At 32.3% G+C, this 129,308-nt stretch overlaps 7 protein-coding genes and 1 long non-coding RNA gene across 11 annotated transcripts; 3 read left to right on the top strand and 5 right to left on the bottom strand.

The window, feature by feature from the left end:
• Positions 1 to 3,065: 3,065 nt before the first annotated feature.
• LOC123691953 (defensin Lucifensin-like) lies at positions 3,066 to 3,734 on the bottom strand. Its single transcript, XM_045636549.1, has 2 exons — positions 3,598 to 3,734; positions 3,066 to 3,354 (listed from the first exon to the last, which is right to left on the bottom strand). Exons 1-2 carry the CDS (start codon positions 3,662 to 3,664, stop codon positions 3,182 to 3,184), a joined length of 240 nt encoding a protein of 79 aa, XP_045492505.1. The 5' UTR covers positions 3,665 to 3,734; the 3' UTR covers positions 3,066 to 3,181.
• A 1,895-nt stretch (positions 3,735 to 5,629) lies between these two features.
• On the bottom strand, positions 5,630 to 6,323 carry LOC123691952 (defensin Lucifensin-like). Its single transcript, XM_045636548.1, has 2 exons — positions 6,175 to 6,323; positions 5,630 to 5,878 (listed from the first exon to the last, which is right to left on the bottom strand). Exons 1-2 carry the CDS (start codon positions 6,239 to 6,241, stop codon positions 5,706 to 5,708), a joined length of 240 nt encoding a protein of 79 aa, XP_045492504.1. The 5' UTR covers positions 6,242 to 6,323; the 3' UTR covers positions 5,630 to 5,705.
• Positions 6,324 to 7,502: 1,179 nt separating this feature from the next.
• On the top strand, positions 7,503 to 8,237 carry LOC123691951 (U-Asilidin(12)-Dg3b-like). The gene is made up of 2 exons (XM_045636547.1): positions 7,503 to 7,650; positions 7,886 to 8,237. The coding sequence occupies exons 1-2, from the start codon at positions 7,584 to 7,586 to the stop codon at positions 8,056 to 8,058; spliced, it is 240 nt and encodes a 79-aa protein (XP_045492503.1). The 5' UTR covers positions 7,503 to 7,583; the 3' UTR covers positions 8,059 to 8,237.
• Positions 8,238 to 40,653: 32,416 nt separating this feature from the next.
• Positions 40,654 to 45,849, bottom strand: LOC123691651. Its single transcript, XR_006751437.1, has 2 exons — positions 45,446 to 45,849; positions 40,654 to 40,900 (listed from the first exon to the last, which is right to left on the bottom strand). It is a non-coding gene; the product is annotated as an uncharacterized LOC123691651 (long non-coding RNA).
• A 683-nt stretch (positions 45,850 to 46,532) lies between these two features.
• Positions 46,533 to 52,316, top strand: LOC123691650 (tenascin-like). 4 transcript variants are annotated; one of them, XM_045636152.1, is made up of 9 exons: positions 46,533 to 46,663; positions 48,026 to 48,162; positions 48,915 to 49,056; positions 49,213 to 49,359; positions 49,540 to 49,668; positions 50,044 to 50,199; positions 50,775 to 50,912; positions 51,233 to 51,367; positions 52,017 to 52,316. In XM_045636152.1, exons 1-9 carry the CDS (start codon positions 46,585 to 46,587, stop codon positions 52,130 to 52,132), a joined length of 1,179 nt encoding a protein of 392 aa, XP_045492108.1. In that variant the 5' UTR covers positions 46,533 to 46,584; the 3' UTR covers positions 52,133 to 52,316. The 4 variants fall into 4 exon arrangements, with proteins under 4 accessions (XP_045492108.1, XP_045492111.1, XP_045492110.1 ...); XM_045636155.1 differs by lacking the exon at positions 49,213 to 49,359; XM_045636154.1 differs by lacking the exon at positions 50,775 to 50,912.
• Positions 52,317 to 67,262: 14,946 nt separating this feature from the next.
• On the bottom strand, positions 67,263 to 74,665 carry LOC123691984 (protein MAK16 homolog A). The gene is made up of 8 exons (XM_045636584.1): positions 74,580 to 74,665; positions 74,449 to 74,495; positions 74,227 to 74,370; positions 73,285 to 73,467; positions 72,605 to 72,734; positions 67,969 to 68,166; positions 67,744 to 67,815; positions 67,263 to 67,376 (listed from the first exon to the last, which is right to left on the bottom strand). The coding sequence occupies exons 1-8, from the start codon at positions 74,592 to 74,594 to the stop codon at positions 67,275 to 67,277; spliced, it is 891 nt and encodes a 296-aa protein (XP_045492540.1). The 5' UTR covers positions 74,595 to 74,665; the 3' UTR covers positions 67,263 to 67,274.
• Positions 74,666 to 75,256: 591 nt separating this feature from the next.
• Positions 75,257 to 104,399, top strand: LOC123691927 (kinesin-related protein 4-like). Its single transcript, XM_045636516.1, has 31 exons — positions 75,257 to 75,560; positions 75,713 to 75,947; positions 77,369 to 77,525; positions 77,821 to 77,895; positions 78,474 to 78,679; positions 79,291 to 79,416; positions 79,818 to 79,953; positions 80,419 to 80,630; positions 83,092 to 83,237; positions 84,459 to 84,515; positions 84,838 to 84,950; positions 85,695 to 85,862; positions 86,004 to 86,157; positions 86,353 to 91,750; positions 91,843 to 92,005; positions 92,362 to 92,488; positions 92,825 to 92,933; positions 93,788 to 93,818; positions 94,844 to 94,937; positions 95,249 to 95,313; positions 96,042 to 96,254; positions 96,767 to 96,863; positions 97,362 to 97,527; positions 98,151 to 98,316; positions 99,057 to 99,144; positions 99,572 to 99,734; positions 100,653 to 100,818; positions 101,226 to 101,355; positions 102,564 to 102,649; positions 102,942 to 103,046; positions 103,677 to 104,399. Exons 1-31 carry the CDS (start codon positions 75,410 to 75,412, stop codon positions 103,812 to 103,814), a joined length of 9,441 nt encoding a protein of 3,146 aa, XP_045492472.1. The 5' UTR covers positions 75,257 to 75,409; the 3' UTR covers positions 103,815 to 104,399.
• Positions 104,400 to 106,015: 1,616 nt separating this feature from the next.
• Positions 106,016 to 118,301, bottom strand: LOC123691734 (gem-associated protein 5-like). Its single transcript, XM_045636270.1, has 18 exons — positions 117,993 to 118,301; positions 117,708 to 117,867; positions 116,991 to 117,207; positions 116,243 to 116,873; positions 115,894 to 116,076; positions 115,040 to 115,348; positions 114,409 to 114,592; positions 113,120 to 113,282; positions 112,560 to 112,713; positions 111,951 to 112,090; positions 111,593 to 111,714; positions 110,780 to 110,954; positions 109,668 to 109,961; positions 109,314 to 109,461; positions 108,929 to 109,008; positions 108,468 to 108,600; positions 108,079 to 108,165; positions 106,016 to 106,307 (listed from the first exon to the last, which is right to left on the bottom strand). Exons 1-18 carry the CDS (start codon positions 118,178 to 118,180, stop codon positions 106,040 to 106,042), a joined length of 3,636 nt encoding a protein of 1,211 aa, XP_045492226.1. The 5' UTR covers positions 118,181 to 118,301; the 3' UTR covers positions 106,016 to 106,039.
• Positions 118,302 to 129,308: the final 11,007 nt, after the last annotated feature.

The raw sequence follows: 129,308 nt of genomic DNA, 5'->3' as shown, positions 1-129,308 counted from the left end.
ACAGCCACAGTACGAAGCCAAGCGATTGGTAAGTTAATAAATAAATTCGTTACTTTACAATCTTTTACCATTTGCAATTTAACAAATAAAGTTTGTCATTTGTTTCATTTAGTTAATTATGCTTTGGTTTTCAACTGACAGGGAAAATTAACAAATTAAACGCATTCGCATGCATCATCGATCTGTCAAGTTAACATAATATCTTCACTAATCGATTGACTTATATCATAATATGCATTGTAAATAATTACTTATATTTCGCTTCAGATCTGGCAGAGGCAGAAGCGGGCTACGCGGCTGGCTACGAGGCGGGCGCGGAGTGGGAGGCGGTGCGCGTGGTGAGCGTGGTGAGCGCGGCGCGGCAGAACATCTGCACTGCGGTGCTGTGCCACAACGTGTGCATCGCGCTCGGTTTCCGCACCGGCTCCTGCAACATGCGCCTCGAGTGCGTCTGCAGGAGATAGTAGCATACTCAACATAGTTAACACTTAGTTTTAAGATCATTTACAATAATAAATAACTGTAAGGAATTATCGTTTTTATATTCAAATTTTATCAGTTCCTAATTCACAGTTTAAGCTATCTCATCCTTTCACATTTGGTTAATAAATATTGTATGTCGACCAATAAATGAATTTAACATAAAACTTATAAGTTATACTACAAAATAAAATCTAAACAATTCTGTAGCTTGCTATCGCATACTGCCTTAATTTCGATGTCGATGGTGTAGTTCGTGTTATACGGACTAACAATATTTAACAGTGAACTAACTAAAGTTGGCTGATTATAATAGATAACAATAATTCGTGATTTGGAAGCAATGAATTCTCATTGGGTTGAGAACAGCATTCATATTTTTATGAGTTTAGTTATATTGCATTTATAAACAAACAACTCACGAACGGAGAGCCTTAGGTCTCTTATACATACCGCAACTATGTTTTATTTCATTATTGGTATATTTAATATAATTTAATCTATTAAACAAAAAAATATTATCAACATCACCATATTTTCTACGAGACAACGTTTACTGCATGCATAATAATATGTTAGTCTATTTAACCACAATATACAGATACATACAGTAAGGAAACTTCATACAAAATGTTCGAAATGGCTCCCCCCCCCCCCATAAAGCGTGTTTTCGAGGGTATTGAGGGGGATCGATAGTAGCGGGTGACACATCCACAGATTTTGAATATAGTATGGAAAAAAGTTTAGTGATGTCATTTCACATTAAATAAATATCGATTGTTTCAGTTTGTAGCCCTTTCAATAAATATATATCTGTATCGTATCTGACTACAAGTTAAAAAGAGACTATTTTTTAATTTCTATAGATATGGCAGTATGAGTTTTAAATTATGTTGACATATTTTCTACCAAAATGATAGCTACAAATAGTACCTATTAGGAGTCCAGTCTGTTTAAAGACCGCATCTATTTTTTACGCAATCTAGAAGAGCACGAAAATCTAAAAAATGGAAACCTTAAAAAATCTTGTTTAAATTTATGTGCATAATTACGTAAATATTAGGGAAGAAAAAGATAGATATTATAATAATTATTGTATTTTTATCGATACGTGACTTTACCACTTTGTCAAGCACTAAGCCTGTCAAACTATTTTCTTTTTCATCCTAAAACAAAAAGGTTATATAAAAGGAGGTTCTATGTTCGTATAATAATAATTTTAATTTATTTTTGCATATTTTGTGTTTTTTAATTTAATTTAATTTATCGTTTTAAAAATAATTTAGTAGGTATACCTACATACAAGTATTGTTAATTCTGGTTTAAAATAATTATTGAATACTTATATTATGTATCATACAAATATCAAGCATTATAAATAATTTAGGTAGGTACCTACATTAAAATAGCCTTCGGCGTCCATAAAAGACAAGATTTCGAAATATAGCACTGAAAAAAACGTACTTATTTACTTTTACAAGGTATATATTTTATTGAGATTGTTTCTTCTTGTAAATTCATATTTAGGTTACACCATTTTTTAATTTTAACGGGTTTTAATCTCAAAATTACCACAAAGTCAACTGTGAAAAAAAGCAAACAGAAATATACAGGCCGAATTGATAACCTCCTCCATTTTTGAAGTCGGTTAAATATCAAAAAGGTAACAGCCCTATAGCTATACGTCATAATTTCATCGCAGGGGCTTAGTTTCCTAACTGTATGTACGTAGTATATATCTGTCAACTGTGATTTAACATTGCATCAATATTTATTTCCATTGCAACAAACTGCACAAGTAATTATTATTAGAAATAAATAAATAAAAAAATGTTGTGTGGTTTTATGAAACCACGGTAAAAGTGAAACTTTTTTTCACACTATAGACATTTAACTAAAAATTATCGTATTTGTACGATAATTATCGTACGTATCGTGCGTCACGCGACATGCGCTACACAGACCAAAAAGTTTGAGACGATGTAATAAAAGTTTCACTTTAAAAATAAATTAAAAATCTTCATTAACCAAAAGTGTAGAACATGCAGTGTTACTGGAGATCCAAACTAGGCTGTTGCCTGTGTCTTGGATCTCAGAAACGGTATTATACATTTATGTTGAATTACATAGGAACACATCGTCATTAGAATAGGAAAAAAACGTAATTATCTAACAAATGTGGAGTTGAGAGTAATAGGGTTAGAAATGATATGTAAGCTTACATCAGAAACTCCCCTAATCATTACTTTAAAATCCAACGCTCGATATCATCATTACAATGAAGGCATATTTTCATCGCAGACAAAGGGCACGGTTGGCTTCACACGATCTATCATTAAGAGCGATTATGAGCTACATATTGTTGCTTTCTATACACATTCATACCAGGTGGGCCTTTGTTTTGCGTTACTTGTGGGCTCACAAACAATCTACCAAGAACAAACTCATACTATTGTCCAAAAATACTCGAACATTTTTTTTCTGGTTTTGTATTTATTAATATAAATGAAAAGTATATATACCTTCATTTTATGTTATTACTTTCATGAAGATTGGTGATTTGGGTAAACACAAAACAACGTAAGTTTAAAAAATATGGCTTTAATTACATACAATTTATGCGGTACAAAAATCAATCACATAAAAACTTTGTTCAAAAACTTAATGAAATATTTTAGATTGCACGATATATGAACACGTCTCAACGTCTGCAGACGCAAAGGAGCTGCGCGTTGCAGCTGCCGCGCGGGAAGCCCAGCGACTGGCACACCGCGCGGCACAGCGCCGCCGTGCAGATCCGCTGCCGCGCGCTGCCGAACACCTCCACCGCCACCGTCACCTCGCCCGACAACCCCGCCACACTGTACTCCTCGTCTGAACAAAGAAAGACACCTTTATAATTTGAGCCCTTAGCATATTATACTTTTATTTAAGCTTTCCGCCAAAATTTCTACAAAGGAAATCAATCATGTGCTGCAACCACAAATTCTTTTGCTACTGTTATGAATGCATTTCTCATAACATTTAAGCATCATAAAATTAATGTCATGTTGTAAGGATAAATAAACATACAATAGTAACAAATATTTTAAGAACACACTATAAAATTTAACTCACCTGCAGGAGCTGCATGCACGAAAGCCATGAAGGCTACAAGGAAAGCGAGGACTGCGTAGAACTTCATATTGATTTCTTGTTAGTTGCTTTGACGAACACTAGTTCTCAAATGATACTTATTTAGATTAATTATGTGCTATTTATATTGAGCTTCTGGTAAGGTGTTGTTCTATCTTGCAATGATAATAAAGTTATTGATTGTGTTTTATGATTCACAGATAGGTAGGTTCACCCCCTATAGCTATAAATGAGTAATACCAGTATTGTTGAAGATAATAACACTGATTGTTATCAATATACATATTGTACAACTTGTCATTCAAGAGGAACATCAGAAGTCAAAGAGAGCCTAATTGTAAACTTACATTAATTCCTGTAATACAGAATTCAATGAATTGAAACAGCAAAATTCATTTCCTGGATAAATGTTATTAATAAGCCTCACACGCTGCTTTATACAAAATGAGATAATATTATTAACGCTACTGTGAAATGAAAAGTGTAGAATTCCAACTAAGACTATGGATTACCTTGAGATAGGTCATGCTTTACTTCTTCGATGTTTGGATATGGATCAAATCCGTACTTTTGTATTTAATTCAATTTATTTTAAGCCATTTTGCCAAAAAATAAAACTAACAAGCAAATAAAACTAAAATACACCATTAGCTGAAATTTCTTCCAACCACAGAGTCACGGGCATCCTCTGAATATAGGAACAATTAAATAGGCTAGAGAACGAATACTAGTTCCACCACTTTATAATATGTAGAATTGCGGATGCCATAGGATGTTCTATAGTTCATTTTTCGATATTCTGGCTTACTACAAAATTTCTTGCTCCAGTGTGGGTGATGGGTACATTAATCGAACATACGAAAATATTTTTTCGAGTGTGAAAGGTCTAAATATCAGTAACTTGGCACATGGTTCCATGGCACAGTGTTTCCCGCGCACGTAGATATAGTATTAGTGCAAAATGAGGAAGTTTTATGCCGAACGATTTATTGTAGATTTAAATATGAGACAATTACATAAACAGGGCCTTAAGAAAACTGGAAAGCATTATGTGCATTGTTTATTCTTGTTTTGTTGTTCATTTCTTGTTGAAATGTTTCACCGTCGGAATCCATTTTTAAAATGGAGTGCGTCAGACTTCAAAACTATTCGAGTTATATGTTATATTATGATCTGTGGTATTACGTTAATTTCTTCATATGTTCGGGTGGAAGTACTCACTCCCATCAATGTTTTAATTACATTTGATAAAAATGTGATTTTTTAACATTATCTTCAACTAAGGACAAAGTTTATTTATCAAATCTATTCGGTTAATAACAATTCACAATATTTAAAAATATATAAGTCCTTGCATTAAGTTTTATTAGGCCTTAGGAAACCGTTGCGGAAGAATTATAACAAGTACCCGCGGCCCCCTCATTAAAGCGGCTCGACGGAACACAGTGGGGTTTTAGTCGGTAAGAATCCGACATAACCCACGGCTCCTTCCCCGGGGGCCGTGGGTATCTTTGGAAGATTTCCCCACTATAAAAAAAAGGCCTTAGGAAACCAAATTACTATTTTATTGTTTTATTGAAGCCTCAGTTACTATATTTTTTTTTGTAGATAAAGTTAAGTTTTCTTTGTAGATATTTTTTTTCGATAATTTAGGCTCTTGAACTTTTGGAGATATCAGACCTTTCCCAGTAATGCTCAACTCACTTAACTTTAACAATCAGTATTGCGATTAGATATTATTGTATTGAGACAAGACTGTTTAAGTGAATTTGCTTTTTATAAGGAAAATAGTCGAATATTTAAGATTTTACCTAATTCTCAAAATCTGCACATTCTATTTTTAAGATATTCCTGTGATCATATTTTTAGGTACAAATATAGAATTTGAATGTAGAATGGAATTTTTCCGTTTATTTGCCGGACGGTCTTATATAACTTTTAGTCATTCTACAAAAGAAAGTGAACGATAGTGGAAAAACACTTCATCAAGTTATTGTAGTAAAAAAAACGAAAGTTTATAATTCATATTATATTTATTTAAAAAAATACATGTTTACATAAAAACGTGGACATGTACTGTATACAAATAATCAACGTCTGCAGACGCAAAGGAGCTGCGCGTTGCAGCTGCCGCGCGGGAAGCCCAGCGACTGGCACACCGCGCGGCACAGCGCCGCCGTGCAGATCCGCTGCCGCGCGCTGCCGAACACCTCCACCGCCTCCGTCACCTCGCCCGACAGTCCTGACATACTGTACTCCTCGTCTGAACAAATCAAAAGATATTTATCATTTATGCGCTTCGCATTCTGATACAAATCAAATAAATGACCAATGAAGAATATTCAATGAATGTGAATTTCATGACAAATAATTAATATTCTGTATAAAGCTTGAAAATATTTCCAGCCTTCCAAATGGTTCTACGTGATAAAAAGCTAACGAACAATTTCTGTTACAGATATGTTCGAACAAATAAAAAGAATGTAGTAATTGTTATTCTAACTGCAACTTTTCATTTTGATACTCGCATGATATAATATTTAAAATTGACATTCAAACCTGCGGGAGCCGCTTGCACCAGTGCCACGAAAGCTACAAAGAGAGCGAATACTGCGAAGAACTTCATATTGATTTCTTGTTTTGTTGCTTTGACGAACACCTGTTCAGAATTTATGTTTGATCTGCACCAGTAGCAGCTATTTATATGAGATTTGTTTTATGGAATATTATATTATTTAGATAACATTAACAGTATCACTTGAATTTAACGATAATCATTGTTGTACACAGGAATAATTATCTTTGCTCAATCTTTTAATTGCACCTACTGTAAATGCGAAAGTTGATAATTTTCTAGGGAATCACCTAGCAAGTACCTACATATCAGCAATTCGAACGTTTTGGGTAATTTTATAGAGTAGGTATTACAAATGTATTATCTCAAAAGTAAAAGCCTACATTTTTCAATTTCGAAATCAAAGAAAATAACCTAATATTTATCCAGATCATTTATTTCAAACAAACAGTTGTGTAGTTTTATAAATGAAAATTTTTATACTTAAAGAAATAAAAAAATGGCATCAAATTAAATTACATTCCTTAGTTTCATTCAGATAATATTATGTCTTGTAAAATACATTGGCCTCGAGACTTAAAGCTATACTCAAAATAGAAAATGTTATCCAATTAATTAAAATAATTGAATAATTTCTCTAACAAAAGATATAATATCTTTTAACCGTCCTAAATTTGATTAATAATATTTTTTAAAGTTTTATAGATACTGATAATTTTCAATGAGAAATGCGGTACTGCCCCGCAAAGTCTAATCATTAAAGTTTTCCTTGGGACATTATGAACATTTAGGTATAGGTATGGTATATGGTTATGATTTCTGTCAAAGTACCAAGAGAATTTTATACCAATCTGACCTGTCAAACTTAACCTGAACACTATGTAGGTAATCTACCGCGTATCCCATCGTAAAACACCCTAGATGCAACAACCACAAATCATGAAAATTCTACTCCTAGACTCCACAGCTTTAGATATTATCATTAAGATCAAATAGGTATTTTGTTTCACACTTCTACTGCGTATTTTTCTAAAAGATCAGTTAATTCAGTATCCTGCATTTTGTATCAATCTTTAATGTATTCTGAAATCAGAAAAAATATAATTGTATTTTAAAACTACATTGGTATTCTTTCGTCTTTTGTTTTAGTAACCTAAATAAAGGGGACTTAAATTTACTACACTTTAATCAAAATTCTGATTAAAAGTAACAGTCAATTATCATTGTAAAGGTGATAAAACACAATTGCTATAATATAGTTTTATCGCAATATGATAATGACATCTTACTAGTAAGCATATAAATAGCCAAGAGTTTGTTTACCTACCATCAGTGTAAGCATAGCTATACAAGTGAATTAATTTCAATATTATAACCAAACATAAAAAGCAAAATGAAATTCTTCGCAGTCCTCGCTCTCTTCGCAACTCTTGTGGCATTCGTGCTAGCAGCTCCTGCAGGTTGTTATTTTTTGTTTGTTTTATTAGACACATATGTACATAAAAAAATACTTATTTTATGAATGATTTTGTCACCTCTTTGGCCCAGTTGTTAATGCGAAATCGTAGAAGGTTCTGCGTTCGCTTTCCAGTGGGGACTGGACAAAAATAACTCAGATGTATAGACCAAATTTTTTTTATTTTACTTAAACGAATTTATTTTATTGCTCCCTAATCGCTAATATAAATATTTCAGACGAGGAGTACAGTATGTCGGGTCTGTCGGGCGAGGTGACGGAGGCGGTGGAGGTGTTCGGCAGCGCGCGGCAGCGGATCTGCACGGCGGCGCTGTGCCGCGCGGTGTGCCAGTCGCTGGGCTTCCCGCGCGGCAGCTGCAACGCGCAACTCCTCTGCGTCTGCAGACGTTGAGACGTGTTCATTCATTTAGTACTTTACCCCGCATATTTTTTTATAAATTCTTCCTTGTGCCATCATTATTACAAATTTCACTTACATCATTGTCTAAATTGTTCAGTCTACATTGTATAATTTCGTTATTTAGCAAATATGTATATGAATATTAATAAATACATTATAATTATATATTACATATTGTATTTTATTTTATTGTCCTATGGTTTCACTTTTATACACTATTATATGGCAACAATGTGGCAATGAAATAAAGAGCGGGAAATTGCCCGTTAAGGTTAGCGCTTCATTTCTACTCACTTGGCAAAATTGCATGCGCGAATTTCCTTTGCTTGATTTGTCGATAGAATTCTTTCAATAGAAATGAATCATCCTTCATAATAACTAAGAAATAGCAATCAAAACCCCTCGTTCAGATATCCGATAATTTATTTCCGTAAATTTATTTGAGTAGGTAATAATTGAAGCGTGTACCTATATGTTCTAAATTCCGGTAATGTTCGAGGGTAGTCGATGTTAATTGAAGTGCCATTGTTATACGGATCAGTGTTTCGAGAGCACGTACTTGGTATTAGGTTTTGTTCACTGCCTATACTTAATGTGAATGTATTACTGAGTATTTACCTAGACCGTTTGAAATGTCAGATCACATGAACCTTATGTGTGGGCGGAAGTGTTTGTTGAGAAATTGTTTCCTTCTCGGTAGCTGTAAAGTTTCCGTATTAGTTCACAAATTGATCAAATTGTAAAACACAAAAGAGAGAATATTAGTCAATTAATGAATCTTCCAATTGTATGCTTACTTTAGCGATAAATAAAATGAGGTATACAAATTATAAATGTACATCTAACAAACCACATTTCAAAAATCTTGGAAGCGGCTCTTTAAATCACACCAAATTTCATGAACAAAGTGATAAAGTACATCTTCAGACCATAAAGAGACAGCGTAAATTCAAATTAACGAAGCTCGTACAAATCCCTTTATGATACAGATAACCTTTTGAAAACCTAAAAATTTTTAAGTAAAATCACTTGATTTACATAATACTCGTACACTATTTTGCCTCATAAATTTTTAAAATAAACAAATACAGAGCATAATTTTCGAGTACAAAGATATTTTACTATTGTACAAACCTTTGATCAAAATGAGAGATTGTATTATAAGTTTAATATGTATCTTATCCCGAAATGGATGAAATGGTTTGGGTGTGGTTCAATATAAGGTATTAATGTGGAAATCACTCGGCTATATTAAGTAAAAATCTAACATCTCTATCTCCATATAAAGATGCTATTAAAATAGTCACAAGCAAACATGACTATTTCACGAAATGGCTGACCGCTGGGCGCTGTACATCATCGGTAAACCAAAGCAATCAGTTGATTTGCACATTAGCAATTAAGTAACTGCGCTTCGCTACGTAAATTATTAACAAAACAACACTATGTGGTTTCGTTCAACACCATATAAAACCGTTAAAATTCGTCTAATGTCATACTTTTTTGATTCGTTTAAAGACGTTAACTTCGAACGATCTCGGATTTTTTATTCATAGACATAAAATAATTATTGTACTCTATAACATCAATTTAGTCGAGTTATAATATTTCTATAGTGTCTATTAACTTAATTATAAACAATACTATACCCAAAACCCAATTTTGCAATATATTCGACACTTTTTCTTGACACGACGAGACGTCGCATCTTTATGCGTATTCTATCGTCTGTACAATGGAGAGTGTTCTGACGAGTTGTTTGAACTGATACCTGCCGCAGACTTCCACCATCGTTCTGCCCGTCACAAGGCAAAGTTTCATGCTCACCACTTAGATCTTTGGCGTACGAGCACAGTGCGTTTTTCTCGTCACTTTTTACCACGAACTACCAAATTATGGAATAGCCTCCCCGCAGCGACATTTCCTAATGTCTACAACTTGAGTGTCTTCAAGAAGAGAGTGTACCTCCATCTCAAAAAGTCGGCAACGCACCTGCAGAATCCCCTGTAGATGAATATGGGCGGTGGACTCGCTTACGATCAGGCGCTCCACAAGCCCGTTTGCCCACTCTAATATAAAAAAAAAAAAAAAAAAAAAAAAATTTAATAGGAACGGGCGAGTCACAATGCAGCCAATTTTGGCGAGTGGGTTGGTCCGTGTGTACCGCACTGTATTGAGTTACGAATACCTCTTTGGCCAAAAAGTGGCCGACCCGGATATAAAAAATACCCAAAATTATCCAGAAATTGTATCGAACATATTCATGTACGAAACAGTAGTTATTTTCATTGAGAGGAATATCCACTTTCATTATTTACATTTATATGTTCTGAAATATAGATTCAAAGAGTTCATTTTACAAAGATGTCCCTTAAAAATAATTGAGAGAGATAAGCCGTGATGCCCATCGTGGAATGTGGTATATATTTATTACTGCGAACGACCAATCGTTATACATAATATTATCAATTATGTAGGTATATTAAATGGGACTCAAATTATAGTATTGATCGCAATAAAATCAAATTAAATCTATTGAAAACACGGCTTTATATACTTACCCGTTCCCTGTTACGGGATCAAAGAAATAATACAAAAGACATTTAATTAATTTTATTGGATGTCCATTCCATTTACAAAGAGACCGCAAATGCAAATTAAAACCGTTCTGCGTTATCGTTTGAGCTGGTATTAGTTGCATTTAAAATATGGAAATAAACATTCAACCTGATCCTCCATTGTTTAGTTTAGAATCTTTATTGCATTAATTGTTGTATTTCATCTGATAATTAATTAAAAATTTCTTTCATTCGTGTTAACAATATTACTGGACTGATTTCAATACATTTGAATATAGCGAAACTAAGATTTGGCAGATTTCTCAAATTATATAGAATTACCTACTCTACAACATCTTAATCTTTACAGTAGGTACTAGGATACTTGCCTTTTTTTTTTGTGAAGTAGGTACTTATATTTTTGAAACTAAGGTTTTAACTATTTTTTAAATTATCTTGCTTCTAGTGGAATCAATAACATAGACATCATAATGTAGCAAATAATCCATTAATAGGGAGATACTAATATCTGCTACTAGTAGCAACTTCACAGAAAGGCTTTCCCATTAATTAATCATAAGGCATGTATGTGAACATTAGTCTCTCATATTGTCCAAATATTTATTATTTCAATATTATAGGCAAAATAACGTTTATAAACTTATATTTTAGTAGACCCAGAGTTCGTAGGCATCTGTCCTTGACCCCTGGATCGATAGAGCGCTCCTTAATTAGGTGAAGAGGGGAATTTTCAACAAAAATGTTATTTTCTTCGTAACGTTAACGAGTCAGAAAGTATAATGTTACGTCGACTATTTTAAATTCGATTTAAGGTAAATTTAAGGTATGAATTGTTGACAATCATTATGCTTAAGTTAATGTGGGAAAGGTAACACTGTAATATTATAACACTTTCACTGTAGCTTTTTGCTAAACGCTATTAGGCAATAGTTAAAAGGTATAATTTACCAAATTTTTAACTAAACTACTACCAGCCTACCTACTATTTAGAATGCACTTCTTATTACTTTGAAATATAGGAATTTCTGCCCTATTTCTCGCCTTAAATAAGTGCGAATATTTTAAATTCAAAACAAAAAATAGGTTAGTCCCGTCTCCGCGGTCCCATCTATCAACAAGGCTATGTTAAAATTTATAAGAGTATAACGTGTATTTTCATGGGTTAATTCTGAAAATATTTTTAAAAGCTAAAATAAGTATAGAACATGATCTTTTGATAGATATCACATAATGCACACCTATATGAATGACTAGCTGCGCTTCGCGGTTTCACCCGCGTGGTTCCGCTCCTGTTGGTCTTAGACTAATTATACATATATAGCCTATAGCCTTCCTCGATAAATGGGCTATCTAACACAGAAAGAATTTTTCAAATCGGACAAGTAGTTCCTGAGATTAGCGCGTTCAAACAAACAACTCTTCAGCTTTATAATATTAAGTATAGATTGGTAAGACTTGTAGTCCTCGGGTCAACTGAGAGCTGTTTTAGTAGGACTCAAGTTAAAGCCTTTGCCATATCAGCCATTGCACCTGCTATAAATACATAATATAGTTAGGTTACATTTAAGAATAGTATGTGTGTGAAAATAAAAACAAAACTGCCCCCCTAGCCAAGTGGCTTTCTGTTAGCGTAGCGTTCAATAGAATAGACTACGAATGTATGAGATTGACGTAAGCTGTAGATAAACGTACCTATCTACAGCTTACGTCAATCTCATACATTCGTAGTTTATTCTATTGAACGCTACGCTAACAGAAAACCACTTGGCTAGGGGGGCTGAATATTTCAGCAAATAGTATAAGTAACACTCAGTTCTATTCATTCCCTAGTAATAATAATACTGAATCAATGTCCTACGCGGATATTGTTTCCATTAAATTAAAAATAGAGGGCATACAGCAAAATGCACTTTACCCATTCACGAATACGAGTGACAATTCATAAAATAATAAACTTACAGCTTCCTGACCTACATACTGCGGTATCCTTGTGGCCAGTGAAAAATTCTCCCTTGTTAACTCGCAAACATTGTATCGCTAACAAGATAACCGAAGCAATGAAAAGAGGGTTTTTATATGTTTTTATCAGATACGCTTCGAGCGTTATAAACAAATGCATGCAAAAAACGTTATAAATGTATTTCGGTTCCTTTGTCAATTCAGTGATTTATAAACTCGGTATATTTTTGTTTTTCGTTTCAGTGGGTTCGTTCCGTTTTTGGCAATTCTATGAAGTGTCCACTGTTTTATTAAATTTAAATGTTAATTAACAAAAAAAACTTACAAGCCGACACTGGTTAAAAATAAATATTTATGTACTTTTATGAGGAAAGCGTAGTATTAAGGTTATGAGAGAAATTTAAATTTCACATTCAACTCGGAATAAATTAACGTCGTAAATGTACAAAAAGGATTTTAATGCAATAAAACTGTTCCGATATATTTCCATCTAATATTCATGTTTTTGTATGAGAAACTAGCAGCGACCTCAAGGTAAAGTCTCCTCTCAAAAGGTTGACGGTGAAAAGGTTGGTATGAATGCAGAGCCTTCGTTTTCAATAGAAAATTCACTTGAAAAACAGTCTACTATATCATGAAATGCGTTTACCATAATATTATTTTATATGAAGTACGAACTAGCTGGGAGCTTATAAACGTCTACGGCGTAATATACGTCTTTAAATAAATTGGTGTTTTTCTCAAATGTTTGTGGGGTCGAATATTGTAAACTAGCTGAATTTCAACTTTATAAAGTTGAATGTTTTTCTGTGATTATGCAGTTTTGAACTTAAATTATGCGCTGTTAAATTTATTTGGGATATTATAATGTTAATTCACAGTTATTTTATGTTTTTCTAAGAAACTTGTTAAGAAACTTGTTAATGGATAAATTCCAATATTAATGATAAAAACAATATTTTAACAACTAATTTATCAAAACAGTACACAATTATAATCGAATATGAAAATACAAAATAAAAAATCATAAGCTCTATAAAACCTTTGACCTGTACTCTAGAGCATTTAAATCCTATATTTTACTATTGAAAGCTTCTCAAATACTTAAGAACGTTATTATTTTCACATGGACATTTCAACTTCTCATCGAAATTAATTATATTACTATTAATCTCACATAGAGACAGGTCCAACAAAGCCCCATTCAGATACATAATTATTTTTTCTGTATATTATAATATTGTAGTTAATTAACAATTTGACGCCCGCGCATTACACGTGTATGAAGTTTTACTACTAATTGGCCCTAACATGTGCCCATATAAATAGTTAAACATTTATTAAGAAAAGTATTGTAATAAAACTCGAGACTGGTCTATCTATGTTTCAACTAAAATAGAATTCTAATAAAAAAGTAATTATTTTCTTCTTAATACCCGACTGTGTAAATTAGAGACAAAAACATCAATGTCCAAGTAAATTCTCGAAGAGCATAATATTATCCAAATATTGGAAAGTAGCAAACACGTATTAAGTTGAATAAATTTTTACAACACGGCAACACTACCACAATTACACGTATTATACTGTTAGGTTTTACATTTAATTCTCCATTTCTCGGGAGTTTTTCCATCTCGTCGCATTACAGCACCCGTAACGGGTTGTTATATGGAAAAAAATCAGCAATTCCCATTTGAAATTGCCGTTTCCGCGCGACATTCTCATTTCATAAGGGAAAAGTTCAATAGTAAATAAGACAGGTAACGAGGATGTGTTACATAACGGGGAAGTTATTTTGATACAACTTCCTTTGTTGAAGAGGGAAACATCTGTCACTAGCTGTGCCCTGCGTGTTTACCCGCAGTGCTCCACTCCTGTTGGTCTTAGCGTGATGATATTTAGCCTATAGCCTTCCTCGATAAATGGGCTATCTAACGCCGAAAGAATTTTTCAAATCGGACACTGGTCCGATTTGAAAAGTTCCTGAGATTAGCGCGTTCAAAAAAACAAACTCTTCAGCTTTGTAATATTACCGAATTCTCGAACAGCACCATACAAAATAACCATAATATATTCGTAAATGGACTAAATAATAAACAACCAGTAGCGAGAAACACACAGGAGCTACGAACTGAAACTGCAACCTACATTAGTAAACAGTACAACCGAAGAAAAAAACAACCTAATAAATGTGGTAGCCTCTGGATGCCAGCCGTTACTCATACGACCTCCTGGAAAAGTAATCAATTTTTAATAAAAATATTCATCAACAATTACTTTACCTACCTATAGGTACAACTAAAGGTACCTACCTACTCAATAAATTTGGACAACCATCGAACAAAATATATCAAACGATATTTTACATAATTATTTAAATAAGTATTTGATCCACCATTATTCTTTCCGTTGTACCAAGTAATTATTTTTAAAAATAATAAGGGTATGTTACAAAGGAGCGGTGAGCGAAACATCAGGTGTTATTTCATAATGTGTAAACAGCTTATGAATTTATAACGAACCTCTCAGTGCCGGGTGACATCAAACGTTATACGTTTATTTACTGAAAAATTATATAGTTCTATTTTTAGTCCATTGTAGCTTTTACATGCTTTGATTAACAAAGTTTTAATGTGGAATGTTTGTAGATAATTATTATGCGCAAGGCTGTTGCTAAAAATGAATTTTAATTAAGAAATGTGAGCCGCGGTTCAATAACGTCGTAACATGGATATTTTTTCCATAATTTAATAAAAATAAATATGTATATATTATTATAGAAGTACTAGCTTTCCACCCGCGGCATCGCCCGCGCAGTCAAAGAAAAACCCGCATAGTTCCCGTTCCCGTGGGATTTCCGGGATAAAACCTATCCTATGTCCTTTCTCGGGTATCAAAATATCTCTATACCAAATTTCATGCAAATTGGTTCAGTAGTTAAGGCGTGATTGAGTAACAGACAGACAGACAGAGTTACTTTCGCATTTATAATATTAGTATGGATAATATAATATTTTTCGATTACATAACGTAATATCTTATTAAATATAATGTACCTACGATATTTTAATGAGCATACCATATCTTCACCAAAAACTGTTTCCGCCCCATATAAACGTTAACAAATTCACCGATATTCAATATGTTCTCATTTTTGATTCTATTCTCATATATATTAAGGATTCTGCTGATTTAGAGCATATAAAATATTTGTACTATATAGATATTTAAGGCTCTCCGCAAAAAGAAAACGCTGCGGAACTAAAAAGATTTGTAATAAGCATATTCCATACAATACGTCGTACACACGCAAGAACTTTGTTACGACGCCATTACGGGAGACAACAACTTTTTCCATTTACTATAATCGTCCTCAGACGCACTGCAAGTACTCCCGTAATACTGAATATCCCGGGGGAAATAATATATTGAACCGTATTAGTATATTATTAGCGGACTCATATCATTACATAGTATAAAACAAAATGGCTTTCTTCGTGCCTATTTCCCTATGTTTGTTTAAATCATTTAAACGCAACGGATTTTAATTCAGTTTTTTTTTTGTCATAACATAAATATTTGTAGATGTATGACATCCATACGTAGGCGTCCCCTAAGAAAGGATTTCCCGAAATTCTTGCGGGAACGGGGTAAAAAGGGGATGCACGTACAAAGTCGTGGGCGGAAGCTAGTATATTATAATTTATTATTAGACAAAGCGGGCGGAAAGCTAGTAAATAAAATGTTTAAAAGGCCGATTTCACCGCTTGTTGATGGTATCTCTGATAGTAAAGTAAAAAAAAAAAATAAAAAAAAAATAGTAAGTCTATTAGTAATCTAGTACTGTTTCATGTACTTAAGTTTTCTTACTTTTTTTTTTTTTAATTCTCTAAGAGAAAAATTTTCGAATCCCTTTGAATGCAGTTTTCATTCATTTGAAACTGGAATGTTAAATTTGATAAAAAAATTTCTATCTTCACTATTAAAAGTTTTCCTCCAACTGGCATAACAAAATTCTATCCTGTTTACATTTTCTAAAACATGTACAACCTTCAGCGGATTAAAGGGTACCTTTTAACCCTCTCTATGATATACGTATGGCGCCTCATCTCAAGTCCAGTCACGTGGTCCGTCACTTAACGTGAGTTGCTCTCGTGAAATAAATTGGCAACAACGACCCTTTACTAAAACTGACCATGTTTAAGGTTACAAATATATACTTTATTTTTTTGCACATTAACAACCTGTCAATGACATTATTCGTAAAAAATGATATTATTTCTACAAAAAATTACTCTAAAACTCTACTTTTTTATTTATAAAATCTTTCAAAAGGTATATTATTTATAAAAAAAGCTTACCATACGTAATATCATACGCAAGAAACAAAGTAAAGTCTAAAAATGATCCTTTCTGCGAAATGCTTTTTTAAACAGCTTTTCCAAGCAATGTTCATGGAATTCGTTGTTTAGGTCGATTGATACAAAGAAAATCACAAGAGTCATAATCTTAAAGTAAAGTAACACCGTTTATCATAGCCTTAACGTAGGTATATAATTTCATACGAACAGTACGACAATTAATTTTCAGAGCAAAATTCATTATCGCCACTTTGCAGTACCTACCTAGCTTAAGCTAAGCTTTGTTAAAGAAATAAGCGCTAATCGCCTTCCCAGTAAATAAGTTAAAACTTCCACTAATACCCAACTTCCCACTCCTGTGGAAAATTTATTCTTTCCTTATACTTAAATAATAGCTTCTAGTTTACTTCACCTTTTTGCTGAATGCTCAGTAATCTTGAAGTTGGGCTCGTTATAACTCGAACCAAGGTAGACCGGCGGGATAAAACTTCCCTGTACACTTTTAATATTTTAAACAATTCATTAAGTAGCTTGTTAATTTTCTAGTTTCGGCGATATTTATATACTTGGCTTGTTTTAGTGTAGTCTATGTTGCAAAAGTACATGATATGCAAACAAAACTGCGTTTACTAGCTTTCTTAGTATTGTGACGGCATAAGAGAAGCTATTTATTCTTCTTATAGTAACAATCCAATCACGACTTTCTTTTTCTTTTCTAGTTTTTCCAAGCAAGCAATCGGCCAGACAAAGAGCTAATAAACATTGGAAACGACCTGTCAACTACACGTTCAACTATTGTAGTATTCTACAAGACTATTATAAACTGGATTTGTATATTTAAATAAGGACAATCTTTCCGATAAACTATTATTCATGGCACTGTTTATTTAAATAAATAACAAACTAGATAAAGAACTTCTATAGATAGTGTTTTTGTTAATTTGTAGTTTTAGTAAAAACACAGAAAGGTTATATTGATATATTTTAATTAATTTCATAAAACGGGTGTTGGTGTTTACAAATTCTATACATTCAAATAACTCATTTACCTATTAGTAACAGTCTATAACACCTTACATCACCACCTACTTTTAAATCTACGTTATACCGCAAATAAAGCTGAGGAAGGAAGTTTGAGGATTTACTGAATTCGTTCAATTATTTACAGATGTTGTCCGACGTCCCTCGATCGATAGACCATCTCGTATGCAATGTACACCTTGGTCGTTATTAGCCAGCCGGCAGCGTGTCAATTAGCCAGCCCTTGGCCTGATTAATGGCGAACGGACCGGAGTATCGCAAAAAGACCATTGTCTCATATCCATTGACTATTGACAGCTTCTAACAATGGCTAACGCGATAATAATAGGTTTTATAAATTACGTAACAAATATTATTTGCTATATCTAAGCTTAATTTTAATAAGATCAATCTCCAAAAATAATGATATCACACATGTCATTATTTTTGGAGCACAATACAGCAGTCTATGGAATAAACGAATCTGCAAAACGCATTTTTCAACCAAACGTGAACGAACATTCCTAGTTACAAACTGTTATATGTATGTTCATTATTTACAAATCCGTAGGTCATTTTATCTTAACTGCTTAAAAAATACAATTAAGGCAAATGAAACCACATTAAAATAAAGTTTCAAACAACGTTCTTCAATTTACACATCATACAAAATTCAATCGATTTCCAAATAAAAAAATCAAAACGACTTTAAGCTTAAGCTTAGAGAAGAAGCAAAGCCCCGGTCTTAAAGAATAAGGAAATTCCCATTTATCCGTATTTAAAATTACATTTCTATTTGTTTCCACTCGATAGCTAAATCCTTTACACCAGCTCCGTATCAATTCACTTTGAGATCAAGTTTTACAATTCTGTTTGGTCAGGACAGATTAAAGCCGCCGACTCGGTTACAAGTTGCCTGCATTTGGTGCTCTTGCGATTCCAATACCCAGCGATTTACACATAATCCTAGTTCATTGTTAACAAGCCTGTAAGATGTTTATCGTTTATCGGCTATATAATATTATAAACTCCAAATTTTATCGCTAAAAATACAGTTTTTACCTAATTACTTACTTATTTACTTCAAACTTTACAACGCGATTAATGTAGCATTTAATTAGAAATTTTCTTTTGAAACTAGTTATAACAGCGTTAAGAAAGTTATGAAAAAGAAGGGTTGAGAAAGTTTTTAAAAACGTCGAATATAATTTGAGTCGCGTTTAATCCGTTGAAACTTATTTGATATTATAATTATCGCGTTAAATGCTTAAAAGAAATATTATACGCTTGTATAAAATTACCTTTCATTAATTTCATTTAAATTATATTGTGTGATGATATTGCTTTCCCGGCACGAGCCATTCATTTTAATCTTTAAGCTTATTATCAAATGCAACGAAGAAATTCATTTAGAATAAACCATGAAATAAAGAATACCTTTTTATTCTTTAGCTGAAAAGGATTTTTCAAAGAGTACGTCGCATATTGCACTACCTGCTTAGTTTTATTTATGAACGTTAATAACAAGACATTAAAGACAAAAGAAAAATCTAAAAAGGAATCGTTTAGAAATGCGGAAATCAAAATCTATTAAGACTTAAAATTAAAATGTTTGTTTTAAAATCTATACTTTCATCGATTACAATAATATGTGGTGGTTACCACATAAAATAAAAACACTTATCAATTAAGTGTTTCAAAAAAGCAACATTTCCGAGCGCAAATATATCCTTATTCTCAAAGCGTGCGATAAATTAGACAATTGAAAAGCGTGGTAGTAATTACAGACGGGCGATGTGGCGCGTGCGACATGAAAGTGCACTTCGGGTCTCTTCAATATGCGACGTCGTTGAGGTGTTACTCAAGAATAACCCCTTCTTCTTACTTGAAACAATTGGTACATTGAGTATCCCGTGAAATTGAAGCTCTATATTTCAGTAGTTTTATTGAACTGATTAATTGTAGCGAACATAAATCGAATAAAAATAAAAGCTTGTGAAATTGAGAAACATATAAATAATGATGAAAAAATTACTCCTAAGCATAGTCATTTATTCTTTAATGGCAACAAAAATATACAAACTTGTAACATTGTAAATTATAAGAACTGTGAACTTGTCTGAATATGTCTATAATTTTAAAACACTTGACAATATACAAAAACATACATATACCGTAAACCCTCATTAAAAACGTAATATAATTTACCCTTTTCCCTGCAGGCTCATTTCCTCGCTGTATGTAATCACAGAAATACAATGTAGTCTTAATTCTAAACGATGCAAAACCCGTGCCTAAAAAATGTACAATTTTAATTTTCACATTCACACTGTTGAAATATTTACAGTAATTAAACTGCATTTACTTTAAGTAAAACAGCTATAATAGTCTGACTGCAATCGTACAATCTTAAGACGTAAAGTTCAATACAAAGTGGCTTGGCAATTGCGACGAGCGGGATCTTTCACTGACGTTAACAAAGGGTGAAGGTACAGCAATTGATCACGTATAGTGTGGACCACCTCCGGTCATTGTAGCTATTGTTGCTTGAGATGTGACGTCACTCGTGTTGAATTATACGATAGAAGAATGTATATATCACACAATGTTGAACGACAAAAGGATTCATTTCGGTGCAACTACAGAATAAACCCCCTAAAGCAAAATACGATGTGTAGGTATATTTTAAAATTTGTGCGGTGGCAAATTATTAATACCTACGACAAACGTTACTCTTTTGATTTATATTGTACACGTATATACAGTGTGTCCGGACATGACATACCGATATTTGAAGGGGCTATTCTCCAGGTATTTTTATCAACAATTCAACCCCTCTACAGTCCCCTACCTCACCGGAATTTTTTATGTTTTTTTGCGGTTTTCGTATTTTTTAAAGTATGTTTCATCACTCTTATCAATTAAATTTGTTTAGTGGTCCCTAGAATAACTTGTTATTGTTCAAATAAAACCAAATTTAGTATTTTGTGACACTCACTTTCGAAGTTATTACAATTTTCAATTCACTATCCGAATTGATAGGTAAAGATTAAAATGGCGGCCATTTTGAGGGGGGTGAGGTAGGGGACTGTAGAGGGGTTGAATTGTCGATAAAAATACCTGGAGAATAGCCCCTTCAAATATCGGTATGTCATGTCCGGACACACTGTATATTGTTTACGAGATAGTTTTTTTGGTGTTAATTAAGAAATAAAATATTTGTGACGATTTACTGAGAACCTACTATATTATCAGGAACAAGTAGTTTCGATTTCAGAACTGAAATTCAACATCGAAAGGTAAATCATAGAATAATAGATTTCACTGAAAAGCAATCACCTTCAAAAGCAATTCAAATAAGTTCACTTCAATCCAGCGATCGAGTTTTTCTTTGGTAGCCACTGTAAAAGTATTGTAAACTTATAAATTGGCTCACAAGAAATCTTTATTGTACTTAAATATGAAACCTTCGAACCTTTTTCATTTGGATATTTGGGTCAGAATTATTGTATAAACCATAATAATATCAGGCAAAGAACGCATGTAAATTTGGGCTTATATTAAATATTCAATAAATAAAGTAGAGTCTACAAAGTTAAGAAATTCTAGTTTACTTAAGGAAATGAAGTAAAAAATATGCAAAACATTAAATACTATCAATTATGCATTATGTTAGGTAAATATCTATATTTTTTTGGAAATTACTCATAATGCAATATCATTCAAATTCAGCATATTAACAGAAATATACTAAATTAACTATAACGTATATTGGGTATATCTTACCCAATTCCAATAGTAAGAAGTCGGTACTATGTCTAATCACTACATAGTATAAAACAAAGTCGCTTTCTCTGTCCCTATGACACTTTGTATGCTTAAATCTTTAACACTAAGCAACGGATTTTGATGCGGTTTTTTTAATAGATAGAGTGATTCAAGAGGAAGGTTTTAGTATATAATTTATAAGGTTTAGACAAAGCGGGCGAAGCCGCGGGCGGTAAACTAGTTCATCATAAATTAAAAACACTGCTGTATAAAAAAAATATGAATTTATGTTTATGTAGCTTCTATGCCGAACAAAACATACAATTTTCTACATAATTAAAGCTCTACATTATTTAAGAGTGTCCTCAATCTTTAATAGATTGTTAATTTTTAACTTCGTTGAGCATAAATTAAGATTAACATAATTAGAATATTAATGAACACTTCGAACAATAACAGAATTATATATTCCTTTTGATCATTTCCCAATTTTTCTTAATACAAAGAGAATCAATTGTAAATGTTCACTAATTAAAAAATAATTCTATTGGCGGAATGGACGAAACTGTCAATAGGCTAAGAAAGTTGTTTTTCCATTATTTCTGTAGGGATCTTTTTTTAATAAACGTTCAAAATTCCTTTTAAAATACAGCCAACAAAAAAGTATATTTACGTTTTTTCCATCCTAATTTTCATCAATAACATTAACATGTCTTCAGCTAATTGCTGTCAAAGTTAATGTGTTAATTAATATGAATGTACTGTGGGACATGAAACTGATTACCCACCTGTCATTATAAATAGGCATTGAACAGCCAAGAAGTAGGAACAGATTTCATTTCAATATTCTCTTTCTTTTAGAAAAGACTTTTTCGCATAAATATTCGAATCATAGCAATTATCTCTTTTATTCTCTCTCTTATGTTTTAATTAAATAAAACAAAGACTCATTTCATCATTTATTTCGCACACAAATTGAATAATTTTAATACATTTTTTAATAACTTAGAAGGTAAAATAATTATCGTTCCTCAAGGATCCTTGAAAACACGTGATCAATGCCTTTGACATAGAACCTCTGAAGTTTGCTCGATGGCTCTCCACATAGCCTTTGAATTGTTAAATTTATTCTAGATTTACTAATTGAATGTTTATTTATATTACGAAGGTTATTACCGATAATAAACATAATATTTATTATGGCTTTCGAATTTTAATTGAAATTAAAATCATACTCACAAAATTATAATTGCTACTTCTCGTGTTTAACATAAAAATAACTTAATTGGTATTTTGATTAAAAAGGGCAATAACCAAAATAAAATTAGATATAATATCGATAAATGGGCTTTAATATCCAAAAGTAAATTTTTATTTAAAAATGCTGTTCACTTTGTACATTCTTATCTTGTAGTTAAGTAAATCCTAAATCCAATTCCAACTTGACAATAATTCAAACTCGCAGCTAACATATAATGAAGCATATAAATTATAATGAATTCTTGATGATTAACGCTAATTACATGAAATAAATTGGTTATATTGAACATGACTCGCTTTAAATATTCCGATCGTATCACCAGAACTAAAAGCCATTAAAAATTAAATCATGTTTATAATAATGGAGTTTAAATATAAAATGGACGTTTAATCGTAGCACATTTATAATATACGATGTTTATATCAATTAATTATTTCACATATTGAATAAACTTTAAAGTTATTTATTTATCTCAAATACAAAGCATAATTATAGATAATTATAAAAAAAGTACAACGTCTATACAAAATCTCTTGAGGCTTTATAATATTTTATTCTCTTCTAATTAACTCTTCACAACATGCACGGTCTTAACACGTTAGCTGCAAAACAGGGCTTGAAACACCCTGTCCGTGTCTCGTCGTTATAGCGGTAGGAAAAAACTTTAACTTCTCTGTCGTGCGGGAGGCATAACTTCCATCTGGTTCAGTGTAGGAAAGTGATATCTATATATCTGAGATGTGCTATTGATTCCTAGTTCAATGGTATACTGACCTTAATACCGGGTTTCTTAGACCTCGTGCCGCACTGAACAAATAAAAATTCTAACACAGTGCGGAACGAGGTTGCGAACACCTCGTACCACCACGCACCTCGTACCGCACCCTAAGCTAGCTTCACGCGGTTAGTGTTGTGCAACGCATTCGAGACTATTTGTGGAACAACTTATTGAAGCTTTTACAAAGAAGGACTTGAATGTGGATACAGGTAATTTTCAAACATCCTAACTACTCGTTATAATAAATATCGTTAATAGAAACGTGAATGTGACATGTTGAGTAACTTTCTTCAAATAGGTTGATAATCATGATTACTATTAGTGTGTTTGTTCATTGAATCAACTAGCGGCAAATCCAAAACACCCGGCAATCGGTGTATGGCTCATCAAAATTTAACTCTTGCCCAAGTCAACAAGCCAACAAACAAGGCACATCATCTCTTAAAGGGATACAAGAAGAGTAGATGTGTAGGATGTTACGAAAAACTCCGCACCTTCTTAACAAGTCGTGAGGCCGAAAAAGGTAAAGAAAATTCTCACAGAATGCACTGGTTGCAAACAATATTATTGTTTGGCCTGTTTTAATGAAAAACATCCATAAGTTTGATAAATAAATACAATTAAATAAAATCGATATTTCTTTTCCCATCACTAAATTATATGAAAAACTGCTATTGTTCAGTGCGGTATGGGGTACATCAGACCCCACATTTTATTTTACCCCTAGAATCTAAACTAACTAATCTAACCACGGGCGACGGTAGATTTAGGTTAATGAACTCATTGTTAATAATAATCACGACAAAGCCGCACACTTTGTCTTATTTGGCGCCAAACAAACGATTTTGGTCTCCTACGGGCGGTGGGGTTTAATATGCCTCGTGCCGCCACAATCTCTGGTATAGGACAAGGTTTAAAACGACCCGTAACGCAGTAATGGAAAGTACAGATATTTCTGTGCCGCAGTGAACGTGTTAACATTATAATTTCTATAAAAAGAATAGAAATAAATTCAAAACAAACATGGCTGAATTAAAACAAAAACCCAAGCTTCGCTATTTAAGTTCGCATTGTGAAGATTTATCTCTGGGCTGTATAGATGTTATAGTGAATAGAATGATTTGATTTATTCGTCAAATCGAGGGGATCTCAGCCAAAACCGATTCGTTCAGCAATTTATAACTCTCTTGATTTCGTTAAATCCGCACTAAGACTTGTTATTAATACTGTTTGATTTATTTCACGACCACTTCTATTAATCCCCGAGTAGAATTAACTTTTGGAACTTTTATTAAGATATGCTTACTGTTTTATTATTCTTCTAATTATTTTAACTCTTTCTACAAAGCAAATCATACTTATCCAGTTTATAAACCTAACAGAATACCTACCTCGACAGATTCTTAGCTATAGGTACCAAGATTTATATTCACCGTATTTTATCAGTACATATTTTATAAAACCACAACAGCAGTACTTTCAGAGAGACACCTCAAGTTATATCTATTTGAAAGTTAATAGTTTTTATCTATTGTCGGGCGCTGGGGCCAGTAAAGGTAGAAGGTACCACGTGTGATTTAAAACAATATTGCTTGAGCTAAATTAACTGCAGGTATTATGAGTCTAGACTCTGGATACGAGCACGTTCCTTACAAATTAAGGTGACATGAAATATTTATTTTTCACCAGAAAAGCCCTGCTTAGTATGAACATCGTTGAACTGGATAAAATATTGAGTCAGTTTTTTAAGAAAGGTAAGGTTTTGATTTTATGAATAAGTATCGTGCTATTAGACTGGTAAGCTGCTGAGCGCAGCACTTTTCCCTCAAAGTTAAACGAATAGTAAAATGATGAAAAATAAAGACTTTCTTTTTATATTAAAATTTTGAAACATAACATTAGGAATTAACTTGTTAATGTAAGTGTAAAAATTACGTGTATTAACTGTTGCTTGGCATGAGAGATAGTAGTCCGGTTACTGACATTACCTACATTTTTTAAAAGTATCCTTCAAAATATTCCCAGACTGTTGGAATCAGTTGGAATCAACCTACTTTACTTTACTTGAATGGCAAACATAACTACCGTACGACAAGCAATATCTGTTTCCCGTGCAATTCTCCGCGGTAAAAGCTAATGTTATATCGAAATTCGCTACTAACAGTGCTTTAAAGAAAGCACCGGAACATTTCCCCTTCCCACAATCCTCCTTTCTATTTATGCATCCTTTATTTATACAAATTGCTAGCTCGGATAAAAATGATGTCGTTCTACACGTTGATAACAAACGCTATCACTGAGAAATATTGCGCCAATATTACAGGAAACATTACCTGAGGAAGGCGCGAGTATTATAGTCAAACGAATCGTGTAAAATGTGGCATAATTGTGTCGGAATATTTAAAATGCGTTTTCTTGTCGGGGCGGTAAGGTCGATTTTGGTCTGTTACAATCGTTTTGTGGGTAGTTAACGCGTATCACGCTTCGGATTGCTTCAACCCAGGTGGAAAGCCTGATCGATTACGTTTAGTCACTTGCGACGCCCCAGGCAGTTAAGATGGGTGTACAACTACTATTATTTAAATGATTGCAATAAAATACGTAATTTGTTATTTCTTTAAGAGATTCAAATACTGTGTCTACGAGAAATATAACTGAATGATGTGTAATTTATTTGATTTTAGCAATTTTTGAGATTTGCATTGCCTGGTTTCCCTATGGTTTGAAAGTAAAAATTAAGTAACTGAAGACGCTTTCATGTCCCATTTTCAGAATATTTCTCTGTACATTTTTGTTCCAAAAACTATTAAATTTATGAAATCGTATCGTTATAGAAGCTATAAATTCAGTCTATTGCAGTCTCAATACTTTTAAAAATCATTTTGGTTTCAAATTCTCGCAAGGCTTATAGTGGCTTAGAATCAACCCTCCAATGGCATGTCCATATTTCTTTGGTTGTCACTGCACCCTTTGTTTTGACACAAGAATAATTATTCCTGACGTATTGCTTATTCGTCAGTTGTGACGGTTGATGTACGATACAATTGAAATTTTCACCAATTTTGATACAGCTGTAACACGTCATGTCCAATGTACATGCATACGTGTATATTTCAATTTATATCTTTGTATATTGTTCCATTGAAAAGTTTATATTATATTTCATGAAAAACTAGTGGAGAATTCACCATTTATATGAAATTTTATTGTATTTTATAGAATCAGTATAAATACAGAAACAAATTTATAACGTTAGTATTAATTTACTTAAACAAATGTACATAATCTGCAAGCTCATTATTTTAGCCTATAAAGTTATTCATGAAAAAAATAATAATGTATTCATCAATAATAAACCATACAATACACATTACGTAATTTCCGATATATGTAGATGAGGCAGTATAAATCACATTTATTTGTTCATTCAATGAATCGTTATGCTCCGATACACCAAACATTGTTAAGTATAGATAAGACGTCTCAGTAAAAGTCAGAATGTACGCTGTTTGCTCCCCGTTTCCTGGAAGGAAGGCGTGATGAGTTCGTCACAACTTGTTCACTCCCTGCCTAATAGACCTCGTTTGTTAAATCACCGACGATTTCCTTTAATTACGTATAACAATTTCTTTTCGGAGTTTCGCAAGACCCCCCAGCTCTAAGGGAACTTTGTAAAAGATTTTTCTAATGATCCAAAACCTTTTGTAAGTCAAGATTGAGAAAATTGAGCACACGGTCCTCAAATAACCTTTTCACGAGAATTATTATCAGTCATCTATTACGTTAATGGTTTCGACCATTATATTGTGTTTGTTTTTGTACAAATTATTTACAAAAATGTTAGGGACAAACATACGACTACAAAGAAATATACATTTATATTGTCAGATACTTATTGGCAATAACTTAGGTACTAATTGCACAGGTGAATGAAAAGGTTTTCGTTAAGACATCGTTTAAATTAATACAAATACGTGAAGCAAGGCATAAAGTTCTGATGTAAGATGTAAAATTCAACTATTACAAGCTATACAAAATACAGCGCCTAAAATATATTTTTATTTAGCAAACAAATTAAAATACACTTCATGTACAGTGCGACATAAAAGAGATGAAATTAATTAATTTGGAACTAATTTTTTTTTCATTATCTGGCAACCCTGAATTATCAATGCAGCTGTCAAGTTGAATAAAAATTTGTTGTTTATTTGGTGAAGTTGAGATAAAATTGTTATTTTAAACAAGAAATTTACTCAAAAAAGGAGAAATCATGAAAAAGGTTAAACGTAGCGGTGTCCGTGATGATATAAAGTTTTCATTCGGTGTTTCTCATAATTTCAAGCTGAAAAACGAGAAAAATATTTGGAAAACGTTTACAGACGTACAGCAGATTATACCGGTGAGATTCCATTTATTTTTGCTCAGTACTACGTAAAATAGAATATTCCATTAGTGACGAGTGTTTAATGTACGTATCTATGGCGATTATTACGTTTTTGAAATTTAATTTGAGGTTATTTGTATGTAAACAAAAACTAGTTTTTATAGTGCGACCAGCACAATTTGAGTCAAGAAGTTATATCCAATCCAACCAGCCTTAAATAGTATAGTGATAACTATTTTCATACAGCTATCTATGAATCCTTACTTGCTACTTACTAGAGTGGACGCAGGGATCCAAAGTGAGTCTTGGCCTCCGACATAAAAAAAAATAGTTTTAAGCTACTAAATAAATATGTTAAATGTACTATTTGATTTTATTCATCTTAATTCATTTGTTATAGGGGTTTCTGAAAGCACAGTACACAGGATAGTGGAGCAAGGGAGTAAAAATGAAGGAGAATATCTACAAAAAATAAATAAAAATATGTAGTTTTCAAATCACCTTGTTTTTTTTACCTGACGGACCCAGAAGGAGCGTAATGTGTTTGAGCCTTAGGTTTGAGCTGTATGTATGTATGTTTGTTTGTTCGTATGTTTGATTCTATGTGCGCCTCTGCAGTCTAAATGGCTTGACCGATTTCTATAAACTAATTCCAAATACATTTAAGTAAAATTTGACCTAGGTAGGTCATTTAAAATACTAATGTATTTTTGTCTTAAATTTACACGATGATGAATGAAACAACTTTAAATCGCGGTATTTATTACTTTTTATTTTTTTGATTTTTATTCTATAGTATCAAGATTGCTTGCGTCGCAGTATCAGTGTTGCTATATGAGCGACGGTGGCGCCCTCATTTTTTGTCATCTCTTTTGTGTCGCACTGTATAAGTCATTTTATTGTCTATATATAAAAAATATAAAGTAGTACGTGATTGAACATTTAATCTTTAAACTATAAAACGAGGATACAAATTGCATTACCTTGACATTTCATAAGCTGTATGCATCCGTAGAATTTTATAACTGCTATCGAAAGTTGCAGTGGCACAGAACATATAAGATTTGCAAGCGCTTAACATACTATGAAAGTTTTACAGCAAAACGCGCCAAGAGATTATTTTCACTATACTAAGCTCCATACTTGATGTATTTACCGCATACAAAATCATATTTATGCAAATTTAAAGTACACCGTCCACTGTGAAAATACTGTTTATGTTTTTGAATATTATCCTTCTGAATAAACGTAGAGCTAAGTCTGCAAGAGCTCAATTTAAAATATGCTCGCTTAAATGCAAAAATTTGCATTTTTTAAAATATAACTTCATTTACGTTTCATCTTTAAGGCGGGAACAACCCCTTTAAATTTTTGCTTTCTTTTTATACCGCTGAAATTAGTGATGAAAGCGAGGAGGTTGTATTAAATAAAATACATTTATAATTTTTTGACACTGGCAATCAAGCTGCGGCATTTAAATAGGTCAGAATATTAACAAAACAAAATTGTCAGTTTTCTACGCTCCTCTGCTTTCTCTGAATTTAATTGGGTTCTATAGCTAACTCAAACAAAAAGTTTTTGAATAATTATGATAAACTTGAATTTTGCTATTGTTCGATAGATAGGTACTGCTCAGAATGCAAAATAACTTTGATTATTATAAAATATTCCTTCATAACAGGATAAAAAAGTTTTACTGATGCAATGTTGGCTGTACTGTATCCAGTATAAAGCGTTTTCTCTTAATTAGCTGCAACTTACGATGCTGTTCGTATTACTAGTGTGTTTACTTAAGCTTTTTCTATCCTGCTTGTTTTTTTATGTATAAAAATATACCATAATTACAAATTGAAAATTATTTGATTAAATGAAAATTGTTCCAATACTTTTGTAGGAATAAAAGTCATGTTAATTACATCACTATTATTTTTGGTTCGTTAGATTTGCTTCCATTGATGATTGCTTTATTAGGATTGGGAATTAGATGGTAACTTATAGGTATTTTCAAAATCTAGCGAAAATAGACCTTATTAACTAATCCAATACAAAATATCAGCAATAATAATTATTTTTGTTTGAATGTTCAAACTGGATACCTTAGTAGAAGCGGCTATGGGCAAACAATCCTGGCTCGAATACACCGGCTGTTGACGAACTTAAATTGTGTTTCCGAACCGAGTGTTTGCCTTCCAAATGAAACTACGACTAGATGGGAAACGAATATACTAAATATTTGATTGTAAGAGCTGCTTTTTGTTTCCTTTCAGTGTTATTAAACTGGAATGTTCTAGATAGAAGACAATATATATACAAATACGTTTACACACTGTATCGGGACATAGATCTAAGGAAACTTATTACAAATTAGGTTTTCCAGGATTTATTTCTTTAATGGCAACAAAATTTAAATTTTAGATCTCGGATTTGATTGGTTACTCCCCTAGTTAGAAGACATTTATTCTAATTTTACTTTATTAATAAAGAAAACAAAATTTTACCCTTTTTCTAACATAATTTCGTGATGAACTTATATGAGGTTTGTTATCAATAACACAATCGTTTTATTTAATTGTCTATACAAAGTTATTATCATTGAAGACGGTTTTGAATTCGATTATCGCAAAATTGAGGAATTGTCGATCCATTATCGTTTACGGAACGTAGTTAGTTTTCCATTAATATTGAAAGGAAACTGGCGTCTGCAAATTACTATTATAATATTCATTATTATATCCACTATTTGTGAATTGGACACAGATGATAATATATCATAAGTACTTATTTTTATAAAACAATTAATTATTACTAGTAGGTATTTTAGGAATAAAAATTAATCATTAACATTTCAGCTGCAACCACTTTTTGTTATAAGCCAAACTATATGATACCTAGATATTTATTGGGTCCATGATGATACTAAGGCTTTACATTTCCAGTAGGTATTATATTTTGCACCTACATGCACCTACATTCCTTACACACACGCACAACTAAACACATACAAATATGTATACACTCGTACCAGCTAAAAACAAACACACACTCGTACACACACATTCACGCTTATGTACCGGTATAATAAAAAATTTTCACGTATATGTCACCAGTCACAGTAAATACCTCGAATACTGTACATACTATAATATAACAGCGTACAAACTCAGACTAATGAAGTGGGTATAACGTATGTTAAGTCTGAATACCAATTCATATCACAATATATCTCCTGGAATAATAACGTCTTCAGGCGGTACCAACCAACGAAATTAAAGGGCGTACACCTTAGTAGCTGTACGAATATAAAAAAGAAAAAAATTATACCTCGTTCACGACACAACATAATATCACGAGTAAACACAATAACATGATAAGGAAAATTCAAGTGAATGACTCTAAGGCATTTTCATTATTATTGTTATATTAAGTTCACAAATAAATAGACGTCAAATTTCTCAACATTTATATATTACAATCATTTCAGAAAGCCCAATAAATAACCTTCGACCTTGACTCGGAATGATATTGATTTACTTTTACATTTGTGAATTCTTCGTTGTTATGTGAAACGTGAAATTAAATTATTTACACCCTCACATCAAAAGTCTGAGACCGACGACAAGTCTCGTTTTGTTTATTTTCACGAGATTACATCTTTCATAATGCAAATAACCCTCGTTTCGTACGGACAGCTAATGTAAATGATGCAAAAATAGTAATAAACATTATGCTATGTTTGTGTTGATAATATTTTTTATTTACCTTAAGTAACGTAGCGTATTCATGGTGATGAGTTTTGGAATGAGCTCTCTCGTCCGCTGATTTTATGGGTGCAAAACATGTTCTTCCAAATGTAATTAGGTGTAAAAACCCTTTGAAGTTGACACTCACATTTTATATCTTCAAATTAACATTCTTGAATAAAGTAAGAGAAATTGCGTACTGAAATATTAAAAGAAGGTTTTGAGCTCGTTACTTAAAATATGTTACAGATTTTAGCAGGCTTTATAAATATTTAAATAGTGGTTTATTCAAATTGCTCCTCGTAAATAGCAATTTCTATTTAGCTCCTCGTAAACACGTGGCAGACTTTTTCCAATACACCTAAGTTGAAAACTGTAACTATTCCTTATGGAATTATCTTGATGTAATATATTAGAACATATTATATGCCAATAGAAGTAACGTATAACATAGTGGAGTATGGGGAAGTTACATTTAAGATGTGTATTTTCTGATCAATTTTTTCTTTATGTAATTTAGATCAGACTTCTCTACTCTACTAGATCGAGACAAGTTTTAAAAATCCCCACTGGGAATTGAACACAGGACTCTCTGGTTCTACGCTCACGCATTAACCTCTCCACATATAAGTGGAGAATTATCCTGTTAAGTATTTGCTTATATAACCCTTTAAATGAAACAATAAATGAACAATATTTACGCCGAATCCTAAACCCTCAGTAAACTCCACTAAAGCCACTCGCTAAAAGAACATTAACTTAAAACTATAACGGACAGTTCGCCACTAAACCGTCCTTTGGCTCAGCAAGCTGATAAATTAACCCCCTCCCCGTCCCCTTATCCTCACAGATATTGTTTTCTTCAACCGCCACTTAGAAAAATTACTTTGTTCCCATTAAATGAAAAGAAGATTCAATATAGTTGCTTCGCTGCAAGATTCACGTTTTTACTGCAATCTTATAACTCTTTTGCTACGCTTCTGTGTTTCATTTCAAAAGGTATCGTTTCAGCATTTTATTATTGTCATATGAAAAGGCAGTCTGTTTTTATGTACATAGTTATAACAAGGAATCCTTACACGTGTATCTGTGAATTTTATCACATCCGTTTTTCTCGGAAATTATTTGTACAATTCATGCACAGTAACTCGATACATACTTTCGTCAAATAAATCTTGATTTGTTTTATATATGAAGTTATCATTAAACAGCAATAATAATCGTTACAGGAATGTTTCCTGTAAAATTGTTATTAAAGAACGGATGAAAAAATGGTCGAGTTCAATTTCGAAAATTCGTAAAAGGTTCATAGGTACCTACTGTTTTTTTTTCGGTAGCTACAGAATGTAAACCTGATTGTTACCGTCATACAATGTTTTCCTCCCATGAATAAAATCATTCCAAATATTTGTTCATTTCAATTCAATTTCGACAGCAAATAGCCGTTTATTTTCTCAAAACAATCAACTACAATAAACTTTCAGAGCGTTGCGACTGAAATAGAGAAAGATTTAATCAGCAACTATCGTTTCCCTTCATCATATCGCGATCCCTTGTAAATAGCAAATATTTGTTACATGACATAATCCGTCTGTCAACATACATTTTGTGGAACCCCCGACACAGCCCTTAAGTATGTAGGCGTTTGAAATCTGAATGATATTGCTCGTATCCGGAGATATATAGTCGACAATCGAGACAAATTGCACAACGCACTTACCGTGATACGTGTAGCGTTTCAGGTGGGTCAGAATTGGGTGTAATGTGGATGTGGCACGGGAGAGGAATATATTACCGACTTATATACAGTAATGTAAGGAGCTGATGGAATCCTGCTGGAATCTTAACAAACCTGTTAGTACATCGAATTAGAAACTATCGATTTGGTTTAGCACTCATCAGGGGTAATTCAGTTAAAGTTCTTGGTGAGAGGTATTGGCTTCTGTTTTAGTAAATAAATGAATTGCTTTTTAAGTACACTGTAAAGATTTAAGAATAGATCTGTTCAATTCATAGGAGAAAATCAAATTGAAATATGACAAAAATAATATTGATTTAATAAAATATTTTTTTTTTTAATTATCTTTGTATCATAATGATTTCATTACAAAGTGCCTCGCGTTTTGGCGATGCGATGTTTGATTGTAAATATAATTATCATCATGTTTTACTTTTAAATTAAATAACATATTATTATTTCTAATTACGTTGTTTTCTAGATGATAGATGTATATGCTAAAATATAAATGAGTCTGCAAAATAATTATATTATCACAATGGCTATACAATTTCTGGTAAGAAATGTACCTAGGTATCGAAGAGTGGCGTTCGGTACTTCCCCAGTGTGGCTAAATCCAGGTCATGCAGTCACAAACATATTTTTTAATTGGTGTGTTCTAATCTTGTTCATAAAAAGTCCCGAGTATCTGTACCTTACGGTTTTAAAGCAAATTCAAATATTTTTAAATATATTGTGTGGTTAACCTCATATTATAATTTATATTTGTACTATAAAAAGTTCTTATCATTTTTATTTCGAACTCACGTTGAGAGGACGTTTTCGTTACGAACATAAACAAAACAATTGTTTTTGATTCCCATTCCTTAACTGATAGTTACCTACATAATAATTAAAACATATTATTTTTGTATTTTACATAGTCAAATCACTCCTGACTACGTTGCATACACAGGTTGCATATTAAAATGGACACTCAAAAATACTGAAAGGTTACTTTTCCTTTTAAATATGTATCTTTTAGAATCTTTTAAATGAAAATAAATTCCGAATATAATTTTAAAAATCAAAACTAAAAAACAAATGTTAAAAATAAATACAATCAATTGCGAACACGTTCGCATTACATTCATATCTTTTTTAATCTGTGTAAATTGGAGCCATCATAAAGATTGCTCCAATTTTAAAGATTAATTTACACAACGATATTAAATGAAATTCTGTAAAGTAATTTGCAGTTGTGGTGTTTGTGGTTACTACCACTTTCAATAATGTGATTTATTATAATAGACTAGCTTACCGCCCGCGGCTTCGCCCGCTTTCTCTAAAATGATTTGAGATTTAAACTATCCTATCTCTCAAGTTGGATCGAACTGCACATGGTGTGCGAATTTTATTATAATCGGTTAAGTGGTTTAGGAGTATATTGAGGACAAACATTGTGACACGAGATTTATATATATTAAGATATGTTTTACCATAAAAATTAAATAAAAATCATCACTTCTTTATACATTCATAAAAAGGTTTCGTGTGACACTTTATTTATGTTGACAGAATTAAGAAAAGCGTAAAACTCCATAAGTATAATATATTAATTATTATTAAAAGGAAGAGGAAAAAAGTTATGGTATCTTATTATGAGTTGTCTCTAATTACTCGTAAAATTATATCAAAAATATATAGGTAATATTTCTTACATTGAAAACACTTCTGGTCTAATTTCAATAACTTCAAAGTAAATGCGTTGTTACAAAGTACCTAGTGCTCTTTAATAAACATTTCAATAATATTCTTATCATTGAAGTATTTCCAAGTACAACAAAAGCACATAATGTTCAGACACACATCTCTGCTTTAGCAGCTATAAAGTTCATATTTGCGTGAGTAACAAATAGATTTATCTACTTGCAATTCAGTAAAAGAGAAATTGACTCCGGGTATTCCCTCTACATCCAATATTTATACACTCGTCTTGCAGCGGGTTGGAAGCACTATACACCGAAGTTATGAATAAATCGCAATTCATTACTCCTTTTGTAGGAATACATGTCTCACATTTCTTCTCAAATCGAGCAATGTATGGATGGGTTGTGAAATAATTGCTGAACAAATTTGTGTAGTTCGGTCGTGGTGCACGTCATAAGGCAATGCATGAGAGTATGGAAGGTGTATAAATAACTCAATCTGGGCCGTCATTTTATAGAATTCAATTGGTTTTCAACATGAAGACATACCTGGTAGTAATATTTGTTGTCATCTCTTTTGTGGCGGCGCTAGAAGCTGAGGACGTTTCCAGTTAGTTCAATTATATTCTAATTTCTAATATTTATTTTTCATTATTTAAACCGCATCAAGTTTACTTCTAGATTTCGCTGGATGAAGCTTTAACGTGAAAGTGGTATCACTTAAAGTTACATATATATATATTTACTTGCCATCCAAGAAATTCCTAATTTCAAGTAAACTTCGCAAACATGCCAATTCAATGGATTGGTGGTTTATTTTATTTACACAGCAGCAGGTTCCGATTTACTTTACATTTTCAAATTAGATAAGTTTGACCTAACTTCTCATCTCAGAATCAGAATATATATGTACTACCTATTTACAAGTAGATCCTTTACTTTTATCTTCTTCATTAACTACAAAATACATTTTTCTTAACAGGTCCCCACCTGATCGCGAAGCGGCAGATAAATAAGCCCCAGACGATATTCGTGAAGCCCCCGCCTGGATGCATATTTTACGAATGCATTGCTCAGTGCAGACAGCGCGGACATCGGAGTGGTGGATACTGTACCATTAATGGATGTGTCTGTTTGCGATAGTTTCTTGTGTTAATGTAGAAAACTAAGTTTAAATATGTGTGTTAAATTATTTCAATATCATGTTTGTCGTCCATATTTTAAGTTAGGCTCTTTGTTAATCTACTACACATGGTACACATGTTATGATGTTAGATAGGGAAGTAATTTAATTATGATTAATTGATTAGATTTATTACGTCAATAAAAAGTCACCTAATGAAAGTGTTCAATCGTTGTTTTTTTACCATTTTAAATTATAACTTATTATACGCTATAATAACGATTCATAATAATTAAAATTATTGTTTAATAAATATCTACTTGCATTTCAGTTATATTATATACTCTTCGTTATAGTTGGTGATAGTGGTGAATAAATCTTCTACATTTCAATTTTAATGAATAAAAGCGACGTACAATTTTAAATGTACCTATTTAGTACCTATGGCTTGTTAATAAAGCTACCTCCTGTTTCAACTCTTAAAATAACAACTGTTCAGCACTGACAACAGAATCAAAAAGAAAATTTATACGAAAACGTATATTTGTCCCAGAAAAACACGCAAAGAAAACTGACTACAGGAAAAACGCAAATACAGACACTCAACTTTTATATAGCTGTATGCCTCAGCAATCGACACCCCTGCCAGTTATAAGAACGTCACCTTCCTTGACAGTATTGACAAAATGTCGCTTGTTATCGCTTCGTTTAGTTATTTTCCGCACAAAGACTACTAGGTCTACTCCGAAGTTATTCATAATGAGCCACTCGCAATAATTAATAGGCTTGCTGCCATTTAACGAAGTGAACTCCCCGAAGACTCAGAAGATATTTCTCGCCCTTTGAAATATTTCCAAAGGATATTTTTCGATATTGATTATTCTCTCGACGGTCGCTTTGTAGCACGTCTCGTTAGAGAGCTTGTAATTATTGTCCGCAAAATAGAAAATATTCGAGTTGCCAACAACAAAGATATTATATTGAATAAAGGGAACAGCTCCTATCCGGCCATGTCAACACTGGCTGGCTAATATTTTTATGTTTTATTTATGTATATAGAAATTTAGTTGTTTGTGTTCATCGTAAAAAAGTGATAATCTAATAATGACGATTAACACTTATTGAGTATTGGGGACTTAATTTTCCAAAATAAAGAAAATCTGACACGCGTAGGTAGTTAATATGAAACCACATCCATATTAAACCAGTCAATTTGATAGCGTAGATAACATGAATAGTCTGAGGTTAAACAATAAAAATCTTTGCACGGTAAAGTGGTTCTAATGCCTTTGTAATATGATATAAAATAGGCTGCCGTTTGCTAAATACATTGCCCGAAAGTCGCAACTACAAAAGTAAGAATTGGGATGTAACTGCCAAGTCGCTTTGGCTCGAGGCGAGTCGACCCTAAATTAAGTATCCAGTTTGGTATTCAGTAGTTATCAGAATATCAACGAGTTACGTTGATATTCTGATAAGGTGTGTTAGACTAACCCTAGTGCTTATCACTTGATCGCTTGTTCTTACGAAGTGCTTAATGAAAGATAAAGGTCGAAAATAATATGTACGTTCTGTTGATTTTGAAACAGAAAGGTGGCTAGGCTTAAAATATCGATAGTAACTTTTTTGTGTATTCGAAATCTATAAAAATAGATCTAGGATTACTTATTAGTATAGTACCTAGTTGCTATCTTTTTATTGTATTCAGTCTTTCCTCTGTCATTTCTAAAGTAAACACGTATGTAGCACCTATTTATAGATTTAAATGTTTTTGCCTTATGATAATAAGGTAATACAAACCAAAATATTTCATGTAAAATGTTGCCAAGACTACACTATAGGAGTTGTACTATTAAAAAGTTATCAGATCTCGTGTAGAGCCAACCTTATCCGGCTTGTAGAGACACGGCTTAACTGTACAGGTAAATTAGCTTGGAGAAATTTTTGCATATGTAGTGGTGTGTATATTACTCAGATCTTAGAGCGCGTTTCCACTATATCGTTCAGGCCTATACAAAAATGTTTCGATATCCTAACATTACTATTTAATTTTATACTTATTCCTAGCAAAACTTTTGTTTTCAATAAAAACAACTTTTAATTTGAAAGAAAATGGTTTTGACTTTATAAAAAAAATATATCATTCAATTTCACGTCCTTGAGCAAACGACAAGGCGACTACCGTGAAACAATAAAATATTGTGTCCATTATAATTTGTTTCATAATTAATATTTGACCATAATAATTACGAAACAAAACAAATAAATAAATCGTCACTTGATAGTGGAAAGTGGAAAAACGCACAAAACCAGAATAAACCAGTTTACGCTGTCCGCAGGTGCCAGATGCAGTTGTTTGGTACCGTTAGAACATAAAGCACACATTTCATTCAAAAATTATAATTATTATGTACGTAGTTTAATTGATAAAGGAGAATGACCACGGGTGGTATCGGTAAAATTTGAGTTGTGCCACGTATTCGTGATATTGTTAATTCCTATTTGTATTTATAATGATCATATGTATCACTATTAAGTCTTAATTATACCGAATAAATAGAAATAATATTAAAAGTTTGTGTTTTGAAACATGTATGACCACGTATGGAATCGGTAAAATACTAATTGTGTCACGTGTTCGTGATACCTATACCTATATATATATAATAAAAACTAAAAATAAAATGTTGTTTTATTTTATTTGCTGACCATACACTACTACAAACGCAAAAATTTCTCCAAGCTAATTTACCTGTACAGGCCTCAATTTAACAAACTCTACACCTTAGTTAAAATGTGTGGCTTGGTCCTTTCGCGACGTAAACAGGCAAGGAGTTATTTTTTCTTCCTTTCTTGCCTAGAGCTAGAGCCAGCTAGAGCATATAGATTGTATTCCAACGATGCTGTTCGTACAACTCATATTTAATTTGTTCAAAGTTTATATTGAATTTTAAACTTATTTTTAAAGAAAAAGAAGAATAAGTACGTATATCTTAAATACATATAAAAATATTTTATTTTGACATGTTTTTGTTATGTTCAAATAAGAAGTAATAGCGCCGACGACGAAATTGCTTTTTCAGCGTTAAACTTATTAATAATGGAGGAATAATTCCGGGGTCAGAATGTATTCATAGGAAATTTTATCTTATTCTACCAAAATAAAAAAAAATAATAAGTGCGTAGTTTATGAATTCTAATTGAAAAACAAAATGCCTTTATTTCATGTTTATATTTTCTATTGTTTTTAACGCCTTTCTCTTTAATGGCCAGAATAACACCAACGACATCTTAAAACTATACTTAATTAAAATAAACGAATACTGAATACAAGTATAACACAATTATGCACATTGAATTTCGTTAATGGACTTTTTAAAAGCATTCTCCACAACTTCAATCCTCTGAGTGTAACATAATTCTATTTAATAAGTGGTATTCTTGCTTAACAATATAATGGGTACAAATTTATAAAATTATTTTCTTTGTATTAGGTACTAGCGGTCCGCCCCGGCTTCGCCCGTGGTACATATTAACGTTTTCTCTACATAAGAACCATCCTCGTACTTCAAGGAATATAATAAAAAAAGAATTATCGAAATCGGTTCAGCCGTTCTCGAGTTATGGAATTACAACGAAAAGTGGCATTGATTTTTATATATTAGATTATTTTTAATACTGCTATCAGCTGTTGCCCGCAACTTCACTCGCGAATACAAAATAAATTTTGTAGTAAAATAAGCTAGTGTTATTAAATCGTTCCGTTGCGACGTGAAAGACAAACAAACACAGATTCGCACACATACTCTAGTAATGAAATAAGGATATTCCTTCTATTAAAGGCTTATTAAAGGTGAAAATGACATCACATAACTAATAAAAAGATATAAAAAATAAATAGAGATAATATCATCGTCCTGAAAAAGTTCTATAAAATGCTCTGTGTTGTTTTGAAATAACAGAAACACAAACAAACAAAACATTGATTTATATAATTTTTTGGCTACCAATTTTAAAGGGCTCTACTTTTATACATTAATTGACGTAGGTACTACTTATCAAATGTTTAATAACATTTAAAAATCATTGACACAAATCAAACCATAACAAATAATACTTCAATTTATGGTTCTTTATTAGTAAGGGAAATAAATATGTGGCTTCTTTACTTAAAATGAAACATTGTATAAATTGTAGGAACCATAATATTATTGTTTAATGTTTTAATATCTGTATACCGTATATACTTTGGCTATCTTTCTTCTGGAAATATATCAAAGATTACATCACGAATAGCTCATAAATTTTAAGGTCCAACACCTCTATCGCAGGAACATTTGCCATTCCTGCAAACTCCCGTGCTCCTGCCCCTTGTGTTGCAGTAGAGGCCACAGTCCGTTCTGCATGAAGCCTTGATCATCCTTCCTTGGCTCACTGGAATTCATATTTTAAGTATTATAATTTATCTGATAAAAATTATAAATTATTTTTAAAGAAAGTAAAATATTATTTTTATGGCGTTGAGAGTAAAATTTAAAGGTTTTTTGTTTGTATTTGTTTGTAAGACGATTATTGGTATCTTTAAATCTTACCAAAGAAGTTTCACTTCTGACACGTGTGCTCGGCACACACACTCTTTTTTTTAAATGTAATTGACGTGAAGATATTAAACAAATATACATGATGAAAAATATTTAAATCGAAAAAATTCGATCGCGAGGCGGGATTCGTAAAGCATTTGATTGGTATAAAACTAAATAAATAAATAATATACATTTCGGTAGGATACCAGACAAACTGAAATATAAATAATAAAAACTAGCTTGCGCATTTACAAAAAAGTTTGGAAAATCCAAAAGTGCACGCCTCATAATCTCATCCTTTACAATAAAATTGATTATTTATAAAGGTGTATATAATATAAGTATGTAGATACACTTGTTCTCATGTGCCAATGCTCTTGTACTGTCTCAAAACAGTTGGAAAAGTAAAGAAAGCGGTACCGTAATAATTGAGCTATTTTTCTTGTGGCCCCACCTAGATGTGAAACTGCGCAGGTTTAAGGGACTGACTACCAACTTATTTTTTTAAACCTTGGCTTATAGTATAAAGAATCGAGTTTATAATGGTGAATTTTGAGTACACTATAAATATAAAAAAAGTCGATATTTTTTTGTTTATTTAATAACAATTAAACCACATCGAATCAGACCCTGAAAAATGAAAGGGTTCTATTCCTGAGCATACTTAAGCGTAAGAGAAAAAAAAAGACTCGATTAGTAAAGTATTTCGGTCGCTATCGTGTTAACAAGAAAATCCTCCGCACATACAGACACACGGACGTCCAAGACAGAACTTTATTAAACTGTTTTTTAACTAGTTTAAATAACAAAAATGACATCAAAAATATCATGAATGTTAAAAATAGTGTTTTTTCTTAATATGTGTGTGTATGTATTATCTTACAAGTGCAATGTATGATACATAAAGACATTTTAAGTTTGAAAAATCAGATGTTTTGCGCGAAGTGACAGTAGTACCCACCTCAACGCTTCACTTATGAGGCGTGCAATATAGTGTACACAACCTGGCAAAGTTCAAAATAATAACAGGAAATTTATATATTTTGCACCAAACTGCACAACTCCAACTAAACGAAACAACAAAAGCCCTTATCACTTATAATGAAAAGTTATTCACCATCGTACTCTCGATAAACATTGTTAAAGCGGATATGTAAGATAATCTTTTTGGTAGCGTACCGGAAAACTGTTTGTTTGTTTTGTGTTATATTACAAAAATAGCGTGTTTTCTTTTACTCGGAAGTAATATAACTCTAAGATTATTTCTCACGAGTATAAACTTCTTTTTGTTAAGTCTTAGTTACAAACAGCGTCACACAGTGATTTATTGTACCAATCGAAAAGGTAATAATTTGATTAAACCAAACTAATATAAATAAACAACTCGCAAATAACATTCAAACGACATTCAGACAACAGAAATAATTGTTCCAGATCTATCATAATAATTGATTAATATAAATAAAATAAATCGAACTCAATCTCACCTATCATAAGAATACACACAAATATTTTATCCATTTATAAAAATAAAGTCCCATGATGTACTACGTAGGTACCTAGTCTAAGTAATGCTTTTACAGGTTAATCAAAATCCAATAATGATTCTTATAGACCGGGAGATATTGACACAAAATTTCGAGTCATTTGTAACAGGATGGCGGTTCTACAGGGGTCTTAGTACGCAATGACAAAAAGAAAAATGATGGTGTGAACGCTGGTACCGGCGGCTTAGTCGCGTGGGCGTTAGTCGAACTCATCGGAAAAATAGCGAAAGTCAAAAGATTTGTAACACAAAAATTTTAGAATTTACCGATAGCCCATAAAAAAGAAGTAGGCGGTAGTGTCATGCCATACTTTTCCGGTGTGACTTACAGCCCGCCATACCGACGCGATTGTGTTGATTTAAAAAAAACAATTCAACCATTTGTACCAGGTTAACTTTTGCACAGGTAACCATCGTCGTGCAGCCGTCGTGCAGCCAGTGAACTAAGTAAGTAGTTTTGTTTCGTAGAAAAATCCCGTACGTATACGCTTAAATTTATTCATTTAGTTATTGACTTTTCTTTAATTAAGTATCTTTTAAAAAGCTGAGACGAATCAGTTGTAAAAACTTGTTCCAATTCTTATTATGGCCTAATTTTACATAATATTGGTTTGAGCTGTTTACTAAGTAGGTATGCTAATAATTTTGCGACCTAATTCGAGGTAAACAAATATTCAATTTGTATGAAATGACGTTAACTTAAAAACATTTTATTATTTTCATGGTAGGTAAAGCGTGAAAAGAGAGAAACCTTTTCACGGGTAAAATTATTACATAATAATATATTATATACCAGCTGTGCCCCGCGGTTTTACCCCCATTGCTCCGCTCCTATTGGTCCTATCGCGATCGTGATGATAAATAGCCTTGCGCGATAAATGGACTATTTAACAGTGAAATATTTTTTCCAATCGTAACCGTGGTTCCTGAGATTGTCGCGTTCATGCAAACAAACTCTTCAGCTTTATAATATTCGTATACATTATAATTATACATTTATTGAAAATAATCACTAAACCGCCAACAAGCTTAACAATACACAAATGTACGATATCTTTAAAATTACATTTACATAATCGCATTTCCCACAAACCATGAATCACAACAGCTTTCACATTAACAAAATATGAACAGCAACAAATATTAATGATGAATCGCGTCGATATGCCATTACTGCTCGTAAGCGATAATTGTTGGACTGGAAACAAACATTTAATACACATTAGCTAATTACGTCGCTATGTTCGTGCCCTGAATTCTAATAGAATTGTTGAATTGGACCTACATTTTACTCGCTATTTTGCTAAATATACAATACAATTATTTACAATTTATTTTAATTTAATTTGAACGTTGAAAGAACGCTTGGACCATAGGACCATAGTAGGACTCTACATACGTATACATATTGCAAACGATTGCATTTAGTTTTTTTCCTGTTATTGTTTTGTTTCAAATTTATTATCTACTAGTGGTCCGCCCCGGCTTCGCCCGTGGTACATATTTCGCAATTAAAGGTAGCCTATGTCCTTTCTCGGATATCAAAATATCTCTATACCAAATTTAATGCAAATTGGTTCAGTAGTTTAGGCGTGATTGAGTAACAGACAGACAGACAGAGTTACTTTCGGATTTATAATATTAATATGGATATAAAATATTATGGCTAGCATGAATGATAACCAAGGTGACGTTTTTAATAATCAGATGTACCATTATAAAAATAAAAATAGCATATTTTTTATTATTTCTAGTTGTTATCAACTCATAATTATTAGGTACTCTTTCAACTTTATGACTTGTTTCAGCTCCAAGTTCAGCTCATTCACTTTAATCATGTAGATTTACCATAGACATTAAAGAAATTTCGTTTCAATATTTTACAACGAATTTTAGCATTCAAAAAAATGAATGCGAAATTAAATCGAGCACTAAGTGCATAATTTCACTTTTCAGCCTTCTTAGGACATTGCATTGAAATCGGGTCACTCGCAATAGTCTTTTATCATATTATTTTTTAACAAAAACATATTTGTTTTGTCTAAAAAGAATAAGAACACTTATCTATACACAAATAAGAAATAGGACAAGTCCTTCAAACAAATATATCGGGGGCAAAGTCTTAAAAATTACGCATAATTTTCCCCAAGGGTTAAATGCTGTCGTGCAGTTTTTGATCGTAAAATCTATTTTGTCGAGTGTGAGAGCCATAAATATGACATATTGGGTCTGTTAAAGACGACCGATTTTATCCATCGCTCAATAAATAATACGCTAATATATAAATGGAATGAAGGAAGGAAAACATTTAATAAAAATGCGTTGAGTCACCGCTTTATTCCGAGCTACGGGTTTTATTGTGACTAAGTATATTGATATGATGGGTGTAGGTATAACATGCCTTTTTTAAATATTAATGCAATGACAATGCATCCTTTATTCGATTTTTATATTCTTATCGCTCTCTTGTGCTATAGCCAGAAGGTAATTGCCGAATATTATTCTATTTTCGATAATAAGGTATTTTAAGATCTTGCGGGCAACAAATGTTTTATCTCGTACGAAGATAAACTGAACTCTTAAATATTAATTCGTAAACAGGTTAATAAGTATCGTCAAAATATATTGTGATGTGTGATAAATAGGTAGCTTAATTGTAGATACATTAAAAAAGAAAGAATAAATAAAAGCAAAAAAGATTTATATACTCTTACACAAACAATTAATGAAAATATACATGACTAGATGAAAATATAATGATCCTAAACACGTATCTCGTAATATTATTATATTGAAATAATATTATTCATAATATAAAAACCATATCATTTATTTATTAAAAATATTTACCTGTTAATGCACAAATCACAATCAAAATGAAGAAAAAAAGTCTCGTGAACGAAGCCATGTTGCAAACCACAATACCTACTTTTATTTTGTAAACTTATTTATTTATAAAACAATTTTCTTTTCATTTTACACCAGTAATTGTTTTTAACTGATGCATGTTGCCTTATCAATAATACGAGAATTATTCACAGTACGTCACGATTTATTGACTATATATTGATAAGACTGTTATTATGCAGTGATTCGTTTTTAATGACTTTGAAAATTTATTTTCGCGCCATCTTGTAGACACTTTAAGAATTAATATAATTAAGTATCTGTAACTTGACAAATAAACTACTGAAACAACTCATTAGGGGGTAAAATCGCCCTAAAATAAAATACCATCTAAATAATGAGTTGTTTTGATAGTATTATATAGTTAATTATTGAAAGTAAAAATTAATATATACTAAGTACTTATGATTGTAATATAATATACCCATCATATTATGATATTTTAAGTAGGTAGGTACCATAGATTATTAGAATTAAATACATATCTTGGAATTATAAACGTACTAAATATGACATTATTTGTAACTATAGAATTAATTCACGAACATCAATTAAGTACTAATTTTTTTGTTTATATAATATATAATCTGTATACGAATGTAATGTAAATAGAGGAGAACTTAATAATATCTTTCCAAATAAACTTTCTTGATTCTAACGTGTGAGTTAAGGTGTAGCTGACATACAATTCGCTGTTGCTGCGTTTCGCTCTATTGTTTCATATTATGCTTCTTTTTGTTTAAATTTTAATAAGTGAACAAACAAATTTAAATCAATTAGTTAAGACCAGGATAACCAGACGAACGAACACGTCAACGAGTCAGAAATTTAATAACCACGACTCTAGGTAGTAGGTATTACAGAATACAGATACGGTATAACAAAACCTACCATTATCAGTTTTTCTTATCTAATTATCCGGTGCTTCCTTCTCCAGGAACACTTCAATATAATAATAACAAACAACACAATGTCTATGATTCATTTAAGCATCAGGTTAAGTCCCGAACGAATGCTATATAAAGTTCCTGTACATTTATAATGTCTCAGTTCTTCCTGTCGAGTGTCGCGCATTTATTAGAATGGCTACTTCCAGTGTTTATTTTTTGTTTTTGTTCTTATACACCGTTAATGGATACGTGACTGTGAATATCTATGAAGGTTTGTACTGTAACTAGAAAGTAAGGAAGTGGCTATTTTCTTGGGTAGCTTAAAAATTACACGATATATAATTTAAGAGAGATTTTTCTAATGTATCTGTATTTGGTAATATCAAAAATAATAAAGAACTAATAGTATGAGAAATTAACCAGTCATCATAATATATTCGTAGGTGGGGGAATAAAAAAAACAACGAAAAATGTAAATCACTGCAAATATGACATATGTAGAGACTTCTGTCAACAACTTGTCTACCACGGTGGAAGCTGTGTTGACGACCATTGCAAATGTGACTTTCAAGGTTCCAAAAGTAATATTTATTACTGTTATGTAACAATTAAATTGTTCAACCTCATCTCACTCACATACAGAATAAATAACAAATCGCTTTTGTAATAATGTATTAAAAAACGTCATTAGCGTACTTATAACAAAACCCATTTTGTTAATTAATAAATATACATATAATTAACTTATTGTTTATTAAGTTCAATTAACTCTAAAATAAAAACCTATTATGTGCTCTATCAGTAAATAAAGGTGTCCTATATCAACAATTAATAATAATTAGACCATTTAAATTGGTCAGGGTTTTCAAACCAACAACGGGTTTCCGTTATTATCATGTTACTATTATGCATATAATTATATCAAGTGATGAAAACGCCTATTTATATTCGTTTCCATTCTTGGAGCATTTTTTAAATTTTTAGCATCATCAAAAGTGGTCACATATAGCGCCTATTGGTAGGTAGTAGCGACTAGCTTGATGTTAAATATAAGATAGCATTTATCGATTAATTCGAATATGTAGTTGAGATAAACTCATTCAAACAATCGAGCTCTGCAAGTATTAAGGAAAATTGATACTAGTTATCATAAAGTTAGAATAATCAATAGAAACACTAACATAAACCAAGAAAAAAGACGGGTTGCACTCCGGGAGTGCCGGCAGAAGTGAAAACTTGATTATTAACGTTCAGCATGTTTGATATTTTGGAATGGTATCCGTCTTACGCATGGAATATAAGAGCTAAAATAAATCCGTCTCACGCTTTTTCGATCAGGCCACGTGTCCTGACGCGAGTTTAAGATTTTAAGTATACCCAACGCCGCTAAAGAAGTTTTCACTTCAAAAACATATATGTAGATAAATGTAACGACATGCCTAATAGTTTAACAAAACTGGATGTTCCGTATAACACGTAATTTATTCATATAAATTTATAAAGAATAGAAAAAATTCGATCGAGTCCCGCCTCGTGATCGAATTTTTTCTATTCTTTGTAAATTTATATTTATAAAGCATTTGAATGCCTTAAAACCAAAAATATCAAATTCAATGTAATATTCAATTTATAGATGCAGATGATAATATTAAGAAGGAAGTTGATGCCTGCAACCCAGCGACTTGTATGCAACTTTGTCAGAGGATGGGATACACCAGTGGAGAGTGTATTGACGACAGATGTCAATGCGATAAACTTCTTGCTGACTATAATAGTATGTATATGAAATTGGTTTGTGTTGGTTACGAGGGGTCTTGTTCAAGAGTAGGTGTTGCCATATAATTATTTTGTTAGTAATTGTTGAGGAATAATTTAAAAAATAAGATTATAAATGTGAAAAAAACTCGACTGATCATTTATGAAGCCTATGCAACTACCACAATTCCGATAACTGCAACGACATCTCATAAATCAAAAGCTGGCTTGGCTTGGCTGTACAGCGTGTCAAAGTAAATATACATACAATCAAAAAAATAATACAAAATTACAAATCCGTTAGAATATTTTCCGAAATGCTTAAAATCTAAAAAAACATCAAACCAAAAATAAATAAAATTACATAAGTAGGTATTATATATAAATACGTGAATCTAAAATTAAATTTCAAAAATAAATAGACAACATAGCAATAAAGAATTTAATCGTAAAAATCCCCTGCACTAACCGTGCCCCTCTCAAGGGAGCAGTATTTGTTAGTGTTGATTACATTCATTGCAATTACGCGTAAGTGTTCATTTATATCGTTAAAGATAAATGGATTATGGTTATGCGTGTTAGTTATAACTAAGAATTAAGTATATTTTACAGAGAAGTTATAAAACATTTTGGAGTATTTTTATGCGTTTAAAAATAAAAAATAATAGCTTAATATATTAGGGTGCTTTTACAGTGTTTGTTATGTTGATGAAGTCGTAACTATTGATCTTAATATTTTATATCTAGAAATTACTATTTATTCCATAGATTTAAATGAACAAACAGCGTTACGCGGCTGCGACTATAGAGCGTGCGACCAAACTTGCCGGCGGCTTGGCTTCCCTGGAGGGGTTTGCGTGGGTGACAAATGCAAATGCGATAATTTCCTCAGCCATGAAATTAGTAAAGGTATTTTTATATTGTTATATCTAACATATACTAGGTTAAGACTAACGCGTCTAATAATGACCACTTTTAATCAATACAAAACTTTTGAAAATTAATTAAACTTCAAAAGTCGTTCTTCTGTAAGTTCAAAATAATTAAATATATAATTAATTATAGATACAGATAAACCTGAAATAAATAGTGATATACATGGCTGTAACTCCCAAGAATGTGATCAACTATGTCGTCGCTTTGGATACCCGGGAGGGATGTGTGTGGAAGACAAATGCAAATGTGGCAATGTCTTTACTGAAGCTGTTGATGGTATATTCTTTTCAAAATTAAATATTATTAGCTTTGGCTAAAAATATAACGTGACACACCCCCATATTGGCATAAGTATTTTGACATTTGATAAGCTAAAATATAGATTTATGTATTGAGAAGCTGTGAAACTGACCATTTATGAAGTGGCAAATGCTTAATACAATTTCCTTATTACAGATGTTCACCAATCTAAGATTCGAAGTTGCAACTACCAGGAATGTAATCAAAGATGTCGCCGGCTTGGATTCCCTGGGGGCGTGTGTGTGAACAATAAATGCAAATGTGACAATTTCGCCTTTGATGAAGGTAATTCTTTCATTATTTTCATCATTCAATTATTATAAGTAGTGTTCTAAAATCTTGCTGTCATATTATGCCGCTATCATTTTCATCGGACTTCAAAAACGAAGAGGTTCTCACATCAACTGTCTTTTTTAAGTTTGTTACCTCTAACTTTTAGACTAGATGAATCGATTTTGAAAATTATTTTATTAATTTGAAAGCTGCGTGCCTCTCCTGTGAATTTAATTAATTTTGGTCAAATTCTGACCATTGAAGACGATTTAGTTTTTTGTAAAAAATTATCTTTGCAATATTTTTAGGAAGTAGGTAGGTATATTAATTTATAATCAATCCTTGCTAACTTTATATATTCAAACTACTGACTTTTTTAATCTAAAGATACTGATGATAATAATGAATCTGGCGAGTTAATAACCTGTATCTACAAAGAATGTGACCAGAGATGTAGAATGCTCGGCTTTCCGGGTGGTGCGTGTGTTGGCGATAAGTGCAAATGTGATATATTATATCAGACTGAAGCACCTGAAATAACTGGTAAGATTTTAAAAGATATAATATGTAATGAACCACATTCACCATTATTAGAAAGGATCTTATTCAGAAGAATTGAAATATAAATAGTATAGTCTTATAAGGGATAATATGACAGCAGCTGGTATAAAGAGTGGAAATTTTCTATAGGCCCTGGAGGGGAAGTGGGTACTTGATATACTGGTGATTGCAAACTTTGCTGAAATGAAACCTTAGATAATAAATAGAATACAATTAAGTAAAGACTTTTGAAAATTCATTTGCCATGCCCGAGAGTCTAACTTACTAAAAATTGTCATCAAAATAAAAAAAACGACGTGTGGCACCCGGGGACTGCCGCGGTAAAGCTATTGCATGCTATGCCTTCAAGCCACACCTCCGCCCGTCAGAGTGGGGAGCGTGAGGTTTTTCGTCACGGAATTTCTCGATTCGGTCCCCGCGCTCAAGGCCCGCGATAGAAGCTATGCAATAGCTTAAAAAAACGTCATCATGAAATTAACTATTCCTTGTAAATGACATAGTCGTACTTAGTAACTACTCCAACCATATAAACACTATTATTCCTCCATCACGTCTAGATTCAGCTAAAATCAATAGTGAATATAGCAGTTGTAATTACCGAGAGTGCGACAGAAGATGCCGCCGTCTCAAATTTCCCGGAGGAGCTTGTGTGAATAACAGATGCAAATGCGACAATTTCCGACTAAGCGTTGATGGTAAATGTAATTCATTTACTTAAGAATCTTCAGAAAAAATTCGTATGCGAAAAAAATTTCAGCAAGGGTTGCCAAGCGAGGGCAAAAATAATTAAATTTAATATTTGTTAAGATCTCAGCTCTCAGTATGTGTCATTATGTAAAGTATTTTCCAATGTAAAATACCAAACCATCAGAAACTTAAATATATTGTAATATCAATTTATTCGCAAATTAAAGTCAAAAAGCATCATTTTCAACTACACGCATTAATCTTTAACTGAATAAATTCGAAAGGCAGTTCCAGTTTCTATGTTTAAACAAGAAACTAAACTCTCTAGATACGACATCAAGCGCGATGGACAACACTCTTGAAGCCATGAAATGTAATTCAACTATGTGTCAAACAACATGCAAATACGAGGGGCTGACCAGTGGTTTATGTATAGAGAACGAATGCTACTGTGATATGGAAGGTAATAAGAATAACAATCTTATAAATGGAATAACATCTATAGGTCTAAGTATTAAGATAACATCGCCAGTCTTATTGCATAGTGATATCCCCAGCGCATTTTCCAACTTGGCTTCCACGGGGTTACCACGCTATGCGTAAGTCGTCTAGGGGGCACAGATCATGGTCTACTTTTATCTGTACTGGGCTATATTTAACCTCTTATGACATTTCAGTTTTCAATTTAGACATCACGCCCGGTTTATTATATCTCTAAGTATGTCTTAAAATAGGTATTGAGATCCATTTTTGTTAAGTGCGGGTAATATGTATTGAATATTTTGTTACGACGCGACGTGCAGTTATTTATAGAATAGGAGAGGAATCTCGAAACTGCAACTAAGGCGCTATATCTAGAATTCCACAAACTTGTCCTATAATACCTGCAGAATTTATTTAACTATTTTATGTACCATTACATTACATAAAATTTAAAACCATTACATTCATTACATTACAGAATATTATTAACATTATTCTAAATCGAACTATTAATCGACCCTGATACTGTGTGGACTGTCAGTAGTTGCCGCGGCCTTATATATATATATATTTATATATTTTAAATTTTTTTTATTTTAAGAATTATTAAACTACATATTTTGTTACAGATGTAGAAGAAAAACCTTCCCTTCGAACCTGTGACGTAATTGCGTGTAATATCATGTGCCAGAGCCTCAATTACATCGGCGGCATGTGCCAGGGTGACGGCTGCATGTGTTATTAATTCCTTACTTTCCAACATAAATAATTCTAAATTGAAATCTGTTTTACGAAGACTTTTTCTATCATCATGTTGAACAAATCAATCAATGTATTATGTACATATCAATTGTTAAATTCGTTATACCTACCTAGTTTTAATTTAATAATAGAAATAAATTGAAATATAATATAATTATACATATATATATTGGATTACGTTATTTGAATGATATTTTATATTTCCTCAATATTTCTCTGGATTACGCACATTATACGGACAGTAACGACTTCATTCCATACCCAAAGTGAACCTTCGAAAAGGTCTCAATAAAACAGCGGACTATTTAAGAGAAAAGTATAAACTGTTCAAATAGCGATGGGACCAGATTCGCAGTTCAATATTAACAAACGTCCAGTGAAAATGACCCGGCCAAGCTGTAATTTTCTATTTACGACCCATAAAAGCATTCATTCCTGCACTTGCTATTGGAAGACCGTTTCCAACGCCTCTAAATTATATATCGCTGAGGAATTTAGTATCGTGAACGTATTTAACCTTTTTACCCTGCCTACGTTTGTCTATTTTTAAAACTTTTGTTTTTGTGTGTATATCTATAAATAGTGCTTAGAGCTTTATTGGGGCTCTATTGTGTATGAACTATTTTATAAAATTTGATTGAAATTAAGTAAAAAACTAAAGTAAGTAGGTATCTTATTATTAATAGTAGGTATTATAAGTAAGCTATATAAACTATATAGTACCTACGCAAATTGTCTTCATTTCTATATTCATCTATGTAGTAATCAAGCTAACTCTCTTTAAAAGACACTACAAAATGTGTTTACTTTAACTCGTTATATTCACATTGTTTCCGCTCGTTCACACACAATAATTAGGTAACCCGTATACAAACGACTTATTCAAAAAGTCGCTCGACAAACGTACGTGACTCATATTAATTTAGCCAAGTTTTAATTAGAGACCCGAATTCAAACCTTCTTACAACTAACTTAATTAACTCCCAAGAACTAACAGTCGCCGGGGTAACTGCGCGTACACAAATTATAATTATCTATACCAACTCTTCACGTTAGACGAAATTAAGTAATAAGCCTACCGAACGTAGTATTCATAGAAATTGCCCATTAAACTTAAGCGAAGTGTATATAGGTAGTTTGAGTAGTTACGATGCTCGCTAGAGGATCTGATTTCAAAGCGGTTATATTGCGATAGTATTTCATGCTTAACAATGAAAAGTTTCACGCAGACAATTACCTAACCTAATTACCTTTTGGGTAGTATTTGATATTTCTACTTACTTATATATTTTAAAGATGAGAAATCGCTGGCGCGGCGGGGTTACAATAGGTACCCGCGGTCTCGCTACTTCAATGATGCGACGGATGACGGAAATCGGAATGCAGTGAAGGAGTCCTTCGGTAGATCACTGGTGGTATCCGTGAAGTCCCACATAACATAGGGTCCTTTTCTTCAGAGCTACATTATGTCGTGAAGTCAGAAAAAAAATTATGCCTAAAATCAAACAAAAAAAACATTCAGAAATCATGGCTTTCTGTAATAATTGTGTATCTGCTCGTCGTTAGTTCCCAAAGTAAATCGTTCCTAACAAAACATAGAATAAAAAATTATAAAAAGGACATATAAATTATTAATGACTAAGCAGAGGACAATATAATTATGTACTTATCAATGGTCAATAAATTACTTTTGACAAGTTACTAACTTAATTAATTGAATGGAAATCGTTTATTGAGTTTTGGCAGTTTGACACTTGAAAATCCGCTATGAACGTTCTTAATTTAATTTAACGTCACCGCACAGATAAAACCAAATTGTAATCGTTGAAAAAAGTTATCTAAAAAAAGTTATATACTTATAGCAACAATTATCTTATTATAAAAATGTTTAAATAAAACATTAAAATTTAAAACGTAACTATATTTATATTAATTAATTTTAAAACTCAGAGATAGATGTGCAACAATCAGAATTAAACAAAAAATATTTAGCAAACAATAAACTATTCCAGGATATACTGTTGGTTATTTTTTTTCAAAATCGTGTCCCATTTTTAAACGATTGTCGAATTCTTATAACCTACCCTAGATAGAATAGTAAATAGGATAAAGATTTTTATATCCCCATGAGCGTGCTTGAGAATATTTTTCAGCTCAATGAACTAGAAAATGTGACGTCATCCTTGTAAGTATAAAAAGAGGATTTATTAGTGCAATTTCTAAATTGATACATTTAAACGATTCGTCAAACGTAGTAACGGCAAGACGTAAACGAATGTATAAAAAAATAACATTGCGAAATGAAAATTAATTATTAGAAGATGGGAATAAATTCATGATACCGTTTAGAATAACTTTTTTTCATTTTTACATAAGTAAGTACCTACAGGTTTTTGCAAAATCAATATTCATTTCAATCCCTACTATCCCTACTAATATTATAAATGCGAAAGTAACTCTGTCTGTCTGTTATAGCTACGCTTTCCCGCTTAAACCTCTCAACCGGTTTTGATGAAATTTGGCACAGACAATCTTTAGACCCTGACAAAGAACATAGGCTACCTTTTGTTGCGAAATATGTACCGCTAGTGTACAATATAAGTATGTAAGTATCTGTTATTTTCTGTAAAACATATTCGGCATCTCGTTTCCATTTCATTAGATATAATTTTTCTTGAGCTAAAATTTCAGCAATTCAACTAGAATTAGGGCCTAATTTCAATTCTATTGTGCACGATTAATATTTGGGACTGAAACTCCCAAATGGGTTGAACGCTTGAGTTAAATTAAATCGGGGATCGACCTGGGACTTCAAATTATAATGTTTTTGGCAAAGTCGTATTATACTTGCTTTTTAACTTTAAATGTTATGTAATTTCAAAGCTCTTATTATAGTTTGCCTGAATCTTTTCCATCAAGTATCATAATAGACGCTTAAAACTTTTAAACAGATGTAATGAGACAATTTTTAAACAAGCTCCATTCGACTATACAACAAGCTATATTCGCGATTGCTTCTTGATTAATCTCTGAAGCTAAAGTTATCAACATAAATCCTAGACATGTTTTAATGTCGTCCGGTGACGCAATAAACGTGGGAAGTAATTAATTTGGGGAACGCGGCGACGCGGCGCGCCGTGAGATGAGTATCAAACCAAAATGTAGGGAGACATTTTATACATCTCACTGACCAGGGACGTCATAAGGGTGCCATGTTAAAATTTAAGCGCTAACCACGCTATTAATGAGACTGCGCTTTTCTGTTTTGCGGATAGCTACATGGCAGATATGGCAATTGATTTAAATACCTAACTAGTGCGATAGATGCGATCGATGTTTTAAAGAGGAACCGAAGCTGGAATTGAAAAAAAATATTTTTAGTTGCATAGCCCATAAATCCATAAATACTTTATAACATCCAGCTACGACTAACAGGAGCGGAACAACAAAGAAAAAATACTTACTGATCAATAACATAACATTTTCTAGACGAAGCATAATGACAATCTTAACTGTTATTCACGTCTGTTAATTACTATTGTACGAGATAAGTAGTAGATACTTGTTGCTGCCGGCTGGCCTCCCCGAAGAGTTAAATCATTTACCCGAAGTTACTCTCTTGAGGAAACCTTCAAAGATAGGCATTACAAAGCTATGTTCCATAGATCATAAGAGTCGAGTTTATTATACATCGTCTCGACTGTAATCCCCGGGGTGGTCAAACCTCGATACCAACTGCCGTATAACCACATTTCACCAAGTTTTGGTACCTACCCAAATAAACCGTATTTACCGCTGTCAATTTACTTACCTCAGTTTAATATCTGTCTTTTTAATCATTCGTAGAGCCTGTGGAAACCTAACTTTTGGTGGCAAAGACTCAAAATACATAATAATATCACCATTGTTATCATGTGATAACTATCTGTCATATTTTCAAAATACTGTCCGCGCTTATAGTCCATTGAAAAGTTACATTTGGGGTTGCATTTTTTAGAGGACGCAATTTTATTTTTTTGATGTGTAGGGGAAAATAGTACTCACTTCAGGGCGCTGTAAATCCTTAGTTATTGACGTAATGAAAAAATGTTGTACATATTTAAAAGTTGTTCCTCAAAAAACAATCTACAAAAATGGTCTGATATCATTTCTTCGTAAAATGATAAAAAAAAAGTTTTATTGAAAAATATAAATAGCTCTAATTTCTGAACATTTTCTCTTATAACTTTTTTATTTATTGTTCTACGACAAAAAGTTACTGGACCAAAATTGTAGAGAATTTAATTTGCAACAAATAATGCTTACAATTGTATTTTATCAGATTAATAGTCTAAGAGATATATCGTAAAAACCATTTCAACCGCTATTTTCAAGATGGCGGCCGTGGGACACGGGTGGCGACCCCACAAACTTGGTTTTAGCTTCACACTGATCCCCCCACACATCAAAAAAATAAAATTGCGTCCTCTAAAAAACACAAAGTTAGGCCAAAAAAATGTAACATTTCAATGGACTATTAGCAGACTGTTGTTTTCACAAGGTTTCAACAAAAATGCGACTAATATGTTTCTTTAGCTTTGTGTTATTTTATTTTGTAATCTAAGCTTTGTGTACTTCATTTCAACTTTTGATATGGTTACATTGTCAATATTTTCAACTTCTTCACGTTTTTAATTTTTTTTAATTTGAGTTGAATCCAGATAAAGGCCTTTTTATGTCAATCCTTCAAGAATTAATAGTCAAAAATAGAGCCGACAGGAAATAATGTAGTCTATATCGATCTATAAAACTTTTCGTGAAAAACCTTTAGTTTAGGACCTAGCTCGAAGTGACGTTGTTGTACGCTTGAAAATTTTCAAGCACTTCAAGCACTGGCAAATACTGTCCATAGTATAATTCTTAAAAATTCAATCATGTAGCAGGTAGCTACCAACATATAAACTTATCAAGCTACCTACTCAATTCATAGATAAACTATAATCATGTAAATTTTCAGAGTCTCATTCAACCTCCATACATCTTCTGTATTATTTTTCAGAAGTTACTCGAACAAATAAACAGATAACACATGAATGTACATACCGAAGAATAATATCACTTCGTTAATAGACTAGGCATACGTAGCAAGCTATGCCGAATATTTCGTATCAGTCGAACGATCGCAAATGGGTCCGCAATATCGGAATACCGACGCCACGGCATTTGCTCGCTAGTTCCGTGTTAATATCACCCTTAATTACAAAAGGTTTCTACCTGAAAACGTGACTATCTCTTAATAGAGAATACAAACCTTTTCTGAAGAACTTTGCTTCGCTATAGATGCTCCTACCGTTTTGTATTGTTCGTGTGCGTAATAATGATAAACTGGATAGGGATTGTTTTGTAACTACTCTATTATCAGTTTCATTTGAAGTATGGAATGTATTTGTAATCGAAAATTAATTAGAGACACGGGAAAGTAAAACCAAATTCCGCTCGACATTTATTTATAGATGAACGATATTTAATTTTAAATTGTTTACAAAATACGTTCTTTCATTCTACGCAGTAACCATAACAAGGAATAAAAAAAAATTCGTAGAGCGTGACAATGATTAATATTAAAAACATTCCTTATCCTGTTTTAACGGTGATTCATCATAAACAAACGATTTAACATCGTTCAAATGATCGTAATTACGCTCCATCTTATTTATCTTAATCCTCCTAAGCGCTAACAACCCTTCCGACTGGATCGCTTTAAACAAATCCTTTCTATCAATCAGTACCCTGCAACAATTAAACGCAATGCCCGACAAATATTTAGGCTCAATTTGTAACAATCCCTTGCTTAATTGATTACTCATTGTTGATCCTGTTAGTTTTAACCTCGTAAATAATTGTTCTTCAATAGACGTTGTTTATTAAAGTGAAACTTCTTTACGGGGTTGGAAAAAAATTTAGTGTAACATTTTTCCGTTACGCGCCATCTTTTTCTTATCCCTACCACGCGTGAATCGACGTAAAGTTGCATATAGTAAATTATTTTTTGAAAAATAAGGTCATAAAGAAGTTTCACTTCTTACGTGTGTACACTAGTACACGCACACATTTTTATTTTAATAAGGGAGTTGGTTGTTGATATTGTGTACAATCAATTTTTACCTACTAGTTTACTTTCCTGAAGTGAGGTCTTAAATTTACACTAGTAATATCTTTTCTATACCTACCTACTTTTTGTCAAAATGAATAGCAAAATTTTCAATGTTTTCATTTCATTTCTAATTTACCAATAGAACTTAGGTGGTAAATATAGAAAAATTAGGTATATCAACCCTTACAAAAATGATACACAACCGACATGGTAAAATATGTAACTAACTCAACAGACGGCAATAAAAAGAATATAAAAAATTAAAAACATAATCTGTTCACTGGATTGAGGTCAACCGTTGTTTGTCGCATCAATAAAACTGAGGTAATACCCAAGTCGTTCATTACAACCGCCTCTCAGCCGTGTCACTTTTAATTACTTCCAAACAGAATATTTAACTTGTCTGAAAGCCGAATTTTCAGCCCACGTGAAGTGGATGAGGAAGTCACTTTTCACACCTCATAATGTCAAATGTCAATGCCATTGAGAGTTAATATTTATTTAATGTGCACTTATTTTGTTATTTAGATCATAAAGTTCAAATCAAACTGGGCGTATATTGAAAGCCATCTAGTTACTAGGTAGTAGTGAAAAATGTGTATTTTTAAGAGAAAAGCGTTAACTTTACAATGACCCTCGAAACCTTATAAACTTCAGCACAGTATAATAATTCTCTATATTGTAGAGTATGTAGACAGTAGACAGTAACTAACTTCGCTGCTGCTGATTTTGACTAACAATATCTTTTAGTTAGTAACTACATATTTCTATTCTAAATACTATCAAGCATTACTGATAATAAGAATGAATGATAATACTGTTATTGTAGGTAACGCTTTTATGTATGTATTTTACTTTTACAAACACAAAAGAAAAATTGTTTCTTTAATCAGAAAATAACACCAACAAGATATTTCAAAGAATATCCTCGTGGTCTTTAATTTAAATAAACATAAACGAATGACATAGAAATTTATTTATATGTACTTTAATGAGCCAGCCCACGTCGGAACGTAGAAATAACAGTGTAAAAGTGTGGTTGTAGACTGCCGAGTGCCGACGAAAATTCTGTTTCACGGTAGCCATGTTACTTTGTTTGCGCGGGAAATGTTTTATAGTTTTTGGAAATGTTACGTTAATTAATTTTTGTATAACTTGGAACAGACCTGTATGCTTAAACGTGTGAATCTAATAATCGATATTTTATTAATTTAAAAAGGAGAGTATGTCGACAAGTATTTTAACAATCAAAAACTTGCCATAAAAGTTGTAAAAATTATGTCCATCGTCAACCTAGACGTCGAATAGGGAGAAGCTCTAACCTAGCAAGAATTTCAGGTAAATTTCATAAAATTAAAGGGTGAAATACGGAAAATTAACGCATTAAAATGACATCGGGATCTCTTAAAAATATGAATGTCAGTGACGTCAAATCAAACAAATTATCGCTGTTTTCCAATTACAGAGCATAATGCGACTCAGTGGCGCACAATGCCGAATTATGCTGATGCTTAATTGGAACGTGAAACGCACCAGCAGGTTGCGCTAAGTTCAGTGTTGAAAAAAAAAAAATATTCATAGAGTTAGCAATAACCTCATTAATGTGTAAATAAAGTGGTATACATAATAATTGGTTGAAAACTATTTACGGTTATTTTAAGTAATTTGGATTTACCTTCATCCATACTTATATTGATTTTTTTAACACAATTTGAATTAACTTTGATTATTTCGAAAGAAACGAAAGCTTTAAATTTTTTTCCTACAATTAATAATTATTTACGATAAATCGATTGCACGCATCAATTCACGCGCATTACTTTTAAGAGTGCTCAATTGTGCGAAGCATTGCTGTAATTGGAACATTCAACGCTAAGCATTATGCCGCATAATGCGCTCTAGTGCTGTAATTGGAAAACACGGTATGTTAACGTTGTTAAAAGAAACATATTTTTTTGTCTTCTGAGTAGGTATCTAGAGCTCTGTAAATTGCATGTAGTTCCGAACCATACCTAATGTATCACTTTCAAAAGTGTTCATGATTCAAGGAAGTGACTAGAGCGATCGGAAATTACACTTTTCTTCACATAATAGATACCTACGTAGCAAAAAGATGTAGCATACTGATTACTTTACTTTATTGGGCACGAAATTTAAAATAACCAACTTGTTATATTTATTATACTTAGTTAACAAAAAAAATAAGAATGGTGGCCATTGGTCTGTTATAAGAAAAGTAAAACGCTGAATTACTTGATAATAGAGCACAAATATGAAGGAAAACATGTTGGGAGTGTATTGCATGATAACGCGGCGTACCGGATAGCCATAAATCAATAAGTTTATATTAATCTCCCGGCCTACGGTCGAGTATACTCATAAATAGTGGACCTCGTTGCATCAGCGATTTTGGACACATGTGAAATCCACTGTGGGAATGCGATTACAAATCATTTCGGATATTCTAGACTTACAACTTTATAAACAACTCCTCTACCTAAGTCATAACTCTTATAGTACCTAAACGGCAAACGGACAATAATAGTAGAATCGATCTCCAATGGTTGTACTTACCTACTTTTATTTTTTTTTTACACTTTTAATCTTAAAGGAGTTTCTATACCTAAAGGATCTTTTGTAAATGTAGGTATTCGTAAAAATAGGAATTCGGTTCCTACATACCTACGTGTAGAGTACTAGTTGTACTACCTACTACTTATTAATTATTTCAGTAAAGTAGTTAGGTACTAACTGCTACTTGCTATACCGAAAAATAAACGTTCTTTCTCTGTCCCTCATTATTGAAGTGGCTATGAACGGCCCACCTCCTCTGACCTTAATGGGTCATAAATCGATCACTTCTATCAATATACGTCACAAATATTGGGTCGAACTTAAAATGTCGAGTGGTCGAACTTAAAATCCCCCGGGAAGCATTGACTGCGTGGTCTGATAACATGGTGTGACTGACTGGCTATAAATCACTAGATTTATATTAGCCTCTTCCTGCCGCAACAAAAACCGATTTGCTATGAACTATTGTAACTAACCTATATACGTCATATGCCTGAAACATACCTCATAGGTATGTTCATAAATTTTCAAGCGGATGCAATCAAACTTTAGAAGAAAAAAAGTCTTCTACAAAATTTTCCGTTTCCTGATTAAAATCAAAAATACATATAAAAAATGAAAAGCAAGTACCTACCTAACGAGTGTCTAATAAAATAATAAAGAGTAATTAATAATCAAACCTAGAAAGTTTATTATTCTTCTCTAAACAAACATAAAATTAGCGGTCCATCAAACAAAATAATTTTACTTAATAAATTAGTTACAAAATTTTCGTAACTGAAATGATTTAATTAATGTTGAATAGCCAATCAAATATTTATTCACGAAACATTTCTAGGCGCAAAGCTTATTCAAAGTCCGAACCTCATTTATGTAACCGCTGATGGAATTTTTCTTGACGACTGTAGAATATTTCAATTTGCCAGTGTATTCAGAGAATTCAGAATATAAATTATTTATTAATAATAAATTATAAGTAAATTGTTATCTTATTATTTGACTCAATTTGAGTACAATTCAATGAACCACCACTTCAATGTTCTACAACTACAATTCAATGTTGAATGTTCCACCCACAGACATACTATTGTCTGTGGTTCCACCTGTGGACAAATCCGCGGTCAAAAGCAAATGTTTTTACAGCTTATGTGTTATTCTAGTATTCGGTTAGATAAATAATGTATATAGGTAGGTACCTACATTAATTGGCCGTAGATAACCAAAAAGGATCCAACCCACAAAATGTTACTTTTGAGTTATTGAAGTTTGAAGTTTAACCTGTGTTTGTTCATATAAAGACTTGCTTGTGTTAATTGCTTCTTAAGGAAAAGTGTGTGTGTCAATGTATATTTTATTCTTACAAACAAATTTTATTGAATTTAGTTTTATTTCTTGAAATATTCAGCTAAATGTGTGTTAGGATCCTTTTTGATAAAACCTATTTTCAATTATGATAAGTGAATTTTCATTTCGCAAAAACGATTCAAAGTAGCTAATTGCTACTAAGATCCTTATTTTTTTTTAATTTCATAAATAAAACAACTAACTTTCAATTTTTTTTTTCATTATTTATATAAAACATATTAATTCTATCCGATTTACTATTCTTCTTCGTGTGCGAAGTCCGGTTCATCGCCATATCTACATCGTCATGAAGTCTTGGATTGCCCCCTTGGATTGATTTATAAAAATCCAGGCAGTATTTAGATAAATAGTCAAAGATTGACTCCAAATCGTCTAATTGGGCTTTTCTTTAACATTTGGCCATAGTCATTGAAAATCATTATCAGATACCTCCGAAGATTTACCTTTCGAGCCCGCCCATACATACAACTTTTGCATCGACTAAACTGATCTGTCGAGCTGTATTCTCCTCTTGAATTCAACATGACTAAACTGTTTAGTCGATGGAGGTGCGCATACAATCGATTTCAGTCTTAATAATTTATATCCCCAACAAACCTTACAGTCTTCTATAGGCAATTCTTGAATGAAGGTAATAAAGATCACATGAGCGCGTGATCGATAGTTGTGCGAGTAATTTTTTTTTGTTACTTCGACATATTCGTCAGCTTCGTAAATTTTTTCCGGTATTTTCAAAGTGCTTCTATTTTAGAAAAATCGGTGTAAAAAAGGCAAAGATGTGTGACCCGATCAAGATACTTGGAGTGTGAACTTAATGCATGCCTAACGCCTCAAGCTTTAAATACATAATATTCAGTCTATCCAAATGTTCTGAATCGTTTTTGTTATTAAACCAGTATACATTTCTACAAAATTAAGTTTAACAAAAGAGATCCATGCTTTCTGAATCTTTTTAGTGATTTATCTATTGCATCATAATATCATAAAAATTAAATATCTAAAAGGATCCACATGCTTTGGATTTTTTTAAACATTTTAGTTTTGTGTTAGTTTCTTAGACTGAGCGTTTTACATTATGATCCAAGAAGAATGGATCGTTTTTACGAAACTAAAATATGGCTTCTCCATACATGTGGGTTGGTACCCAGTGTCAATTTAACGTCAAAATATTCATATTTTACTTGGATTGTTTTTGCTAATCGAAAAAATAGACCTAGACAAGCAGTTTGGTATATTTAACTCATTTTCGGTCATGTTGTGGGTTGGATCCTTTTTGCTTATCTACGGCCAATTAAGCATCAAATAGGTTCAAATAATGGGTTATTGTCAGTTATTGTTGAAAATAATCCAATTTGAATTCCTTATATTCACCGTAATGATACCTAACGTCAGCTGAACTCCATATAACATTCTTTTTATGCTTCCCTTGAGAACCTGGCTTCAATTCGGAATGCTTTATATTTGACTTTTTCAAACAAATGCGAGGATTTTAAACACATCTGCGTGCGGTTTATAAAAAACAACCTATGTTGTAGCCGTCTGAAAATATACTCGCTCCTGAATCGTTTTAAACCGAGGTTTACTGCATAGAATATTCAAAACATTTTAAACTCTGCATTCTCTTGAAAAATAAATAGAGTTGACTTGTAGTTTTTACTGTATTTTAATGATATTATTTTGTGAAATGGTGGCGTTGAATCAAGAAGTATGTTTACTTCCAGTCTCGCCTTTCATTGCATTTCTAGATTATCTTTGTAGTAAAGCGTTTCCACATTTTATACTATAGGTACTGAAACATTTTTAATATCATGCAACAATATAATTTTAATAAATATAACATTGGTGTTTTTTTTCCTTTATTTCGATTCAACGGACTACTTTAGAAACAACATTATCAGCTATACCTTATTAGCTGATTCGTGTCCATTTAACAGGGCGTCAAACAGTATTTTAACGATTTAACATTTTTAGGGTTTTTTCCCACCAATGATGTGCGAGGAAGCATGTATTATATGTAGGTATAATTCCAATCATATTGCTTCATTATGTTTGAAGTTTCAAGCGTTTCGTTTAGCGTTTGAAGCGATACTATTGGTTATTTACAAACACATTCCTCGCTACAAATTATTGGTGGAAAAAAACACCCTTATGGAAACAGTTTTCACTACTACTATGGACTAGTACTATTCCTATGGACTGTGGTCTGATTTATTTATTTATTATTATCTGGGGGCACGGTAGTGCCCCCGCCAAGACGAGCCAAGCGAACAAGCGAAGCGCACGGGCACTACCTACCTTTTCTCGAAGCGCTTCGACGTTTTTTTGAACCCTCATAACTTGGGTTTGGATTATGCTAGATCAACAAAATTTTCGGGATATATTGTCAATAGCGGACTTATTGAACATATTAAGTTTTAATTACATTAGCTTTTATACTTCAGATTTTATTTATATCTAAAAAACGCTAATTTCGTCACTGACTCACTGATGATCATCAAAATTCTTAAGGTATTTCTTAATGTCCTAGAAAGCTGAAATTTTGTATGTAAGCTAGTATTAGCACACAAACAACAAAAAAATTATAAAACTTGTAACTTTCATCCCCCAACCCCTTAAACTAGGGGATGGGAGTTTGTATGAGACCTGTAATTTTAAATTAAATTTTGATGACGCTAGAGGTCTAATCTAATAATCTAAAACTTGGTTTCCCTAGATATATAATATATGTATAGGTACTCCTTGTTAAAAAAAAAATAAAAATTTAATCGACATATAAAATTTTGTTACAAACAACTTACAAAAAGAAATTAAATCCCACCAAAAACATTTTCATGTAAAATGTTGCCAAGACGAGCCCATATGACTCGCACTGTCAAAAAGTTATCAGATCTCATGTAGAGCCAAGCTTCTAACACTACACGCCCTAACTCTACAAGGCCTAACTTCACAAACTCTACACCTTAGTCAAAATATGTGGCTTGGCCGTTCGTTACTACAAGAACTATTGTATAACACAAAAGTAATGAACAGTGAATTAATTTTTCACCTTACGCCGATGTGAATGTAGCGAAATGGCCAAGCCACATATTTTGACTAAGGTGTAGAGTTTGTGAAGTTAGGCCTTGTAGAGTTAGGGCGTGTAGTGTTAGAAGCTTGGCTCTACATGAGATCTGATAACTTTTTGACAGTGCGAGTCATATATGAAAATGTTTTTGGTGGGATAGAATTTCCAACAAAGGACACAGTTCATGTTTATTATATCTTATTAAAATACATAATCTACTGTACCTTTAATTACAGGAAATTACAGCGTTCAATGTTCATTACAATTCAACTACAATTTGTCATTTTATTAAAAAATATTAGGTATATAACAATAATAATTAAAGAGCCATTATATAAATCAAACAAGCATTACTATTGCAGATTTTAAATTCAATAATATGTTAATTTGCTGAAAAATAATATAATATAAATTTAAATTAATTTTTATAATATAATAATAATTTTAAATGATATACCTATAATATGATATAAAAGTCAAAAAGATTTTCTATATAAATATTTATTCTTTAGAAATTAGATATAAATATCAATTGAAGCAAAACAATATGAATTAAACGCCCACTGAAGCAACACAATATGAATTAAACGCCCACTGAAGCAACACAATATGAATTAAAAAATATAAACTACTTTACCTGGTTATTTGTTAGTTGTTACCATCGAAATACACAGCTAATGGATCTCACTAAGCAGAGACCGAGTGCAATGTGCATTAACGTTTTATCGTACATATACATTTTATAAAAAATAAGTGTGAAAATCAAAAACTCACGTTCGCTGGAAATACATTACCTACGCTTTCAAAGTGAGAATTAAGCATACTTCAAAACTAATTGGGTCACGCGCTTATACCGTATAAGTAAAGGTTATAGTATGTTAACAGTATGATATAATATCGTTTTATTCGGGTGTAGTAAATTCTTAATCTAAAATTACATAGGTATATCTATTTTATGATGATTTTATGTTCATTGTCCGTTAGATACAAATTTTTGAAGAAATATAATCTACCAGTAGGTATTGAATTTTGAATAGTTACAGACAATGTTTCGCTGATTTTTTATTCTTCAAATAAGGCCAATTAATACTTACCACCACGTCGAATCTCTCTTAAAACCTGATATGTAATAATTCAGGTTCCTATATAATATTCTGCAGTTGCCGATTTCTTCCCGATTTCAATACCACTTGGCAGATGTTATTTGACCAATGAGCCACAGGGAATACCATTGATCAATTGCAAAGAAACTTAATTAAATTTCAATGTGTCGAAGTGTAGAATAGCTGAGATTGTAAAGAACAACTTTCTTAATTAACGGATGAGTGTAATTAAGTTGGGAACACTGTCGCGCCGACTCAAAGATTACGGGGCGGGGCGCTCTATTCAACTGAAAATCATTTCGTATTCAATACCTAAGATAACACTGGACTGAAAGAACTGAATTAATTAAATCTAACGAATTTTATCTTTGAGTATGTTTCTCTTGGTGATTGTAAAATGTTATAGACTATTTTTATGAGATTTTTCTTGAATATAAAGCGCGGTATTTGGTGCGTATTGTGACTTGTGAGAAATGTTTTGTTGCGTCTTTTATCTAGCACCGTATATATCTGTCAACTGTGTATCTAGTCTCTACACTACTTCGCGTCGGTGCCTTGGTCGGTACTAATTAAATAAAAAAATAAATTAAAGTTTGTTTGTTTCAACGCGCTAGTCTCAGGAACTACTGAACCGATTAAAAAAGGCGAGTTCTAAAAGCTATATTTATGCACCACAGGCGAAGCCGTGACGAACTGCTAGTATACTGTGTAAATTATTAATTTCTCAAAAATTAATAAAAGTTAACTGGTTTAATAGTTTATTTTATTTTACTTAATAACGCCGTCATTGTTTTTTTTTTTTTCTTAACGTTATATTACTTGGACATCAACTCAAACCACTTGGTATATAAAGTTCGTAAATAAAACAAACAAAGACAAATAAAAATCAATGCTTTATTTTCCTCTTCGATATACTGACTGAGGGTTCTGTTTCGTACTCTATTTCCACGCGCGGCTTCTTCCTGCTCACTAATTTCTCGGATATATCCTGTAAATAAATATAATAATTTTTAATTGGTGGGAATAGAATTAATTATTATATAAATTAAGAATAAGAAATATTTCATAGTTTATTCTTAATCTGTATTTTCTAATATATTGTCTATGAATCTATGATTGTCTACGGTATATGATTTTTTGTTTTATGTCGAAATGGACAATTGTATTTTGTCACCGGTAAAGTAATAATAAACTAAATTGGGCTAATTTAGCGTTTTTATTTACACCTTTCTATACCAAATAATTAAGAAAAATAAACTTTTTCACCAAGAAAACTTCATTTTTTTATTTATGTCATTGATATAGACAAAAAAATACAAATGATTGACTTTTTCTATACATCAAAATATAATTACCTCAATATCTGAAGTTTCAGACTCGAAATCACTTCCAACATCAGCATCTTCCTTTTTGCCGGATTCACTTTCCTAAAGTAAATGAAGTCGGTTAAAAATAAAGTACAACATATACAACTTGTAACTTTACAATAGCTTCAACTTGAAATAACTTCAATTGCTATAACTTGAATGTTGTTGTTATTTCATTTAGTCCAAAACAATCACTTCAACAAACAAACATACCCCATCGCTTTCCATATCACTATCAGCTTCAACAAATTCGTCCACATCTGTCCTCCGCAGCTCTTGTTCCAGCTCTGGCTCCATTTCCTTCTCTTCCTCTTCTTCGTCCGACTTCTCACTCTCACTCTCGCCGGAGATCTCTTCTGCTTTCAATGCAGCATCAAACGCCATTTGCGGGAAGTTATAAATGTCATTGTACTGAAAAATAATATCAAAGTCAAGACAAGATCATCTTTAACATAACCAAAATGAATAAGTATCATTGAAGAAAAAGAGCACGACTAGACTTACAATCAAAAATTATACGACTTAAAAGTCTACATATGCATACATTAGGCAGTGTTCAAATGAGCTGTAGCTGTACATTAAATATTACTGCCACAAAATAAGGTGTAAACTGTTCCATTATGTTATTAAAAAAAATAATGAATGTTTTATGCAATACTGCCTAAACAGTTTCGATAAACCTTTAATAGACAATTGTGAGTTGTTTATAGTATGTTAATGAATAGCAGTCATCCATATATCACAAACCAGATCTACCTATTTTAAATTGAGACAAAAAATTGAGAATACTGGAAGAATGGCATATTCCCAATTTGGCAGCAAACTTGAGAAAATATAGCACTTAATTTCCTTATTAATGGCCTTATGAGTGGCTATAGATTCATAAGTCATACAGATTATTTGAATATCCCAGTCATTAAGGTCAAAGCCTGGACACATAGCTGGTTTCATATCATAGTGAGCAAGGCATATGAACTGTGTCTGGTCATAACGCCTCCTTGGTGCGCTCAGTAAAATTGGTAAATAACTTGCTCGCCATTTTTCCCAAGTCTGATTTATTTATTACGACCTTAAAACCGGAAGGAAGTTAGCGCGGAAAGTTTTTTTTTTATTATTATTAATATCTCAAAAAATTGCTCCTTAAATGCTCCATCAGAATCTGTAATTGCTCCACTTCTATAATTATTAGTTTATTTATAATTAATTTTTAAAAAAATCCAAATACTGAAAACTTGATTTCCCTATAGAATGAAAAATATTCACTTTTCATAAAAAAATTTTTTCCAAAAAAATTGCTCCCGATTTGCTCTATCAATTACAAAAAAAATTATTTAATTTTGATAATTTTTACAATAATTAACTGAAAAACTATGTTTGCGTAGTAAACTACTGCGCTGTGACGTCATCAATTATTGTCGTTGCGACGCATAAGGGCCATATTTACATGTATCAGCACTGCAGCGATATGTATAGACCTTAATGTTTATGTTTTCTTATTTATATTATTCACTAGATTTCCGCCCGCGGCTTCGCCCGCGTTTTCATAGGAAAACCCGCATAGTTCCCGTTCCCGTGGGATTACCGGGATAAAACCTATCCTATGTGTTAATCCAAGTTACGGTCTATATGTGTGCTAAATTTCATTGTAATCGGTTCAGTAGTATTTGCGTGAATGAGTAACAAACACACACACATCCTCACAAACTTTCGCATTTATTATATTACTAGCGGTCCGCCCCGGCTTCGCCCGTGGTACATATTTCGCAATAAAAGGTAGCCTATGTTCTTTCTCAGGGTCTAAAGATTGTCTGTGCCAAATTTCATCAAAATCGGTATAGTAGTTTATGCGTGAAAACCATACATACATACATACAAACCTTTCCTCTTTATAATATTAGTATAGAAGTATAGATTAGTAGGATGGTATTACTTAAAAGGTTATTAATTATTATCATGTAATTATTTGGTTCTGATCACAGATCACAGAAACTAAAGGGTTCTGATGATAAGAATAATAAGAAATAATTATAATTTTTGTTTTATTGAGTCTTCAAGTTAGGATTGCAGGTTCGAATGATAATAATTTTTGTATACCATCGTATATATTACATATAACATAATATGGAGACATTTCATCATGTCCACAACAATATCAAGGTTAGTAATAAATATTTCTACTATCAATTATCATCAAAGTATTAAATCGGTAATAATTATTTTTATAATTGAATTTGAATTTCTGTTTACTATAAGAAAAATTAATAGGCACTTTTTATTTTAGGGTGTGAAGGGATTCAGTCAAGGAGTTTTAAATTATTGAAGAGTGGTAATTATTTAGAAGTAGGGTTCGCGAAAAAATTGAGCCCTACTTTTATATAATCACCTGAAAATTTTTCACTAGAGTATAAATAATAAAATATGTGCTAATTATAAAGAATTTTATTTTTGACAAAAGGTTTTACATACAAGACATAACTGCGTTAAAAACAACCGACTTCAAACTTGCACTTGCAACATTTACAAATACAGACAAAAATGCTCATAAAATAAAATACTGGGCCTATCCTAATAAAATTTTTATGGGACCAATTCGACACCATCCCGCATCGAACAAAAAAAGAATCACGTAAATGATTTATTAAATAATTCACAAAACACGAAGATTGAATTTGATATTTTTTGGCTTTATAAATATAAATTTATAAATATAAAGAATATAAACATTCGATCACGAAATTATGCGGGTTCGAGTCCCGCCTCGTGATCGAATTTTTTCTATTCTTTATAAATTTATAAAACACGAAGATTTTAAAAATGTAACCAATGAACACAATCAATATTAGATTAATTGTAATGGTGTATAAAAAGTATTATGTCCTATGGAATTCTACTATGGGGCAGGGCAGCAGATATAGAAACTATATTTATCTTACAGAAAAGAGCCATTCGCTCTATATATAATTTACGTGCTCGGGACTCGCTAAGAGATCTCTTTAAGAATACTGGTATCCTTACTGTACCATCACAGTATATATTTAATAATATTTTGCATGTACACAAAAACGCCGACTTACACACAAGAGTAGGAGATAAACACTGTTATGGCACAAGGAACAGAAATAAAATTGAAATGCCATTTTACCGGTTAGCCAAAGTTAAAAATTCATTTATGGGTCTAGGTATACGCTTTTACAACAGAATTCCACATTGTATTAAAGAGTTTGGTAGTGCTAAATTCAGGTAAAACTCATGTAAAAAATATATTAGTTCAGAGAGCCTATTATAGCATTAAGGAATATATGGAAGATGAAAATGATATATTATGAAGTTAGATATAAGTTACAGAATATGTAATATTGACATGATTTTAAAAGAGCAACTATTTAATATGATTAATTACCTTAAAATGACATTAATAAGTTTAATGCTGGGAATAATAATATTATTATTTAATACTTAGTACTTACCTTATGTTGCTATTAATTATACTCTAAGAATGTCTAGGCGCCATATTTTAATTATTGAGTTTTCATCTAGCAAAATTTCAAGGAACAGATATTATTATGTACCTATTTAAATCATTCTAAATCATTTATTATAGGTATTTTTATAAACATTTCCCTACCCATCCCTAAACTCGTACGTTTATTCGTATTATTAAAACTTCAAGTAATTATCAATTAATTTGTGTTTCAGTCGTTTGTTTCATCTTTCGGTGTCAAGTTGCTATCGTTTGCGTTAGCGGGAACTACCTATGCGGGTTTTCCTTTGAAAACGCGGGCGAAGCCGCGGGCGGAAATCTAGTGAATAATATAAATAAGAAAACATAAACATTAAGGTCTATACATATCGCTGCAGTGCTGATACATGTAAATATGGCCCTTATGCGTCGCAACGACAATAATTGATGACGTCACAGCGCAGTAGTTTACTATGCAAACATAGTTTTTCAGTTAATTATTGTAAAAATTATCAAAATTAAATATTTTTTTTTTGTAATTGATAGAGCAAATCGGGAGCAATTTTTTTGGAAAAAAATTTTTTATGAAAAGTGAATATTTTTCATTCTATAGGGAAATCAAGTTTTCAGTATTTGGATTTTTTTTTAAATTAATTATAAATAAACTAATAACTATAGAAGTGGAGCAATTACTGATTCTGATGGAGCATTTAAGGAGCAATTTTTTTGCAAAAAAATTTTTTATGAAAAGTGAATATTTTTCATTCTATAGGGAAATCAAGTTTTCAGTATTTGGATTTTTTTTAAAATTAATTATAAATAAACTAATAATTATAGAAGTGGAGCAATTACTGATTCTGATGGAGCATTTAAGGAGCAATTTTTTTGCAAAAAAATTTTTTATGAAAAGTGAATATTTTTCATTCTATAGGGAAATCAAGTTTTCAGTATTTGGATTTTTTAAAAAATTAATTATAAATAAACTAATAATTATAGAAGTGGAGCAATTATTGATTCTGATGGAGCATTTAAGGTGCAATTTTTTTGCAAAAAAATTTTTTATGAAAAGTGAATATTTTTCATTCTATAGGGAAATCAAGTTTTCAGTATTTGGATTTTTTTAAAAATTAATTATAAATAAACTAATAATTATAGAAGTGGAGCAATTACAGATTCTGATGGAGCATTTAAGGAGCAATTTTTTGAGATATTAATAATTAAAAAAAAAAAACTTTCCGCGCTAACTTCCTTCCGGTGACCTTAAATATGTATAAATCAAATGTTTTAAAAATAATTTAGTTGATAATAATTAATGAAAATTGTATTCTATTTTTAATATTTTATTTTATAAATCACAAAAACAATATAAATACTCAAATATAAACTTACAGTTCCCTTCTTCAGTCTGTCAAGCAATTGTTTCTCTATTGCATTGTCTATCCTCGCTGCGACTAATGCCTTCTCCTCGCGCCTCCTTTCACGCCTCTCTATCTTCCTTTGTATTGGAACTAATTCTTTCCTGTAACAAACATTATATTCAGTAATATAGTCTTTTTATTTACATCTTTTATTCTAGAAATTTTATAGTAAATGTTGAAATAAATGAACACACAATCAATATTGTACCCTTGTACATTAACACTGTACAAAAATTTTTTAGTAACAAGCAGATATTACTGGTATGTCTAAAAAAGTTATGAAAAAAATAAAAAATAAATTCTGTGTCCTATCAAACTACAACTTTTTTATTAGGCTGGTTGCAGAGCTTGACCGACCATCAGTGCGTACCGTCGGTCCTGATGATACGCATCCAATGTGTGACTGTGACTATGACTGTGACTATGACACTAATACGCATGACAATACGCAATAGCTATGAACGGTTTTATGAATTTCCATACATATGACAAGCGCGACTGACATACGCACTGATGGTCGGTCAAGCTCTGCAACCAGCCTTAGTCCTTAGCAAAACAAAAACCTGCTGTTTATATACTCACATGGCAACCATTGTACCCAAGTATTGTTTATAGTATAAATGTATATAAAAAGAAGAATATTATACTTACACTCTTCTCAGTTTGAGCTTCCTCATGCGTATGAGGTATTGTGTTATTTTTAAAAATCTTTGTTTACATTTCGATTTTATAAAGGATGGCCAATAAAGTAAATTTTCATTAATTTGATGTATGGCCTTTTCGAAATTCCTGGATAATTTCACTTTTTCCCATTGTTTTGCTGGAAACATGAGCCTGAAAATTCACAACCATTATTTACCCATTGAGCCCCAAGCGGCCCGATCGGTCCCAGACACAATAGATTTTCTATAGTCCTTTTCACCTAGGACGATTCCTGTGACACTTCATCGGGTTCCGAATTACGTATTTTATGTTTAAAACGTCAAAATAATTTTAGTGCATAATATTTTTATTTTATGGCGGCATTATTACCAAAAATATAAAAATGAAACATTTTAAGCTTATAAATCAAAAACAGTATTGTTTAGTTTAATATAATGAAAAATAAAATAAAATAACACAAAAATATAATACCTACGCAATTTGTGTACATGAAATGGATCGTTGAGAAATCATAGAGTTGGAAAATCAAATAATCGGCGCCCATCTTGTGATCGTTTGTCAATCAAGTCAATCGTCTGTACGAGTGCGTCAGCCTTGTATACAAAGTTGCATTTTTATATTGATACTTTACGTGGTATTCTGTTATTGTTACTAATTGTTATTTTTGACTTTTTGTTGCTGTTGTTTGCTAAGTTTCCTTAGTTAATTGTTGGCGAAATACCGAAAAAACTAAATTTATTCAAATCGATTTCATTTCCATATAAAATATTATCGATTATCGGAAACAATTGATACGATTTCAGTAAAGGACATCTCTACGCGTGTCAAAAATCGATTTGTCACATTTCTGTGACACATCGATTTTTGTCCAGTCCTTTCCACCTAAGATGAAAAAAAATAATTTACATTATAAAGACGTAAATAAATTACCTCTCAGCTGTTCTCATATACAAGTATATAATTCCATTCTCTTCTCTGATAGTTGCATATTTACTGTTGGCTAAAGGACACGAAGAGCGAGTACATAAACCTGTTAGGTTATATTCATTTCGGCAAAAATGTTGCGTCTTCGTACTAAAAAAGAAAAAACACTCGTTGATGATGCATTTCTCGAAAAAATATTTAAGCATTTATTATACTTAATATACTTACGTTACTTTATGCGAACAATGAGTTTTGTTGATAATAGCCCACACAACCTAAAATAATATAAAGATTCATTAGAATTTTAAACACAAGAAAACATAACGATTATTTATAAAATTATTATTTTTTATTCTTACATCGTCGTGCTGCATTTTCGTATACTTATTATTGTAAACTACAAGTTTTATTAAATATATTCACGTGGTTATGTTTGCGACTTGACATGGACTTGACCGAGTAACATTTTTGAGTTTTGACCTGTGGTTTTGACAATTTCGCAGTCAACACCAACAGATAGACCACAGAGTATATGCGTAAAAGAAATACAGATGAAATATAATCCATAGTCATAAAACATTGTGTTCATAAATAACAAAGGAACATTATTTAAATCGTTCATCAATCGTTCAATAGTTCAATACCTATTGTCATAGTCCACTTTTCCAGAAATAGAGAAATATTGCTCGTGGAAGAATTTATTTATTAAATTTAGGACTACAGTGTACACGTATATAAATTAATTAAAATACAAAAAAATAATGCTAAACTTTATGAAAATGAATAGTCATCAGCTCAGTATCTAATTTGGATTATTAGTATGATTGTTAATTATAAATTACTTACCATTTTCGTAATGTATAGTAAAAATTTCTAAGAACTTCCTAAATTTTGGAATTTGGATATCGCCGCAGTCACAGAGCAAGTAATATAGCCGCAGTAAAGCCGCAGTACCTCGCACGATCTACCGTAATTTTACAGCTGTCAGTTTTGATTGTCTATAGTTTAAATTTTCTGTCGGTTATTTTTGTGTCGATCACGGAATTCCGTTGCGTCGCCCCAGAGTAGAGGTTTAAAAAAATAACCCAGAATAACAAAAGACATAAACACGTTATGGTAAAAACAAAATTATCAAAGCTATATGTTTTTCTATGGAGTCGAATATATTTAAGTTAGTAAAATAAGCAAAATGAGTGATAATATAAAGGTGGTTGTCAAAGTTCGGCCTCTTATTTCTCGCGAAATAGAAGAAAAACTAAACTACCAATGGCGCGTACAAAATAATACACTTTACCAAATCGACCAAAGCGGTAGGGATTGCGGTCCATCGTTTACATTTGGTAAGTAATAATATCTTGAAGGTTAATAAAAAAGTTTGAAGTAGGTATGAGTGGGTCGCTTATTGTTATTCAAGTTTGCTTCGAATGCAAATATGTACATTCAAGGCGTTGTGAAGGCCACAAGTAATGATGCATGTTGTGTATTTTTTTAGACAAAGTTTATGATAAGGACACGAAAACAAATGATGTATATCATGATATTGCCAAACCCATTGTGGAGGCAGCAACTGCCGGCTTCAATGGTACTATATTTGCATATGGACAGACATCCTCTGGTAAAACTTATACCATGACAGGCACTGAAGAATCTCCAGGGATTATCCCGCTAGCTGTATTAAATTTATTTGATATTATTAAAAATATTCCTGACAGAGATTTTCTTATAAGGTATAATTTTTTTTTCTGTTTTTATTGTACAAGCTTAAAAAATATTAATCATTGCTACACAATTGGGTATTTCTTTAGAAATTTGCGGCACGAATTAAGGGGGGGTAGGGGAGGGAAAGGGAGGGGGAGGTAAGGGGAGACCCCCTGTGAAGTGGGGGGGTGCGGAAACCCCCCCTTCTATTTTTTTTTTTGAATTTATATTTATACTAGCTTACCGCCCGCGGCTTCGCCCGCTTTGTCTAAAACCTAATAAATTATATACTAAAACCTTCCTCTTAAATCACTCTATCTATTAAAAAAAACCGCATCATAATCCGTTGCATAGTTTTAAAGATTTAAGCATACAAAGGGACATAGGCAAATAGGGACAGAAAAAGCGACTTTGTTTTGTACTATGTAGTGAAATGTAGTTAGAAATATACTGAAGATTATGGGCTTTCTTGACTGCTCCGGCGCTGCAGAACGTGGCGCTTGCCCCCGTGTACCTCGTTGCAGGCAGGAGTCTTCACTCGCCTTTGTAGCTTCGGCTTTTTGGTCGCCTTTGGCGACCAGCCTCAGCCACTCCGGCTCGCTTGACTCTGCCTGCTCCTCAGCACACGCGGGCGCCACGCTCCTCCGCGCCTCCGACTTTTTTAATACACTCTAGTATATGACAGACAAGTACCACGTGGAGTCGGGGTGGACAGATTCGGTTCTGTTACCTACTAACAATTTGTGTGCAATGTACATACAATAAAAAAAACATTTTTTTTAATTATACATGTTTGATACAATTTACAAGGGCAATGAATGAATCAATTTTATTTTTTTGCAAATCAGCGTCTCCACATATTATAAGTATTCTTTAATAATATCATCAAAGTTTGGGTGGTTATAGTTTAAAAAATCTCTATACAACACGCCACTGGGACTCAATTCTTTGAGTATGAGTCCCATCAGGGGCAACAAATCAAATGGGTTGTCTGGGTCTGAGTGATTAACTTTTTTAAAAACATACCCATGTTGCCCCAATCATATACTACTCGCCAATAATCCGTATGAATTGTTGTCCCTCAGCAACATGCTTTTGAATGAACTATGAAGGAACTATGGTTTTTAATGTACATTTTGACATTTGTTATCTCTTTCAAACACAATTCTTGTAGGTAGTTTTGTCAATGCAACTCAAACAATTTTGAACATAACCTCAAAAATTAAAATTAAGATTTCTCTGTAATTACACGTTTCCGCACGAAAAGCCGTTAATGTATGTTTCGGGGCATTATTATCGATCGAAAAAAATTAAAATCACGCCGAAATTCGTGCCGCAAGTTTCTAAAGCCAACCCCACAATTGTAACTTGCAGTTGTCGCAATTTTATAAATTATTTTACTTTGAAACAATGACTTAAATTTCTTAACAAATAAAACAACAATTTGCAGAGTCTCATATGTAGAAATATATAATGAAACATTAACAGACTTGCTTAGCGCTGACAAAAAAGTTGTTAAGATACAAGAAACAATACAAGGTATAAAAGTTGATGCGACAGAAAAAGTAACAACTTCTCCAGATGAGGTGCTCGATATCATGATGCAGGTGAAATAACATTTGATTACTTACATTACAAAAGTACTAAAAAATCTTATGTGTAAAATTCTCATGTTGACTAATTCTCGTAAAATTTTGTGTGAATATTAAGTAGATCTGAGTATCAGCTAATATCTATTTTTCTTACCCCTAAACGATAAGAGCAGGCAGAACAATGTTTGCCGTATTCATTTAAATAAAAATTTTAATGTTATGAAAATATCCAATTTTTTAAATATTATTTGATTCCTTCATTGCTTCTGTAGAAAGAATTTTTGTTGAAGAACTTTTTACAAATTTTCAGGGCAAAGCAAACAGACAAACAGCATCAACAAATATGAATGATGAAAGTAGTAGATCTCATTCAATATTCCAAATTGTAAGTAAAAGTTGTATTAACACTTATGTAACAAAAATGCATGATATTATAATGTTACCAGCCTGTGCTAAAAATATAATAAACAAAAAAGGATGTCACGGACAAAGTCTATTTACTCTGCGATTTCTTACAAGATAAACACAAATGACTGGCTGTTGCATTGCATTTACCTCATAGTTATGTGTGAGTGTCTTACAATAACAGTATATTACAATTTTTCAAATACAGAAGTGCATAATCATTAACAACTGCAAATTGTCAAGTGCAGATTAGACTCGCACAGTCAAAAATAGTAACTTCATGAAATACATTTGTGTTATTCTTTTTAGATGTAGGTAAAATTACAAAAAGGAGGCATTTGATTTGAATGATGTTTCTTCATTTTTAAAACATTATTTTGAGATCTTCTATTTGTATATTTTGTTTTTAGGTTTTAACTTTTAATTAAAAATGGTCATAAATGTACTTCTGGATTGATCCCATTGTTTTCAAATAGAAGTACATTTTTGTATTCATGAAATTCATTGCATCTTTTTCTGAAATGTAATGAATGAATGACTGTGTTTATGTCTCCACAGACAATAGAATCTCGTGAGCACATAGAGGGCGAGGAAGAAGTGGGTTCTGTACATGTGTCCCAACTGAATCTCGTAGATTTGGCTGGCTCGGAGCGCGCGGGACAGACAGGCGCGACAGGACTGCGGTTTAAAGAGGGCACTCATATCAATAAGTCCCTGTCGGCTCTAGCTTTAGTTATAAAACAACTGTCGGAGGACCAGAACAAGTATGTATATAATTTTAAGTAGAACCTCATTTACTATTATCTTTTTATTTTTGATGTTAACATTAGTCAATCTAGTCCATTAATTTTTTAAATCTTAAAGAAGTTTAAAGTAAAGAAGTTCTTTTAACAGATCAATTGAACAACAATGTATTATAAATTAAGTCAAATTAAAACATTCATGACAAATGAATCATACACAAGTAAAAAGCCTTATATGAACTCTTTAAATAAATAAATAACGAGATAATATTCTTAGAAAAAAAATTATTTAGGTAAATAATTTAAAATAGTTATGTTTCAAATCGTGTTTAAAATCTGTTAAAAAGTATTTAATTTCTATATGTTTCAAATTATTTACTAATCAATGTAACTTATCAATTATTGATATAAAGAAATTTGAATAGTTCATTCTGTTCTTATTAGATAACCCTATCTTATCAAAGGTACATATTTTATATTGATTTGCACATCATACATTAATGTGTTATACAACATGTTTTGATTCTAAAACATATTTAACTCCAAAGTTGATAAAAAAACTAACTTCTTAACTTAGTTTACTTACTTACCACTTTGTTGTAAAATGTATTTATATTAATTCATATTTTCAGACACGTGAATTACCGCGACAGTAAATTGACGCGGATCTTGCAAAACTCACTTGGTGGCAATGCCAAAACGAGTATAATATGTGCTGTGACACCCGCTAGTGTAGAAGAAACTATATCCACATTACAGTAAGTTACATGCAATCTATATAGAAAACTAGCGGTCCGCCCCGGCTTCGCCCGTGGTACATATTAACGTTTTCTCTACATAAGAATTAAGAACCATCCTCGTACTTCAAGGAATATAATAAAAAAAGATTTAACGAAATCGGTTCAGCCGTTCTCAAGTTATGCACTTACCAACACATTTTGGGATTCATTTTTATATTATAAGATTAAAATATGATTTTTAAAAAAAGGAAATCTGCTTGTGGTCCTTGTGGAATTGAAACTACATATTAAATTTGTGTTCAATATTAACAGCCTTCTTCTCATGTATTATCTTAATTTTCAATATCATGAATTTGCTTGACTAAAGATTTCTGTTTCAATTCTGGCATTTCCTTCATAATAATATTGTCCAATTTCAGATTTGCAAATAGAGCTAAAGCAATTAAAAATACACCTGCCGTGAATGCGGTTGCAACCAACACAAGTATGATACAAAACTTAACGAAGCAGTTATGCATGTTAAAGACTGCGCTGGAAAATAAGAAGAATGTAGAGGTAATGTTTATGGCTGTGACTTTAATATTTTTTCCAAATATAAAGGTGTAATCTTTAATTATTTCGCCAATTTTATGGAAAGTTCATTTAGATACATAGATATACAATGAGGACAAAATGTATGGGAGTGTTTTGAGTTAAATTTTTAGATATTTCTCGTTTTATTTTTAAAAACTTATAATTGCCATTGTACTCATTAGGTTAAGTACTTTCGATATCAATTTATAGTTTTTTGATATCTGCAATAGTTACGGAATAATCTCCTGTGCACACTTAACGATTACACCCGGTATAGCGCCCAAGTAACGAAAAAAAATCACTGTGGATATAAAATAATGTATTTTTATGAAAATAAAAGGAAATGTATTTGAAGATCTTCGGAATTTATGCGCGTCCATTTTTATTTGTCATAATATAATTGAAAATTACAATAAATAACTAATCAACATTTACTTCAAATTACAGCAAGATAACTGCAACCTCCAAAAGCAAATAGCGAACCTACAGAAGCTAATTATAAACGGTTTCCACCAAAGAAGTAGTACGGATTTAATAACGGGAGCTCGGAGGAAGCTGCACCAGCCGAGGCGAATAACAATATCAACATTGCATCCCATACAAGAAGACACTGTACCTAGTAACATTCCTAAATTCTGTACGCCGAGTTTAAAGTACAAGTGAGTTTCATAATTCTTATAAAATGCTTTTAAGGCGAGGTATTTCAACGCGCCGTTTGCACGAGTTCCTCCTTGTGTCGGCTTGTCTAGAAAACGCTAAATTCAGAGATATAATATGTATTTAATCTTCAGTTGAAAACCAAAATTTAGCACGTTTTCTGCAGTACATCAAAATACATATCCTTATATAAAAATTATTTGCAAAATCAGAAATTTCATTATTAAATAATTCGTTTTCGCACTACGTACTCGCACTCGTATAAAGCAAAGTCGCTTTCTCTGTGTCCCTATTTCCCTATGTCCCTTTGTATAATTAAAATTTAAAACTTTAAAACTACGCAACGGATTTTGATGCGGTTTTTTTTTAATAAATAGAGTGATTCAAGAGGAAGGTTTTAGTATATATAGTTTTAGACAAAGCGGGCGAAGCCGCGGGCGGTAAGCTAGTGTATCATAAAGAAATATCAATTAATAAAAGTAAATGTGTGTTATAATGATAACAAAAAGTGAATTCTTCATAATTTTTTTAAATATATTCATAGAATACTAGCTGCGCTTCGCGGTTTCACCCACGTGGCTCCGCTCCTGTTGGTCTTAGCGTAATGATATATAGCCTCTAGCCTTCCTATATAAATGGGCTATCTAACACCCACAGATCAGTAAGAACATAATAGAAGTGCTATAATGTCATAATTAGTATGAAAACCAGTGTCGCCAAACCCACACATTTAAACCGATAGTTATACAGTACACTACAAGTAAACTATGCCTTTGATTGGACAGCTTAATTTGAGTAAAAACTGACTTAGGTTATAAATTCAGCATTTCAATATGTACCCTAACGAACCAAGTTACGGTTTATTTTAGTATAACATCCCTAGGTATATTAGCTGTTTTGTTTCTCTTTGCTCAGAAATTCCAAATTCGAAAACATTCAGCTATTCCACAACAGAGGGCGTTGGTTTTCAATACATATAACTTTGAACCTCAACACATAAAGATAAGGTTGAAATTTGTGTCACTCTAAATTAATGACATTAACTTGACATTAACCTGATGCTATGCTCTAAGGGATGTCAGCCTTGTTATCGATAATTCACAAATAAATATATTTTTGTGCATTTTTTTTCTTTCTATTATATGAGTATAGGATAATGTGTCACATTTTGGAGTATGTTTATTACTACTAAGTACGTCTTTTGATATTATTATATTTAAATAAAAAATGGAATAGAATAGTATAAATCTATATTTACAAAACAAACAGAAAATATGCATTATTTTAAATCTTGGAACTGCCGTAGGTTTGATGTATCGGTGGCCTTTGTTAGACTGCTTATTGCTGTTCGGCATCCAGTTAACTCGTCACGTTGCATTTATTATCCATTTCTCTTTTAAATTAGGCTCTTTCGAAAATCTATAAATAAATAGGACAAATGAAAGCTAAGGAAAAATAGAATAAAATTTAATATTTATAATGTTTGTCTTTTCTAAAGTATCGATACTGTCGATATGCGCCACATGCATCACTAATCCGACATTCGTTTGTTTATTGCAATAATATTCCAGAAAGTCTTGTTTGCTGTTCAATCTATATTAGTACTTATTTCTTATGGCTTAAGGTTCATTTTGACTTTATATTTTTTATAAATTTTTGACAAATTACGACAAGCGAAGTTGTAACATAAAATATATTTAAAATAAATTAAAATAAGACTTACCGATGGTATGAAATGCCTCGATTGCTGATATTATTTCGTCTGCTATCATTTTTCCACTCTAATACCGAACAACACGCTCTAAATAATGAATAAATATGGAAATAAGGTTTGACAGCTGACAACCGACTCGAATATTTTTCTGCGCACAACTGAGAGCGAGTTAGGTGATCTTACCTTACTAGTGACACGTGGGCCACGCCCACATCGCACTTCTATTATGTTCTTACTGTTCTGTGCTAACACCAAAAGAATTTTTCAAAGCGGACCAGTAATTCCTGAGATTAGTGATTATAATATTAGCATAGATTTGTCTAATCCGTAATGTGTACTCGCCTTTTGATTTTTGGAATTTGCATTCTATCTAATTAAATTGGTTATGATGTTTTAAAAATAATTGGGATGTCAATGTCAAAATAGATATTCAATTGTAGTTTTAATTTTTATTTATTTTTAAACAATGCAATATTTTTATTTGTAATAGTTTCAACCTCATTTTCATTTGTAATATAATAATGATGTTGATAATTAAAAATGATTGTATCATTTTTTACGCGCCTCCGATTGCAACGACGAAATTCTTATTATAGGTATCATCCTCAAATAGCTCTTTGTTTGAATTATAATAATAAATTTCACATTAAAAAAATTATATATAGTTGTTCTTTATAATATAATATAGTAATATACCTACTCTTTATTTTTCTAAATTGTATTGTAAAGAATATTTTCTTTATTTTTAGTCCATTACACATACCAAGCAGTTCCGATTTTACACCCATAAGTGGAACAGCATCTCTGTCCAGCCTTCAAGAGGAAACTCCAAGACTAGTGACACAGCCTCTCACGGAAAAAAAAGTTAATTTTACCGAAGAAATTATAAATTTAGGTAAGAATGGTCACTGTGTATAAATAATGCTCTTGTTCAAATAAAAATATTTTTAATAATCGTAAATAAGTTTGTCATTGGATTGTTGCCTATACTAGTAGAAATTTCAAAATTGAGTCATAAATAAGTTTGAATGTTGAATAAATTTATATTTATAAAGCATTTGAATACCAAAAATATCAAATTCAACAAATAAGGTTGTGTTCCATCGTTACAATATTGTATTCACTGAAAAGTGTTTCGTATTGGTTGAGATGGTTGTTAATCATCTCAATAGATGGATCGCGGTGTGTCCCTCAGACACAATAAAACTAAAAGAATAGAATAAATTCGATCGCTCTGGCGGGTCACCGGTGGCCGAGTTGGTCAGGCATCCGACCCGAATTGGCGCGAAAGGATGTGGGTTCCAGTCCCGCCTCGTGATAGAATTTTTTCTATGCTTTATAAATTTATAAGTTCGAATGTTGCCTATTGGCTATGTGCGAAGTGGGTGGTAGGGAACGGCAAATCGACCGTAGCGCACGACGTGGCAGAAATGTGAATTAATTCTGGGCTGTCATGTGTCAAATTGCTTTATTTTCATAACTTCCTTTATAATTTTAAGTAAAAACATAAAAATTAGCGATATGGGTCATAGTACATGCTGTGTCGTAAATTGTAAAAACAATGGGAAAAACAGTTCCTGCAAGTTTAATTCGTTTCCAACATCAAAGTGGACATTACAGCAAAGACAAAAATGGATAGCTGCTGTGAAGAGAAAAAATTATTTTTCACCAGGAAGAAAATCGCTAGGTATAATATACACACTCACTTTTTACACTATTTTTTTCAATTTCGTTAAAAAACTAGACGAAAATCAATATCATAAAAATATCTTATCATCTAGTTGACATCAGTTGAAATGATTTGACAGATGACAAGTCCTGAATAGTTGCGGCCACTAGGGGCGCTGTCATCGCGCACACAACGAATACTATTTTTAATTACATTCATTAGTTAATACTTTACGTTATAATGATTATTGCTTTTTATTTTTTAATGTGTAAGCTTATAAGTTATAAGCTTATACAAATCATGCTTATTTCTTGGACAATTATCTTGAAAATAAATATCATGTTTAGACATTTAATTTAACATATAATTAAATTTATTAATAATTATTTTTAATAAGTAATAACATTTAATGTATTATGTATTATTAATAATAAATTTTATTTTCAGATAGTGACGACGAGAATACTCCAGAGGTACCTTGTTCGCCTTATCATAAATGCTACGGTATGTATTTGCTACCTAATAATGGTAAAATATAGACCCAGGCAAATAAATGACTTGAAGAAAAGCTAGAATTTATCCTAAATTTTGTTTCGTAGTTTACGGTGTTATTTATATTACTAGCCTTCCGCACGCGGCTTCGCCCGTGTTTTCAAAGAAAAACCTGAATAGTTCCCGTTCCCGTGTGATTTCCGGGATAAAACCTATGCTATGTGTTAATCCAAGTAACCCTCTATATGTGTGCTAAATTTCAATTTCATTGTAATCGGTTCGGTAGTTTTTCCGTGCTTTATTGTGGACTTAAACCTTCAATTAATTAAAACAGAGTCATCTAAAACTCCACCGTGCGTATTACGAAAGCACGCTAAACAAGCCGAGAAGAATCTAAAAGAAATTGTTGAATTGACTGAAAGAGAGAAGCAGTATTCTCCTAGTGTGGTATGTATTCTTATTAATTGGTGGTATGATTATTAAATAAATAACGAAAGTGTAATGGGTTGTTAACATTTAAAGCTTTTTGTACCTAATACCACTGACTTGTATTTTTATTGATTTATATTATTAGTATTCTCAGCATTATATTCTTTGCTTATAGAATTAATTCATACAACATGGTAAACGCAATATTTATTATGCAATCATAGTGCTTTGGTCTTGGCCTTGATATAGTGTTACTTATATCCATCATCACGATCATGCTATACCTGTCTGTAGCTTTACAATTGTCACATTAGATAAACTATTATTGAGAGCGGCCGTACACGGACACAGACTGCTCGAGCGATCGGTCGTTGACTGCTCGAGCTGTCGCTACAAACTGCGCAGTTGACGGCTTGAAGCGGTCGCTACTGCTCGAGCAGTCCGTGTACGGCAGTGAATGAATGTCTATACTTCACCGCACGGTGGCGGCTTCAAGCAGTCGGTCTCAACTGCTTGAAGCGGTCCATGTACGGCCACCCTTAGTCAGGATAATAATAATAATGATTAAATCGTTGTAGTAAAATCTAACAAAGAAAATAGTAATTAATAATATATTACATAGTGTGACAATTGTTTTTGACTTCTTATTATTGAAATGCTCATTTATTGTGTATAATTTTAATAGACATGTCTAATGTAGATATTTAAATTTATCTCATTTCCATTGTCTTCTATCATTCACATTCATTAACTATATTTTAGGTTGAATTATTGGAAAAACTTGAAGAGAAATCCTTAGCTTTAACTAAACTAGATGACAATTTAGTTGCATTAAATGCATTATGTAGAGAAAAAGATAGTGAGATAGAAAATTTAAAAAATAAAATCAGTTTAGCAGAAGGTGAAATACAAAGTATTAGTACTGATAAGGTAAGGTATAAAAATCTAATCTAAAAGCGGGTTTGCTTCATTTAATTAATGTTGAATAAAATAAATATAAACTAATTCTCATTTCAAAACAGAAGATAAACTGAAGTTCATATTTTAATACCTAATAATATATATTTTTAGGGCGATTTAACAGTTCGCTGTAAAGAGTATCAAAGCAAATTGACGGACTGGGAGGTCAGTTACGAGACTTTATTGAAAAAATATAAAACTAGAGAAAAGGAACTCCTGTCGCTTCTGGAAGAACAGAATTCTAGGCAAAGTTCTAATACAAATGGTTTGTTAATTTAGTATTTGCAAGTTATAATAAACAAGTATATCATATGTCAGCAAAAGGTTTTTACATGTAACTATTTTTATGCTGGCATGCCCTTTACCAAGATTTTCATGCAATTTTGCATGTTGAGATAGATTGACTCACATTTTCATGTTCTTACTAATTACATAACGTATTTACCTCTATTTTTTTCAGGTACAATGGGTTCCCAACATAACGATAAAATAATAAAGGTAAATGAGGAAACAATACAAAAAAATAATGTAAACTCTGAGAATGATTTAATGGTGAAAACTTTGAGTGATACAATTAGCGAATTACAGACGCAACTCACGTTCAAAGAACAAACAATATTAGAATTACAGGCTGCTGTAACAGCACAAAAAGACAAGGTTGATACTATCGAAAACGTTAACAAGGAACTCAATGAAATGCTCACAAATTATAGACAAAATATTTTAATATTAGAAAATGAGAACGCTATTTTTGCATCCAAAGTTAAAGACCTATCGTCCATTATTGAAACTCAAAAGGCAGAAATTAAATCTGCTTCTGCTGATGTAGATTCCTATAATAGTGTAATTCAAGAATTACAAATCAAATTAGCTGATAATGTTTTTACGAAGAAAAAGATTGTGGAAGATAGTGATATAGAAACAATGATAGAAAATGAAGAAATGTTTATTGCTAGCAACGAAAATATGAAAAACTTAATTCAAACATTGAAGTCTGCATTGGATTTGAAGTCTGAAGAACTAAAGAAGCTGAAATTAGAAAATTCTAAACATAATTCCTCTGACATAGAAAACTCTAAAGTCGAATTGAGTATGCTCCAAGAAGAAATTGACAGGCTCAAAAATAAACTTGATGATAATGAGAAAGTTATTGAAGACCTCTGTAATGAAAAAACTAAATTTGCTTCTACAGAACAAGACCTTTTAGACAAACTATCGGAAGTTAAAAATTATCAAGATAATTTACAAAAACTTAATTTGGAAAGTGAAATGGAATTGCAAAGCCTAAAAGACCTTTATAATCAACTGTATTCTGAGGGATTGGCTGCAAAAGAAAAATTCCAAATACGTGAAAAAGAACTAAATGTCGAAATCGAAACCAAGTCGCAAAGAATAACCTCTCTTGAGAATGACATTAAAAGTAAGGATCAACTTATTACTTCGCTTAACGCTGAGGATAATAAATCGCAAGAGAATTTATATGCTGCAAGACAATCTTTAAACAAGCTACAGGAAATTATAATAATGTTAACAGGAAATATACAAGAAGTTCCAGATATTATTGATAACTTTGTCGGAGTATTTAAAATACTGAGTGACAAATTAGCCTTATTAGAAACAATAGTTCAAGATAGTTTAGAAGAAAGGAAAAAATATCACGTTTTAATAGAAGACTACGAAGTTCAAATATCCAAACTTAAACAAACATTAAATGATTCCTTTGAAAGTCTAGATCAAGTAACAAGTGATTTCAAAGGCTTTGTAGCCCCAGAAGCGAGTGAATATCCTACTAATGATCTACAGAGCAAAATTAAAAGTTATATCAACACATTGAAAGACATGCAGTGTAATCTAATTCAGAACCTAGATGAGAAAAATGCAGAAATAAGTAAAATATCCTCTGATCTTAATAACAAAGAATTAGAATTACATTCTAAATCTACTGAACTATCTTCTGTATCTAAGGAAATTGCAAAAATAATAGATGAAAGGGAAAACTTATTAAATACTATTTGTACTCAACTACATAATATAATATCTGAATTCAGTATAGTCCCTTGTGAGATTAACAACGATTCCTATAAATCTGAAATAATTAATTTTATGATTGGTAAGATATCAAATTATATACGAACCATGGTTTTAGAAAACAATGAAAAAATAGACAATGTTGATATTATTTTGGCTCAAGCTAAAAAAGATATATCTGAACTTACTGACCAAAATCTTAAATTAAGCAATGATATATCACAAGTAGAATTTGAAAAGAATGCTTTAACAAAAGAAATTGAAACAATTCATGATGTTAAACAAAGATTAGTGAATGATTTAAATCGTAGTGATACATTATTAAATGAGCTTAGAAAAGAGCTTCAAACAAAAGTAAGTGAAATAGAAATCATTGAAAATAGAGCAAAAGATTGGAATGAACAATTCTTAAATGTTGATGCTTTAATGAAACGTCAAGTAAGTGAGCTTGAATTTGAAAATGAAAATCTAAGAGAAGAATTGGATAGAAAATCAAGTAAACCGTATTTAAATAACTCTTATCTTAACGGAAGTAATAAAGAAAAGTCGGAAAATGAAATTGAATTAATTTCCCCTCCTAGTCTCCTTACAATTTGCTGTAATAGAATAGTGGAAGCAATTCAACCATATGAAAATGATGAATGCACTAGTGCTACCAGTTCGCAAATGTACAATTCAGATTTTCAAAGTGATTATAAATATAGTCAGTTACAATCTGATATTGAAATGCTACACTGTGAAAATACTAAACTAAAACAGAAAATTGAAAATCTTGAAAATTTTAATAAGCATTTAATAGAAGAGCAGGAAGAGGCTCGCAATGAAATACGTTTGCTTTTGGAATCCGCATGTGAATTGCAGAAAAAAGTAACAAGTCATAGAACCAACCTGTCTACTTTAACAGCAACCACATATGCGGAAAATAAATCACTCAGCTCACAGCTTAAATTTCTTCAATACTATCACAGTTTGTTTTATAAAGCGTGCCAAAAAGACATTCCAGAGTTTAAGAGACAATTGCAGGACCTTATGATACTATTGAAATCGGATCATTCGCCACGTCCGAATGATAGTTTAAGAAGATTTTCATTGCCAAACGCATTAGAGAACAGTATGATTCAAACATCATTAAAATATGAATCCCTTTTGGATGGTGATCTCCTCATGTTAGATACCAACATAACTCTAACTACATGTGATAATACATTAACAGGACATGATCAAACATGTTTCGATGTTACACAAGGCTGTAATGAAGTAGCTTGTCAAACAAACAATGGTAATGATTTACAGGTTCCATACATGGACCTCAATGCAAAGCAAAGTATAATGGAAAGTCTGGAATCTTTGAAAGTTGAAAATGATAAGTTACGAACTATGGTAGATGACTACCAACAGAACAAACCTAATCTTGTCGACTCACAAAACAGTCCTTTTAATAGTCCAAATAAAGTATATAGTAACCTTTCCTGTGAGAAATGTTTGGAGTATGAGGAAAAACTAAAAGCTCAAATCGAAACTTTAAATGAAAAAGACCTGCTTGTACGAAAATTGACTGAATTAACAGCACAAAAAGATGAATTAGAAGCAAAATACAATAATTTGAAACTAGAAATTCCTTCTACTGATGCATTAGTAGTTAAATTGAAAAATTTAGAAAAAGACCATAATTTAAAAACGGTTGAAATTGATAAACTTAAAATAGCTCTAAGTAAGAAAAATGAAGACATAAAAAATTTACAAGATGAAAATGATTCCTTGTCTAATCAAGTAATGGAAAATATAGATGAAGGTGATAATTTAAGAAAAGAAATTGATTGTTTAAAGCATAATAACACGGAATTGACCAATAAAATCACAGAATTGGAAAACCTGCAATCAGAATGTGAAAAACAAAAAGAGATATGCCCAGAATGTATTCTAAAAGATGAAACCATCAGTTCATTACAAAGTAAACTGGTTGCTGAACCTCACAAACGTTTAAGTAGAAGTTACAGTGATTCAGATAGTTCATCAAGCTATAATAAAATTTGTACACTTCAAAATGAGCTGCATGCAGGAAGAGAGGATTGTAATGAATTGAAGAATGAAGTTACCAATATTAAAAATCATTTAGAAAGGAGCAATAGATCTATTGACCAAGCTATGGATATAGATGAAAGTATAGGTGATTCCCAATCATTCACTTGTAATAAAGAATGTAATGATGATAGTCTATTCGATAAGTCTAATATGCCAGATATACCCGAAGAGCGTCCGTCAGATTTATATTCTTTAGATAAAATCGATTGTGTTAATTACTGCGTTGAAAAAATTGGTGCCGACAGAGAAAACTTCAATTGCGATACGAAAATAATTGAAATGATGAGAATGCTTTATGATAAACTTATCACTAAGCATAGTAATGAGATCGAAAACTTAGTTAATAAACTAAGAGACTTTGAAGAATCAAAGAATTCGTTAGAAACAAAATTAAGTTATGTTACAGCTAGTCAAACAAAATTAAACAAAGATTTAGAAGAGAAAGATATGTATCTCAAAACAATGGCTAAAATCGTTTCTCAAATTAAGAACAATCTTTCTTTTATCAATAATACAACTAAGGACTCAGATATACTGGAAACAATTGATTATTTTAAAGACAATTTTTTCACTGTTATTGATAAAGAGTTTGGTTTGGCTAGTCTAGAAGTATTCGAAACTGTTTTAAAACTAATCAAAGAAAAATATAATTTAGATTCTACAAAATTATTAGACGAGAATAAATCGTTACAAGATCAAGCTACTAAGATATCTGAAGAGTTTAAACAAGTTAGCTCTCATTTTAGTCTTCTAAAGAATCAATTAGCAGAAAAAGAAAACGACTACAATCTTCTTACAAAACAGAAAGAAAGCATGTTCGAGATAAATAATGCTGTTACATTGAGTTTAGTAAAAAAAGAGGATGAGCTTCGAACATTGGTTAGAAATGTTTATCAGAAACTATTAGACAAAAAAGTTATTCACGCGGAAGTAATTGATATGAATCTACCAACATCCGAAATATTACCTATTTTATTCGATTTTATATTACAAAAAGATATTAACACCACAAATAATGAGCAAAGGGATAATCTTATGGTTGAAATAAATGAATTGAAATCATTACTCGAGGAAAAGAACAAACAGTTACATTCCTTCAAAGAAGAACATGAAAAACTTAAGGAAATGCATAATGAAACAAACAAGACATTAGTTGGTAAAGAAGATCAAATTAAACAACTAGGATCAATACACGAATCTCTTAAAGACATATATGAAAAGAAACTTGAAGAAAATGAGGCGAATATAGTAATAATTAGCAAACTTACGGATGAAGTTAAAATACTTAAAGAAAATATTGAAAGAAAGGAGAGCGCTATTCAGGTATTAGAGACACAATTACAAACTGAAAAAGAAATGAAAAATTCGCATAATGATAGCACATTATTAGAAATGACTGAAAAAGTACAAAAATATACTGAGGAATTGGAAATTTTGAAATCTGCTAACCAAGTTCTATTGCAAGAAAAAGAAACATCATCTAACGAGTTACAGAAAGCGAATAATATTATAAAACAGAACAAACTAGAAATGCAGAAAATGATGTCTGATGTGTTGATTTTGAAAGAATCTGTTGATCAAAATTCAAACGTTTTGGAGAATTTAAGGCTGGAGTCTAAAACATTGCTTGAGCAAAATGGATCACTAAAGGAACAAATCCAAGACAAGACGAAAGAATGTTCACGTCTCGAAATGAATATTAAGACGCACCAAAAAACAGCAGAAATTCAGAGCAAAATGATTATCAGGTATGGATTTCATAACTTTATGAAAAAAAAAGTGATCGCTTTTTTGTTTTATTTAAAAAACTTTAAACATTAAATTTATATTTTATCCACAGGCTCCAGAAAGAAAAGGCGCAAGTGGAAACAGAAAACTGTGAACATAAGAAACAATTAGAGGAATTATCACGGAAGTTAAACGAAATTCAACATGATAAGGACCAGAATAAAGCACATGTTGAAGAAATTGAATCTCTGAAAAACATTAAACAAAGTCTTGAGGTAAATTAATTTAAACACTCGGAAAATAATTATTCTTATAAAATAACTAGCCTTCCGCCCGCGGCTTCGCCCGCGTTTTCAGAGAAAACCCCGCATAGTTCCCTTTCCCGTGGGATTTCCGGGATAAAACCTATCCTATCTCTCAAGTTGGATCGAACTGCACATGGTGTGCGAATTTTATTATAATCGGTTAAGTGGTTTAGGAGTCCATTGAGGACAAACATTGTGACACGAGATTTATATATATTAAGATTAACTACTTCATACAGTTTAGCTATTATGAAATTTTATTAATTTTTGTCGCGATTGAGTAAAAAAAGACCTAAAATCTTAATCTTTTTTTACATAATTTGTAGGAGCGTGTTTCGGAATTAGAGGTGGAAATACAGAAGGCCAGATCGTCCACAGAGGCGGGAGAATCTTCTAGGAGCCGGCGACAAAGCTTGTACGATTCAATGCGGATGTTCTCTGATAATAGTGAAGGTAAAAAAATATATTTTTCATAAATCTATGTGTATTAATATTATCGGTTATAATTAAAATTTTTATAAAAATAAAATTATGTGTTATGTTTCAAATTAAATGCATAATAATATGTATTCGTAAATACAGTATATTGTTTTAACATATATTACAACTAACCTAGCGAAAAGACCACAGTTTGTACATTTTTTTTTTTAATAATAAAAAAATCTTTATTTTGCCAAAAACATTAACTATATTATTTTCCTCTTATCTGTTCTTTATGTATCTCTATTTCTTTGGTGTGTGCAATAAAGAATTAAATAAATAAATAAACTATCACATTTTGAATTTCAGATCAAAAGAAAATAGAAGCTGTATTCAAATCTCGAGTCAAATGCGATGAGCTGTTTATGGACGTGGACGATAGTTCCAGTAGGAGCACACCCGTACGATTGAGTAAAGGGTGAGCTTGTATAATTACTTATAGTTATTGTAGCTTAAAAATGAATTTAGATGATCTTTGAAGATTTTTTAAGTATTGTAATGTATTAAAATATATTTATTTATTTATTTATTTATTTATATAAGGCACAGTTACAGGATATAATCCAAAAAATTTACATCAACTTACTAAATTAAACAATATTAAGATTACAACCCAATTACAACTGCACACAACATTTAAATCATTACATATTGTTTTATTTATCGTAATAAACTGAACAGTGTAATGTAATTGTACTTAAAATCCATACTAATATTATAAATGCGAAAGTAACTCTGTCTGTCTGTTACTCAATCATACCTAAACTACTGAACCAATTTGCATGAAATTTGGTATGGAGATTTGCGAACCTTTTATTGCGAAATATGTACCACGGGCGAAGCCGGGACGGACCACTAGTAATTTATATATTACATAATATATTCCAGTGTTCAAAGTATATTTTTGTATATTTATTATACAGACACTAAATTGTAATGCCTCCTCCACATTACTCGCTAAGTTGAACGAGGTTAGACGAATAGAATAATGTGGAGAGGCACTTCGGCTTACTTCGTCCAACTTTACCTCGCCTCGGCCGACTTCCGTTTGTTGTCGGTTTTTGCGCCCGAGTCAAAGAGCATGAAGTTACCCGAAGTTCGTTCTGAATATGAACGTATGCGCTCCTCGCGAAGTTGAACGAGTGTGTAGTGTAGCACCTTGGACTTCAGTCAACTTCGGCCGCGTACTTCGCCGAGGAACTTCGCGAGTAGTGTGGAGGAGGCATAATATTTTAGTGCATAAAATTAATGTTTGTATATTTCTGTTTTTAGGCGCGAGAGCTTAGCGTCGCGACACGAACAGGTATGTTTAATTAAATCTGGGGTTGTAATATTAAAGAGATATATTTAAATTAAAACTTTGCATGCACATAGTTTTTGGAATCACAGATCCGATTATGAAAAATCTTAGTCACCACATTTTTTTATCGTGAATTGAAGCCAGGGAAAGCAGCTTGTATTCAATAATATTAGTACAAAATAATCCATACTAATATTATAAATGCGAAAGTAAAGCCGCGTATAGATTAAGCGCGGCAAACCATCGAACATAGGCGCGCGCGGCAGCCGCGCACTATGTAGACGGGATCGCCGCGCGCGGCGACCCGAACATTGCCGCGCTCGAACGTGCCGCGGGGCGATCCGCTCTCTGTCGGTTTTTGAGACCGCATCAAAGGAGCTTCAGTCGTTCGCTCGCGCGCCGTGTGGACGTTTTGTAATTTTGGTGATTCGGCTCGCGCGGCGTATACGTAAAAATAGACAACGAAAAATGCCGTTTACAAATACAATTGTATGGCGCTGATGAATTTTTGTGGAACAGATTTCCTCCCAATACCACAATAAATCGGTAAGGTATGATGCGTGGGTAGAAATCAGTAAAAAAATAGATATACCTATTCCTGACTTGAAAAAGAAAATGACTATACTTTTGGCGTCCTACAGAAGAGATGTTCGTGATGGATCTCCTGCCGCGCGCGGCAACTACGTTCAACTTAAAATATATCTACATATTGGCTCGCGCAGCAAATGATCGTCAACTCTGGTCGAACATTGGCTCGCGCGGCTGCCGCGCTTAATTTATACGCACCTTAACTCTGTCTGTCTGTTACTCAATCACGCCTTAACTACTGAACCAATTTGCATGAAATTTGGTATAGAGATATTTTGATACCCGAAAAAGGACATAGGCTACTTTTTACCCCGGGACATAGGATAGGTTTTATCGGAAATCCCGTGGAAACGGGAACTATGCGGGTATTTCCCTGCGCGGGCGAAGCCGCGGGTGGAAAGTTAGTAATTTTATAATTTTTAAATATTTTTTTCATATAGAGCGAAGAAGAAGGATCTCGGGCCAGCAGCGTGCAAGCGTCTCGGCGTCGTCGGCAGAGCATACACGACGCGCACAGGAGTGTTAGTGCTCTCGGTAAGTTATTTCTTATTATTTATTATACATATTTCCTAATTATTTAGTAATCACGTTTCAATAAATGTGAAGTAGAGTTTAAAAAGGGACTTTTCATATTTATAATCCGATTCAAATGTAAGGACCTTTCAGAGATGTATTAGAGTACAGATGTTGTATTTGCACCGTCATGTTCTTTCCCGACAAAGTTGCTATTTGCTGCTCCATTCCAAAATATATCTTACAACATATGAAATATGAACGTTTACTAAAAAGATAGCCAACAACCTAGTTTACTGTTTAAAATTTATGTTGCTTAATAATCTTTTCAGAAACATCCCGTCGACTCAGTGTTGATCGTAACAACGAATCATCTGGCACTGATACTAACAGGTACGTAATACATAATTATGTTTTGATTAGATTGTTTGCAGGCCTAGATTTTACATATTTTAATTTTATGAAAAATTCGCGCATGCGTATTGTTATTTTTATTTGTTGCACAAAAAACATATTATTAAGGCCGGTTTCAGATTAGCGTATTTTTCTGTGTGCATACGGTCGTTTGAGCGTTGGCGCTTACACGCGCGCTACATTACGCGTTTCAATAAAGCGCATAAAAACGGGCGTATTAAAGCGTGTTCGTTTGTACCTGTAGATTCGTGTTTCACCTAACTTGGATTATAAGGAAAAAACAATGCTATTTGCTTTACGTATTCGCCGTCGACTGAGAGAGATCCTACTTATATTATAAATGCGAAAGTTTGTATGGATGTATGGATGTTTGTTACTCTTTCACGTAAAAACTACTGAACCGATTGCAATGAAATTTAGCACACATATAGAGGGTAACTTGGATTAACACATAGGATAGTTTTTATCCCGGAAATCCCACGGGAACGAGAACTATGCGGGTTTTCCTTTGCAAACGCGGGCGAAGCCGCGGGCGGAAATCTAGTATTCCATACGTGCGCGTAATCGCTTGTACGACTTGCGTGTGTGCCAAAAGCGCTCCTACATGCGCTTCCAAAAACAAACTAATACGCGCGTATAAAACGCTTATCTGAAACCGCTCTATCGCAATCGAATGTACAGTTTCATAATTTAAATCAATCAATCAATTAGCAACGTCTACGACACAATGTATTACCATTTATATTATATACTTTCAGTGAATTATCGAAACTGCGTAAACAACTAGCGGTATGTCAAGAGGAACTCGAGGATCTGCGCGATAAGTACAACGATCTGGACCAAGAGTGCGAAACGTGCGCGGAGTACTTGAGGGAGAGGGACGATGAGTGCAGGCGGCTTGTTAGGGAGAAACGGGAGATGGAGGTATGTGTATAGTGAAAAAAGTTGTGGGTAGTGAATAAGGGAATTGTTTTTTTATGTTATTTGCTATAGTTTAATATTAATGTTTAGTTTTATAGGTGAAAGTGTTTAGTTGCTAATGAATATACAGACCAATTAAGATGCAATAAATGTATGTTAATTGGTCTGTATATTTTACCGTTGTTTTTTCTTTCTTTTAAAACTAGAACTCATAAAGTAACATTAATATTACTATTTTATTGACTGCCTTTTTTTTTGACTGGCCGGTTGGCGTGGTTGGTAGTGACCCTGCCTTCCAAGCCACTGGTCGTGGGTTCGATTCCCACCCGGGGCAAATATTTGTGTGATGAACATAGATGTTTACTCTGTGTCTGTTTGTATGTATGTTTATCAGCCATCTGGTTTCCATAACACAAGCGAAAGCTTAGTATGGGATCAGATCGACCCGTGTGTGAAAATTGTCCCGAAATATGTTATATTTTTTATCCCAAAATATTTTATTGTTTTTGTTATAGAGCGCGATTCTGGAGTTAAAACAACAAATACAAAAGAGCAATCCAAACGCCGTCCTCAAGAATGGTTCCGTCGATGCGGCGGTCAATACGGATGAGGGTTTGATAATTTTCATTTTTAACACTTTACATTCGTATACAATTGACTTCGCGAACCACTATTCACACATTCGTCTTATCTTTACATAAAAAAACTGCTCATAGCACAAACACACGTACTGTTTACATTCGCGTATTCGTTATTCGCAGCAATGTGTCTGTGTCGCAGTCATCTTGTTGAATTGCTATTTCATTGAATGACTAAAGAAAAACTCGTCAGGTTGTTGAATTTAACATTTGGTCGTCATTCAATGAACATGCTAGTCTTTCAACTATATACCATATTTTCAAACAGTTATGTTACAATCCGCTAACTAGTTAGACGTTGAGTGACGTTTGTTACATCAACGTTCGGCCTAGTCATTCAATTGAATGGAGTCATTCAATGAAATAGCAGATTTAACCAGATGACGGTGACATACACCGTGCCCATACAACTCTAATACCTTATATGGAATACAAGTAGCATTTACTAAATCTATATCAAACTTGTTTTTAGATTGGGCGAATCTACACTCTGTGGTAGTGGACAGAATGTCTTACGACGCGGAAGTCGAGAAAAACAAGAAATTAACTAAATGCATAGAGGAGCTACGATACAAGAAACAAGAGCTGAAGAACACTATGAGCAAGATGCAGAAGGCCCTAGAAAAACATTCGCATAAGTAAGTTTATTATTTAAATTAAAAAAAAATAGAATAAATCGATCACGAGGCGAGATTATACACCGCATCGAATAGTAAAAAATGGATTGCTGTGGGGGGTAAGGAAATGGTGAAAGACAAGGGTTCGATTCCCGCTTCGTGATTTAATTTTTTGATGTTTCAATCAATAATAAAAATAAACTTTGATGTTTGTGTGCTTAGATTTTCTGTACAAATAGATTTTAAAATAAACTAGCTTTCCGCCCGCGGCTTCGCCCGCCTTGTTTAAAACCTAATAAATTATATACTATAACCTTCCTCTTGAATCCTATCTATTAGAACCCATCTATTAAAAAAACCGCATCAAAATCCGTTGCGTAGTTTTAAAGATTTGGGCGTACATAGGGACAGAGAAAGCTACTTTGTTTTATACTATGTAGTGATGCTTTATTTGTAACATTTTAAGCTATTGCATAGCTTCTATCGCGGGCCTTGAGCGCGGGGACCGAATCCAGAAATTGCGTAACGAAAAACCTCACGCTCCCCACTCCGACAGGCACGGAGGTGTGGCTTGAAGGCATAGCATGCTTTACTGCGGCAGTCCCCGAGAGCCACACGTATTTTTATTTATTAACCTCTTACAGAGAGATAGAAGCGTTAAAATCAGAGCTAGAGCACGTAAACTCAGAGTTGTCTCGTGTCCGAGAGCGATGTCGGGAACTGGACGAGGAGTGCGACACGTGCGCGGAGTATCTCAAGGAGCGGGACGAACAGTGTCAGAGACTTAAAGAGGCTAAGACTGTGTTGGAGGTACGTTTGGGTCCATTACTGAACTTCAAATAGTTTTAAACAAAAATCTTACATATTTGTGGTTTCGATTATATAAATATATAGTACACTAGTGGTCCGCCCCGGCTTCGCCCGTGGTGCATATTTCGCAATAAAAGGTAGCCTATGTCCTTTCTCGGATATCAACAAAATATCTCCATACCAAATTTCATGCAAATTGGTTCAGTAGTTTAGGCGTGATTGAGTAACAGACAGCCAGACAGAGTTACTTTCGCATTTATAATATTAGTGTGGATTTTACACATTTGTAGTGCGCACATAAAAAATGTACATAATTAGTACATTTTTATACTTTGTAAAGACGACTTTAATTGATCTGAATAAGGTTGAAATTTATTTGTATATGTGTGGTACATTATGAATATTAAGATTTATTTTACTTTAATATTTGTATATTTCTGATTGAATTTCACAAACTTAATTGAGGACAGTGTTTAGTTTTTTTTGTTTTTATAAGATTATACAAATACTAGCTTACGGCCCGCGGCTTCGCCCGCTTTGTCTAACACCTAATAAATTATATACTAAAACCTTCCTCTTGAATCACTATCAATAAAAAAAAACCGCATCAAAACCCGTTGCGTAGTTTTAAAGATTTAAGCATACAAAGGGGCATAGGGACAGAGAAAGCGACTTTGTTTTATACTATGTAGTGATCTAGCTAAGATACAAGTGTGCTACCAAAATAATATTTTTTACAGAATGAAAACTTACAATTGAGACAAAAAGTTCACAATGCCAGTCTTAAGGCAGCCAACAGAGTGGATACAGCAGTCAATACTGATGAAGGTATAACTATATTAATGTTACTAGCTTACCGCCCCCGGCTCCGCCCGCTTTGTCTAAAACCTAATAAATTATATACTAAAACATTCCGCTTGAATCACTCTATCTATTAAAAAAAAACTCATCAAAATCCGTTGCGTAGTTTTAAAGATTTAAGCATACAAAGGGACACAGGGACAGAGAAAGCGACTGTGTAGTGATTGGTTATGACTATTCAAAAGTGCTTCTAGATGAAGTATAATTGAATAAATAAATAAACTTATATTTTCAGCATATATTTCAACACCATTTTATAAAATCAACCATCTGTATATTATATTTAATATAAGTTTTAATTTATTATATTTAAATTTAAAATTTATTATATTTAAAATAAGTTTTAATTTTAATTTTTAATAGACTTAACAATTTATACACCTAAAAATTTCAGACTCGGCAAAATTACATTCTGCAATGTTGTCTTATGAGGCAGAAGTGGACAAAAACAAAAAGTTAACGAAACTCGTAGAAGAGCTGCGCCATAAGAAACAAGAATTGAAAATTACCATTAACAAAATGCAGAAGACTATTGATAAAAATGCGCACATGGTCAAGTGAGTATATACATAAAAGTCATATTTCTAAAGATTTTTCTTTATATGTATATAGTAGAAGTAGTACGTCATGATGTAAATTTATAAAGAATAGAAAAAATTCGATCACGAGGCGGGACTCGAAACCGCATCCTTTCGCGCCATTCCGGGGCGGATGCCTCACCAACTCAGCCACTCGTGACCCGCCTGAGCAATCGAATTTATTCTATTCTTTCAGTTTTTATGTGTCTTAATGGCGGAATGGCGGAATGGCGCGAAGGATGCGGGTTCGAGTCCCGCCTCGTGATCGAATTTTTTCTATTCTTTATAAATTTATATTTATAAAGCATTTGAATACCATAAAACCAAAAATATAAATTCAACGTCATGATGTTTCAATACATACCTATATCTATATTGGTATGTATTGAAACATAACATTTCCATGTAAAGAATTGGAATGAACTCTTTACATTAAACTCTTGTTAACAAGTAGTAACCTAACCTAACAAGTAGTGATGTATATGCAATAGTAATAAATTTAAAATTTCATAATTTAGTGATTAGTTAAGAATTAACATTGTGAACATTACTAGCTGTGCCCAGTGGTTTTACCCACATTGCTCCGCTCTTATAGTATTAGCTCTTATGTTGATCATATCTACACTAATATTATAAAGAGGAAAACTTTGTTTGTTTGATTGTTTGATTGTAATGAATAGGCTCATAAACTACTGGACCGATTTTAAAAATTCTTTCACCATTCGAAAGCTACATTATCCACGAGTATTATAGGCTATATATTATCACTCTAAGACCAACAGGAGCGGAGCCACGCGGGTGAAACCGCACGGCACAGCTAGTATTATATATACTTGTCTATATATTGCTCAGCATAAGCGCATAAATTTATCATCCAATGCCATTTGTAAAACTTAGGGAATTAGAAGCGACAAAGTCTGAGCTAGATCGTGTCAACAAGGAGCTTTCGAGTGTCCGAGAGCGATGTCGGGAACTGGACGAGGAGTGCGACACGTGCGCGGAGTATCTCAAGGAGCGGGACGAACAGTGTCAGAGACTTAAAGAGGCTAAGACTTCGCTTGAGGTTTGTGGGAATTTTCGTAGTAAAAATTATTCAATAATACGAATAAATATATTAAGTATGGCTTCAAACGCTAAATGATGCGATATGATTGATTCTTTACAAACACATTCCTATGCATCCTCGCACATTGCTGGTGGAAAAGCAAGGTTATAATATTATAACTTTTTTGTTATTTTTATTTTATTAACAAAAATTGTTTTTTTTTTTATATTAGTTATTTTTAAATTTTGTAGACCTAGACACTGTTGGCCATTTTATCTGATGAATAAACTTGACAGAACATATTTAGAAGTGGCCTTAAATCTAATAGACTTTCGCTCTCTTCGATAAAGCATTTTGTTTGTAAGTAGTACAATAAACATCTATTAATAACATTATTAAAGTATATTTTGGTATTTGTTTAACAGATGAAACTACTGGAATACCAAGAGAGCAGTCTCAGTATGTCGGTACGCAAGAAGCGGCGGCAGACGTTGCACGATCAGAACCGCCGGCCCGACGCCGATAGAGTCGATGTGGCGACGGAGACTAGTGACGGTATGTTTGTTTATTTGTTTTATTTATTTGTGAGTAGCAGTAAAATAAAATGTGAATCACTCTATCTATTAAAAAAACCGCATCAAAATCCGTTGCGTAGTTTTAAAGATTTAAGCATACAAAGGGACATAGGGACAGAGAAAGCGTCCTATGTAGTGATGTAGTGATATATTTAAGAGACGAGTAAAAGGTAGCGAAGAAAGTTGGATTGACACAAAAACTCCTCCCGAGGCCATGCTCTTTATAAAACGTTTGAAACGTCAATAGTCCATTGAAAAGTTACATTTGGGGTAGCATTTTTTAGAGGACGCAATTTTATTTTTTTGATGTGTAGGAGGGGTCAGTTTGAAGCTATGACCAAGTTTGTGGGGTCGCCACCCTTGTCCCACGGCCGCCATCTTGAAAATAGCGTTTGAAATGGTTTTAACGGTATATCTCTTAAACTATTTATCTGATAAAAAAAAATTGTTAGCATTATTTGTTGCAAATTAAATTCTCTACAACTTTGGTCCAGTGACTTTTTGTCTTAGAACTATAAATAAAAAACTTATAAACGAAAATGTTCAGAAATGAGAGCTGTTTATATTTTTCAATAAAACTTTTTTTTATTATTTTACGAAGAAATGGTATCAGACCATTTTTGTAGATTGTTTTTCGAGGAACACCTTTATGTACAACATTTTTTCATTAAGTCAATAGCTAAGGTTTTACAGCGCTCCAAAGTGAGTACTATTTTTCCGTCTGTCCGAGGTTATTTATAGTTCTACGACAAAAAGTTACTGGACCAAAGTTGTAGAGAATTTAATTTGCAACAAACAATGCAAAAAAATTTTTTTTATCAGATAAATAGTTTAAGAGATATATCGTAAAAACCATTTTAACCGCTATTTTCAAGATGGCGGCCGCGGGACAAGGGTGGCGACCCCACAAACTTGGCGATCATCAAAAAAATAAAATTGCGTCCTCTAAAAAACACAAGGTTAGGCTTAAAAAATGTAACATTTCAATGGACTACAAGATAAAATGCAATAAATCGTCTTTATAATTCGTGTAAAAAATGTATTGATTGATTGATTCGACACATAAATAAATGCTATATTTTATTATTTAGGCTTAGAAACTTGGATTTTAGCATGACACTAAAAATTTCTTAACTACCTGCATTATGTTGGATTCGGTTGGTTTTAATTTAAAATACACTTCCACAGATTTCCTGAGTTATCAAGTGGAAAAAGACGAAACATCCAAAAAGTCGAACGAGAGACATGCTGAGGAGTTGAAGCGACTTAGAATTGTGAGTAATGAAAACACACCTGTTATAGATAGATATATAATTATTTTTTATATAGTTAAGTGCCGAAACGGAACCCCTTCAATACGTCTCAATAAGTAAAATTTTAAATTACTAAATGACCTGAATTGGTAGTATAATCATTTCTTTAGTTTGTTCTGTTATCCAATCTAAGTTATTTTAATAAATAGACACATAATACTCAACATATCCTTGTTTTTCTTTTCTCTACTTTATTATTTAACACTTCATAATTAAAATGATGTTAAAAACATCTAATACGGTTATGACCCAGGCGCTCGAGAGGCTGTCCCAACAGAAGACATTGCTGGAACAACAGTTGGCAGTTACATCGGCTGCTGCACCGCTCTACGTGGCCACGGGAAGCGCTATTGTGCAGGTTATATACATGATTAATAAGTTATTCTTAAAAGAATGTATAGGTAATAGTGTGAAAATTGAGATTACTCAAACGTACGTTGATAAGAGGATGGAGGTGCTATTATTTTATACTAGCTGTGCCCCGCGGTTTCACCCTGATTGCTCCGCTCCTGAGATTAGCGCTTTAAAACAAACAAATAAACTCTTCAGCTTTATAATATTAGTATAGATTTATAATTTTTAAGCTATTGCATAGCTTTCATCTCAGACTCTGAGCGCGGCGACCGAATGTAAAAATTCCGTAACGAAAAAACCTAACACCCCCCCACTCCAACCGGCACAGCGATGCGATGCTATGCAATAGCTTTACCGCGGCAGTCCTCGAGTGCCACACGTATTTTTTTATAAATAAATTCACGAAAACAAAAGTCCAAAAGCTGACGACGAATCTTGATCTATTTAAGGTAGCCACAACAAAATAATACAATATATCCTTTAGTAAGTCAACTCGATTTTTTAATGTCCTTTAGGATATGCATCATTATCCCAAAAACATTACCAGATCATTTTGTCGGTTTTAGCGAAACTATAAAATGTTACTATGGACTTGTTTATAGAAAATCCTGAACATTTATTCTATTTTTTTCAGAATCAACAATTTGCTGACGTGATGAAAGAGAATCAAAAATTGAAGAAGATTAACGCAAAATTAGTGAGAATATGCAAGAAAGGCAAACCGAGTAACACTAACCAAGAGAACGAGGATCCCGCTGACGATAACAACTAATAAATAATATTGCTATTAACAATAATAATGATGATTATTTATTATCTATCTAGTTTCAATCAGAAGCTGGTCTTTTGTTTGTTTTTTTTTTCAGTAGAGGATAGATTTTAATTTTTGTGCAATTTAAATGATTATTTTATGAAGAATAATTTTGTGTCGACGAATTCAATTATTTATATTTTATTATCAGTAAGAGGCCAGCGTTTTGTTCTTTTTTTTGTGACCGATTAAGACTGAAATAGCACAGCATTCCGAGAGCATTTGTGATTGTATAGTGAGTGAAACAACGATTGGTGCCATTTTATAGAACAAATTCTTTGATTGTATGCCTGGCTTCGAAGTATATTTATATAAAACTTTAATAAGCAGTATTATGATTATGCTTGTACTTAATAATGTGATAACTATAGGTTTATTTTTGATTAACCTAATACGTATCTAGTTTTTCAACACTTATAAGAAAATGCACAAATGACTAATTTACCAAATATCGTTAATGTTTGACAATTGTTTTGTAAGAATGGTTGTAATAAATTGATATGGTGCCTATATTATAATAATTCAATAAATTAATTAATTTTTGTATGTTGTTGTTTTATTTTCATCGGAACCCTTATTTTTTTTCGTATAAAGACTTTACTTTAACACTTGCATATAACGTGGCTTTATATTATTATTTCTTGTTAATTTTCTAATAACTTATAGCTTTGACAATATTTTTCATGGCAACCCTGTTCATAATGTGTTCACAAAAACACTACTTTCCCACGGCCACTTTTAATTTTTGTAGCAATTCAAGTCTGCAAAGTGATCGCTACCCTTGCTCCAAAGATTTTGAATTTTGGTATACATTTATAGAATTTTGGAAAATGTGCCTCGCGAGAATCTTCTTTTACTCAAAACTATAGAACTAATAAACATTATTCGCACATAATATCTCGCGCTTGATTTGTATGCGCAAAAACATGCCGTCACCACTAGAGCTGTGCCGAGCGAGGCGAGGTAAATAAAGCGATAATATAATAATCTGTGGTATTAATGACGCGTTTTACCTTTGAATAAGGAACCGTAAAAACTATGGTCTCAAATTCAGAAGTAACTACTCCAGACTCCAACTCTACTCCAACTACTACTCCAACTACTTCGTGAAAGCGACTAAGGGGCCACCATAAAGTACGTCACACGTAAAGAGGGGGGGAGGGGGTCGACAAAGTTTCGTGACATCACATTTAAAAATCTAGAGGTACTAATCGCGTAATTTGAAATATAAATTAAACTAAAAAATACGTCCAACTCTATCTTTAGGGCAATACGGTTTAAATTGTTTTGTTGACAATTAATATATGACAATAACAAAAAATAAACTAATGAATAACATTAGTTTATTTTTTTGTTATTGTTTCAAATATTTGATATTATGTTGATTTCATAAAAAAGTACTTAATTTAAATGGAAATAAAACTAATTTCGGAACTGCTGTTTTAATTTAATAATTTTTCGATGTTAAATTGCAAAACATGTGACGTCACACTAGGGAGGGGGGGGGTCTTAGAAATGTGACCACCTGTGACAAGGACGGGGGGTGCTCAAAATCTCATGAAATTAGTGTGACGTACTTTATGGATGGCCCCTAACACGCGATTGTATCATCGCTACAAAGCGTGGTTATGGGCAAGGGGCTATAAAACATTATTTTCGCTACACCATCGTCATTCTTGTTCATCATTATTGTATTATTTTTGTATGAAGTGACTCAAGCCTGCCCTGACTGTGGCACGGCGGCGTTGAAATTTCGATGGATATTGATTATTGTCTCTTTTTTGTTCCGGCACGGTGTAGCGTGAACCATGTTTAATTTTTATTCTGTAAATTTATTTTCATTATATATTTCAGGAAGACCTTTCGCAGGATCTACTATAATTCATTTGTATACTTCCCCACTTCTAGTTTTAAGTTTCCTAAACAGGCTACAAAGTACAAGTTAAGATCGGTAAAGTATAGTAGTAAAGGGAAATCTGCGCCCCACGTTAGACACAAAAATATCTACGTAGCACAATATCACACAATTTTTATCTCTAAGTTATGCAGTCAAAATACAATTATTCTTCTAATAGAAGTTAACTATTAATATTTAATTGACACTGTTCCTGCGATAAAGAACATCTTAATTTCTTATCAGGATTTGGGAAATAAAAGGCATATTACTAAAATAAAAAAACGTTTATTTACACTGTAACATTATTAACATTTTTGGCATTTTCCACACTAGCTAGTTCAGTTAACAACTCCGCCCTAGAAGGCAAAGGTTCTAAGTCTTCTGTCTCTTCTTCATCATTGGTATTTTCAATCTGTTGTAATTTATCATCTATGTGTTCTGCGAATTTTATTTGACCCGCCATTTTAGCTAAATCAGCCGCGAGTTTCAAATATTCATGACTATTTATTTTCGACAGCGCGACTGCAGCTTGGTATGGATCATTTAGTATTATGTAACTGAAAACAAACAACAACAAATATTAATTATGTAATTGATATTTAGTTTTAAAGCATTCAAAATTTTTTAACAATATAAAATATTCGATCACGTTGCGGGATTCAAACCCGCGTTTCGCCTACGAACGATCTTAGTAAACGATTTAATTAATTATTTATTATAACATAAATATTTATATTAAAGCTTCCCATCTTGTAATCTCATTCTTTTAGCATGCGTACAAAATTAAATACATACTAGTGGTTCGCCCCGGCTTCGCCCGTGGTACCTACATGTTTAAACTATCCTATCTCTCAAGTTGGATCGAACTGCACATGGTGTGCGAATTTTATAGAGTAAGATCCCAGAGCGATAAGACATAACTTATTTTCTAAAAGATGAAACTTTAAGTTCTCAGTAGTGTCTCATGTACTTTGTATACCTGCGTGTTTGTGAAGTTTGCCCAGTGACACCTGGGCAGGTACCAGGTGAGAAAGGTGATTAAAAATAAGAGTTACTTTACTTAAATTTAGATGGCTGATTTTTAGATATATTTTATAGAATATCATTCTCAAATGGTATCGCAAGTATCAGACACTTTTCATGGACCAAAACTTTAGTCAGACGCTTTAAAGCTCCACCAAAAATAAATAAACTTTACTTATTTTTTAATGTCTGATTTTTTTATATGTTATCAACATAACTATTACAAAATTATATTTAATCAGTCAGACAAATTGGAATGACCAAAAATCCACTAAACACAAAAAATATTCAGCCGTGAGTACGAACGCGAGAGCACTATATGAGCATGCGTGTCAGAGGGAAGAATGTAAATATTCCAAAAAGTACTTACTGCTTTCGATAAAATATTTCTGCATCTCTTTTCAAATAAAATGAATTTCAACATTAAGGTAATAATTAATAATTATTAAAATTAAAATAATTTATTGCATATATTCGGTAAATTATTTTTTAGCATAGAACCTCCACCTTTTTGTTTTAGGATGAAAAAGAAAATAGTGTGACAGGCTTAGTGCTTGACAAAGTGGTAAAGTCACGTATCGATAAAAATACAATAATTATAATATCAATCTTTTTCATCCCTAATATTTACGCAATTATATGCACATAAATTTAAACAATATTTTTTAAGGTTTCCATTTTTTTAGATTTTTGTGCTCTTCTAGATTGCGTAAAAAATAGATGCGATCTTTAAACAGACTGGACTCCTAATAGGCTAATAGTGACTATTTGTAGCTATCATTTTGAGAGAAAATATGTCAACATAATTTAAAACTCATGCTGCCATATTATCTATAGAAATTTAAAAATAGTCTCTTTTTAACTTGTAGTCAGATACGGTATGTACAAATATTATATTTATTGAAAGGGCTACAAACTGAAACAATCGATATTTATTCGACGCTTTAGCGTCTGACAAAAGTTTTGGCCCATGAAAAGTGTCTGATACTTGCGATACCATTTGAGAATGATATTCTATAAAATATATCTATAAATCAGCCATCTAAATTTAAGTAAAGTAACTCTTACTTTTAGTCACCTTTCTCACCTGGTACCTGCCCAGGTGTCACTGGGCAAACTTCACAAACACGCAGGTATACAAAGTACATGAGACACTACTGAGAACTTAAAGTTTCATCTTTTAGAAAATAAGTTATGTCTTATCGCTCTGGGATCTTGGACTATTATTATAATCGGTTAAGTGGTTTAGGAGTCCATTGAGGACAAACATTGTGACACGAGATTTATATATATTAAGATATTTACCAAACACTAGCCAAAGGGTACATTCCATTTTTTATGCTGTCCTCGGCCCACAATTTGAGTGTCTCTTCAGCTATACTGTCCATGTGCCTACAACGAAAAATGTAGTTAAAAACTTGATTGTCTCTTTTGTAACATAAAACAAAATAGTAGATATAGAAATTAAAGACTTAAACGTATTTTAAACGTAATTTATTCATTATAATACCAAAATAGAAGATTAGTTATAATGTAAAATGTTCAGTAACTTCAATAATTCGTATATCTTAATGGATTTATAACATCATATTTTAGAGAGTTAATAGAAAATTCTTATAAATGTTTTAACCAAATTTTATAGTAAGATTTAAAATACTACTTTGAAATAATCAATAAAACATTCTACTACACACCTAGTTCTCGATAATAAATAGGCTTCTTTAAAAAGCCTCGCCTCATTAAGCAGTTGCACTGCCTTCTTCACATCGTGCACACTCAGTAACAATGCTGTTTTCCTCAATATTATTCCGCCATATTCTCTGTTAGCTGAAATAAATAGTTATTTTATTATTAATTAAAATAAACGTTCGTTTTATTGAATTTTCAAAGCTATTTTTTGTGATAAACTGTAATTTTAAAATGATTTTTCATTCATATTTATATTTATTTGTCTGTCTGCCCCAACAGACGTTGTTTTAGGTTTTCTTTAAATATAAACCTTGTTGTGCCTTAACAAATTCTTTAAAAAAAATTGCTGATTTGGTTCAACCGTTCTCGAGTTTACGCTTAGCAACACATTTGGCGTCTAATTTTTATTTATATATTTATGACAAATAGGAGCTTCATTTAAATACAAAACAAATAAAGTACATACGTCTCAGTTTCTCTCTCTCTCCCTTGGCAATCATCCTGTCTATCTGAGCTAAATATAACTGCATTGTATCCTTCCAATACCTAAAACGAAAATACATATTTATTTAAACTTATATTAAGCAGAGTATAAAATATTTAGTTCTGTTGATTTGCATTATAATTCTAGAGATCCTGATTTTCTTATAAACTATATATAGCTGTGTTCCGCGGTTTTAACCGCATTGCTCCGCTCCAATTGGTCTAAGAATGATGACATAAATGGGCTATAACTAACACTGAAATAATTTTTGAAATAGAACCAGTAGTTTCAGAGATTTGCACTTTCAAGCAAACAAATAAACTCTTCACATATAAGTATAGAGAATGAATTATTATTAATCTCTTACTTGAACGAAACGCAAGGCGCCAAACTAACAAGGAAAGGGCACAGGAAATCTGACTGGCTCGCGTGCTGAATCATGGCGGCCATTTCACCGCGGAATATTGACATCATTATCCACGACTCAGGTCTGTCGTTTTCTAGATGGTTTTTCACTGAAAATTAACATAAAATATTATTAATTGTTAGAATTTACGATGAAACTTTATTTAAACAATTGGCGGTCATATCGCTATGCAGCGATTTCTTCTAGACAACTAGGCAAACGGGTAAGGATTCAGAACAAAAAAATAATTAATTTACCTTTTCATATAAAAAATATGTTTCTATAATAAATGTATTCATAACTAAATATACTCACTTTCCAAATCCAAGATGGCATTAACATCATTGGTGGTACCAAACATTTTTAGAAAGTCCGTTCCAGTCTCCAGCTCTGGTTGGTCTTTTGCAATATCAGCATTATTTAAGTATTTTTCCGCCAATTTTCTTATTTTCAACCCAGTCAAAGGATACATTTGACTATTCATAGTTGGTAAGAGGAACTTCTTGTGCGGTTTTATAATATTTTCTGAAACTATCGCTGTCGTTAGATCTTCTTCAATTTTTTTATCTTTCTTCTTCCTTTTGTCTTTCTGGTTTTCATGCCGAACTTCTGCAAGTGAATTATATAAATATTAATTTTTAAATTAATCACTGAACATAAATCAAAAGTCACAATGCGTCGTGAGTGTTCTCATTAGAGCTATGGAACTTGAAACGAACTAGATAATCAAACAAGATCGATCGATCGAAGACTAGATCGACCGCCGTACGTGTGTAGTATCTGTAGACGTGCGATGCGTATTCATGTGTGTGCGCCCATATATGCATACCTCGGTACCGAACTACGGGCAAAGATCGGATACTAGCAGATACATGAACTGCATACAAAAGTGAAAATATCTACGCTATAATAGCGTACAAAATATTTTAATAGTATTTTTTACTTATAATATACTTTATAATAGTAACTACGGTTCACAACGAGAAGAAATGTACCATAAATACCCGCTCAAAGAGTCGAGATTATGTTGCCTGCAGTGCGATTCACGTGCAAGCACGTCATCGCACGAAAGGGTTGTACCAAATTTAATAAAACGAATGGAGCGAAATAACCATAATTCTATAAGAGTTTAATAAAATGATTAGGTATTAGGTTTCCGCCCGCGGCTTCGCACGCGCAGTCAAAGAAAAACCCGCATACTTCCCGTTCCCGTAGGATTTACGGGATTGCGTCATTTTCTCGGGATAAAAAGTAGCCTATGTCCTTTCTCGGGTATCAATATATCTTCATATAAAATTTCATGAAAATTAGTTCAGTAGTTTAGGCGTGATCGAGTAACAGACAGACAGACAGACAGAGTTACTTTCGCATTTATAATACTAGTATTTTTTTTATTTAGTTTCCTTCTCCAAATTGTCGGTATATACCTCGGAAGTTGTCGGCCGGATGGCAGTCGATGTCCCAGGCCCTTAGCGCGCAGTCCCCGCCGCCCGACAGCGCGGTGCGCGCGCGCGCCGGCTGCCCGCTCCACGCGCCGCCCAGCGCCGTGTGCGCGTGCCCGCCCATCGCGTGCGACCACGAGCCCGACGCTATGTCCCACACCTGGTGGAAAAGTATCGTCAAACCAATATTATTTGGTAATTAATTGAAAGTGTTCCCAGCCACTCCCTACACAAGAGAAATCAATGGAATTAAACAATACGTGTGCCAGGCACGCCCTACAGAAGAGAAATCAATGGAATTAAACAATACGTGTGCCAGGCACGCCCTACAGAAGAGAAATCAAAGACCGGGCGCAAAATACGTTCGGTTTCTTGATCATAAATTCAAACACCGACATGGCTTAGAGCCATAACCGCCATTTGTACATTTAAACCGATTAAAATGTTTATAAAATAAGATAAAACCCAATGTTAAATTAAGAACAAATAAATAAATTCAGATTCGGAAACCTAAATTCGCGGCTTTCATATAAATCCTGATCAGGATACCGAACGTTTGCGACCCGGCGGCTATTAAATCTAGATGACATCACGGTGCCACACTCGTAATTGCAATAGGTTATTGACTAGTTACCCATTACCCCCCGAGATTTTTTTAAGTTTTCAAGGAATGATTAAAAGAAACACGTGCACACAACATGGTGTGATGATAAATGTAAAGAACTTCACAGCTTTGCAAATAGTCATTACTCATATATTTTGGCATGTATTTTACAGTTACAATAATGATCTACTTACACGCACGGTGCAATCTTGCGAAGTAGACAATAACAATTCTTCTATGTGAGGATTCCATGCTACTTGCAACACAGACCCTTTGTGTCCTGTTAGTGTTTTCCACACTTGCAACTTTGGCACTTCTGCAACAATATTATAACTTATATAGAATGTTTTAATACAACATTTCAAATGAAATCACTAAATGCAATACATAATAGTAAGTAGCGAAGAAAGTGACTATAGTAATAAGCATACTTCTTCTAAAGACAAAAATATTGAGATTTATTAGGTGTAAGAAAATCCACTCAACACACATTTTAAAATGTTACCAGAAGTAACAATTTTAAAATTAATTTTATTGTTTTTCATATCATACCTTCTTTCTCGTCATACTCCAGTATAACAATACTATTCTGTTTGTCCAAAGAGCTGACAGCTATGAGATTCTTATATGGAGATTCTTCATTTGAACTCGAGGTTTGCTGCGGATGCCAGTCCATGTGATGTATCATTTTACTGCAATTTAATATATTTTAATAGGAATAGGATTGGATAAAAATAAATTGTTTGTAGGTTTGTTCTTGTAGAAACTTAGATTTGAAAAATTATAGCCTACATATCAAAAATTTCAATTAAGAATAAGGTAAAGCCTCTAAGATATGAATTTTATTAATAACTCGCTGTTCCCCGCGGTTTCACCCGCATTGCTCCGCTCCTGTTGGTCTCAGCGTGATGATATATAGCCTATAGCTTTCCTCGATAAATGGGCTATCTAACACCGAAAGAATTTTTCAAATAGCACCAGTAGTTCCCGAGATTAACGCGTTCAAACAAACAAACAAACTCTTCAACTTTATATTAATATTAGTATAGATTGGTGATATTGTCTAAAAAGATAAAAAATAATGAGCAATGTTAATAAGGCAGATCAACGATTGCCCAAATAACTTGCATAACATATATGAGAAATCACACTAAATCTTACCTAAACAGAAAAGTAGCAGTAATCAGTTCGTGTGCATGATTCAACATAGCGACCGCCCCGTGCCCGCTACCAACCAGAATGCCTCGCTCGTACCACTGCACCGCTGACAGGTCCCACTTCTTGCCGTCTATCTCTACCGTTATTGGTGTTGGATCTGGATAATAAATATGTATTTTTTAATTAACATAAGTAAAAAAGTATAATTAATTGTGTATATTGTACTTACTAATAATAAAATTGGTGTGTCTGTTTGTAATATAAAAATGTAATTTTTTTTACTAAATTCATATGATAAAGTTTGAAGTATAAGTCATACTGGAGTTTTTTTTCGGAAATGCTGTTGAAACGTTATTGGAATCCTTTTTTCGGACAAATTACTTGTGCCATTTAACATAACCATAGAGAGTTCTTATGGACATATAAAAAAACTATAACACATTTTTTCTGTCAAAGAATAGTAGATACATATAACATAAATAGTAATAGTCAAAAATTATTTAAAATCTGCATAAAATTTCGATTTTTTTATCCTTTTATCTACCCAAATACCAACTAATTACCTGCAGTAACATTCTTAGTGTGATACATTACAAGTTCACCCCCACCACACGCATACAAACAGTCTTTGGGACCCCAGCACATAGAATATATGCCTCCACGCAAAGCTGGTACTAGGGTACGCGCTGGCTTCTCAGTTTTACCGCCCGTGTCTATTAGACCTACCTGTAAAGGGAAGATTAATGATATTAAATCACCTAGTTAGTGTAAAACCCTATTATGAATTGTATTCATAAAGAAGCGATTTTTTTTTTGGTGGCGTTTAAAATATATATGATAATTTACAAATTTTACGTAATTATTAAAAATAAACTATCAATGGGCACAATATGACAGTTTAAATCATTTATGCCCGCCTTCCACTAAAAAGGGTAATGAGCGGAAACTGAGCTAATGATCTGAGCGGACCGGAGTAAAAATAGTTGTGCACTTCCACTAAGAAATAGTTTTTATAGAAAGGGGTGTAGGCCTTCCATTGGCCGCGAGAAATTGCGAGCGGAAACTAGTCGGGAAATGAGCGGACGCAGTTGAGCGAGGCGTCGCGGACGATGTCAGGCGCAGTGTTCGTCAGACCTTTTATTTTAATACCATAATTAAATGTTTGCTTATATATCACAAGAAAAACAAACATCCCAGGCGAAAACCAAGGTTTTGGCTGAGTAACCACATTTGAGAAAGAGCCGTGAAAGGTGATCTACTGCGAATGTACCACAACTTACAGGATGAATATTTCAAAAATTATTTTAGAGTCATCAGAGAACAGTTTCAAGAATTACTTTCATTCATAGAAGAAGATAAAGAAACAAGATACGAATTTTAGAAAAGCTATCACACCACTGGAAAAGAAGTCTGTTCAAAACTAGTTTTCAAGACCATACGCAGCGGACTCCGTTTACACCGCTCACACTGCTCTGCTTTACTCTTTTTCAATGGAAGTACTTTTATGGAATATAGTGTTGCTAGTCGAGCGGACTACGTAAGGAGTCCGCTAGGAACCCGCTCAACTCTGCGATCTCGTTTGAAACTGTTTCAACTCGCTCGCTCCGCTCGGGCCACTCTTTCTTAGTGGAAGCACTTGTATTGACTTGGTCGTTATGAGTTAAACGGAGTCATTAATGGGTCCGCTCCGGTCGCAGTGGAAGGCGTGCATAAAAATCTAAAAATGAAGGCGAAAGACGCAGGTTCTTATGTTTTGTCGATCGAAGTTTTTCTATGCTTTAAAATTATCTTACTTAGATTGCAATTGAATGCTATCCATAACAATTTTTTTTATATCTAATTAGAAACTTACCCTAGACTCAGCTGTACCAAACGCCAATAGATTTTCAGTAGTGGGATGCCATGTAACAGTAAGAACTTTTCCTTGAACATTCTGCCAGTATGTATGTACAGTTCCTCTATATAGTTTTGGATCATCCTCATCTATATCTGCTTCCCATATTCTTACAGCTCCATCACCTACGCTTATGGCTACCCTGAATACAAAAATAAAAATATATTATATAGACTAATATTATAAAGCTGAAGAGTTTGTTTGTTTGAACGCGCTAATCTCGGGAACTACTGGTCCGATTTGAAAAATTTTTTCAGTGTTCGATAGTTCATTTACGGAGGTAGGTTATAGGCTACATATCATCACGCTACGACCAACAGGAGTGGAGCCACGGGGGTGAAACCGCGCGGAGCAGCTAGTTGTTATATATACTGGTGGTGAGCCGCGTTTTCGCCCATCAAAATTGATTTTGTGTTTTAGCGGGGAAGGCGTAATGGACAGAGAGGCATACTTTTTCAATTTAAAAAATGTATGTAGTTATTGCTTGATCACTGTCTACTACAATAATAATATTTTAAAATCAATTTCTTGCTGGAACTAAAAATGGGGAGATATGAAATAGGTAAAGAAAAAACTATTAATTACTTACTGTCTGGCATCATATGGACATGATTCAATTGTATAAACATATCCTCCACATGAATTATACACGGCTAGTGTTTCATGCTTTTCCACTGAATAACACACTAAGTTCCTATCTTGTGACGCAGACCAGACTATCCAATCCTCTTCAATTACTTTACAATTACTGATTTCACTGGATGCATTGTCTGATTGATCCGTTGACTGTTCAATAGTTTTTTCTTTAGGTGACTGTAGTTTTGGTGCGTTAGACGCAATGCAAAACAGGCCGCGTTTGTGTAAGCTGTGTTCCAGTTGCCATTTCATTTTATTTTTACTGAAATACAAAAAATAAATTAGTATTCTCCAGTTTTATGTTACAGAAGTCTTTGTGCATTTAGAATTTAATGAATTTTTCAAATTTTCTGAAAGGCCAGCAAAATGTTTGTAAAGTCTCCATTACGTCAAGTCAAGTAGGTATACACTATACAGCTTTTGTTGGAGTTTACATTGAAAAAAATTGTTACGCATTTTAAACGCTACATACAACGTTATGAATATGTCTGTAAAATAAAAATGAGAAAAAATCAAAGAAAAATATGCAATTATTTTGGGTTCAATTTTTTTGTATGACATTCAAATTTTTATATGATATTTATAGTAAGACAACAATTATTCTAAGAGCCAGCGCGCACAAGCAACTTTGTCTCCGCAACTATTTTGTCTCTCCCATCAATTGTATGGGGAGTTGCGTCGCTACGTGCACGCACTTTCATATTAGCCCATGGGTGGGAGAGACAAAATAGTTGCAGAGACAAAGTTGCTCGTGCGCGCTACCTCTAAGCTTTTAAAATGTACATAATTTTAATTGGAAATACATACCAATCCAATTTGAGTGGATTACATGTAAGCAGTTGGCTCTTTCCATCAGCAATAAGTAAAGTTTCAGGCTTATACCACAGCAGGGTTGCCCATGCTGGAATCTTATGTTTCTGGTTTTTACTTGCATTTGCAACTGCGCAACTTGATACCAACTTGCCTGATTTTGACCATATCCGAACACCACTGAAATATTATATTGATTATATTTTTATTAAATATGATTTAGCAAAATGAAAGATAAAAGGTTTTAATATAAATAAAGTTTTATATATACTTGATTTTTTAAATTGAATATCAAACAAAATTTTATATAACGTTCAATGCTTAAAATATATTTCTATTTAGTTACCCTTGCTTTCCAATGGACGCCAAAAGATGTTTATGTGGATGGCAGCTCACTTCAACTCTATCAGGTTTCTCTTGAATTTCACTTGGTAATTCTTCTTCAATAATTTCTTTTTCATTAATTTTTGTTTCATTAATTTCTTTTTCATTAATTTCTCTTTCATTAATTTCTTGACTCACATGTGCCTTATCCATAGCATCTACGAGATCTTCAATTGTATCTTCCGGAGCATTCTTCATTTTCAACAAATCCTCTTTTAACTTCATACATTCAGCTAGAAAATCACTATTGTTGTCTTTTTCTTTCTTAGTTTTAACGACAATCATCTCAGGCTTATATTTTCTGTGGCCAAACTCATCTTCTTCGTGATCTTTGTAAATATCGAACATGTCGTCTTCTTGCACAATGGAATCATCAAAACTATCATCAGGTAAATCTTTGGTTACACCAGATTTATTTAAACCCTCAGCCACTTCACCTTCTAGTCTTATTTTTGCTAATCTATCGGATAGATGTGATTTTTTCTGAGATTCCTCTAAAGATTTCTTAACTATAACTTCATACTTAGGACACCATGATACATTCACAATTTCTTCATTTTGCCCTCTGACTTTGTATAAAACCTTACCAGTACCTATCAATTTAGGAGGTTCAATTTTAATTACAAAATTCTTATAAATAGCAACTCTGTTTTTAATAACATTGTACTAACAGACTAAAACAATAAAAATTAAAATAAAAAAAAACTCACCATTTAGGTCAATTACAAAAACTACACCCTGCTTAGTCCCTACAGCAACATTTAGTAGTATGTGTGGTGAACATGCAAGACAAGTTGGCTTAAAACTTTTAAGGAATGTGTTGAAAGACTTAGCGATATTTGTAGATACATCCCACTTAACAATGTTACCAAAATTGCCAACTGTCACAACAAATGTTTCATTGCTATAGCCCACACCAACCACTTCCTGTAATCATTTGTCCGGTTTTGTAATAACTATTAATAATAATTAGATAATCAGCATTGATAATGATAAATATTTGAAATCTTAGTCCGACAAAGTACCCCACCACAACAATTAAAAAAAAAATCTACGAATAGCTTTACACGGTTTATTTTTTTGATAAGAATTAAGTAACACATCTATATAATATAAAAATGAATCGCAAAATGTGTTGGCAAGCGCATAACTCGAGAACAACTGAACCAATTTCGTTAATTCTTTTTTTATTACATTTCTTGAAGTACGAGGATGGTTCTTATGGAGAGAAAACGTAAAAATGTACCACGGGCGAAGCCGGGGCGGACCGCTAGTACTTAATAATTAAATGATAGAAAAACACTAGATATACAAAAATAATTATAAAATTGCACATCATTCTGGATTCAAATAATTTATGTAATTTTCCGATATTGAATGATAAATTACGATATTAATTAATAAATAAATAATAGGTAACAACCTACCTCCTTTTCAGTGTGGTGTATGTCATGACTTTGTTGAAATTTAATTTTGACTGAATTATCAATCATACATAGGGACCATTGTTTCACTATACCATCAGCACTGCCAGCAACTACACATCTTTTTTCAGGCCATTCTGGTGTAAAGTCTACACTGACTATTCTATAAATTAAATTAAACAATTGATTAAGAAAAATTAAAATTTAGGTAAATATAGAAAAAAAATCAAAAACGAAGAGAAATATTATTTGGGAATTAATAATATACTAGGATATTATTTCACTTACTTTTCATTGTGTGCTCTGTTCAAGACATGTGCTTGGTAAGATTGATGGAGATTTTCTGATTTTTTTACCGGTCTTACCACACAAAGGCTTTTACTAGGACCTCCGTAAATGAGCCACCCATCGGGACTTACAGCTATGCCTGATGTTTGAAACCAATTTGGCGAAGGAAATAAGATTGTATCATCCATATTAAAATCTATTTAGAACAACGGTTTGCTTCTTATTTAAACGGAAACTGGAAAGTATTATTGATCAACGCACAGTACCAGCCGGCCTTCAATTTTCAAATTTCAATTTAAAAAATGTCAAATGTCATTCCCATATGTTGTATTGACTTTCACCACAGAGCAAGAAATATTTGCTTTTACCTGTTGCTGAAAAATAAAACGAAAAATTCTATAAGCTGGTTTTGATGTGATGATTAAAGATTTTATAAAACCACAGTATAAAACAAATTTAATTTCATGTGGTATTGCTTTTTATTTTTTATCGGCCGACGTTTCAGTTTCTCAATGCTAATAAATTTAACTTTTATGTATAAAAGGTTTTAAGATATTTAAACTTTATTAAATATGAAATGAAATAAAGCGAACATTATTAATAAACGGACCGTAAGGCTTTCGTGTTTCCAAAGGACATCCGTTTTTTTGCTGTTATTATCAGTATATAAAATATTAACGTAATATTATGAATATTTATAATTTAACCTTTCGACCGCCAGAGCAAAAACGCATCGCCGTGCCCTCCACGCCAAGCCACAAATTCAATGAGATAACCTTGAAAATAGTAGGGAGTCCAAAATGTTATCGATAAACATAATAATTCACGTCTGAATATTTGAATAAACAGCTTATAACACAAAAATAATATTTATTTAACCTCATCTCCTACTGTAAAAACTTAAGACCACATTTATAGCAACTATCAACAAAAAAAATCAACCTTTTGAGATACAAAAATACATATAAAATTGCAGCAAGTTACAGCACTATTCTCTATCAGTTACGCCCCATTGGCATGTATACATGCCAATGGCGCGGGCAACCATCCTTTTTTTTATAATCTCTCGCTTCTGATTAGGGATGTGTAGCTGTATATTATTATAACTTATCGAGTTTATTTATTAAGTTTATATGAACTATAGGTATTATTGTGGAGTGTTTATTTGTAAATATCAAAACAACTATTACCTTTAAATAAAGGGAATTGCATTAAAACTACATATTTATTTTCCAATCATTTAGTTTAATACTTGAGTTATTACAAATACTAATTATATGTAGGTACCTATTTAGGTCAATTACCATATTTTGATATGACATAGCGACAATTTGTATCATAAGAATATTCTAATAAAGACACTGATTAGACTTATTAGGTAATAAATTTTGAAAACTGCTAAATAGGTAAGTACCTACAGATTTTTAGAGATATTTAAATACATTTTGGACCTAAGCGAATTTTTATCATTACATGGACAATAAATATTATGCTAGAACTATGATATATAAAAGAGCTAGATACGTTACCCGCTCTCTATTTTGGCAAGAAAAAACTCAGGTAAGTGCCCGAGTTTCACTTAGTCACGCACCATTCAGCGTCGTGGCTGGACGTTCTTTTTGTATTTTAATCGGCAGTTGTTATTACGAAGTACATGAGTGAGACATGTATTATGTCTAGTGCGTGAGAGTGAAAGAGAGAACAACTGTATTGGTGATAATGCGTTAGTAAGTAGGTATGTATTAATTACGCTGTTTTTTAGTGCAATGATGTTGGCGTATGCCGCGTCTACTAGTATAATAGGTCATTGTGCTAGAACGCATACATTGTGTTTGTGACGATAAAATAAAAAATAATAAAAAATCAACAATTGTATATAATCATTATGTTCATTAACAGCCTTGTATTTACCTACCTATCTATATAATTATTATGCTCATTAATAGCCTTGTACTTATTTGATTATAATATTGGTAGATACCTACTCGATAAAATATTTTTACAACTTTCCGCACTTAACAACACGGCACGCGCTTACGACGTCACCAGTCCGACATCTATTCATGTCAATGGCGCAGAAGGGATTGCATATCGATACTGTGCTAGGGATGCGCATGATTGGCGAAAAGGAAAATATTCAAATCAACAATATCCACAATATAGACCATATGGTATTATACCAAAGAATGTAGTATTTACCTTTTTTCTCAGTGACTAAGCTTATATATTTTTTTTGTAGTTATTACAAAAATTAAGCGAATTAGAGTAATTTCGCTGAAATTTTAATGAAGTTACTTGAATATTACACTACATCACTAGTAGGCACGTATACATGTCATTGGCGTGAGAGAACATGCTTTTTTAGCCATTAATTAAGTTATTTTTTGGCATCAAATATTTGAATAACTACTTGGCAATTTTGTTTACTGTGTACAATTATGTAATAACTGGGGATTCAGTTCATAAACTGTATAAATAAAACACGTAAAAGTAAAGGTTTAATATGTTTATTTTGTATTTATCTATGATCTGTTTCTTGGCATGTATAGGTGTCGTTGGCGCACAGGGCACGATTGCGCATGACATCTATAGATGTCATTGGCGTTCAAAAGGTTAATACCTACTCCTCTTTGATGAACATCTCGTACATATTTATAAATTATTTATCTTGTGTTAAATTTAATTTTTTTATTTTATTATGTACAATTTATACACTCTTGCGAATAACACGGCGAATAACGGTAAATAAACAGTGCACTCGTTATTCACCTTGAGATTTGCACATTAAGTAGTGTTTACTGTTCTGTGGTTAAAAGTGATTTTCGGACACAATCTTGACACAATCAAGGGTGTTTAATGAATGATATGAAGTATGAACCACAGTGTGAACAATACAAGGAACAATAGTCTGCGACGACCGACGACCAAGCACCGACACTCTTTTGTAGGTATCGAATGATTCGTAGAGTGAAGAGGTGAATGCACAGAACAGTAAAAACTAATGGAAGTGTGATGTGGGCGTGGCCCACGTGTCACTAGTAAGGTAAGATCACCTAACTTGCTCTCAGTTGTGCGCAGAAAAATATTCGAGTCGGTTGTCAGCTGTCAAACCTTTTTTCCATATTTATTCATTAATAAGGACGTGTTGTTTTGTATTAGAGACCAAAAATGATAGCAGACACAATAATATCAGCAATGGAGGCATTTCATACCATCGGTAAGTCTTATTTTAATTTATTTTAAATATATTTTATGTTATAACTTCGCTTGTCGTAATTTGTCAAAAATTTATAAAAATATTAAGTCAAAATGAACCTTAATCCATAAGAAATTAGTACTAATATAGATTGAACAGCAAACAAGACTTTCTGGAATATTATTGCAATAAACAAACGAATGTCGGATTAGTGATGCATGTGGCGCATATCGACAGTATCGATACTTTAGAAAATACAATCACTATAAAATATTAAATTTTATTTTATTTTTCCTTAGCTTTCATTAGTCCTATTTATTTATAGATTTTCCAAAGAGGCTAATTTAAAAGAGAAATGGATAAATGCAACGTGACGAGTTAACTGGATGCCGTACAGCACTAAGCAGTCTAACAAAGGCCACCGATACATCAAACCTACGGCAGTTCCAAGATTTAAAATAATGCATAATTTCTGTTTGTATTTTGTAAATATAGATTTATACTATTCTATTCCGTTTTTTATTAAAATATAATAATATGAAAAGACGTACTTAGTAGTAATAAACATACTCCAAAATGTGACACATTATACTTACTATACTCATATAATAGAAAGCAAAAAAATGCACAAAAAATATTTATTTGTGAATTATCGATAACAAGGCTGACATCCCTTAGAGCATAGCATCAAGTTAATGTCATTAATGTAGAGTGATACAAATTTCAACCTTATCTTTATGTGTTGAGGTTCAAAGTCATATGTATCGAAAACTAACGCCCTCTGTTGTGGAGTAGCTGAATGTTTTCGAATTTGGAATTTCTGAGCAAAGAGAAACAAAACAGCTAATATGCCTAGAGATGTTATATTAAAATAAACCGTAACAGGGTGCGTTAGGGTACATATTGAAATGCTGAATTTATAACCTAAGTCAGTTTTTACTCAAATTAAGCTGTCCAATCAAAGGCATAGTTTACTTGTAGTGTACTGTATAACTATCGATTTAAATGTGTGGGTTTGGCGACACTGGTTTTCATACTAATTATGACATTATAGCACTTCTATTAGTTTTTACTGTTCTGTGGGTGAATGGCAACCGATGCAGCCAAGAAGCTTATATCTAATACACTGGAGATTGCACTATGACCATTGACTTGTCACAAGAAAATATAACCTTGAATCACGTCAGTGTTGTTTTTTGTCTCTTTCTGTGGGTGACCACACTGGTTTGTATATTCAGGATTTTTCGAAATAGAAAAAACTAAAAATCATGGTCTATAAATAATAACGACATATATTTTTAACAGTATTTTTATTATAATTACTGGTCAACTTACAAGAATTATCACCTTTACACGACATACAATTTTAATTGGTAGAGAATGATAGTTTTAAATAACGCTTGATAACTTTTGGCTACAAAGCTTGGATATTAACCGATATACATCATTAACATCCTTTGTAAATAGAGGAAAGTTGTGTTTTGCATCAGATGCTGTTTACCAAATTGTAAGCTACTCAGATCTTCTTTTTAAACGCGTTGCTTCGACGGGTCAATTTCAAGCCAAAATCATCAAAGAAAAACTGTTTATAATAAACGCCTTGCACAAATTTCAGCTAACTTTACAAAGTTTATTTTTCAAAAGGTATTTTTTTCTGGGTCGTAATCCTCAGTAATTATGCCCTTGATGGGCACATATATTTCTTTTTATTTTACTTTTTGGAAAGCTGAAATACCTAAAACAAAAAATATGAGGTACGTTAAAAAAGTATAAATTTCAATGTAACAACGAACAATCTTATAACTACATGTGAGTGCAATACCGATGTCGAGTGTTGTTTGATTACTATAGGTCTACCAGAATCTGATGGCATATTTATATTTAAGAAATAAAAGATTTTCATATGGCAATTTTATTTGACAACTATCAAAATGGTTGTCAAATTATTTGTCTTCTTTGCAATTCGTGAATAATTTTTTGATTTTGTCTAAAAAATCTTCGAAGATTTCGAAAAAGCCGCTGCGATCACAAGCAAGAGGTGTTGTTTATAATGTGTATAGAAAAACATTCGATGAAGAAGGGTCAAACACATCACAATTTTCAATTTTGAATATTTTATTGGTAAATTGGACTTACCCGTTTTGATACTTAAAATTAAAAATATTATAAGTAGGTAACTAACTATAATATTGTTTTTTGATTACAATATAATTTTATGAAAACTTATTACAGGAGTTTCCAATACGGCTATGCGTCAAGTCCAAGCTGTCCAAGTCAATTTTATAATTATTTGTGTATCTGCTAATACTTACGAAAATAAACATAGTTTTATTTTATTTTATTGTTATTTTATTTTATAAAAAAAAATATTAGCATTATCTAGTTTTGATCTGCATTATCATTACATCCGTATTTTTACATGGCTTAATGATAATGAATATACAAATATAGGTATGTGTAAATAATAATATGTATGTAATGAAAAATATATTTTTCATTAATTTGAATTCCCGCGCAATCTGACCGAAACATCAAAACAGTTTATAATTCTATGTTTGAGTCTAATCTGTGGTAAAGAAAACTTGAAGGTAATCTATGGATCTCACAAAAAGCGCTCGTCATTGTGGATAAAATTACTATTGATCCTTTATTGTGATTTAATTAAGAAACGACACAATTATAAACATTAAATGTTGTTTCTTTATTTACAGGTACGATCTTGTGTTAATACTAAATGTGAAATTGAACTAATGAATACTAAATGTGAACTATGTAAACTAATTACAATAAAAACTTTATTTACAGAGAAACTCAATTGTGTTTTGTGTCGCCCAAAACTTGGGAAAATACCTTATAAAACAACATTTATTGTAAGAAGATGGAAAAATTAAAATTTATGTTCCAAGTAAAACCAACAACAGATGGAAAGTCAAACTTTATTGCCATAACCTCAATTGCCACGCAAGATGACAGAGTCTACTTAATCCCTGAAGAATATCAAACAATATCGTTTCATAAACATATCTTAGCCTCGAAAAGCTTCACCACTGTGAAAAATACATTAAAAAAACGATATCAAACCAGAAATGTTTGGATAAAAACTACAGAGGATATTTTGAAAACATATGTTGATGAGGACGGCAACATGATTTTCCAGGACCAATTTCTAGAGGAAAGTACCCAAGAACAATTATCTTTTGAGAGTAAAAAGTATTCTGAAGATCCTGTAATAAAAATTTTAGAAAAATTAGTTGAAGATCAACAAAACAAAGAAAAACAAAGTGTAAAAAAGTTAGCCGAGAGATTTGTTATTGAAAAGTTTGACGGAAGAAACTCAAGTGCATATGAGTGGATGAATGTATTTGAAAAAGAATGTACAAGGTTTGATATAATAAAAGATGAAGAAAAAATTGAAATCTTCCGACTATTTTTAGAAAAATCATGCATTGATTGGTATTCTTCCATGATGATAAAGTTAAGTATACACTCCGAATGGTCAAAATGGAAATCAAGTTTCTTGCAAACCTATGCCAATAAAGGTTGGACATCTAGCAAGTATGCTTTATCGTTCAAGTATCAATCAGGATCTTTACTAGACTATGCAGTGAAAAAGGAAAAACTTTTACTCGAGATAAGGAAAACAATGGATTCAGGTACCCTAATAGACCTTATTGCGGCTGGTTTGCCAGAACATGTACTTAACAGGATTGATAGGGAAACATTGAAAGATACAATAGATCTTTTCAATGAACTGAGAAAGTTTGAACATTTGGAAAACAAAAAGAATTATTGTAACTATAGAAAATATGGAAACTTAAAAGGCAACTATAAAAACGAAGATAAAACCCCATGTAAAATTTGTGAAATGTTAAAAAAGGGAATTCGCTATCACCCCGAATCTGCCTGTTGGTTTAAAACAAGAGAAGATGATAAAACAAAAGAGAAAAACATAAAACATATAAATAACTCAGTGATAGAAGCAGAATTACATGAAACGGAACAAAAAAACTAATAGTGACACCGTTAATAAATGTCAAACTGTTAATAAATGATACATTAGCAATTGATGGAATATATGATTCGGGTTCAAATGTTTCTCTAATTAATTCAAAATTATTTAAACTAAAAGGCAAAGGAAACAGTTTGAACAAAGCAAATTTAGTAACAATTAATGGTGTCAAAAATGCAAGTGGTTTGACAAACTTAAAAATTAAAATATTTAAAATAGAAGAAAATGTCAAAGTATACATTATAGATGAACAAAACTTCAAATATGATTTTTTGATTGGATTAGACATGATAAAGAAGTTCAAGTTAATACAAAATGAGGACTTAAAAATTACCCAAAAACTAAACTTGAATGAAGAACAAGTAGAAGATATTGATACAAATATACAAATAAATACTAAGAGAAAAAAACAAAAGAAAGTGGAAGAAGCTTCTAATGAAATAATAGAAAACAAAAATATAAAGAAAGAATATAGGATTAATTTTAATGAAAATGTAAAAGAAGAGGATTTCGAAATAAATACTAACAATTTAAATGAATATCAGAAAGCGGAAATAAATAAATTGATTAATAAATATAACACAGTTTTTGCAAAGAATAAATATGATGTTGGAACTGTTAACGGCTATGAAGCCAGAATAGATTTGTTAGTAGACACATATTGCAATAAAAGGCCCTACAGATGCACTGTCGAAGACAAAAGAGAAATAGAAGAGCAAATAGGTAAATTATTGGATAATACACTTATAGAAGAATCCTACAGTCCATTTGCTGCACCTGTCACATTGGCATTTAAAAAAGAAGAAAATAAAAAATCAAGGCTATGTATAGACTTCAGAGATTTAAACAAGATTGTAGTACCAGAAGCCCAACCATTTCCGCTAATAGAAGATTTAATAACTAAGACAAGAAATTGCAATTTTTATTCAACACTTGACATAAACTCTGCATTCTGGTCTATCCCTTTGAGAATAGAAGACAGGAAGAAGACAGGATTTGTAACACAAGAAGGACACTTCCAGTGGACTTGTCTCCCGTTTGGTCTAAAAACTGCACCAGCAATTTTCCAAAGGATATTAAGTAACATACTAAGAAAATACAGACTCACAGATTTTGCTGTAAATTACATAGACGACATTTTGATATTTTCAAAATCTTTTGACGAACATATCCATCACCTAACACAGCTGTTTGAAGCCATAAAAACAGAAGGATTCAGATTAAAATTTAAAAAGTGTACATTTGCATCAAACTCTGTAAAATACCTAGGTCATATAATTCAAAATAATTCTATTAAACCAGTGAAAGATAATCTGATTTCGATAAGGAATTTCCCTACTCCTAAAACTCAGAAAAATGTAAGACAGTTTCTAGGAAAAATCAATTTTTATAATGAATATATACCAGGAAGTGCGATAATATTAGATCCGTTGCATAATTTACTTAGAAAAAATCAACCATTTATTTGGTCTGATGAATGTCAGAAAGCATTTGAGAAAATAAAAAGTCTCCTATGCTCTCAACCAGTGCTAGAAATTTTTGATAAAGATTTACCGATTAATATTTACACAGATGCTTCTATTCAGGGTGTTGGAGCTATTTTGAAACAGACGCAGTTAGATGGAAAAGAAAAACCAGTAGCTTATTTTTCTAAGAAACTTAATGGAGCCCAAAAGAAAAAAAAAGCGATATATTTAGAGTGCTTGGCTATCAAAGAAGCAGTGCGATACTGGCAGTACTGGCTGATAGGAAAATCATTTACAGTTTATTCAGACCATAAACCACTAGAACATATGAATTTGAAAGCGAGAACAGATGAAGAATTAGGCGACTTGACATACTACCTATCACAGTATGATTTTAATATAAAATATGCTCCAGGAAAAGATAATTTGGAAGCGGACTGCCTCAGTAGGAATCCTGTGTTGGAAGCAAATGAAAACCAAGATGAACAGTTAAAAATAGTTAACACAATAACACTAGAAGACATCTTAAAAGATCAAATAAAAAATAAATATATACAGTGCAGAAAAGATAAGTTACAAATAAGGAACAATGTTTACTACAAGAAAGTAAACAAAAAAGAGAAAATAATTATATCGGAGAAATTCAGCTTAGAATTTATGAAAAATGTCCATACAGATCTTGGTCACATAGGAATTAAACAGATGCAAAGAATGATTAGCTCAGTGTATACAGCAGAAAACATGTCAAAAAATATAAAAAGTATCTGTGAAAATTGTATAGTATGTTTAAAAAATAAATCAAGAGGACAAAATAAATATGGATTGATGTCCCACTTGGGTCCTGCTACAAAACCTTTTCAGATATGCTCTATTGATACCATTGGGGGTTTTGGAGGTTCTAGATCAACAAAGAGATACTTACACCTGCTATCAGACCACTTTACTAGGTATGCATATATTTTAACATCAAGCACTCAAAATGCAAATGATTTCATCAAACTGATAAGCAACTGTGCAGAAACAGATGAGATTGAATTGATACTCTCAGACCAGTACCCAGGTATCAATTCAAAGGAGTTCAAAAAATTTTTGGATGAAAAGAATATTTCATTAATTTTTACTGCAGTGAACTCTCCTTTCTCAAATGGCATAAATGAAAGACTAAACCAAACGCTAGTCAATAGAATCAGGTGCCGGATAAATGAACGTGAAACAAAAATAGCTTGGTCAACTATAGCCCACAACTGTGTAAAAAATTACAACGAAACAGAACACACTGTTACAGGGTATGCTCCAAAATACCTACTCTATGGCACAGATGTGACAATTTTACCAAATGAGCTGAAGCAAAAGAAGACAGAATACAATTTGTTCCAGGCTAGGGAAAAAGCTCTTGAAAATACAATCAGATCACATGATTACAACAAGACAATTTATGATAAAAATCGCAGACATATAGACTTCAAAATTGGTGATACCGTTTTTGTGGAGAATGGAAACAGACTTAATAGGAAGAAGCTTGATGTATTAAAACTTGGGCCCTACAAAATTTTAGAAAAAATATCAAAGTCAATTTACAGGATAAACACGGATCATAGGAAGTCAGAGTCAAATTTTTTCCACATCTCGAAACTAACGCCAGCCCCTGACTGCACTTGAAGAGTGTTGAGCTCATTATTTTCTCTTTGGGAGGGAGATGTAATGAAAAATATATTTTTCATTAATTTGAATTCCCGCGCAATCTGACCGAAACATCAAAACAGTTTATAATTCTATGTTTGAGTCTAATCTGTGGTAAAGAAAACTTGAAGGTAATCTATGGATCTCACAAAAAGCGCTCGTCATTGTGGATAAAATTACTATTGATCCTTTATTGTGATTTAATTAAGAAACGACACAATTATAAACATTAAATGTTGTTTCTTTATTTACAGGTACGATCTTGTGTTAATACTAAATGTGAAATTGAACTAATGAATACTAAATGTGAACTATGTAAACTAATTACAATAAAAACTTTATTTACAGAGAAACTCAATTGTGTTTTGTGTCGCCCAAAACTTGGGAAAATACCTTATATGTATTATATAGATAAAAGTAATATGTATATTATACATGTAAGTAGTACCTACAAAATATTAAGTGGATATCTCATTATTTGGTACAGTATTGTTCACTTATGTAATGTGACTAATGATGTTGAGGACAAAATAAAAAATAAGCAGTATCAAGATCGGCCAGTCCATTTTCCCTAGGGCTGCACACTCAAAATTTTGATTTCCCCAATTGCCATCAGATTCTGGTTTACCTATAGTAAAAATCTTGAAAATGGTGTTCTAAATTTCATCATAATATTGTTATTACAATATAATATTCTCTTCACTATCCATAAAAACTCGTCATCATGGTTACCTTACTTGTTAATTTTGTTTATTGAAAACTTGTTGAAAAATGATAAAGTATTAGGAAAATAACAAATTTAACATGACTGCTTTCTAAAATGATGCAAAATTTTACAATTTTTGCCATTGAAATGATTCTAAACAGGTAAATGCAGGAGTATTGAGGAATATTGTAAATAACGTAAATATACACTTGCCTGTGAAATTCTATGCCAGAATTTGGTGTCCAAACACTTCTGCAAT

The sequence above is a fragment of the Colias croceus genome, chromosome 5 (genome assembly GCF_905220415.1).
Source record: "Colias croceus chromosome 5, ilColCroc2.1".
Lineage (NCBI taxonomy): Eukaryota > Metazoa > Arthropoda > Insecta > Lepidoptera > Pieridae > Colias > Colias croceus.
Note: the sequence above shows the minus strand (reverse complement) of the source record. Positions and strands in the feature narration are given on the sequence as shown.

Excerpts from the sequence above, each read along its gene's own strand:
- LOC123691984 (XM_045636584.1), bottom strand. Across the intron at positions 74,371-74,448 it reads CATTGTTCGCATAAAGTAAC|TACGAAGACGCAACATTTTT; the intron begins GTAAGTATATTA and ends TTTCTTTTTTAG. Across the intron at positions 67,816-67,968 it reads GTGATATGGAAAGCGATGGG|GAAAGTGAATCCGGCAAAAA; the intron begins GTATGTTTGTTT and ends CATTTACTTTAG.
- LOC123691927 (XM_045636516.1), top strand. The coding sequence starts at position 75,410 with ATGAGTGATAATATAAAGGTGGTTGTCAAAGTTCGGCCTCTTATTTCT. Across the intron at positions 86,158-86,352 it reads GCAAAGTTCTAATACAAATG|GTACAATGGGTTCCCAACAT; the intron begins GTTTGTTAATTT and ends TATTTTTTTCAG. Across the intron at positions 99,145-99,571 it reads AGCAGTCAATACTGATGAAG|ACTCGGCAAAATTACATTCT; the intron begins GTATAACTATAT and ends TAAAAATTTCAG.
- LOC123691650 (XM_045636152.1), top strand. The coding sequence starts at position 46,585 with ATGGCTACTTCCAGTGTTTATTTTTTGTTTTTGTTCTTATACACCGTT. Across the intron at positions 48,163-48,914 it reads ATAAACTTCTTGCTGACTAT|GATTTAAATGAACAAACAGC; the intron begins AATAGTATGTAT and ends ATTTATTCCATA. Across the intron at positions 49,360-49,539 it reads CTTTACTGAAGCTGTTGATG|ATGTTCACCAATCTAAGATT; the intron begins GTATATTCTTTT and ends TCCTTATTACAG.
- LOC123691952 (XM_045636548.1), bottom strand. The coding sequence starts at position 6,241 with ATGAAGTTCTTCGCAGTATTCGCTCTCTTTGTAGCTTTCGTGGCACTG. Across the intron at positions 5,879-6,174 it reads GGTGCAAGCGGCTCCCGCAG|ACGAGGAGTACAGTATGTCA; the intron begins GTTTGAATGTCA and ends TGATTTGTTCAG.
- LOC123691953 (XM_045636549.1), bottom strand. The coding sequence starts at position 3,664 with ATGAAGTTCTACGCAGTCCTCGCTTTCCTTGTAGCCTTCATGGCTTTC. Across the intron at positions 3,355-3,597 it reads CGTGCATGCAGCTCCTGCAG|ACGAGGAGTACAGTGTGGCG; the intron begins GTGAGTTAAATT and ends TTCTTTGTTCAG.
- LOC123691951 (XM_045636547.1), top strand. The coding sequence starts at position 7,584 with ATGAAATTCTTCGCAGTCCTCGCTCTCTTCGCAACTCTTGTGGCATTC. Across the intron at positions 7,651-7,885 it reads CGTGCTAGCAGCTCCTGCAG|ACGAGGAGTACAGTATGTCG; the intron begins GTTGTTATTTTT and ends TAAATATTTCAG.
- LOC123691734 (XM_045636270.1), bottom strand. The coding sequence starts at position 118,180 with ATGGATGATACAATCTTATTTCCTTCGCCAAATTGGTTTCAAACATCA. Across the intron at positions 117,208-117,707 it reads TACACCACACTGAAAAGGAG|GAAGTGGTTGGTGTGGGCTA; the intron begins GTAGGTTGTTAC and ends AAATGATTACAG. Across the intron at positions 108,601-108,928 it reads AGAGAGAGAGAAACTGAGAC|CTAACAGAGAATATGGCGGA; the intron begins GTATGTACTTTA and ends TATTTATTTCAG.